Here is a 144,179-nt window from a genome sequence, read left to right on the forward strand (position 1 = left end):
TTCAAAGTTATAATAAGGTTGTTTCGAACGAAAAGTCAAAGTTGACTTGCTGGAGCTGTGACAAAATTGGCTACTTTGAAGAGGGATTGTAAAGTTATTTCCGGTAATAACAACGCCAAAGGAATTAGCACAGCTACGCGTTAAACGTTTACTCAGTTTCCGAGAGTTTTCAGGTGCATAACTATACGCATCAATGTTTTTTTTCTGTAGATGAAGTGTGGTTGGTTCATCCTCTCGATTGAGGTGTTTTCAAGAATCATGAAAGGTTTGAACGTAGATTGTAATTGTCGAGATACAAATGAGGTTTAAGATGAAATCAAGTGGTAAACTTGAAGAAATTTTTAGTTTCATATGTTATAATCAATATTTTAATTCATTTTAATTGTCCAATGTCATTAGTCCACAGTCGTGTAATGACCCAACCCGTTAACCAACCAAAACTGCGAAATAAAAAAAAAATTCGAAGCAGGCCTGCCCAGGCTGGGTGCGCGGCGCGCACCGCTACCTGTGCGCGGCGTGCACAGGGCCTGGCAGCCCGCTGTCCAAATTATTCCGTTTTTATAAAAAGATCTAACACTTCCCATCATTTTTAGACGAAATGCTTTTCACATCATATTAATATAAGTAAAACAAGCACTAATCAATGATAAAACGAGTTTTACATTGCGGGGCCCACATAATCTCAAAATACCATTAAGTACAAAATACGAGTTTCGACCACAAAAAGTTTAATTGCCAAACGTCACTAGAGCATGGTGTTTGGGGTTAAACTACCCAAATCTTGGTCGAACTTCCAAAAAGCTAAAACCCCCGAGTGCCACTAATCCAAGCGAATACCTTTGCCCTTATCCAAGCCGAATCCTAAAAAGGTAAACAACGAGAGGGTAAGCTAACGCTTAGTGAATGCAATAATTATACACATACATATATAACCTACTTACTTGCAATCACATACACAATTACCTCATACATGCTAGCAATTTAAATGACATACTAACGCAAGGTATAACGCTAAATCTCCAAGACCACAAGCTAGCACGAACAATAGCATATATAACTCGAATAATATAAAGTGCCACACTACAAACACATAACCGTGGTTAACCAATAGTACAAGGAATGGTACTTCGAATTTCCCATCGGTGTTCCCAACAACCGTTAGCGTACAACGAATTATAACACTAACCCCGGAGTGGTATCGATCGACCGAACTTTAAACCCACCCGTCACGTGTAATGTGGTATCGAACGCCTGAACTTTAAACCCACTATACACGCACACACACATACATGACATGGCATCGAACGCCCGAACATAAACCCATATCATATATTGACCCGATGTGGTATCGATCGCCCGAACTTAAACCTACATCGAATCTCGTACAAGTAAATACATTATATACACACATGTATAATCATTCCACTCACCTTGTCGACTCGGCGAGATTTCCAACAATAACTTGTAACCTTCAAAGCGAGTCACCTAACACAATTAATTCCCAATTAATTCACATAATAAGTTGGACTTCCCACCAACTAACCTTACTAGTGCATTTATGACCCATTTGCACTAGAATTGCACATTAAAGGTCGAGACCCACAACTAATCACTAAAAGCTAGTGATTAAGGTTCTAAGACTTCCATCAACACATAACTAGGGTGTTTTCAAACTCAATTTATCCCGCTAAGTCAAACCCACCCATTTGACCCATTTCAAGTCAACCATAAACCCTAGAACCAATTTTACTAACAACACAAGCGAGCTAGTGAATAACTAACCATTTTAGACTCAATAACACCAATTATTACTTTGAAACCCTAGGTTAGTCATTCTTGAGTCCTTTTGACTCAATCTTACCCAAAACCCCCAAAATCACCAACAATAGGTTTTATGTTCATCACTAACCCAAATTCTAACCCTTACACAAATTAAATTAAGGAAATCAAAATTAGAACTTACCACCACAACCAAAACGTAGCTAGAGAGGAGATGAACAACTTTATAACTTGAGCTAAGACCCAAAACTAGCTCCTTCTTCCTTTACTTGAGCTTTCTCTCACTCAAATTTGGCTTTCTCTCACTAGAATTAAAGTAGAAAGAAAATTGTGGTTGAAAGTGGAGTTATGACTCCCAACCTACTAATTTGTGATCTTAACTCGTCCCTATGTGAAATTACCACAATGCCCTTCCAAAATATCTAATTAAAAAAGTAGAACCCGGCTACAGTAGGAGTGTGCCGCGCGCACCCCTAAGTGTGCGATGAGAGCACTTAGGCCTGATTGGAAATCCGAATTCTGTTTAAAACCAGAATTATTCCCACGCTTTATGTACTATATTTACACTTATGTACAATAGATATTAGGGTGTTACAACTCTCCCCCACTTGAATTGGAGCGTGTCCTCGCGATCCAAGCCGCATGACAAGCAGGAAGATAAACCAACACGAATTCTTCGGGTTCCCAGGTAAACTCAGAACCTTTACTACGACGCCATTGGACCTTAAAGGTCCTCACCTCTTTATTACGCAACATTTTCACCTTTTCATCAAGTATAGCAATCGGCTCTACAACATACTCTAACTTGTTGTTTAGCTCAATCTCATCCAATGGCATCCATGACGAATCATCCGCAAGACACTTACGGAGATGGAAAACATGAAATTTATTATGGATCCCCGCAAGCTCTTTGGGTAATTCCAAACGATACGCAACTTCACCAACACGAGCCAAAATCTTAAATGGTCCAATAAACCGAGGAGCTAACTTTCCCCGTTTTCGAAACCGAATAATACCCTTCCACGGCGAAACCTTTGAGCATCACCATGTCACCCTCTTGAAACTCGATAGGTCGCCTACGTTTATCGACATAAGACTTTTGTCTATCTTGCGCCGCTTTTAAACGAGCTCAAATTATTTCGATTTTACTATTCGTCTCCAATACCAAGTCGGTGCTCCCGACTTCCTTTTGACCCACTTCGCCCCAACAAATCGGGGTTTGACACCTTCTACCGTATAACATCTCATACGGTGGCATTCTAATACTAGAGTGAAAACTATTATTGTACGAGAATTCCACCAAAGGCAAGTGTTCATCCCAACTACCACCGAAATCAATAATACACGCTCGTAACATATCCTCCAATGTTTGTTTCGTACGTTCGGTTTGACCGTCCATTTAAGGATGGTACGCCGTACTCATATTCACCCTCGTACCCATATCTTCATGAAACTTCTTCCAAAATCGAGAAGTAAAACGCGTGTCCTGATCCGAAACAATAGACGCGGGAATGTCGTGTCTCGATATCACCTCCTTAATGAACATTTTTGCAAGTGCCTCCGACATAATTGCTTCTTTAATAGGAAGAAACAATGCACTTTTCGTCAATCTATCAACAATCACCCAAATAGTATCAAATTGGGTTCTTGCCATTTTTGGCAACTTGGTAATAAAATCCATGGTAATATGCTCCCACTTCCACATCGGAATTTCTAGCGGTTGCATCTTACCATAACGCTTTTTGTGTTCGGCTTTAACTTGCAAACACGTGACGCATTGCTCAACATACTTAACAACGTCGTGTTTCATGCCCAGCCACCAATAATCTTTCCTCAAATCAAGATACATTTTCGACGCGCCCGGATGAATGGAATACTTTGACTTATGTGATTCATCAAGTAGCACCCGCCGATAATCACCCATCTTAGGCACCCACACTCTTCCTTGAAAAGACAACAAACCGCGCGAACCCATAGTAATGAATTCCGATTGCCCCACAATTCGTTCCGCATGCTTGTTGCGAACGTAAGCCTCTATTTGAATCACACCAAGCTTTTCAATAAAATCGTTAGTAATAATCGTACGTAACAATCCCAATCGTAACGCCGGGTGGTGATTCTTTCAGTTTAACGCATCCGCGACCACATTCGCCTTGCCCGATTGATAAAGTATCTCACAATCATAATCCTTCACCACATCCATCCATCTACGTTGACTGTAGTGACCCGAACTTTACCATGTTTATATATATTAATTGAGATTGATATTTACATGCTTAAATGTTTCCAACATGTTAAGCAATCAAACTTGTTAAGAGTTGATTAATTGAAATATGTTTCATATAGACAATTGACCACCCAAGTTGACCGGTGATTCACGAACATTAAAACTTGTAAAAACTATATGATGACATATATATGGATATATATATAGTTAACATGATATTATGATAAGTAAACATATCATTAAGTATATTAACAATGAACTACATATGTAAAAACAAGACTACTAACTTAATGATTTTTAAACGAGACATATATGTAACGATTATCGTTGTAAAGACATTTAATGTATATATATCATATTAAGAGATATTCATACATGATAATATCATGATAATATAATAATTTAAAATCTCATTTGATATTATAAACATTGGGTTAACAACATTTAACAAGATCGTTAACCTAAAGGTTTCAAAACAACACTTACATGTAACGACTAACGATGACTTAACGACTCAGTTAAAATGTATATACATGTAGTGTTTTAATATGTATTTATACACTTTTGAAAGACTTCGATACACTTATCAAAATACTTCTACTTAACAAAAATGCTTACAATTACATCCTCGTTCAGTTTCATCAACAATTCTACTCGTATGCACCCGTATTCGTACTCGTACAATACACAGCTTTTAGATGTATGTACTATTGGTATATACACTCTAATGATCAGCTCTTAGCAGCCCATGTGAGTCACCTAACACATGTGGAAACCATCATTTGGCAACTAGCATGAAATATCTCATAAAATTACAAAAATATGAGTAATCATTCATGACTTATTTACATGAAAACAAAATTACATATCCTTTATATCTAATCCATACACCAATGACCAAAAACAACTACAAACACTTTAATTCTTCAATTTTCTTCATGTAATTGATCTCTCTCAAGTTCTATCTTCAAGTTCTAAGTGTTCTTCATATATTCTACTAGTTCTAGTTACATAAAATCAAGAATACTTTCAAGTTTGCTAGCTCACTTCCAATCTTGTAAGGTGATCATCCAACCTCAAGAAATCTTTGTTTATTACAGTAGGTTATCATTCTAATACAAGGTAATAATCATATTCAAACTTTGGTTCAATTTCTATAACTATAACAATCTTATTTCAAGTGATGATCTTACTTGAACTTGTTTTCGTGTCATGATTCTGCTTCAAGAACTTCGAGCCATCCAAGGATCCGTTGAAGCTAGATCCAATTTTCTCTTTTCCAGTAGGTTTATCCAAGGAACTTAAGGTAGTAATGATATTCATAACATCATTCGATTCATACATATAAAGCTATCTTATTCGAAAGTTTAAACTTGTAATCACTAGAACATAGTTTAGTTAATTCTAAACTTGTTCGCAAACAAAAGTTAATCCTTCTAACTTGACTTTTAAAATCAACTAAACACATGTTCTATATCTATATGATATGCTAACTTAATGATTTAAAACCTGGAAACACGAAAAACACTGTAAAACCGGATTTACGCCGTCGTAGTAACACCGCGGGCTGTTTTGGGTTACTATGATAAACTTTGATTTAAAAGTTGTTATTCTGAGAAAATGATTTTTATTATGAACATGAAACTATATCCAAAAATCATGATTAAACTCAAAGTGGAAGTATGTTTTCTAAAATGGTCATCTAGACGTCGTTCTTTCGACTGAAATGACTACCTTTACAAAAACGACTTGTAACCTATTTTTCCGACTATAAACCTATACTTTTTCTGTTTAGATTCATAAAATAGAGTTCAATATGAAACCATAGCAATTTGATTCACTCAAAACGGATTTAAAATGAAGAAGTTATGAGTAAAACAAGATTGGATAATTTTTCTCATTTTAGCTACGTGAAAATTGGTAACAAATCTATTCCAACCATAACTTAATCAACTTGTATTGTATATTATGTAATCTTGAGATACCATAGACACGTATACAATGTTTCAACCTATCATGTCAACACATCTATATATATTTCGGAACAACCATAGACACTCTATATGTGAATGTTGGAGTTAGCTATACAGGGTTGAGGTTGATTCCAAAATATATATAGTTTGAGTTGTGATCAATACTAAGATACGTATACACTGGGTGTGGATTGATTCAAGATAATATTTATCGATTTATTTCTTTACATCTAACTGTGGACAACTAGTTATAGGTTACTAACGAGGACAGCTGACTTAATAAACTTAAAACATCAAAATATATTAAAAGTGTTGTAAATATATTTTGAACATACTTTGATATATATGTATATATTGTTATAGGTTCGTGAATCAACCAGTGGCCAAGTCTTACTTCCCGACGAAGTAAAAATCTGTGAAAGTGAGTTATAGTCTCACTTTTAAAATCTAATATTTTTGGGATGAGAATACATGCAGGTTTTATAAATGATTTACAAAATAGACACAAGTACATGAAACTACATTCTATGGTTGAATTATCGAAATCGAATATGCCCCTTTTTATTAAGTCTGGTAATCTAAGAATTAGAGAACAGACACCCTAATTGACATGAATCCTAAAGATAGATCTATTGGGCCTAACAAACCCCATCCAAAGTACCGATGCTTTAGTACTTCGAAATTTATATCATATCCGAAGGGTGTCCCGGAATGATGGGGATATTCTTATATATGCATCTTGTTAATGTGGATTACCCGGTGTTCACCATATGAATGATTTTTATCTCTATGTATGGGATGTGTATTGAAATATGAAATCTTGTGGTCTATTATTATGATTTGATATATATAGGTTAAATCTATAACTCACCAACATTTTTGTTGACGTTTTAAGCATGTTTATTCTCAGGTGATTATTAAGAGCTTCCGCTGTCGCATACTTAAATAAGGATGAGATTTAGAGTCCATGCTTGTATGATATTATGTAAAAACTGCATTCAAGAAACTTATTTTGTTTTAACATATTTGTATTGTAAACCATTATGTAATGGTCGTGTGTAAACAGGATATTTTAGATTATCATTATTTGATAATCTACGTAAAGCTTTTTAAAACCTTTATCTATGAAATAAAGGTTATGGTTTGTTTTAAAAATGAATGCAGTCTTTGAAAAACGTCTCATATAGAGGTCAAAACCTCGCAACGAAATCAATTAATATGGAACGTTTTTAATCAATAAGAACGGGACATTTCAGTTGGTATCCGAGCGTTGGTCTTAGAGAACCAGAATTTTGCATTAGTGTGTCTTATCGAGTTTGTTAGGATGCATTAGTGAGTCTGGACTTCGACCGTGTTTACTTGAAAAATGATTGCTTAACAAATTTTGTTGGAAACTATATATTTTTAACATGTGAATATTATGTGATATATTAATCTCTTAACGCGTTTGATATTATGTGATAGATGTCTACCTCTAGAACAAGTCCCATTGACTCACCTAATAATAATGAAGAGTCAAATGTAAATTGGAATGATTCGTGGACTGATTCACATGTTCCCGAAGAGGAACCGGAAGAAGAGTCGGAACCGGAAGAAGAATCGGAACCGGAAGAAGAATCGGAACCGGATGAAGAAATAGAACCGGTGGGGGAAATAATAAAACAGTTAAGTAAAAGAAAATCCTCAACCAACCGACCAAGGTTAATTATGGTCAATGGTGTTTCCGCCAAGGAAGCAAAATATTGGGAGGATTACCAATTCTCCGATGAATCGGATTCCGACGAGAATTCCGATGATGTTATAGAAATTACCCCAACTGAATTTAAAAAGGCAAAAGAAAATAATAAGGGAAAGGGCATAAAAATAGAGAAATCTAATTCCAACCCCGATGAACTTTATATGTATCGTCAACCCCCGAAGTCCTTAAGTTGTAACAATGACCCGGGAACCTCTAAACCACCAGGTTTTTCTAAACCGTTGTGGAAAACGACAGCTAGTATTAGGGGAACATCATATATCCCTAGAAACTTAGCAAAACGAACCAAAACCGAAGAAGAAGAAACGAGCGAGTCGGAATAAGATAGTTGTATTCGTGTGGTGTAATATATGTAATATAGTGTGCTTATGCTTTATGATATATGTAAAAATTGCTTGTATTAATAATTTTTTTTTATGAATCTAACTCTTGTCTGTTTTACAGTATAAAAACACAAAATGGATAGACAACCCAATATTTTAAGAGACCTACCCGGAGACATGATTGATGAAATCTTGTCTAGAGTCGGTCAGAATTCTTCGGCACAACTATTTACGGCGAAATCAGTTTGTAAGACATTCGAAGAACGTTCCAAAAATGTCTTGGTTTATAAGAGACTTTCGTTTGAAAGATGGGGGATATCACATTGGGAAACCCATAAGTTACGATGTGTTTACTTTGACGCATATATTGCGGGGAACCCAAATGCCATTTTACGCAACGGGTTAAGAAATTATTTTGACTCAATGTATCCGAATATAGGACTTCATGATTTAGAAAAAGCGGCTAACATGCAACATAAAGAAGCATGCTATGCTTACGGGTTAGTAATGTTCGCTTCTCACCAAAGTGAGAAAAAGAACATCGGGCTACAACTATTAAACAAAACGTTCCCACAAGTGACGGAGTCGGTAATTGGGGTAAGAAATGAGGTTTTTAGGTTATTACGAGACTGTTGGTCATTACGTAACCCTCGTCCCTTTGACGACGTTACAACACGCTGTCTTATCAACGGCCATAACGGTTATGTTCCACAAGACCAAGGATGGGAAGTAATCCTAGTAAAACCAGAATGCATGACTTGTTTCTGGACGTATGAATTACGTGTCTTTATTGCCTTTGCTGAACGACTTGTGTACTAGCTAGAATTATCTTCACAACCATCTTGTATCAAATTTATTGTGTGCTATATTTCATGCTATATGTAAAATAAGCGGTATTGTAAGTTTGTAAAATATTGTGTAAAAGTTTGAACGCGAAATATTATTATAACCAGTTTTTCATATAGAATTGTAGTAGTTGAATTGTATATTAGCTACTAAGTATGAACTTAACGGGTAGGTACTACCCGAATTTAAACTTATAAAATGCTGATATGAAGAAAAAGCTTTTATAAATGAGTTCATATTATGCTACGAAATACTATTAACTACTCTTAATATTCTGCATGATTAACTTGTTCCATTTGACTATTTTGAAGGAAATGGCACCGACTACTCGACACACCGTGAATATGAATGAAGAGGAATTCCGTACTTTTCTAGCTTCAAACATAGCCGCAGTACAGGCTGCGCTACATACCAACAATAACCTTGGATCTAGCAGTACAGGAAATCGTGTAGGATGCACCTACAAAGAATTCACTGCCTGTAAACCTTTGGAATTTGATGGAATCGAAGGACCGATCGGATTGAAACGGTGGACCGAGAAGGTCGAATCGGTGTTTGCCATAAGTAAGTGTACTGAAGAGGACAAAGTGAAGTACGCTACGCATACCTTCACAGGTTCTTCGTTAACATGGTGGAATACCTATCTAGAGCAAGTGGGACAAGATGATGCGTACGCACTACCGTGGTCAGCATTCAAGCACTTGATGAACGAGAAGTACCGTCCCAGAAGCGAGGTCAATAAGCTCAAGACAGAACTTAGAGGGTTACGAACCCAAGGATTTGATATTACCACGTACGAAAGACGATTCACAGAATTGTGCCTATTGTGTCCGGGAGCATTCGAAGATGAGGAAGAGAAGATCGACGCGTTTGTGAAAGGATTACCGGAAAGAATCCAAGAAGATATAAGTTCACACGAGCCCGCCTCCATACAACAGGCATGTAGAATGGCTCACAAACTAGTAAACCAGATTGAAGAAAGAATTAAAGAACAGACTGCTGAAGAGGCCAATGTGAAGCAAGTCAAAAGAAAGTGGGAGGAAAACGGTGATAATAATCACCAATACAACAACAACAGCAATTACAACAATAATCGGAATAATTATCCCAACAATCGCAACATCAATCGCAACTACAACAAACGGCCCAACAACAACAACAACAACAACAACAACAACAACAACAACAACTACAACAATCATCCCAACAATAATAATAACCGCAACAACAACAACAATCAGAAGCAGCTATGCCAAAGGTGTGAAAAGTATCACTCGGGGTTCTGCACCAAATTTTGCAACAAGTGTAAAAGAAATGGTCATAGCGCGGCGAAGTGTGAGGTCTACGGACCAGGGGTTAATAGAACGAAAGGAACAAATGGTGTCGGAACGAATAATGGCGGAGCAAGTAGTGTCGGAGCAAGTTATGCCAATGTAGTTTGTTATAAATGTGGAAAACCAGGCCACATTATTAGAAATTGCCCGAACCAGGAGAACACGAATGGACAAGGCCGCAGAAGAGTTTTCAATATTAATGCGGCAGAGGCACAGGAAGACCGGAGCTTGTTACGGGTACGTTTCTTATTGACAATAAATCTGCTTACGTTTTATTTGATTTGGGTGCGGATAGAAGCTATATGAGTAGAGATTTTTGTGCTAAATTAAGTTATCCATTGACGCCTTTTGATAGTAAATTTTTACTCGAATTAGCAAATGGTAAATTAATTTCAGCAGATAATATATGTCGGAATTGAGAAATTAAACTGGTTAGCGAAACATTTAAGATTGATTTGATACCAGTAGAGTTAGGGAGTTTTGATGTGATAATCGGTATGTACTGGTTGAAAGAAGTGAAAGCAGAGATCGTTTGTTACAAAAATGCAATTCGCATTATACGAGAAAAAGGAAAACCCTTAATGGTGTACGGAGAAAAGGGCAACACGAAGCTACATCTTATTAGTAATTTGAAGGCACACAAACTAATAAGAAAAGGTTGCTATGCTGTTCTAGCACACGTCGAGAAAGCTCAAACTGAAGAAAAGAGCATCAATGATGTTCCCATTGCAAAAGAATTTCCCGATGTATTTCCGAAAGAATTACCGGGATTACCCCCACATCGATCCGTTGAATTTCAAATAGATCTTGTACCAGGAGCTGCACCAATAGCTCGTGCTCCTTACAGACTCGCACCCAGCGAGATGAAAGAACTGTAAAGCCAATTACAAGAACTTTTAGAGCGTGGTTTCATTCGACCAAGTACATCACCGTGGGGAGCTCCTGTTTTGTTTGTCAAGAAGAAAGATGGTACATTCAGGTTGTGTATCGACTACCGAGAGTTGAACAAACTTACCATCAAGAACCGCTACCCACTACCGAGAATCAATTACTTATTTGATCAACTACAAGGCTCGTCTGTTTATTCAAAGATTGACTTACGTTCCGGGTATCATCAAATGCGGGTGAAAGAAGATGATATTCCAAAGACTGCTTTCAGAACACGTTACGGTCATTACGAGTTTATGGTCATGCCGTTTGGTTTAACTAATGCACCAGCTGTGTTCATGGACCTTATGAACCGAGTGTGTGGACCATACCTTGACAAGTTTGTCATTGTTTTCATTGATGACATACTTATTTACTCAAAGAATGACCAAGAACACGGTGAACATTTGAGAAAGGTGTTAGAAGTATTGAGGAAGGAAGAATTGTACGCTAAGTTTTCAAAGTGTGCATTTTGGTTGGAAGAAGTTCAATTCCTCGGTCACATAGTGAACAAAGAAGGTATTAAGGTGGATCCGGCAAAGATAGAAACTGTTGAAAAGTGGGAAACCCCGAAAACTCCGAAACACATACGCCAGTTTTTAGGACTAGCTGGTTACTACAGAAGGTTCATCCAAGACTTTTTCAGAATAGCAAAACCCTTGACTGCATTAACGCATAAAGGGAAGAAATTTGAATGGAATGATGAACAAGAGAAAGCGTTTCAGTTATTGAAGAAAAAGCTAACTACGGCACCTATATTGTCATTGCCTGAAGGCAATGATGATTTTGTGATTTATTGTGACGCATCAAAGCAAGGTCTCGGTTGTGTATTAATGCAACGAACGAAGGTGATTGCTTATGCGTCTAGACAATTGAAGATTCACGAGCAAAATTATACGACGCATGATTTGGAATTAGGCGCGGTTGTTTTTGCATTAAATACTTGGAGGCACTACTTATATGGGGTCAAAAGTATTATATATACCGATCACAAAAGTCTTCAACACATATTTAATCAGAAACAACTGAATATGAGGCAGCGTAGGTGGATTGAATTATTGAATGATTACGACTTTGAGATTCGTTACCACCCGGAGAAGGCAAATGTGGTAGCCGATGCCTTGAGCAGGAAGGACAGAGAACCCATTCGAGTAAAAGCTATGAATATAATGATTCATAATAACCTTACTACTCAAATAAAGGAGGCGCAACAAGGAGTTTTAAAAAAGGGAAATTTAAAGGATGAAATACCCAAAGGATCGGAGAAGCATCTTAATATTCGGGAAGACGGAACCCGGTATAGGACTGAAAGGATTTGGGTACCAAAATTTGGAGATATGAGAGAAATGGTACTTAGAGAAGCTCATAAAACCAGATACTCAATACATCCTGGAACGAGGAAGATGTACAAGGATCTCAAGAAACATTTTTGGTGGCCGGGTATGAAAGCCGATGTTGCTAAATACGTAGGAGAATGTTTGACGTGTTCTAAGGTCAAAGCTGAGCATCAGAAACCATCAGGTCTACTTCAACAACCCGAAATCCCGGAATGGAAATGGGAAAACATTACCATGGATTTCATCACTAAATTGCCAAGGACTACAAGTGGTTTTGATACTATTTGGGTAATAGTTGATCGTCTCACCAAATCAGCACACTTCCTGCCAATAAGAGAAGATGACAAGATGGAGAAGTTAGCACGACTGTATTTGAAGGAAGTCGTCTCCAGACATGGAATACCAATCTCTATTATCTCTGATAGGGATGGCAGATTTATTTCAAGATTCTGGCAGACATTACAGCAAGCATTAGGAACTCGTCTAGACATGCGTACTGCCTATCATCCACAAACTGATGGGCAGAGCAAAAGGACGATACAAACGCTTGAAGACATGCTACGAGCATGTGTTATTGATTTCGGAAACAGTTGGGATCGACATCTACCGTTAGCAGAATTTTCCTACAACAACAGCTACCATTCAAGCATTGAGATGGCGCCGTTTGAAGAACTTTATGGTAGAAAGTGCAGGTCTCCGATTTGTTGGAGTGAAGTGGGGGATAGACAGATTACGAGTCCGGCGATTATACAAGAAACTACCTAGAAGATCATCCAAATTCAACAATGGTTGAAAACCGCCCAAAGTCGACAAAAGAGCTACGCTGACATTAAAAGAAAAGATATAGAATTTGAAACTGGAGAGATGGTCATGCTTAAAGTTGCACCTTGGAAAGGCGTTGTTCGATTTGGTAAATGAGGGAAATTAAATCCAAGGTATATTGGACCATTCAAGATTATTGATCGTGTCAGACCAGTAGCTTACCGACTTGAGTTACCTCAACAACTCGCGGCTGTACATAACACTTTCCACGTCTCGAATTTGAAGAAATATTTTTCTAAAGAAGATCTCACTATTCCGTTAGATGAAATCCAAATCAACGAAAAACTTCAATTCATCGAAGAACCCGTCGAAATAATGGATCGTGAGGTTAAAAGACTTAAGCAAAACAAGATACCAATTGTTAAGGTTCGATGGAATGCTGGTAGATGACCCGAGTTCACCTGGGAGCGTGAAGATCAGATGAAGAAGAAATACCCGCATCTATTTTCAGAAGATTCGTCAACACCTTCAACAGCTTAAAATTTCGGGACGAAATTTATTTAGCGGGTAGGTACTGTAGTGACCCGAACTTTTCCATGTTTATATATATTAATTGAGATTGATATTTACATGATTAAATGTTTCCAACATGTTAAGCAATCAAACTTATTAAGACTTGATTAATTGAAATATGTTTCATATAGACAATTGACCACCCAAGTTGACCGGTGATTCACGAACATTAAAACTTGTAAAAACTATATGATGACATATATATGGATATATATATATAGTTAACATGATACTATGATAAGTAAACATATCATTAAGTATATTAACAATGAACTACATATGTAAAAACAAGACTACTAACTTAATGATTTTTAAACGAGACATATATGTAACGATTATCGTTGTAAAGACATTTAATGTATATATATCATATTAAGAGATATTCATACATGATAATATCATGATAATATAATAATTTAAAATCTCATTTGATATTATAAACATTGGGTTAACAACATTTAACAAGATCATTAACCTAAAGGTTTCAAAACATCACTTACATGTAACGACTAACGATGACTTAACGACTCAGTTAAAATGTATATACATGTAGTGTTTTAATATGTATTTATACACTTTTGAAAGACTTCAATACACTTATCAAAATACTTCTACTTAACAAAAATGCTTACAATTACATCCTCGTTCAGTTTCATCAACAATTCTACTCGTATGCACCCGTATTCGTACTCGTACAATACACAGCTTTTAGATGTATGTACTATTGGTATATACACTCCAATGATTAGCTATTAGCAGCCCATGTGAGTCACCTAACACATGTGGGAACCATCAATTACAAAAATATGAGTAATCATTCATGACTTATTTACATGAAAACAAAATTACATATCCTTTATATCTAATCCATACACCAACGACCAAAAACACCTACAAACACTTTCATTCTTCAATTTTCTTCATCTAATTGATCTCTCTCAAGTTCTATCTTCAAGTTCTAAGTGTTCTTCATATATTCTACAAGTTCTAGTTACATAAAATCAAGAATACTTTCAAGTTTGCTAGCTCACTTCCAATCTTGTAAGGTGATCATCCAAACTCAAGAAATATTTGTTTCTTACAGTAGGTTATCATTCTAATACAAGGTAATAATCATATTCAAACTTTGGTTCAATTTCTATAACTATAACAATCTTATTTCAAGTGATGATCTTACTTGAACTTGTTTTCGTGTCATGATTCTGCTTCAAGAACTTCGAGCCATCCAAGGATCCGTTGAAGCTAGATCCATTTTTCTCTTTTCCAGTAGGTTTATCCAAGGAACTTAAGGTAGTAATGATATTCATAACATCATTCGATTCATACATATAAAGCTATCTTATTCGAAGGTTTAAACTTGTAGTCACTAGAACATAGTTTAGTTAATTCTAAATTTGTTCGCAAAAAAAAGTTAATCCTTCTAACTTGACTTTTAAAATCAACTAAACACATGTTCTATATCTATATGATATGCTAACTTAATGATTTAAAACCTGGAAACACAAAAAACACTGTAAAACCGGATTTACGCCGTCGTAGTAACACCGCGGGCTGTTTTGGGTTAGTTAATTAAAAACTATGATAAACTTTGATTTAAAAGTTGTTATTCTGAGAAAATGATTTTTATTATGAACATGAAACTATATCAAAAAATAATGGTTAAACTCAAAGTGGAAGTATGTTTTCTAAAATGGTCATCTAGACGTCGTTCTTTCGACTGAAATGACTACCTTTACAAAAACGACTTGTAACTTATTTTTCCGACTATAAACCTATACTTTTTCTGTTTAGATTCATAAAATAGAGTTCAATATGAAACCATAGCAATTTGATTCACTCAAAACGGATTTAAAATGAAGAAGTTATGAGTAAAACAAAATTGGATAATTTTTCTCATTTTAGCTACGTGAAAATTGGTAACAAATCTATTCCAACCATAACTTAATCAACTTGTATTATATATTATGTAATCTTGAGATACCATAGACACGTATACAATGTTTCGACCTATCATGTCGACACATCTATATATATTTCGGAACAACCATAGACACTCTATATGTGAATGTTGGAGTTAGCTATACAGGGTTGAGGTTGATTCCAAAATATATATAGTTTGAGTTGTGATCAATACTGAGATACGTATACACTTAGTGTGGATTGATTCAAGATAATATTTATCGATTTATTTCTGTACATCTAACTGTGGACAACTAGTTGTAGGTTACTAACGAGGACAGCTGACTTAATAAACTTAAAACATCAAAATATATTAAAAGTGTTGTAAATATATTTTGAACATAATTTGATATATATGTATATATTGTTATAGGTTCGTGAATCAACCAGTGGCCAAGTCTTACTTCCCGACGAAGTAAAAATCTGTAAAAGTGAGTTATAGTCCCACTTTTAAAATCTAATATTTTTGGGATGAGAATACATGCAGGTTTTATAAATGATTTACAAAATAGACACAAGTACGTGAAACTACATTCTATGGTTGAATTATCGAAATCGAATATGCCCCTTTTTATTAAGTCTGGTAATCTAAGAATTAGGGAACAGACACCCTAATTGACATGAATCCTAAAGATAGATCTATTGGGCCTAACAAACCCCATCCAAAGTACCGGATGCTTTAGTACTTCGAAATTTATATCATATCCGAAGGGTGTCCCGGAATGATGGGGATATTCTTATATATGCATCTTGTTAATGTCGATTACCAGGTGTTCACCATATGAATGATTTTTATCTCTATGTATGGTATGTGTATTGAAATACGAAATCTTGTGGTCTATTATTATGATTTGATATATATAGGTTAAACCTATAACTCACCAACATTTTTGTTGACGTTTTAAGCATGTTTATTCTCAGGTGATTATTAAGAGCTTCCGCTGTCGCATACTTAAATAAGGACGAGATTTGGAGTCCATGCTTGTATGATATTGTGTAAAAACTGCATTCAAGAAACTTATTTTGTTGTAACATATTTGTATTGTAAACCATTATGTAATGGTCGTGTTTTTCATGTTTCCAGATTTTAAATCATTAAGTTAGCATATCATATAGATATAGAACATGTGTTTAGTTGATTTTATAAGTCAAGTTAGAAGGATTAACTTTTATTTGAGAACAAGTTTAGAATTAACTAAACTATGTTCTAGTGATTACAAGTTTAAACCTTCGAATAAGATAGCTTTATATGTATGAATCGAATGATGTTATGAACATCATTACTACCTCAAGTTCCTTGGATAAACCTACTGGAAATGAGAAAAATAGATCTAGCTTCAAAGGATCCTTGGATGGCTTGAAAGTTCTTGAAGCAGAATCATGACACGAAAACAATTTCAAGTAAGATTTCCACTCGAAATAAGATTGTTATAGTTATAGAAATTGAATTAAAGTTTGAATATGATTATTACCTTGTATTTGAAAGATAACCTAATGTAAGTAACAAAGGTTTCTTGATCTTGGATGATTACTTGGAATAGATTTAGAAAACTTGGAAGTAAACTTGCAATCTTGGAAGTATTCTTGATTTTATGAAACTAGAACTTTTGGAATTTATGAAGAACACTTAGAACTTGAAGATAGAACTTGAGAGAGACCAATTAGATGAAGAAAATTGAAGAATGAAAGTGTTTGTAGGTGTTTTTGGTCGTTGGTGTATGGATTAGATATAAAGGATATGTAATTTTGTTTTCATGTAAATAAGTCATGAATGATTACTCATATTTTTGTAATTTTATGAGATATTTCATGCTAGTTGCCAAATGATGGTTCCTACATGTGTTAGGTGACTCACATGGGCTGCTAAGAGCTGATCATTGGAGTGTATATACCAATAGTACATACATCTAAAAGCTGTGTATTGTACTAGTACAAATACGGGTGCATACGAGTAGAATTGTTGATGAAACTGAACGAGGATGTAATTGTAAGAATTTTTGTTAAGTAGAAGTATTTTGATAAGTGTCTTGAAGTCTTTCAAAAGTGTATGAATACATATTAAAACACTACATGTATATTCATTTTAACTGAGTCGTTAAGTCATCGTTAGTCGTTACATGTAAATGTTGTTTTGAAACCTTTAGGTTAACGATCTTGTTGAATGTTGTTAACCCATTGTTTATTATAACAAATGAGATGTTAAATTGTTATATTATCATGATATTATAATATATAATATATCTTTGTATGATATATATACAGTTAAATGTCGTTACAACGATAATCGTTACATATATGTCTCGTTTCGAAATCATTAAGTTAGTAGTCTTATTTTTACATATGTATTTCATTGTTAATACACTTAATAATATATTTACTTATCATTTAACATAATTAACCAAGTGTATCAATATCTTAATATGATTCATATGTACCTAGTAAGACGTTGTTATCACGATAATCGTTATATATATCGTTTTCGAGTTTCTTAAAATAATAGTCTCATTTTTATGTATATAACTCATTGTTAAAATACCTAATGAGATACATACTTATAATAAAATCATGTTAAATATATATATATAACCATATATATGTCATCGTATAGTTTTTACAAGTTTTAACGTTCATGAATCACCGGTCAACATGGGTGGTCAATTGTCTATATGAAACCTATTTTAATTAATCAAGTCTTAACAAGTTTGATTGCTTAACATGTTGGAAACACTTAATCATGTAAATAACAATTTCATTTAATATATATATAAACATTAAAAAGTTCGGGTCACTACAGTACCTACCCGTTAAATAAATTTCGTCCCGAAATTTTAAGCAGTTGGAGGTGTTGACGTATGTTCTGGAAATAAATGTGGGTATTTCTTCTTCATCTGATCTTCACGCTCCCAGGTGAACTCGGATCCTCTACGAGCATTCTATCAAACCTTAACAATTGGTATCTTGTTTTGTTTAAGTCTCTTAACCTCACGATCCATTATTTCGATGGGTTCTTCAATGAATTGAAGTTTTTCATTGATTTGGATTTCGTCCAACGGAATAGTGAGATCTTCTTTAGCAAAACATTTCTTCAAATTTGAGACGTGGAAAGTGTTATGTACAGCCGCGAGTTGTTGAGGTAGCTCCAGTTGGTAAGCTACTGATCCGACACGATCTATAATCTTGAATGGTCCAATGTACCTTGGATTTAGTTTCCCCCGTTTACCAAATCGAACAACGCCTTTCCAAGGTGAAACCTTAAGCATGACCATTTCTCCAATTTCAAACTCTATATCTTTTCTTTTACTGTCAGCGTAGCTCTTTTGTCGACTCTGGGCGGTTTTCAATCTTTGTTGAATTTGGATGATTTTCTCGGTAGTTTCTTGTATTATCTCTGGACCCGTAATCTGTCTATCCCCCACTTCATTCCAACAAATAGAAGACCTGCACTTTCTACCATAAAGTGCCTCAAACGGCACCATCTCAATACTAGAATGATAACTGTTGTTGTAGGAAAATTCTGCTAACGGTAGGTGTCGATCCCAACTGTTTCTGAAATCAATAACACATGCTCGTAGCATGTCTTCAAGCGTTTGTATCGTCCTTTCGCTCTGCCCATCAGTTTGTGGATGATAGGCAGTACTCATGTCTAGACGAGTTCCTAATGCTTGCTGTAATAGAGATTGGTATTCCATGTCTGGAGACGACTTCCTTCAAATAGAGTCGTGCTAACTTATCCATCTTGTCATCTTCTCTTATTGACAGGAAGTGTGCTGACTTGGTGAGACGATCAACTATTACCCAAATATTATCATAACCACTTGTAGTCCTTGGAAATTTAGTAATGAAATCCATGGTAATGTTTTACCATTTCCATTCTGGGATTTTAGGTTGTTGTAGTAGACCTGATGGTTTCTGATGTTCAGCTTTGACCTTAGAACACGTCAAACATTCTCCTACATATTTAGCAATATCGGCTTTCATACCTGGCCACCAAAAATGTTTCTTAAGATCCTTGTACATCTTCACTGTTCCAGGATGTATTGAGTATCTGGTTTTATGAGCTTCTCTAAGTATCATTTCTCTCATATCTCCAAATTTTGATACCCAAATTCTTTCAGCCCTATACCGGGTTCCGTCTTCCTGAATAGTAAGTTGCTTCTCCGATCCTTTGGGTATTTCATCCTTTAAATTTCCCTCTTTTAAAACTCCTTGTTGCACCTCCTTTATTTGAGTAGTAAGGTTAGTGGGAATCATTATATTCATAGATTTTACTCGAATGGGTTCTCTGTCCTTTCTGCTCAAGGCATCGGCTACCACATTTGCCTTCCCCGGGTGGTAACGAATTTCAAAGTCATAATCATTCAACAATTCAATCCACCTACGCTGCCTCATATTCAGTTGTTTCTGATTAAATATGTGTTGAAGACTTTTGTGGTCGGTATATATAATACTTTTGACCCCATATAAGTAGTGCCTCCAAGTCTTTAATGCAAAAATAACCGCGCCTAATTCCAAATCATGCGTCGTATAATTTTGCTCGTGAATCTTCAATTGTCTAGACGCATAAGCAATCTCCTTTGTTCGTTGCATTAATACACAACCGAGACCTTGCTTTGATGCGTCACAATAAATCACAAAATCATCATTCCCTTCAGGCAATGACAATATAGGTGCCGTAGTTAGCTTTTTCTTCAATAACTGAAACGCTTTCTCTTGTTCATCATTCCATTCAAATTTCTTCCCTTTATGCGTTAATGCAGTCAAGGGTTTTGCTATTCTGGAAAAGTCTTGGATGAACCTTCTGTAGTAACCAGCTAGTCCTAAAAACTGGCGTATGTGTTTCGGAGTTTTCGGGGTTTCCCACTTTTCAACAGTTTCTATCTTTGCCGGATCCACCTTAATACCTTCTTTGTTCACTATGTGACCGAGGAATTGAACTTCTTCCAACCAAAATGCACACTTTGAAAACTTAGCGTACAATTCTTCCTTCCTCAATACTTCTAACACCTTTCTCAAATGTTCACCGTGTTCTTGGTCATTCTTTGAGTAAATAAGTATGTCATCAATGAAAACAATGACAAACTTGTCAAGGTATGGTCCACACATGAAATGTCCCGTTCTTATTGATTAAAAACGTTCCATATTAATTGATTTCGTTGCGAGGTTTTGACCTCTATATGAGACGTTTTTCAAAGACTGCATTCATTTTAAAACAAACCATAACCTTTATTTCATCAATAAAGGTTTAAAAAGCTTTACGTAGATTATCAAATAATGATAATCTAAAATATCCTGTTTACACACGACCATTACATAATGGTTTACAATACAAATATGTTATAACAAATTAAGTTTCTTGAATGCAGTTTTTACAAAATATCATACAAGCATGGACTCCAAATCTCGTCCTTATTTAAGTATGCGACAGCGGAAGCTCTTAATAATCACCTGAGAATAAACATGCTTAAAACGTCAACAAAAATGTTGGTGAGTTATAGGTTTAACCTATATATATCAAATCATAATAATAGACCACAAGATTTCATATTTCAATACACATCCCATACATAGAGATAAAAATCATTCATATGGTGAACACCTGGTAACCGACATTAACAAGATGCATATATAAGAATATCCCCATCATTCCGGGACACCCTTCGGATATGATATAAATTTTGAAGTACTAAAGCATCCGGTACTTTGGATGGGGCTTGTTGGGCCCGATAGATCTATCTTTAGGATTCGCGTCAATTAGGGTGTCTGTTCCCTAATTCCTAGATTACCATACTTAATAAAAAGGGGCATATTCGATTTCGATAATTCAACCATAGAATGTAGTTTCACGTACTTGTGTCTATTTTGTAAATCATTTATAAAACCTGCATGTATTCTCATCCCAAAAATATTAGATTTTAAAAGTGGGACTATAACTCACTTTCACAGATTTTTACTTCGTCGAGAAGTAAGACTTGGCCACTGGTTGATTCACGAACCTATAACAATATATACATATATATCAAAGTATGTTCAAAATATATTTACAACACTTTTAATATATTTTGATGTTTTAAGTTTATTAAGTCAGCTGTCCTCGTTAGTAACCTACAACTAGTTGTCCACAGTTAGATGTACAGAAATAAATCAATAAATATTATCTTGAATCAATCCACGACCCAGTGTATACGTATCTCAGTATTGATCATAACTCAAACTATATATATTTTGGAATCAACCTCAACCCTGTATAGCTAACTCCAACATTCACATATAGAGTGTCTATAGTTGTTCCAAAATATATATAGATGTGTCGACATGATAGGTCGAAACATTGTATACATGTCTATGGTATCTCAAGATTACATAATATGCAATACAAGTTGATTAAGTTATGGTTGGAATAGATTTGTTACCAATTTTCACGTAGCTAAAATGAGAAAAATTATCCAATCTTGTTTTACCCATAACTTCTTCATTTTAAATCCGTTTTGAGTGAATCAAATTGCTATGGTTTCATATTGAACTCTATTTTATGAATCTAAACAGAAAAAGTATAGGTTTATAGTCGGAAAAATAAGTTACAAGTCGTTTTTGTAAAGGTAGTCATTTCAGTCGAAAGAACGACGTCTAGATGACCATTTTAGAAAACATACTTCCACTTTGAGTTTAACCATAATTTTTGGATATAGTTTCATGTTCATAATAAAAATCATTTTCTAAGAATAACAACATTAATATCAAAGTTTATCATATTTTTTAATTAACTAACCCAAAACAACCCGCGGTGTTACTACGACGGCGTAAATCCGGTTTTACGGTGTTTTTCGTGTTTCCAGGTTTTAAATCATTAAGTTAGCATATCATATAGATATAGAACATGTGTTTAGTTTATTTTTAAAGTTAAGTTAGAAGGATTAACTTTTGTTTGCGAACAAGTTTAGAATTAACTAAACTATGTTCTAGTGATTACAAGTTTAAACCTTCGAATAAGATAGCTTTATATGTATGAATCGAATGATGTTATGAACATCATTACTACCTTAAGTTCCTTGGATAAACCTACTGGAAAAGAGAAAAATGGATCTAGCTTCAATGGATCCTTGGATGGCTCGAAGTTCTTGAAGCAGAATCATGACACGAAAACAAGTTCAAGTAAGATCATCCCTTGAAATAAGATTGTTATAGTTATAGAAATTGAACCAAAGTTTGAATATGATTATTACCTTGTATTAGAATTATAACCTACTGTAAGAAACAAAGATTTCTTGAGGTTGGATGATCACCTTACAAGATTGGAAGTGAGCTAGCAAACTTGAAAGTATTCTTGATTTTATGTAACTAGAACTTGTAGAATATATGAAGAACACTTAGAACTTGAAGATAGAACTTGAGAGAGATCAATTAGATGAAGAAAATTGACTCACATGGGCTGCTAAGAGCTGATCATTGGAGTGTATATACCAATAGTACATACATCTAAAAGCTGTGTATTGTACGAGTACGAATACGGGTGCATACGAGTAGAATTGTTGATGAAACTGAACGAGGATGTAATTGTAAGCATTTTTGTTAAGTAGAAGTATTTTTATAAGATTATTGAAGTCTTTCAAAAGTGTATAAATACATATTAAAACACTACATGTATATACTTTTTAACTGAGTCGTTAAGTCATCGTTAGTCGTTACATGTAAGTGTTGTTTTGAAACCTTTAGGTTAACGATCTTGTTAAATGTTGTTAACCCAATGTTTATAATATCAAATGAGATTTTAAATTATTATATTATCATGATATTATCATGTATGAATATCTCTTAATATGATATATATACATTAAATGTCTTTACAACGATAATCGTTACATATATGTCTCGTTTAAAAATCATTAAGTTAGTAGTCTTGTTTTTACATATGTAGTTCATTGTTAATATACTTAATGATATGTTTACTTATCATAATCTCATGTTAACCATATGTATATCCATATATATATCGTCATGTCATTTTTACAAGTTTTAACGTTCGTGAATCGCCGGTCAACTTGGGTGGTCAATTGTCTATATGAAACATATTTCAATTAATCAAGTCTTAACAAGTTTGATTGCTTAACATGTTGGAAACATTTAATCATGTAAATATCAATCTCAATTAATATATATAAACATGGAAAAGTTCGGGTCACTACAGTACCTACCCGTTAAATAAATTTCGTCCCGAAATTTTAAGTTGTTGAAGGTGTTGACGAATCTTCTGGAAATAGATGCGGGTATTTCTTCTTCATCTGATATTCACGCTCCCAGGTGAACTCGGGTGCTGTACGAGCATTCCATCGAACCTTAACAATTGGTATCTTGTTTTGCTTAAGTCTTTTAACCTCACGATCCATTATTTCGACGGGTTCTTCGATGAATTGAAGTTTTTCGTTGATTTGGATTTCATCTAACGGAATAGTGAGATCTTCTTTAGCAAAACATTTCTTCAAATTCGAGACGTGGAAAGTGTTATGTACAGCCGCGAGTTGTTGAGGTAACTCAAGTCGGTAAGCTACTGGTCCGACACGATCAATAATCTTGAATGGTCCAATATACCTTGGATTTAATTTCCCTCGTTTACCAAATCGAACAACGCCTTTTCAAGGTGCAACTTTAAGCATGACCATCTCTCCAATTTCAAATTCTATATCTTTTCTTTTAATGTCAGCGTAGCTCTTTTGTCGACTTTGGGCGGTTTTCAACCGTTGTTGAATTTGGATGATCTTCTCGGTAGTTTCTTTTATAATCTCCGGACCCGTAATCTGTCTATCCCCCACTTCACTCCAACAAATCGGAGACCTACACTTTCTACCATAAAGTGCTTCAAACGGCGCCATCTCAATGCTTGAATGGTAGTTGTTGTTGTAGGAAAATTCTGCTAACGGTAGATGTCGATCCCAACTGTTTCCGAAATCAATAACACATGCTCGTAGCATGTCTTCAAGCGTTTGTATCGTCCTTTCGCTCTGTCCATCTGTTTGTGGATGATAGGCAGTACTCATGTCTAGACGAGTTCCTAATGCTTGCTGTAATGTCTGCCAGAATCTTGAAATAAATCTGCCATCCCTATCAGAGATAATAGAGATTGGTATTCCATGTCTGGAGATGACTTCCTTCAAATACAGTCGTGCTAACTTCTCCATCTTGTCATCTTCTCTTATTGGTAGGAAGTGTGCTGATTTGGTGAGACGATCAACTATTACCCAAATAGTATCAAAACCACTTGCAGTCCTTGGCAATTTAGTGATGAAATCCATGGTAATGTTTTCCCATTTCCATTCCGGGATTTCGGGTTGTTGAAGTAGACCTGATGGTTTCTGATGCTCAGCTTTGACCTTAGAACACGTCAAACATTCTCCTACGAATTTAGCAACATCGGCTTTCATACCCGGCCACCAAAAATGTTTCTTGAGATCCTTGTACATCTTCCCCGTTCCAGGATGTATTGAGTATCTGGTTTTATGAGCTTCTCTAAGTACCATTTCTCTCATATCTCCAAATTTTGGTACCCAAATCCTTTCAGCCCTATAACGGGTTCCGTCTTCCCGAATATTAAGATGCTTCTCCGATCCTTTGGGTATTTCATCCTTTAAATTTCCCTCTTTTAAAACTCCTTGTTGCGCCTCCTTTATTTGAGTAGTAAGGTTATTATGAATCATTATATTCATAGATTTTACTCGAATGGGTTCTCTGTCCTTCCTGCTCAAGGCATCGGCTACCACATTTGCCTTCCCCGGGTGGTAACGAATCTCAAAGTCGTAATCATTCAATAATTCAATCCACCTACGCTGCCTCATATTCAGTTGTTTCTGATTAAATATGTGTTGAAGACTTTTGTGGTCGGTATATATAATACTTTTGACCCCATATAAGTAGTGCCTCCAAGTCTTTAATGCAAAAACAACCGCGCCTAATTCCAAATCATGCGTCGTATAATTTTGTTCGTGAATCTTCAATTGTCTAGACGCATAAGCAATCACCTTCGTTCGTTGCATTAATACACAACCGAGACCTTGCTTTGATGCGTCACAATAAATCACAAAATCATCATTCACTTCAGGCAATGACAATATAGGTGCCGTAGTTAGCTTTTTCTTCAATAACTGAAACGCTTTCTCTTGTTCATCATTCCATTCAAATTTCTTCCCTTTATGCGTTAATGCAGTCAAGGGTTTTGCTATTCTGGAAAAGTCTTGGATGAACCTTCTGTAGTAACCAGCTAGTCCTAAAAACTGGCGTATGTGTTTCGGAGTTTTCGGGGTTTCCCACTTTTCAACAGTTTCTATCTTTGCCGGATCCACCTTAATACCTTCTTTGTTCACTATGTGACCGAGGAATTGAACTTCTTCCAACCAAAATGCACACTTTGAAAACTTAGCGTACAATTCTTCCTTCCTCAATACTTCTAACACCTTTCTCAAATGTTCACCGTGTTCTTGGTCACTCTTTGAGTAAATAAGTATGTCATCAATGAAAACAATGACAAACTTGTCAAGGTATGGTCCACACACTCGGTTCATAAGGTCCATGAACACAGCTGGTGCATTAGTTAAACCAAACAGCATGACCATAAACTCGTAATGATCGTAACGTGTTCTGAAAGCAGTCTTTGGAATATCATCTTCTTTCACCCGCATTTGATGATACCCGGAACGTAAGTCAATCTTTGAATAAACAGACGAGCCTTGTAGTTGATCAAATAAGTCGTCGATTCTCGGTAGTGGGTAGCGATTCTTGATGGTAAGTTTGTTCAACTCTCGGTAGTCGATACACAACCTGAATGTACCATCTTTCTTCTTGACAAACAAAACAGGAGCTCCCCACTGTGATGTGCTTGGTCGAATGAAACCACGCTCTAAAAGTTCTTGTAATTGGCTTTGCAGTTCTTTCATCTCGCTGGGTGCAAGTCTGTAAGGAGCACGAGCTATTGGTGCAGCTCCTGGTACAAGATCTATTTGAAATTCAACGGATCGATGTGGGGGTAATCCCGGTAATTCTTTCAGAAATACATCGGGAAATTCTTTTGCGACGGGAACATCATTGATGCTTTTTTCTTCAGTTTGTACTTTCTCGACGTGTTCTAGAACAGCATAGCAACCTTTTCTTATTAGTTTTTGTGCCTTCAAATTACTAATAAGATGTAGCTTCGTGTTGCCCTTTTCTCCGTACACCATTAAGGGTTTTCCTTTTTCTCGTATAATGCGAATTGCATTTTTGTAACAAACGATCTCTGCTTTCACTTCTTTCAACCAGTCCATACCGATTATCACATCAAAACTCCCTAACTCTACTGGTATCAAATCAATCTTAAATGTTTCGCTAACCAGTTTAATTTCTCGATTCCGACATATATTATCTGCTGAAATTAATTTACCATTTGCTAATTCGAGTAAAAATTTACTATTCAAAGGCGTCAATGGACAACTTAATTTAGCACAAAAATCTCTACTCATATAGCTTCTATCCGCACCCGAATCAAATAAAACGTAAGCAGATTTATTGTCAATAAGAAACGTACCCGTAACAAGCTCCGGGTCTTCCTGTGCCTCTGCCGCATTAATATTGAAAACTCTTCCGCGGCCTTGTCCATTCGTGTTCTCCTGGTTCGGGCAATTTCTAATAATGTGGCCCGGTTTTCCACATTTATAACAAACTACATTGGCATAACTTGCTCCGACACTACTTGCTCCGCCATTACTCGTTCCGACACTATTTGTTCCTTTCGTTCTATTAACCCCTGGTCCGTAGACCTCACACTTCGCCGCGCTATGCCCATTTCTTTTACACTTGTTGCAAAATTTGGTGCAGAACCCCGAGTGATACTTTTCACACCTTTGGCATAGCTGCTTCTGATTGTTGTTGTTGTTGCGGTTATTATTGTTGTTGGGATGATTGTTGTAGTTGTTGTTGTTGTTGTTGTTGTTGTTGTTGTTGTTGTTGTTGTTGTTGTTGTTGTTGTTGTTGTTGTTGCTGTATTGGTGATTCTTATCACCGTTTTCCTCCCACTTTCTTTTGACTTGCTTCACATTGGCCTCTTCAGCAGTCTGTTCTTTAATTCTTTCTTCAATCTGGTTCACTAGTTTGTGAGCCATTCTACATGCCTGTTGTATGGAGGCAGGCTCGTGTGAACTTATATCTTCTTGGATTCTTTCAGGTAATCCTTTCACAAACGCGTTGATCTTCTCTTCCTCATCTTCGAATGCTCCCGGACACAATAGGCACAATTCTGTGAATCGTCTTTCGTACGTGGTAATATCAAATTCTTGGGTTCGTAACCCTCTAAGTTCTGTCTTGAGCTTATTGACCTCGGTTCTGGGACGGTATTTCTCGTTCATCAAGTACTTGAATGCTGACCACGGTAGTGCGTACGCATCGTCTTGTCCCACTTGCTCTAGATAGGTATTCCACCATGTTAACGCAGAACCTGTGAAGGTATGCGTAGCGTACTTCACTTTGTCCTCTTTAGTACACTTACTTATGGCAAACACCGATTCAACCTTCTCGGTCCACCGTTTCAATCCAATCGGTCCTTCGGTTCCATCAAATTCCAAAGGTTTGCAGGCAGTGAATTCTTTGTAGGTGCATCCTACACGATTTCCTGTACTACTAGATCCAAGGTTATTGTTGGTATGTAGCGCAGCCTGTACTGCGGCTATGTATGAGGCTAGAAAAGTACGGAATTCCTCTTCATTCATATTCACGGTGTGTCGAGAGGTCGGTGCCATTTCCTTCAAAATAGTCAAATGGAACAAGTTAATCATACAGAATATTAAGAGTAGTTGATAGTATTTCGTAGCATAATATGAACTCATTTATAAAAGCTTTTTCTTCATATTAGCGTTTTATAAGTTTAAATTCGGGTAGTACCTACCCGTTAAGTTCATACTTAATATCTAATATACAATTCAACTACTACAATTCTATATGAAAAACTGATTATAATAATATTTCGCGTTCAAACTTTTATACAATATTTTACAAACTTACAATACCGCTTATTTTACATAAAGCATGAAATATAGCACACAATAACTTTGATACAAGATAGTTGTGAAGATAATTCTAGCTAGTACACAAGTCTTTCAGCAAAGGCAATAAAGACACGTAATTCATACGTCCAGAAACAAGTCATGCATTCTGGTTTTACTAGGACTACTTCCCATCCTTGGTCTTGTGGAACATAATCGTTATGGCCGTTGATAAGACAGCGTGTTGTAACGTCGTCAAAGGGATGAGGGTTACGTAATGTCCAACAGTCCCGTAACAATCTAAAAACCTCATTTCTTACCCCAATTACCGACTCCGTCACTTGTGGGAACGTTTTGTTTAATAGCTGTAGCCCGATGTTCTTTTTCTCACTTTGGTGAGAAGCGAACATTACTAACCCGTAAGCATAGCATGCTTCTTTATGTTGCATGTTAGCCGCTTTTTCTAAATCATGAAGTCCTATATTCGGATACATTGAGTCAAAATAATTTCTTAACCCGTTGCGTAAAATAGCATTTGGGTTCCCCGCAATATATGCGTCAAAGTAAACACATCGTAACTTATGGGTTTCCCAATGTGATATCCCCCATCTTTCAAACAAAAGTCTCTTATAAACCAAGACATTCTTGGAACGTTCTTCGAATGTCTTACAAACTGATCTCGCCTTAAATAGTTGTGCCGAGGAATTCTGACTGACTCTAGACAAGATTTCATCAATCATGTCTCCGGGTAGGTCTCTTAAAATATTGGGTTGTCTATCCATTTTGTGTTTTTAAACTGTAAAATAGACAAGAGTTAGATTCATAAAAAAATACTTATTAATACAAGCAATTTTTACATATATCATAAAGCATAAGCACACTATATTACATATATTACACCACACGAATACAACTATCTTATTCCGACTCGCTCGTTTCTTCTTCTTCGGTTTTGGTTCGTTTTGCCAAGTTTCTAGGGATATATGATGTTCCCCAAATACTAGCTGTCGTTTTCCACAACGGTTTAAAAAAACCTGGTGGTTTAGAGGTTCCCGGGTCATTGTTACAACTTAAGGACTTCGGGGGTTGACGATACATATAAAGTTCATCGGGGTTGGAATTAAATTTCTCTATTTTTATGCCCTTTCTGTAACGACCCGGAAATTTCCGACCAAATTTAAACTCTAATCTCTATATGGTTCTGACACGATAAGCAAAAACCCTAAAGTTGACCCGCACTTTTTCGATCGTTCTATACTTATAAGATTAATATTTACATAAATTAAACCTTACCAACATGATAAGCAATCCAAATTGTTGAGACTTATGTTTTCGAAAAGAGTTTTACACAACGTTTGACCGTCTAGTTTGACCGATGATATCACGAACTATACAATATATGATAATTATACGTTTGTGTATATATATGTATATATACATATTTAACATGATCTAAGAATGTTTTAATATCTCATTTTGTATTAATAACAACAAGTTATATGTGTATTTTGAAACTACTAACTTAAGTTTTCAAAACGATAACAATACGTAACGTTATTTGACTTAAATACTTAAGACTATAATGTTTATACATATATTGTATAAGTAATGTATTTAATCACTTTTAAGAACTTAAATACATAAAATCATATAAGTGTATTCACAAAAGATAGCTATATTTGAATCCTCATTCCATTTTTCACAAAATTTCTATACGTATATTTAGAGTATTTGTACTCGTATCATACCTAGCTCCTATACGTATTTACTAATAGTAAATACACATCAAAATCACCACCTAACCAGCCATTATTCATGCCCTTAGAGCTAGGTAATTACTTTTGAATCATTGCAAGACTAATTACAAAAATACAAACTAGAATTTTGTCATGTTATCCTTAAAGATCACATTTTTAGGAGTATATATGTATCATCATTTTTGATTCATTTTTACTTCAATCTCTTAACTAAAAACACACACTCTTTCTTACTCTCTAAACTCCATAACAATCCAGCAAAGTTCCATAAAGATCTAGCTTCAAAAACCATACTAAAACACCATAAGAAAACCATACAAAAACACTTCAAGAAAACCTTCCAAGAACACCAACTTACTTCCAATCTTTCATCCACTTCCATCACCCTTTTGATTCTAGCTTCTTACTTCTCTTTTACAGCAAACTTATCCAAGGAACTTGAGGTAGAATCTATGTTCATAACCTTATTCGATTCATATATATATAGCTATCTTATTTTGTGGTACAAAAGTTTAACAACAAGAACATAGTTTGAATGTTTTCAAACTTGTTTGCAAACTAAATAGATCCTTCTAACTTAACTTTTAAAATACTTCAAGACCTATAATATAACTTATGTATATACTAATTTAACAAGGTAAAACTTGGTTTTTCAAAGTATAAGTATTTTTAGAAAAATGGTCATTAAATGATTTTGTTGTAACAAAAATGTTTAACTTCATATGTTTCACTAATGTTTCACTTATGCCGTATGATTTTGAATACAAACCAAGGTATTTACAGTTCATAGTCTTAAAGAAGAACTCGATCCAAGAAGATGGCAATTTGAATCAACGAAAACGGATTTGTAACGAAGAAACTATGACCGAAACAAAATTGGTTATCCTAGATCATTTCAACTACGGGATCAATTGGAAAAAAATGATATAAATCACATATTTCTAAGATAACATGATATTTTATATATATGTACTTATAATTCAATTTTATATGGTTCAGGATCACCCGTAAACAACACGAGAAGATTAATCATAAGATCCCATGTTTGTACGCAACACGTCATTTGACAACACCGGTACTTTATGTACGCAACACGTCATTTGACAACACCGGTACCATGGGTCAAGATTAATCTCGACCAATACATATACGATGGGGTTTTATTTATTTCGTTGGGGGTTTTATTTATTTCATTGCGGGTATATTAAACATCTAAAAATGAACCATTAAAATTGAATTACTAACAACGAGCTGCTAACTACGGACTAAGGAATTATTCAAAGTATTAAAAGTATAACAAGTATATATATGTGACGTTTGTTTAAAAAGAAAAGGTATTGATATATTATATATGGATAGGTTCGTGATATCAACCGGAGACCAAGTCAAATTATATATATCTTCAAGACGAAAGTGAGTATATAGTCCCACTTTTAAACTCTAAATATTTCGGGATGAGAATACATGTATTTTATGTTTTACGTTATGGACACAAGTAACTGAAAAATATATTCTACGTTGAGTTGTACCACTGGCATACTTCCCTGTAGCTTGGTAACTAATATTTACAGCGGTATTGTAAACGCGAATCCTGTTGATAGATCTATCGGGCCTGACAACCCCAACCGGACTGGACGACCAGTATTCAACGGTTGCACAGTACTTCGTTTCGTGACTACACTTGGTACGGTGTAGTAAGATTTCATAATAAAGGGAATATGCGACGTGATTAAATGTTAAGTATGGTTACCAAGTGCTCAACCACTTAGAATATTTTTATTAAAATATTTATATATGAAATCTTGTGGTCTATATTTATATCGCTGTCGACATTAAACCTATATCTCACCAACTTTATGTTGACATTTTAAAGCATGTTATTCTCAGGTGTGAATTAAGTCTTCCGCTGTGCATTATCTCGTACTAAGGATACTACTTGAGGCCATTAAGGACTTATATCATAAGGCGTTGCATTCGAGTCATTGAAGTTCATAGAGACTATTATTAAGTAAATGGCGGTTTAGGTCATTTGAATATTATGAAATGTCAGGCGAATATGTCAATTATGGATGTAACTATAGATTGTCTTTTAAGAATAAATGCAACGTTTGTAAGATGTATCATATAGAGGGCAAGTACCTCGCAATGTTATCAACTATTGTAATTCGTTTGTAATCAATATGGACAACGTCCGGATGATTAGTTTCGGATCCTTTCAGTTGGTATCAGAGCGTTGGTCTTAGCGAACCAGGCCTTGCATTAGTGTGTCTAACTAGTAGTTGTTAGGGTACATTAAGTGAGTCTGGACTTTGACCGTGTCTGCCTGTCAAAAGTTTTGCTTATCAATCCTAGTCGGAAATCATCTGCTTATCATTCTTAGGGAACTGCCTGCTTATCATTCTTAAGTCTAGACACGTCTTACTGCATTTAGTGCATCGATAGTGTATAGACAAAATTTATATCCTAGCGTATCTGTTACTATAGACATTGCCTGACGTATTTCAAAGATTCTCCGTAATTCATGGGATTTTGATATTATATATACATATGTAAATTATGTATTGAAGAGTACCAAACCCAACTCCTATAATCTATTCCAAACCAAAAATTCATTTCTCCGACCATACAAGATGGATTCTTCATCCAGCTCAAATTCCTCCAACTTCGATAGCTTCGCCGACATGGATTTCCATTCGAGCTCCGAGAACAGCGTTACCGGAATGGATCAACCAATTTCCCATCATCTATTCTGGATGAATTGGGGATGGGTTCGTAATATACTAAATTTCTGGAGGCAAGAAGAAGGTGATCCATTCCATCCACCAAATTGTCCTCTTAACGATGAACCTGAAGCACTTACCGGCGAACCTATTCGAAACACCATTTTCTCGCTCATTTCTAGAGTATCTCGTCATGATTACATACTATCCCATATTTCAAATCTTGTTCATTCGCTCGTTCCAACCGTCAATCATCCCGGTATAATAGAAGAAGTCAACGAACTCCGTGCTCGGGTAGTGGTTTTGGAGAATATGGTGCGAAGGTTACAAACACCAACAACAGCACCAGCAGCATAATCCGTACTACCATCGTCAACGCCGACAGTACCTTTATCACCCCAATCACAACCGCGCCTTAAATCTCAACATCACAATCTGTATCTCGAATATCAACATCACACGACTCAATATCTGTACTTCGAGTATGATCTTCGTTCTATATATCGTTCTACATCGATTATCTTCGCTTTACGTATCGTATGACGATTATGTAATTTCTAAAGTCTTAGAGATTATGTAACCTAGAATTAACGATAAATCAAATGAGTTTAATATCTTATTGACTCATTAAATCTATGATTATCTCTGAAGAAAATATATATGCAAGTATATTTTCATAAAGATAGTAATTAAAAATTCCTTCGTACAAACTATTAATGATGAAAATATTTTAACGGGTGGGTAGTACCCGAGGAATATTTAGAATTCACATTAATAAGTTATATTGTACATTCTTGAATCTGATTCAACGGTTATCTATTATCTTACTTACAACCACCGATATTCGTATCCGCTCACCCCAGAATAACCATTTTCAATCAAATTTCATATTCGGATTTTGACCTACCAGAATCCAACAAGTGGCATAAAGAAGAAAACATTGGACAAAATAAAAAAAAAATTGTTAGAAACACACGATTTAACTAATTAAAAATCTATTAAGGATTCCACGCTAACTGTTCCGGCTAACTCTGGACAATTAAAATGAATTAAAATGTTGATTGTAACATATGAAGCTAAACAATTCTTCAAGCTTGCCACTTGATTTTATCTTAAACCTCATTTGTAACTTGACGATTACAATTCGCATTCAAATCCTTTCATGATTCCTGAAAACACCTCGACCGAGAAGTTGAACCCGCCGCACCTTGCCTACGGAATGAAGATTTATACATACAGTTATACACCTGAAGAACTCTCGAACCCAAATTCATAATTTAACACATAACGTATTGAATCCTTTGCCATTTATTAGCAAGAACAACCCTACAATTCCTTTTCAAGAAGCTAATTTTGTCACAGCTCCACTTCGACTTTTCAGTGAGATTATTTCTATTATAATCATGATATTTATACCTTGTCCTTTCGCCGTCATTACCGGAAAACCTTTTATATCCCTCGACAACATCAACAGGTGCACCAGCAGATCGTTATCCTTTTGGCGAAATCAACAATCAGTATTTTGAAAATCTCGCGGAACTTCTTCCATCATATCTATAATGTCTATCCCTAAGAATTTCATAATCTGAACGTGAAGTTTCTGAAAAACACCCGGGACTATGAAATAGTTCTTGAAATGCTAACGAAGCAGCAAAAACTGTAAACGACTTTAACGGTCAAAAGTTTGATGACAAAGAATAGTAAGGTGGTAAAGCTGAAAAAAAAAAAAAAGTTTAGAACTAGAAAACGGATGAAGCAAAGTATGAAAGAGGCTGTGGATAAATCACAGGGACTGAACCTGCTCTCAAAGAATACAAACGATTCCGTACCTGCTGAAACCGTCAGTAAGAACCCTACTCTTTATTCAAAACCTTGCCCGGATGATATTTTTCATCATCATCTTATCTTAGATATTATAAGATATCTTCATTTCATTCGTTATACATATTTTTCATATTTCTGGAGATATTTTTACAACTATTCCTATCTGCGATCATTTATCTCTCCGTAACATCTGCGTTACAATATAAAAGAAACTGTGTTAATTTCTAAATTCTGAAACCTCCGAGATTAAAATATAAATGATTTGAAGTAGTGTTGGGAACTGATGCATGAATTAGTATAATATAATGAAACTTGATCAACTTCATTATATTACAGTAAGTCATGTTAAGTTTCTAATGGAATGTGATGATTCACAGTACCGTCATCATGTGCCATGTTACACGGCTCTTACATTCTATCAAGTCTCCAAACATATTAGAACGTATCACCTTGTTAGTTCTATTTTTCCGGAATATTCGAGTAATTTAACGAATCAAGATCGTGCCATTACAATTTCATTCTAAAACCAATAGCTAGGTTCATTCCAAATTTCCTACCTACGAATTTCGAACCATTGTTCGCTTGGCTCGAGGACAGGAAGAAGAAACGAAGGGACAAAACCTCAGAATAGAAATAGGAACATAAACCACAGCAAATAAGAGAGAGCATTAACTGTGGATGACAATGATTTTAAGGGATGGGAGTAGGAACATCGAAATATAAGGGAAGGTATAAAACCTAACAACAACCCCGAAACTACAAACCGTGCATATCAATACGTATTGCAACGTAAAGGCACGGGAGAATTAAAAACATTATAATTCCAAGGAAAGGATAAAAGAGAATAGATTCTTCTGGTGATAGATGAAAAAGAAGAATGAAAGATATGAAAGTTAGAAATATAACAAGGATTAGAATGGGATGGAGCATATTAGCGAATGTCTTAAAGTAGGAACTAAAGAGAAAGAATAGAAGATGTGGGAAGAAAGAAAGGGAAGGAGGTAAATTTATAGTGAAATATTCGACAAAGAAATCAAAACAGATTGCCGCGTTAAATCAAAGAAGATCCTGATCGCCGCAAAACTAAATCTTATTACATAAGATTTTCTTTAAAACCCTTAAATCCCGGAAATCGATCATAATCACGTCATCGGTTACAACAATTCTATATTTACTCATTTCACTCTTTTGTGATAGCTTCGCTCGTGCGTCTCACATAACCGAATAGTTTTATCTAAATCTTTCAATAATGATAAAATTTCATTATTACCTCATATTCGTCATGAAAACATTCCTATTGTTATTTATGACAACCTCTACCAAATTTCGAGGACGAAATTTCTTTAACGGGTGGGTACTGTAACGACCCGGAAATTTCCGACCAAATTTAAACTCTAATCTCTATATGGTTCCGACACGATAAGCAAAAACCCTAAAGTTGACCCGCACTTTTTCGATCGTTCTATACTTATAAGATTAATATTTACATAAATTAAACCTTACCAACATGATAAGCAATCCAAATTGTTGAGACTTATGTTTTCGAAAAGAGTTTTACACAACGTTTGACCGTCTAGTTTGACCGATGATATCACGAACTATACAATATATGATAATTATACGTTTGTGTATATATATGTATATATACATATTTAACATGATCTAAGAATGTTTTAATATCTCATTTTGTATTAATAACAACAAGTTATATGTGTATTTTGAAACTACTAACTTAAGTTTTCAAAACGATAACAATACGTAACGTTATTTGACTTAAATACTTAAGACTATAATGTTTATACATATATTGTATAAGTAATGTATTTAATCACTTTTAAGAACTTAAATACATAAAATCATATAAGTGTATTCACAAAAGATAGCTATATTTGAATCCTCATTCCATTTTTCACAAAATTTCTATACGTATATTTAGAGTATTTGTACTCGTATCATACCTAGCTCCTATACGTATTTACTAATAGTAAATACACATCAAAATCACCACCTAACCAGCCATTATTCATGCCCTTAGAGCTAGGTAATTACTTTTGAATCATTGCAAGACTAATTACAAAAATACAAACTAGAATTTTGTCATGTTATCCTTAAAGATCACATTTTTAGGAGTATATATGTATCATCATTTTTGATTCATTTTTACTTCAATCTCTTAACTAAAAACACACACTCTTTCTTACTCTCTAAACTCCATAACAATCCAGCAAAGTTCCATAAAGATCTAGCTTCAAAAACCATACTAAAACACCATAAGAAAACCATACAAAAACACTTCAAGAAAACCTTCCAAGAACACCAACTTACTTCCAATCTTTCATCCACTTCCATCACCCTTTTGATTCTAGCTTCTTACTTCTCTTTTACAGCAAACTTATCCAAGGAACTTGAGGTAGAATCTATGTTCATAACCTTATTCGATTCATATATATATAGCTATCTTATTTTGTGGTACAAAAGTTTAACAACAAGAACATAGTTTGAATGTTTTCAAACTTGTTTGCAAACTAAATAGATCCTTCTAACTTAACTTTTAAAATACTTCAAGACCTATAATATAACTTATGTATATACTAATTTAACAAGGTAAAACTTGGTTTTTCAAAGTATAAGTATTTTTAGAAAAATGGTCATTAAATGATTTTGTTGTAACAAAAATGTTTAACTTCATATGTTTCACTAATGTTTCACTTATGCCGTATGATTTTGAATACAAACCAAGGTATTTACAGTTCATAGTCTTAAAGAAGAACTCGATCCAAGAAGATGGCAATTTGAATCAACGAAAACGGATTTGTAACGAAGAAACTATGACCGAAACAAAATTGGTTATCCTAGATCATTTCAACTACGGGATCAATTGGAAAAAAATGATATAAATCACATATTTCTAAGATAACATGATATTTTATATATATGTACTTATAATTCAATTTTATATGGTTCAGGATCACCCGTAAACAACACGAGAAGATTAATCATAAGATCCCATGTTTGTACGCAACACGTCATTTGACAACACCGGTACTTTATGTACGCAACACGTCATTTGACAACACCGGTACCATGGGTCAAGATTAATCTCGACCAATACATATACGATGGGGTTTTATTTATTTCGTTGGGGGTTTTATTTATTTCATTGCGGGTATATTAAACATCTAAAAATGAACCATTAAAATTGAATTACTAACAACGAGCTGCTAACTACGGACTAAGGAATTATTCAAAGTATTAAAAGTATAACAAGTATATATATGTGACGTTTGTTTAAAAAGAAAAGGTATTGATATATTATATATGGATAGGTTCGTGATATCAACCGGAGACCAAGTCAAATTATATATATCTTCAAGACGAAAGTGAGTATATAGTCCCACTTTTAAACTCTAAATATTTCGGGATGAGAATACATGTATTTTATGTTTTACGTTATGGACACAAGTAACTGAAAAATATATTCTACGTTGAGTTGTACCACTGGCATACTTCCCTGTAGCTTGGTAACTAATATTTACAGCGGTATTGTAAACGCGAATCCTGTTGATAGATCTATCGGGCCTGACAACCCCAACCGGACTGGACGACCAGTATTCAACGGTTGCACAGTACTTCGTTTCGTGACTACACTTGGTACGGTGTAGTAAGATTTCATAATAAAGGGAATATGCGACGTGATTAAATGTTAAGTATGGTTACCAAGTGCTCAACCACTTAGAATATTTTTATTAAAATATTTATATATGAAATCTTGTGGTCTATATTTATATCGCTGTCGACATTAAACCTATATCTCACCAACTTTATGTTGACATTTTAAAGCATGTTATTCTCAGGTGTGAATTAAGTCTTCCGCTGTGCATTATCTCGTACTAAGGATACTACTTGAGGCCATTAAGGACTTATATCATAAGGCGTTGCATTCGAGTCATTGAAGTTCATAGAGACTATTATTAAGTAAATGGCGGTTTAGGTCATTTGAATATTATGAAATGTCAGGCGAATATGTCAATTATGGATGTAACTATAGATTGTCTTTTAAGAATAAATGCAACGTTTGTAAGATGTATCATATAGAGGGCAAGTACCTCGCAATGTTATCAACTATTGTAATTCGTTTGTAATCAATATGGACAACGTCCGGATGATTAGTTTCGGATCCTTTCACTTTCCCTTATTATTTTTTTTTGCCTTTTTAAATTCAGTTGGGGTAATTTCTATAACATCATCGAAATTCTCGTCGGAATCCGATTCATCGGAGAATTGGTAATCCTCCCAATATTTTGCTTCCTTGGCGGAAACACCATTGACCATAATTAACCTTGGTCGGTTGGTTGAGGATTTTCTTTTACTTAACCGTTTTATTATTTCCCCCACCGGTTCTATTTCTTCATCCGGTTCCGATTCTTCTTCCGGTTCCGATTCTTCTTCCGGTTCCGACTCTTCTTCCGGTTCCTCTTCGGGAACTTGTGAATCCGTTCACGAATCATTCAAATTTACATTTGACTCTTCATTATTATTAGGTGAGTCAATGGGACTTGTTCTAGAGGTGGACATCTATCACATAATATCAAACGCATTAAGAGATTAATATATCACATAATATTCACATGTTAAAAATATATAGTTTCCAAAAAAATTTGTTAAGCAATCATTTTTCAAGTAAACACGGTCGAAGTCCAGACTCACTAATGCATCCTAACAAACTCGATAAGACACACTAATGCAAAATTCTGGTTCTTTAAGACCAACGCTCGGATACCAACTGAAATGTCCCATTCTTATTGATTAAAAACGTTCCATATTAATTGATTTCGTTGCGAGGTTTTGACCTCTATATGAGACGTTTTTCAAAGACTGCATTCATTTTAAAACAAACCATAACCTTTATTTCAAATAAAGGTTTAAAAAGCTTTACGTAGATTATCAAATAATGATAATCTAAAATATCCTGTTTACACACGACCATTACATAATGGTTTACAATACAAATATGTTACAACAAATTAAGTTTCTTGAATGCAGTTTTTACAAAATATCATACAAGCATGGACTCCAAATCTCGTCCTTATTTAAGTATGCGACAGCGGAAGCTCTTAATAATCACCTGAGAATAAACATGCTTAAAACGTCAACAAAAATGTTGGTGAGTTATAGGTTTAACCTATATATATCAAATCATAATAATAGACCACAAGATTTCATATTTCAATACACATCCCATACATAGAGATAAAAATCATTCATATGGTGAACACCTGGTAACCGACATTAACAAGATGCATATATAAGAATATCCCCATCATTCCGGGACACCCTTCGGATATGATATAAATTTCGAAGTACTAAAGCATCCGGTACTTTGGATGGGGCTTGTTGGGCCCGATAGATCTATCTTTAGGATTCGCGTCAATTAGGGTGTCTGTTCCCTAATTCCTAGATTACCATACTTAATAAAAAGGGGCATATTCGATTTCGATAATTCAACCATAGAATGTAGTTTCACGTACTTGTGTCTATTTTGTAAATCATTTATAAAACCTGCATGTATTCTCATCCCAAAAATATTAGATTTTAAAAGTGGGACTATAACTCACTTTCACAGATTTTTACTTCGTCGAGAAGTAAGACTTGGCCACTGGTTGATTCACGAACCTATAACAATATATACATATATATCAAAGTATGTTCAAAATATATTTACAACACTTTTAATATATTTTGATGTTTTAAGTTTATTAAGTCAGCTGTCCTCGTTAGTAACCTACAACTAGTTGTCCACAGTTAGATGTACAGAAATAAATCGATAAATATTATCTTGAATCAATCCACGACCCAGTGTATACGTATCTCAGTATTGATCACAACTCAAACTATATATATTTTGGAATCAACCTCAACCCTGTATAGCTAACTCCAACTTTCACATATAGAGTGTCTATGGTTGTTCCGAAATATATATAGATGTGTCGACATGATAGGTCGAAACATTGTATACGTGTCTATGGTATCTCAAGATTACATAATATACAATACAAGTTGATTAAGTTATGGTTGGAATAGATTTGTTACCAATTTTCACGTAGCTAAAATGAGAAAAATTATCCAATCTTGTTTTACCCATAACTTCTTCATTTTAAATCCGTTTTGAGTGAATCAAATTGCTATGGTTTCATATTGAACTCTATTTTATGAATCTAAACAGAAAAAGTATAGGTTTATAGTCGGAAAAATAAGTTACAAGTCGTTTTTGTAAAGGTAGTCATTTCAGTCGAAAGAACGACGTCTAGATGACCATTTTAGAAAACATACTTCCACTTTGAGTTTAACCATAATTTTTGGATATAGTTTCATGTTCATAATAAAACTCATTTTCTCAGAATAACAACTTTAATATCAAAGTTTATCATATTTTTTAATTAACTAACCCAAAACAACCCGCGGTGTTACTACGACGGCGTAAATTCGGTTTTACGGTGTTTTTTGTGTTTCCAGGTTTTAAATAATTAAGTTAGCATATCATATAGATATAGAACATGTGTTTAGTTGATTTTAAAAGTCAAGTTAGAAGGATTAACTTTTGTTTGCGAACAAGTTTAGAATTAACTAAACTATGTTCTAGTGATTACAAGTTTAAACCTTCGAATAAGATAGCTTTATATGTATGAATCGAATGATGTTATGAACATCATTACTACCTTAAGTTCCTTGGATAAACCTACTGGAAAAGAGAAAAATGTATCTAGCTTCAACGGATCCTTGGATGGCTCGAAGTTCTTGAAGCAGAATCATGACACGAAAACAAGTTCAAGTAAGATCATCACTTGAAATAAGATTGTTATAGTTATAGAAATTGAACCAAAGTTTGAATATGATTATTACCTTGTATTAGAATGATAACCTACTGTAAGAAACAAAGATTTCTTGAGGTTGGATGATCACCTTACAAGATTGGAAGTGAGCTAGCAAACTTGAAAGTATTCTTGATTTTATGTAACTAGAACTTGTAGAATATATGAAGAACACTTAGAACTTGAAGATAGAACTTGAGAGAGATCAATTAGATGAAGAAAATTGAAGAATTAAAGTGTTTGTAGGTGTTTTTGATCGTTGGTGTATGGATTAGATATAAAGGATATGTAATTTTGTTTTCATGTAAATAAGTCATGAATAATTACTCATATTTTTGTAATTTTATGAGATATTTCATGCTAGTTGCCAAATGATGGTTCCCACATGTGTTAGGTGACTCACATGGGCTGCTAAGAGCTGATCATTGGAGTGTATATACCAATAGTACATACATCTAAAAGCTGTGTATTGTACGAGTACGAATACGGGTGCATACGAGTAGAATTGTTGATGAAACTGAACGAGGATGTAATTGTAAGCATTTTTGTTAAGTAGAAGTATTTTGATAAGTGTATTGAAGTCTTTCAAAAGTGTATAAATACATATTAAAAAACTACATGTATATACATTTTAACTGAGTCGTTAAGTCATCGTTAGTCGTTACATGTAAGTGTTGTTTTGAAACCTTTAGGTTAACGATCTTGTTAAATGTTGTTAACCCAATGTTTATAATATCAAATGAGATTTTAAATTATTATATTATCATGATATTATCATGTATGAATATCTCTTAATATGATATATATACATTAAATGTCTTTACAACGATAATCGTTACATATATGTCTCGTTTAAAAATCATTAAGTTAGTAGTCTTGTTTTTACATATGTAGTTCATTGTTAATATACTTAATGATATGTTTACTTATCATAATCTCATGTTAACCATATGTATATCCATATATATATCGTCATGTCGTTTTTACAAGTTTTAACGTTCGTGAATCGCCGGTCAACTTGGGTGGTCAATTGTCTATATGAAACATATTTCAATTAATCAAGTCTTAACAAGTTTGATTGCTTAACATGTTGGAAACATTTAATCATGTAAATATCAATCTCAATTAATATATATAAACATGGAAAAGTTCGGGTCACTACAACACACTCGGTTCATAAGGTCCATGAACACAGCTGGTGCATTAGTTAAACCAAACGGCATGACCATAAACTCGTAATGACCGTAACGTGTTCTGAAAGCAGTCTTTGGAATATCATCTTCTTTCACCCGCATTTGATGATACCCGGAACGTAAGGTCTTTGAATAAACAGACGAGCCTTGTAGTTGATAAAATAAGTCGTTGATTCTCGGTAGTGGGTAGCGGTTCTTGATGGTAAGTTTGTTCAACTCTCGGTAGTCGACACACAACCTGAATATACCATCTTTCTTCTTGACAAACAAAACAGGAGATCCCTACGGTGATGTGCTTGGTCGAATGAAACCATGCTCTAAAAGTTCTTGTAATTGGCTTTGCAATTCTTTCATCTCGCTGGGTGCGAGTCTGTAAGAAGCATGAGCTATTGGTGTAGCTCCTGGTACAAGATCTATTTGAAATTCAACGGATCGATGTGGGGGTAATCCCAGTAATTCTTTCGGAAATACATCGGGAAATTCTTTTGCAACGGGAACATCATTGATGCTCTTTTCTTCAGATTGTACTTTCTCGACGTGTGCTAGAACAGCATAGCAACATTTTCTTATTAGTTTTTGTGCCTTCAAATTACTAATAAGTTGTAGCTTCGTGTTGCCCTTTTCTCCGTACACCATTAAGGGTTCTCCTTCTTCTCGTACAATGCGAATTGCATTTTTATAACATACGATCTCTGCTTTCACCTTCTTCAGCCAGTCCATGCCAACTATTACATCAAAACTCCCTAACTCTACTGGTATCAAATCAATCTTAAATATTTCGCTACCCAGTTTAATTTCTCGATTCCGGCATATATTATCTGCTGAAATTAATTTACCGTTTGCTAATTCGAGTAAAAATTTACTATCCAACGGCGTCAATGGACAACTTAATTTAGCACAAAAATCTCTACTCATATAGCTTCTATCCGCACCCGAATCAAATAAAACGTAAGCAGATTTATTGTCAATAAGAAACGTACCCGTAACAAGCTCTGGGTCTTCCTGTGCCTCTACCACATTAATATTGAAAAGTCTTTCGCGGCCTTGTCCATTCGTGTTCTCCTGGTTCGGGCAATTTCTAATAATGTGGCCCGGTTTTCCACATTTATAACAAACTACATTGGCATAACTTGCTCCGACACTACTTGCTCCGCCATTACTCATTCCGACACCATTTGTTCCTTTCGTTCTGTTAACCCCTGGTCCGTAGACCTCACACTTCGCGCCGCTATGACCATTTCTTTTACACTTGTTGCAAAATTTGGTGCAGAACCCCGAGTGATACTTTTCACACCTTTGGCATAGCTACTTCTGATTGTTGTTGTTGTTGCGGTTGTTATTATTGTTGGGATGATTGTTGTTGTTGCTGTTGTTGTTGTTGTTGTTGTTGTTGTTGTTGTTGTTGGGCCGTTTGTTGTAGTTGCGATTGATGTTGCGATTGTTGGGATAGTTGTTGCGATTATTTTTGTAATTGCTGTTGTTGTTGTATTGGTGATTCTTATCACGTTTTTCCTCCCACTTTCTTTTGACTTGCTTCACATTGGCCTCTTCAGCCGTCTGTTCTTTAATTCTTTCCTCAATCTGGTTCACTAGTTTGTGAGCCATTCTACATGCCTGTTGTATGGAGGCGGGCTCGTGTGAACTTATATCTTCTTGGATTCTTTCCGGTAATCCTTTCACAAACGCGTCGATCTTCTCTTCCTCATCTTCGAATGCTCCCGGACACAATAGGCACAATTCTGTGAATCGTCTTTCGTACGTGGTAATATCAAATCCTTGGGTTCGTAACCCTCTAAGTTCTGTCTTGAGCTTATTGACCTCGGTTTTGGGACGGTACTTCTCGTTCATCAAGTGCTTGAATGCTGACCACGGTAGTGCGTACGCATCATCTTGTCCCACTTGCTCTAGATAGGTATTCCACCATGTTAACGCAGAACCTGTGAAGGTATGCATAGCGTACTTCACTTTGTCCTCTTCAGTACACTTACTTATGGCAAACACCGATTCGACCTTCTTGGTCCACCGTATCAATCCGATCGGTCCTTCGGTTCCATCAAATTCCAAAGGTTTGCAGGCAGTGAATTCTTTGTAGGTGCATCCTACACGATTTCCTGTACTGCTAGATCCAAGGTTATTGTTGGTATGTAGCGCAGCCTGTACTGCGGCTATGTTTAAAGCTAGAAAAGTACGGAATTCCTCTTCATTCATATTCAAGGTGTGTCGAGTAGTCGGTGCCATTTCCTTCAAAATAGTCAAATGGAACAAGTTAATCATACAGAATATTAAGAGTAGTTAATAGTATTTCGTAGCATAATATGAACTCATTTATAAAAGCTTTTTCTTCATATTAGCATTTTATAAGTTTAAATTCGGGTAGTACCTACCCGTTAAGTTCATACTTAGTAGCTAATATACAATTCAACTACTACAATTCTATATGAAAAACTGATTGTAATAATGTTTCGCGTTCAAACTTTTATACAATATTTTACAAACTTACAATACCGCTTATTTTACATAAAGCATGAAATATAGCACAATAACTTTGATACAAGATAGTTGTGAAGATAATTCTAGCTAGTACACAAGTCGTTCAGCAAAGGCAATAAAGACACGTAATTTATAAGTCCAGAAACAAGTCATGCATTCTGGTTTTACTAGGACTACTTCACATCCTTGGTCTTGTGGAACATAACCGTTATGGCCGTTGATAAGACAGCGTGTTGTAACGTCGTCAAAGGGATGAGGGTTACGTAATGTCCAACAGTCCTGTAACAATCTAAAAACCTCATTTCTTACCCCAATTACCGACTACGTCACTTGTGGGAACGTTTTGTTTAATAGTTGTAGCCCGATGTTCTTGTTCTCACTTTGGTGAGAAGCGAACAATACTAATCCGTAAGCATAACATGCTTCTTTATGTTGCATGTTAGCCGCTTTTTCTAAATCACGAAGTCCAATATTCGGATATATTGAGTCAAAATAATTTCTTAACCCATTGCGTAAAATAGCATTTGGGTTCCCCGCAATATATGCGTCAAAGTAAACACATCGTAACTTAGGATTTCCCAATGTGATATCTCCCATCTTTCGAACGAAAGCCTTTTATAAATCAAGGCATTCTTGGAATGTTCTTCGAATGTCTTACAAACTGATCTCGCCTTAAATAGTTGTGTCGAAGAATTTTGACCGACTCTAGACAAGATTTCATCAATCATGTCTCCGGGTAGGTCTCTTAAAATATTGGGTTGTCTATCCATTTTGTGTTTTTATACTGTAAAATAGACAAGAGTTAGATTCAAAAAAAAATACTTATTAATACAAGCAATTTTTTTTTACATATATCATAAAGCATAAGCACACTATATTAAATATATTACACCACACAAATACAACTATCTTATTCCGACTCGCTCGTTTCTTCTTCTTCAGTTTTGGTTCGTTTTGCCAAGTTTCTAGGGATATATGATGTTCCCCTAATACGAGCTGTCGTTTTCCACAATGGTTTAGAAAAACCTGGTGGTTTAGAGGTTCCCGGGTCATTGTTACAACTTAAGGGCTTCGGGGGTTGACGATACATATAAAGTTCATCGGGATTGGAATTAGATTTCTCTATTTTTATGCCCTTTCCCTTATTATTTTCTTTTGCCTTTTTAAATTCAGTTGGGGTAATTTCTATAACATCATCGGAATTCTCGTCGGAATTCGATTCATCGGAGAATTGGTAATCCTCCCAATATTTTGCTTCCTTGGCGGAAACACCATTGACCATAATTAACTTTGGTCGGTTGGTTGAGGATTTTCTTCTACTTAACCGTTTTATTATTTCCCCCACTGGTTCTATTTCTTCTTCCGGTTCCGATTCTTCTTCCGGTTCCGACTCTTCTTCCGGTTCCGACTCTTCTTCCGGTTCTTCTTCGGGAACTTGTGAATCAGTCCAATATATATTCGACTCTTTGTTATTATTAGGTGAGTCAATGTGATTTGTGCTAGAGGTAGACATCTATCACACAATATCAAACATGTTAAGAGATTAATATATCACATAATATGTACATGTTAATAATATATAGTTTCCAACAAAAATGTTAAGCAATCATTTTTAAAGAAAACACGGTCGAAGTCCAGACTCACTAATGCATCCTAACAAACTCGACAAGACACACTAATGCAAATTTCTGGTTCTCTAAGACCAACGCTCGGATACCAACTGAAATGTCCCGTTCTTATTGATTAAAAACGTTCCATATTAATTGATTTCGTTGCGAGGTTTTGACCTCTATATGAGACGTTTTTCAAAGACTGCATTCATTTTTAAAACAAACCATAACCTTTATTTCATAAATAAAGGTTTAAAAAGCTTTATGTAGATTATCAAATAATGATAATCTAAAATATCCTGTTTACACACGACCATTACATAATGGTTTACAATACAAATATGTTACATCGAAATCAATTTCTTGAATGCAGTTTTTACACAATATCATACAAACATGGACTCCAAATCTTGTCCTTATTTTAGTTTGCAACAGTGGAAGCTCTTAGTATTCACCTGAGAATAAACATGCTTTAAACGTCAACAAAAATTTTGATGAGTTATAGGTTTAACCTATATATATCAAATCGTAACAATAGACCACAAGATTTCATATTTCAATACACATCCCATACATAGAGATAAAAATCATTCATATGGTGAACACATGGTAACCGACATCAACAAGATGCATATATAAGAATATCCCCATCATTCCGGGACACCCTTCGGATATGATATAAATTTCGAAGTACTAAAGCATCCAGTACTTTGGATGGGGTTTGTTAGGCCCAATAGATCTATCTTTCGGATTCGCGTCAATTAGGGTGTCTGTTCCCTAATTCTTAGATTACCAGACTTAATAAAAATGGGCATATTCGATTTTGATAATTCAACCATAGAGTGTAGTTTCACGTACTTGTGTCTATTTTGTAAATCATTTATAAAACCTGCATGTATTCTCATCCCAAAAATATTAGATTTTAAAAGTGGGACTATAACTCACTTTCACAGATTTTTACTTCGTCGGGAAGTAAGACTTGGCCACTGGTTGATTCACGAACCTATAACAATATATACATATATATCAAAGTATGTTCAAAATATATTTACAACACTTTTAATATATTTTGATGTTTTAAGTTTATTAAGTCAGCTGTCCTCGTTAGTAACCTACAACTAGTTGTCCACAGTTAGATGTACAGAAATAAATCGATAAATATTATCTTGAATCAATCCACGACCCAGTGTATACATATCTCAGTATTGATCACAACTCAAACTATATATATTTTGGAATCAACCTCAACCCTGTATAGCTAACTCCAACATTCACATATAGAGTGTCTATGGTTGTTCTGAAATATATATAGATGTGTCGACATGATAGGTCGAAACATTGTATACGTGTTTATGGTATCTCAAGATTACATAATATACAATACAAGTTGATTAAGTTATGGTTGGAATAGATTTGTTACCAATTTTCACGTAGCTAAAATGAGAAAAATTATCCAATCTTGTTTTACCCATAACTTCTTCATTTTAAATCCGTTTTGAGTGAATCAAATTGCTATGATTTCATATTGAACTCTATTTTATGAATCTAAACAGAAAAAGTATAGGTTTATAGTCGGAAAAATAAGTTATAAGTCATTTTTGTAAAGGTAGTCATTTCAGTCGAAAGAACGACGTCTAGAAGACCATTTTAGAAAACATACTTCCACTTTGAGTTTAACCATAATTTTTGGATATAATTTCATGTTCATAATAAAAATCATTTTCCCAGAATAAAAACTTTTAAATCAAAGTTTATCATAGTTTTTAATTAACTAACCCAAAACAGCCCGCGGTGTTACTACGACGGCGTAAATCCAGTTTTACGGTGTTTTTCGTGTTTCCAGGTTTTAAATCATTAAGTTAGCATATCATATAGATATAGAACATGTGTTTAGCTGATTTTAAAAGTCAAGTTAGAAGGATTAACTTTTATTTGCGAACAAGTTTAGAATTAACTAAACTATGTTCTAGTGATTACAAGTTTAAACCTTCGAATAAGATAGCTTTATATGTATGAATCGAATGATGTTATGAACATCATTACTACATCAAGTTCCTTGGATAAACCTACTGGAAATAAGAAAAATAGATCTAGCTTCAAAGGATCCTTGGATGGCTTGAAAGTTCTTGAAGCAGAATCATGACACGAAAACAATTTCAAGTAAGATTTCCACTCAAAATAAGATTGTTATAGTTATAGAAATTGAATTAAAGTTTGAATATGATTATTACCTTGTATTATAAAGATAACCTACTGTAAGTAACAAAGGTTTCTTGATCTTGGATGATTACTTGGAATGGATTTAGAAAACTTGGAAGTAAACTTGCAATCTTGAAATTATTCTTGATTTTATGAAACTAGAACTTTTGGAATTTATGAAGAACACTTAGAACTTGAAGATAGAACTTGAGAGAGACCAATTAGATGAAGAAAATTGAAGAATGAAAGTGTTTGTAGGTGTTTTTGGTCGTTGGTGTATGGATTAGATATAAAGGATATGTAATTTTGTTTTCATGTAAATAAGTCATGAATGATTACTCATATTTTTGTAATTTTATGAGATATTTCATGCTAGTTGCCAAATGATGGTTCCCACATGTGTTAAGTGACTCACATGGGCTGCTAAGAGCTGATCATTGGAGTGTATATACCAATGGTACATACATCTAAAAGCTGTGTATTGTACGAGTACGAATACGGGTGCATACGAGTAGAATTGTTGATGAAACTGAACGAGGATGTAATTTTAAGCAATTTTGTTAAGTAGAAGTATTTTGATAAGTGTCTTGAAGTCTTTCAAAAGTGTATGAATACATATTAAAACACTACATGTATATTCATTTTAACTGAGTCGTTAAGTCATCGTTAGTCGTTACATGTAAATGTTGTTTTGAAACCTTTAGGTTAACGATCTTGTTGAATGTTGTTAACCCATTGTTTATTATAACAGATGAGATGTTAAATTGTTATATTATCATGATATTATGATATATAATATATCTTTGTATGATATATATACAGTTAAATGTCGTTACAACGATAATCGTTACATATATGTCTCGTTTCGAAATCATTAAGTTAGTAGTCTTATTTTTACATATGTATTTCATTGTTAATACACTTAATAATATATTTACTTATCATTTAACATAATTAACCAAGTGTATCAATATCTTAATATGATTCATATGTACCTAGTAAGACGTTGTTATAACGATAATCGTTATATATATCGTTTTCGAGTTTCTTAAATTAATAGTCTCATTTTTATGTATATAACTCATTGTTAAAATACCTAATGAGATACATACTTATAATAAAATCATGTTAACTATATATATAACCATATATATGTCATCGTATAGTTTTTACAAGTTTTAACGTTCGTGAATCACCGGTCAACATGGGTGGTCAATTGTCTATATGAAACCTATTTCAATTAATCAAGTCTTAACAAGTTTGATTGCTTAACATGTTGGAAACACTTAATCATGTAAATAACAATTTCATTTAATATATATATAAACATTAAAAAGTTCGGGTCACTACACAATCCATACCAACAACAATATCGAAATCACCCAAAGTCATCGGGATGAGGTCAATTTTAAAGTTTTCGGCACCAAACACAACATTACAATTTTTACACACATCAACCACTAGCACCGTCTTGCCATCCGCTATTTCGACTTCTACCGGACGACTTAACTTAGCTAACGGTTTATTAAGTTTAGGCACAAATTTTGAAGACACAAATGACAAATTTGCACCACTATCAAATAGAATCCTCGCCGGATTAGAGTTAACCATGAAAGTACCTGAGATGACTTCATTGGATTGCTTAGCTTCATCATTGGGCATCAAATAATTATGCCCCCTTGCCGACCCCGCCGCCTTCTCTATTCGCTTAACTTGATCATTTCGGAGATCGGGGCACTCCGACTTCCGGTGCCCTTCTTTTTGACAATTAAAACACGTGATTGTATTAGTAGACAGTTTTGGACAATCACGAGAGTAGTGACCCTTTTGCCCACAATTGAAATATGTGACCATGTGACCACTAGAAGCACCCCTCTTCACTCTACTGACACTTTCGGTTGCTCCCTTACTCTTCTTGTTCCAAAAACTAGAAGCTTCAAACTTTCTTTTACATGGCACATAACTAACCGGACTCCCCTTCGCCACCGCCAAAAGCTTTGCAAAAGTCTCAACATGACCAATACTAATTTTACCCTTCAAATCATCTCTAAGGGTCGCATGAAAGTCTTCCATTAACAATTGATCGTTACCCACATACTCGGGGCAAAAACGCGCTTTGGCGAGAAAGTTGCTTTTGAGAGTGTTTAGGTCCAAAGACCCTTGACGCATGTTCCTCAACTCGTTGCGCAATTTGGAAAGATCCGCTTGCGTACGATATTCGAGGAAAACTCCTTTTTGAACTCCGCCCAAGACAACCCCACAAAGGCCGCATCACTCACCATATCAATTTTACCATCGAGCCAATCTTTAGCATGGCCCCTCAGCAAACTAGTAGCAAGCCTAGTATTTTTCTCTGGTGGGCACTCGGTCGTGCGAAAACAACCTTCAACATCGGAGATCGAAGCCGCACTTTTCATGGGGTCGGGATCCCTGTGAAAGTGAGGAGGCTTAGTCGCCAAGAAGTTCATATAGCTAAACTCCAACTCGCCCCCATTTTGAGGTCTAGGAAACCTCCTTTCAACTTCTTCTTTGACGGCATTGGTCATTCGTTCTTGAATCATATCGACAATTTGTTCCTAAACCGACTCTTCGAATATTTGTTTAACCCTTCGTGAGAAAACCAAAACATAGTTTTCTAAAGCGGTCTCAATCTTGGTAGTCATCTCATCTTCCTCCACATGAGAGGGACCACCATTGCCATTCGTATCCGTTCCGTTTCTCGTCTTCATTCTAAAGATTAAAAATGGATTAGACATTACCAACAATTTAATACACATATATACCTATGCATATGACCGTACACACACCACATCTAGCTCGATACTTGTCGCACATCCTTGCTTGACTTGACTTGCAACCGTAATAGTGGTCGCGACTCACTATTACGCTCACATGCCGTGCCATGCTCAAACGTATCACAACCATCGTGCTCGATGTTCAAAACAATAACACATGATTAGTATGTCATACCATAAGCATAGTTAGTCCACCTATGCACCAAAGAACTAATCAAAACCCGCACCAACACGTAGTCCTACAAGTCCCGCATGTAATTCAACAACACAAAAGTCTAAGTCTAGGCGCCTATCTCATGTCACCTAAATCCCTTAGACCATGCTCTGATACCACTTGTAACGACCCAACTCGTTAACCAACCAAAACTGCGAAATAAAAAAAAATTCGAAGCGGGCCTGCCCAGGCTGGGTGCGCGGCGCGCACCTCTACCTGTGCGCGGCGCGCACAGTGCCTGGCAGCCCGCTGTCCAAATTGTTCCGTTTTTATAAAAAGATCTAACACTTCCCATCATTTTTAGACGAAATGCTTTTCACATCATATTAGTATAAGTAAAACAAGCACGAAACAATGATAAAACGAGTTTTACATTGCGGGGCCCACATACGCCCAAAATACCATTAAGTACGAAATACGAGTTTCGACCACAAAAAGTTTAATTTCCAAACGTCACTAGAGCATGGTGTTTGGGGTTAAACTACCCAAATATTGGTCGAATACCTCATACACAAATCCAAGTGAATACCTTTGCCCTTACCCAAGCCGGATCCTAAAAAGGTAAACAACGAGAGGGTAAGCTAACGCTTAGTGAATGGAATAATTATACACATACATATATAACCTACTTACTTGCAATCACATACACAATTACCTCATACATGCTAGCAATTTAAATGACATACCAACGCAAGGTATAACGCTAAATCTCCAAGACCACAAGCTAGCACGAACAATAGCATATATAACTCGAATAATATAAAGTGCCACACTACAAACACATAACCGTGGTTAACCAATAGTACAAGGAATGGTACTTCAAATTTCCCATCGGTGTTCCCAACAACCGTTAGCGTACAACGAATTATAACACTAACCCCGGAGTGGTATCGATCGCCCAAAATTTAAACCCACCCGTCACGTGTAATGTGGTATCGAACGCCCGAACTTTAAACCCACTATACATGCCCACACACATACATGACATGGCATCGAATGCCCAAACTTAAACCCATATCATATATTGACCCGATGTGGTATCGATCGCCCGAACTTAAACCCACATCGAATCTCGTACAAGTAAATACATTATATACACACATGTATAATCATTCCACTCACCTTGTTGACTCGGCGAGATTTCCAACAATAACTTGTAACCTTCAAAGCGAGTCACCTAACACAATTAATTCCCAATTAATTCACATAATAAGTGGGACTTCCCACCAACTAACCTTACTAGTGCATTTATGACCCATTTGCACTAGAATCACACATTAAAGGTCGAGACCCACAACTAATCACTAAAAGCTAGTGATTAAGGTTCTAAGACTTCCTTCAACACATAACTAGGGTGTTTTCATACTCAATTTATCCCGCTAAGTCAAACCCACCCATTTGACCCATTTCAAGTCAACCATAAACCCTAGAACCAATTTTACTAACAACACAAGTGAGCTAGTGAATAACTAACCATTCTAGATTCAATAACACCAATTATTACTTTGAAACCCTAGGTTAGTCATTCTTGAGTCCTCTTGACTCAATCTTACCCAAAACCCCCAAAATCACCAACAATAGGTTTTATGTTCATCACTAACCCAAGTTCTAACCCTTACACAAATTAAATTAAGGAAATCAAAATTAGAACTTACCATCACAACCAAAACATAGCTAGAGAGGAGATGAACAACTTTATAACTCGAGCTAAGACCCGAAACTAGCTCCTTCTTCCTTTACTTGAGCTTTCTCTCACTCAAATTTGGGTTTCTCTCACTAGAATTAAAGTAGAAAGAAAATGGTGGTTGAAAGTGGAGTTATGACTCCCAACCCACTGATTTGTGATCTTAACTCGTCCCCAAGTGAAATTACCACAATGTCCTTCCAAAATATCTAATTAAAAAGGCAGAACCCGGCTACAGTAGGAGTGCGTCGCACGCACCCCTAAGTGTGCGCTGAGCGCACTTAGGCCTGATCAGAAATCTGACTTCTGTTTAAAACCAGAATTATTCCCACGCTTTATGTACTATATTTACACTTATGTACAATAGATATTAGGGTGTTACAAGTCGATAGTCCACAGTTAACAGTCCAATAATTCATATATAATTTAATATATAATATTAGAATTAATTAATACGTATCGTGACCCGTGTACATGTCTCAGACTCGATCACAACTCAAACTATATATATTATTGTAGAATCAACCTCAACCCTGTATAGCTAACTCCATCATTACAGCATATAGAGTGTCTATGGTTATTCCAAATAATATATATAGATGTGTCAATATGATATGTCAAAATCTTGTATACGTGTCCCGATATTTAAAGTGCGTAAAATAAATAAAAGAAATTAAATGACGATAAATAAAATTGCGAGAATTAAAATTGCGATAAATAAAATGCGATAAATAAATTGCGATAAATAAAAGGTAATACGGAATTAACAGTTAGCTAGGAACAGTTAGCTAGGATTTCGTTAGCGTGGTTTCTTAACAAATTTTATCGTAGTTAATTTGATTGTTTCTAACAAATTTTATTTTGTCAAATGTTTTCTTCATTATGCCACTCGTTGGATTCTGATAGGTCAAAATCCAAATATGAAATTGAAGGAAAATGGTTATTCTGCGGTAAACGGATATGTATATCTGTGGATGTAAGTAGGATAGTAAATGACTGTTGAATCAGATTCGAAGAATATACAGTATAACATGTTAATATGAAAGTTAAATATTTCCTCGGGTATTACTTACCCGTTAAAATATTCTCATCATTAACAGTTTATACAATAGATTTTTTAATTACAATCTTTATGAAAATATACTTTCATATATATTTTCTTCAGATATAATCAAGGATTTAATGAGTTAATATGATATTAAACTCATCTGATTTACGGATAGAACTAGAGTACATAATGAAAGGACCCGTCCTAATCCATCCGGACGAAGTCCATATCGATTATAAACGATTCACAACAGTTGATTACATCGCGAGGTACTTGACCTCTATATGATACATTTTACAAACATTGCATTCGTTTTGAAAAGACAATCTTTCATTTCATCTAAAGTTGACAGACATGCATACCATTTCATAATATATCCAACTATAATTGACTTAATAATGATCTTAATAAACCCAACGACTCGAATGCAACGCCTTTTGAAATATGTCATGAATGACTCCAAGTAATATCTTTAAAATGATCAAATGCACAGCGGAAGATTTCTTTCGTACCTCAGAATAAACATGCTTTCAAGTGTCAACCAAAAGGTTGGTGAGTTCATTAGTTTAGCATAAATAATCATTTCATAATTTTAATAGACCACAAGATTTCATATTTCCATTTCTCATAAACATACGTCCCATGCATAGAGACAAAAATATCATTCATATGGATTGAACACCTGGTAACCGACATTCACAACATGCATATAAGAATATCCCCATCATTCCGGGATCCTCCTTCGGACATGATACAAATTTCGAAGTACTAAAGCATCCGGTACTTTGGATGGGGCTTGTTGGGCCCGATAGATCTATCTTTAGAGTTCGCGTCAATTAGGGTGTCTGTTCCCTAATTCTTAGATTACCAGACTTAATAAAAAGGGGCATATTCGATTTTGATAATTCAACCATAGAATGTAGTTTCAAGTACTTGTGTCTATTTCGTTAAACAGTTATAAAAGTAGCGCATGTATTCTCAGCCCAAAAATGTAATGATGTAAAAAGGGAGCAAATGAACTCACCTAATGTATTTTGTAGTAAAAATACATATGACAACATTAGACAAACTGAACAATGCAGGGTTGTCCTCGGATTCACGAACCTATATCATTTGTTTAATTATTAAAACATATAATGGAAATTACATAACTTTTATTTATTGATATATATTATTTATATATATTTGTATTTATATATTATTTATATTAAATTCTGTTTAAAACATATACTTATATTATATCTTAAATTATATGTGATATATATTTATTTTGTATATATATATATAATTATATATCTTAAAGTGATTTATATTTATTCATTCAATTATATTAATATATATAAGTCTATATATTTATATATATATGTTTAGTATTATTTAAAATTAGTAATTTGTTATACAAGATAGTTATAAGAAATATATATATATATATATACATATACATATATATATATATATATATATATATATATATATATATATATATATATATATATATATATTGGTTTGATATATAGTTAATATAATTATGGTATATGTATTATGTATACTTTATGTTTACATAACATTTATCTAACAAACAAATTTTATAGTTTTGATAATCATAAAAATATTGTTAATAATAATAATAATAATGATTCTACAATGATACTAATACTAACATTAATCCTAATAATAAAAGTTTGTATCATTTTCATAATAACAATTATAATAATAGGCCGAATCATAATAATACTTATCTCAATATTAATAATACATAAAGATGTTACTTAATAACAAAATGATAGTTAATCATAGTATTTACGTTTACATAACAATAATGATAATACCTATAATAGTTGTTAATAAATATAATAATATTAATGATAATGATAATGATAACTAATACATAAATGACAAAATTCATAATAATAGATACATTAATAATGTTAATAATAATAATCCTAAACATGTTATTAATAATAATACATATATTAGTAGTGATATTAATAATAGTTCTACTACTTGTAACTATGTTATCAATAGTATTTATAACACTTTTAATAATTATAATACTAGTAGTATTAGCAATAACTAACAATATCAATAATAATATTAACAACAACAATAATAGTAATAATAATAATAATAATAATAATAATAATAATAATAATAATAATAATAATAATAATAATAATAATAATAATAATAATAATAATTATAATATTAATTGAACGCTACCTCAAGTGAAAAGTGTCCCAAAAAAAAAATGACAGCCCATGCTGGGTCTCTAACCTGAGACCTCCCGTTCACATGACCACACTCTTAACCATGGAACCGATCTGTTTTCTGTTTAATTCCTCAGCCCAATTTTATTTAACTCGTTTAGTATAGTGTTCATCTTCTTCTTCTTTACAAAGCAAATCGACTAAAATCCTTACCCACTCAGATTCATACCCAAGATCCTAACCGAGAAAATAAATCAATTTAAGACTTGGATTTTAACTATAAAATAACCTGTGATCATAACATTTAAATAACAGAAAAAAAGAAAAAAAAATGCTGCTGCATTCTGTTTTCGTAAAAAAAAAAATTGAAACTCAAATAATGATTTACAAAATTAGACTGTTTCAGATCCTGATTACAATATGAAAAACCTTGTAAATCATTCAAAGAAACTTTAGAAATCCTCAATTGAACGTGAAACATCAAAACAAACTTGAATTTCTTGATGAACCATTTGTTTAACTTTTAAAAACCACAACTTTGACTCGCCAATTCAAACTCAATTCGAAAAATTGGAACTTCAAACTTTGCAGGAAGTTTACTTGTAAGATTCCTAATAATACTGCAATTCTATATTTTGAATATTTATTTGAAATCGATCGGTTTGAATTTTGAAGTAAGAACAGAGGAAATATGAGCTGTATATGTTTGTTTCTGTTTAATTCACACTACTTGCAGATATAATTGATAATGATAGATACTGAATTGAATGAGTTGTTGTTAAAAACAATGGTAAATTCGTTTGATTTATTGTATAAGGTAGTCGACAGAATAAAAGATCCAGTACAGAAAAATACATAAAATAGATAAAAGTTGTTTTTGATGTTGATCAATTTTTGTTTTCATTGTATCTTGAGATTTGATGGTTAACAGATTAAGGATAGAAACAAATTTTAACTACAGTATGAGAGCTACAACAAATTGAATCGTACAAGCTTTCTTGACTTTATATATATATTAATATGAATAATTATTAAATTTAATTATATAAATAATACATTTAATATCCTTAGTAAAATTAATAAAATAATACTACTAATATTAATAATAATGATAAAAATAATACATGATGATATGGATAATAACCATAATGATAATAATAATAATATAAACGATAAGTTCTTTTATAATTATAACAATTTTAATAATTTTAGGAATACTGATAATACTAATAATAATATTATTATTAATAATTATATTAAGGATAACAAAGATCCTAATTTTACTACTAGTTATGATAATAATGATTTTAGTAATGATATCAGCAAATAACGATTTCCAATCTCATATATATATTGTGATGACCCCGAAATTTCCGAACAAATTTAAACTTTAATCTTTATATATATCCGACACGATAAGCAAAATCTGTAATGTTGAGTCCCAAAAGTTTTGAAACTATATTCATTTAATCAAATACCCTTTGACCATGTCTAACGATTCACGAACAATTATGTGTAAATAAATATATATGCATATACATGTGTGCTTATTAAATTGAGATATATTAATAAAACATTGAATGGATTAGTTAATATGAATATAAGCTATGAGATCTATTTTTTTTGAAATTGGAAATGCTATCAAGGTATTGAATGAATAATATGTTACATAAACATATTTGTTCGGTGTAAGTTTATCGGCGAGATTTAAAAGATAATATCAAATGATTGAATTATCGGATACATTGAACTATGATTATGAGTCTCTGTTATGAGGTCCACTTTGAATTAGGAAACCCTTACTTTTTTAACAATATTCGGAAAGTGGTAAAGTGATCTGCATAAAAGAACGAATGTGTCAATTAACAAAAAGTTAGACAAAAGTTATTGGAGAATTGAATTTCATAATAATTGATTGATCTATTTTTAAATGTGCTAAAATGATTTTCGACCCAATAGAATTTGATTATAAAAATGTTTGGTTTAAATAACATAATCTGAATATATAAATAGGATATCAATTATTAGAATTAAATATATTTGAGATTTTTAAGAACACTTTTATACGTTAACTGTTTAACAATGGACACGATATAGCCATCCGGAATAAACTGTCGATGGAAGAAACAAATAGATGGCTGCTAATTTATTTTCACACGTTTATTATTTATTATTACATTATTAATAGTATTATTATATTATATTCTAAATTGGTCTATCACACATCCGTGAATTGAATGAAAACACTTGCTGTACCTAAATTGAAATATGTGGTCATTCTTTTCAACTCACTAGCAAACTTTACATATTTTTATATATACATATTTTTATATAAAAAAAAAAAATAATCAAAAGGCTAAAACCCCTTTTCTTTTTAGTAGCTGTACTAAATGGTGACAAATGCTAAAGGCTACTCTCTTTTATTTTATTATTTTTTTGTGATAAAAGGGTAACTATCTCTCTCTCAAATTTTACGTATGAGAGGGTATATTTTTTTTATTTCTTCCGTTATCCGTATATATAATATATAATAAGAGTAGTGGATATCTCCATGCTACCAGAACATGATACATGGCCCACATTCATTATTTTTTTTTTGTTGATGAAAAAGAAAACCATATGTTAGACCAACTCAAAAACCACCCAAGGATCAAGTTCGAAACTATTTTTTTTCTTGTTACGAGCGAAAACCAAACCAACACCAACTAGCGAACTATTTTGCTACTACTATCGAGCAGCTATGCTACTGCCAAATCAATTGTTACTAGTAGTTATTATTCTACGTTTTAAAAAAAAAAAAAAAAAAAAAAAAAAAAAAAAAAAAAAAAAAACATAATAATAATAATAAAAGAGAACAAAAGCTTGCTACTAGTGGATACTACAATTACAATTGCTGTTTTAATATTGTTGCCACTAGTTTGATCGAGACCCACATGCACATCACTTTTGTAAGGTAATTTATTAATAAATAAGTAAAACTATTATTAAAGGTACACGTCGCGTAACGTAAAAGGCTAGTTTTCTAAACACACGAAAGTGCACTCGAAAAACTGAAAGTGGTACATGAGTCGAGTGACAACGTCCGTGTCATTTGGGTAAAAAAAAAATTACATTTTTACCATACACATAAATATAATATAATATATAATTAATTATAAAGATTAAATATATATATATATATATATATATATATATATATATAATTATTTATATTAAACAATGGGTGTCGGTAGTCACAATTGGTCGAATATAGAGTGTTAGGTGGATGTAACTCCCTTATATGTGAATGATTTGGTTTTTGTGAAGTTCATACATCTTTCTATTTCTCTCCCTCTCTCCGTAAACACATATACATATACATAATATTATTATTATTATTTTTATTATTATTATTATTAATTAATCGTGTTATCATTATTAGTAGTAAGTATTAGTATTATTATACATAAAATACTACGACGAGGTCATGAGCGGGTCATTTCAAGACAAGTTTTATGAGTAGGATAGGGCTAAGGAAATTATGAGTTATGGCTATGGAGGTGATGGGTATGGTTCATGGGTATGCCCGTGAGGTCAATTTAGTGTTTGTCATCTCCGTTGCGTCTACGTACCTTTCCTACAATATTGAACCTCAATATTGATACGTGAGCACTCATAACTTAACTTTTATTTATCAATAGTGTATCCCTGACTAGTGCTCGAGAAAATAAAATTATGCATGCTTGTATATTTTATATTGCCCCTAGATAGGTTATGTTGAATCTTAAAGGTTGTTATACTAGGGATGAGATAAGATATAAGATATGCATGTCGTTGGAAAGCTAGCGAAAAAAATTAAGAACTTTTCCTTTAGATGTCGAATCGTTTCGATGAACGGATTAGAAGTTATAGCCATTTGAAATTGTGTAAAAATGATTATTATTATCGTCGTTCTAAATTTTAAAACTATCAATTTTATTAAAGTTATCATTTTGATAAAATATCATTATAATTATAAAATATCATTACTATCACCATTTTGAGTAGAATTATTATTTTAAAGTTAATATTAAAAAGTATCGTAAATTATCATAATTAGAATTATCACTTATATATATATATATATGTATATATATATATATATATATATATATATATATATATATATATATATATCATTTTTAGTAAATATAGATAATGATATTTTTATTAATAGAATGATATTAATTATTATTGCAAAATAATATAACTTTTACTTATTATTATCAATGTTGTTTTATCAAATAAATATGTAATACAAAGATATTTTACTACGTATATTATAATAATCCCTACCATATTATTTTTATGACACTAAATAAACTTTATAAATTTTATTATTTAATATATATAAAAGTATAATTTATTATATAAACCTTAATATAGAATTTTATGTATTAATAAATGAATTATGTTATTTACTCTAATAAATCTTTTAAAATATTTAATAATATAAAACGACGATATTTAAACCATATAATAATCATGTAAAAACTTTGGAAATCATTTTGAGTCAAACTGACTTTTATTAACTTTTGCATATTAGCCTCGAGCATTAGGATTGTGGTACACTATGACTTGACTTAATTTATTAAACAAATATTGACAAATACACGAATATATATAATTACTATAGGTTCGTGAATCCGAGGCCAACCTTACACTTGTACAATGATGTTATATGTATTTTTACTACAAAATACAGTATGGTGAGTTTCATTTACCTTTTTTACCCTTTATATTTTTGGGCTGAGAATACATGCGCAACTTTTATAACTGTTTTACGAAATAGACACAAGTAATCGAAATTACGTTCTATGGTTGAATGATCGAAACTGAATATGCCCCTTTTTATTAAGTCTGGTAATCTAATAATTAGGGAACAGACACCCTAATTGACGCGAACTCTAAAGATAGATCTATCGGGCTCAACAAGCCCCATCCAAAGTACCGGATGTTTTAGTACTTCGAAATTTATATCATGTCCGAAGGAGGATCCCGGAATGATGGGGATATTCTTATATATGCATATTGTTAATGTCGGTTACCAGGTGTTCAATCCATATGAATGATATTTTTGTCTCTATGCATGGGACGTATATTTATGAGAAATGGAAATCTGAAATCTTGTGGTCTATTAAAATGATGGAAACGATTGTTTAAGTTAAACTAATGAACTCACCAACCTTTTGGTTGACACTTGAAAGCATGTTTATTCTCAGGTTTGAAAGAGATCTTCCGCTGTGCATTAGCTCATTTTAAAGATATTACTTGGAGTCATTCATGACATATTTCAAAAGACGTTGCATTCGAGTCGTTGAAGTTCATTAAAGATTATTATTAAGTAAATGACAGATTAGGTCATTTATAGTTTGGATATTATGAAATGGTATACATACATGTCAACTTTCGATGTAATGAAAGATTGTCTTTTAAAAATGAATGCAATGTTTGTAAAATGTATCATTTAGAGGTCAAGTACCTCACGATGTAATCATATGTTATTGTATTCGTCCCTATGGATTGGGTCGGGTCGTCTCATGTGGTATCAGAGCGGTGGTCTTAGCGAACCAGGTCTGCATTAGTGTGTCTAACTGATAAGTCGTTAAGATGCATTAGTGAGTCTGGACTTCGACCGTGTCTGTATGTCAAAATTTTGCTTATCATTTTGTGTCGAAAATCATACTACTTATCATCTGTAGGAAATTACCTGCTTATCATTCCTAAGTCTAGACGCGTTTTCTTGCATTTATTGCATAATAGTGTATAGACAAAATCTTATCCTGGCATATCTGTTACTGTGAACTTTGAATGACATTTTTCAAAGATTCTTCCGTAATTTATGGGTTTTTGGTAATATATATACATATGTAAATTATGTATTGAAGAATACCAAATCTAATTCCTATAATCTATTTCATATCAAAAATTCATTCCCTTGATCATACGAGATGGATCCCTCAACCAGTTCGAATTCCTCAGATTTCGACAGCTATTCCGATATGGAGTCTCATTCGAGCTTTGACAACAGTGTGACCGGAATGGATCAACCAATCAGCCATCATCTATTTTGGATGAAATGGGGATGGGTTCGTAGCCTCCTCAATCATTGGAGACAAGAAGAAGGTGATCCCTTCCATCCACCACATTGCCCTCTTGGCGATGAACCTGAAGCACTTACCGGCGAACCTGTTCGAGGAACCATTTTCTCTCTCATCTCCAGAGTATCTCGTCACGACTATATACTACACCAAATTCTAGATTATATTTATCCGCTCGTCCGAACTACTGATCATCCCGGCGTAATAGAAGAAGTTAATGAACTTCGCGCTCGCGTTACGGCTTTGGAAAATACGGTGCGAAGATTACAAACACCATCAGCAGCACCAGCGGCATAACCAATACCGCCAATAACATCCACATCGCAAGCCTCAATACCATAAGCACCAACAGCATCACCGGAATCAACAGCAACCACCATTATTACCACCAACAGTATCAATACCACCACCAACAATCACATCCGCATCATACGCCTCAATATCAAAATCTGTACCTCGGATATCAACATCACATGCACCATAAATACCAAGGAGTACCAACAACAACAAACGATGAAGTATTGATTCATAACCTCATCGGAGAAACATCCTGCGGTGATTATGTAATCTCTAAAGTCATAGAGACTACCTATCTCAGCCTTAACCATAAATCAGATGAGTGAACCAGAATGATAAAAGAAAGAGTAGAAACCCTAACAAGAATTGTGCGTAAGGTACAAGCTAGACTTATTTTACCAACAGCATCAACAGTACCCTTAGCCTCACCAACACAGTCAGCGTTGTCAACATCGCTAGAATCGTCAGCACCTCTAACATCACCAACTCCGCCAGTTCAAGGAATCACCATGGACATCATTACGAAACAACGAGTATATTTTATCAACGAGTTATGAAGTATTAACTCAGTTCCTCCGAAGAATTTATATGTATACCCTATATATATATATATATATATATATATATATATATATATATATATATACATTTTTAAACCATGATAAATCTTTCTGTACTAAGCTATTATACATGGAATTTAACTTTCCTGTTAATTCATATTACCAATCTGCTATGATGTACATCCTTCGTTAACAACTTAACCATCGTTAACTACAATCTCCATTTCAACTCAATGAATTTTATTTCATAATAAATCAAGTGTATCATTCAATAACATGTTTGAATTTACACTTTCATCTTCGATGCACTCGAATTTTTTTTTTGAAAACATCAATCGTACATTGCGAAGTTCGCAAGAATTCTTCAAGCGTCAACATCCTTCACTGAAGAATATCAATAAAAATAAATATTAAAGTATTGATTGCATTAGTGAAATACTCGGAGAAGATTATGTAATCTCTAATGTTTTAGAGATTATTCATTTCTAAGTCAAGTCGAAAAATCAAATGAGCTTAATATTATATTAACTCATTGAATCTGCATTACATCTGAAGGAAATATATCCACATATATTTTCATAAGGACGGTAATGAAAATTTTTGTTCAAAATATTATTTGTGAAATTTTTTTAACGGGTAGGTAATACCCGAGAAGTATTGGAATTCACAATTAATATGATTACATTCTCCGAATCTGATTCAGCAATCATCAACTATATTCACTACTTTCACAACAATATACATTCATCTATAGGAATCAAAACAACCATACTCATTCAAATCTAAGTACATATTCTGGTTTTGAAATCTCAAAATACAATTCGAGATATAACCGAAATTATCACTCTTAGATTCTTACATCTTTCAAAACTATACTTTGACTTCAAAACTGTGATAGAACACCACTTTTATTCGTAACACCCAGAAGTATATGAAAATCATTCGAAATTCAGGAAGATTTCATCATTTGGATATTGACTATGACAATCTGCAATTAAAACCCTTCGAAATTCTAGAAGACACTTCAAATAATAAACAACTGAGATGATGATCCAACCACACGTTACCCGAAGTTTTGTACCTGAAAAACTCTCGAAACCAAAGTCATAATCTAACATGTACCTGCGTCGAATTCTTCTAGCAAAAACAACATTTCAATTCCTTTTCAAAGTAGCCAATTTTGTCACAGCTCCAGCAAGTCAACTTCGATTTTTCAGTCGGACCAGTCTTATTATAACCCTGATAGATACGTTGCCCTTTCGTCATTTTTACTGGGGAACCTTTCATAATCCACCATATTACCATCAGCGTTTAATCATCTAAAACACGATTCTTCTGAACCCATCTCGAATTGATAACCAGTGATTCAGATATTATAGCATTAAATGCAGAGGAAACATAAACATGATAGACGATCTAAACGGTCAAAAGTTTGATGAGAAAAGATAGTGAGTTGGTAAAGCTCAGAAAAAGAAAGGATGTGGTACTGAAAAACGAATTGAGCAATGTATGAACGAAGCAGTGGACAAATCACAGAGACTAAATCTGCCTTCAAGGGATCCAAATGATTCAGTGCCTGCTGAACTCGTTAGTAAATACCTTACTTCTTATTCTAAACCTTCACAGACAGATATTCTTCATCATCATCTCACCTTAAATATTATAAGATATCTTCGTATCTTTCCTTATACATATTCTCCATATTCATGGAGATATTATCACAACGATTTTTATCTGAGATCATTTATCTCTCCGCGATACCTGCAACATAAAAGAAACGGTGTTAGTTTCTAAATTCTGAAAAATTTTAAATATGAATGTTTTGAAGTAATGTTGGGAACTGATGCATGGGTTAATATAATATAATGACACTTGATCAACGTCATTATATTACAGTAATTCATGCTGAGTTTCTAATGGAACGTGATGATTCACAGAACATACCGTCATCATGTGCCATTTACACGACTCTTACATTCTACCTAATCTCTAAATATATCAAGAAAATATTTTTCTTGATGATTCGGTCTTTTCCAGGGTATTCTGGTAATTTGACAAGTCAAATCGCGAAATCACCATTTCCTTCTTAGAACATTAGTTATGTTCATTCCGAATTTCATACCTACGAATTCCGGACCATTACTCGCTTGACTCGAGGACGGGAAGAAGAAACGAAAGAATGAAGCTCCAAACTAGAAATTGGAGCATAAACCGCAACAAATAAAAGAGAGTATTAACTATGGGTGACAATGATTATAGAAGACAGAAGCAGGGGCATCAAAATATAAGGGAAGGTGTAAAATCTAACAACAACCCGGAAATTACAACCCGTATATATCGATGCATATAGCAATATAAAGACATGGGAGAACTAGAAACACTATAAACCCAAGAGTATAGTAGAAGTAAATAGATTCTTCTGGTGGCAGATTAAAAAGAAGAATGACAGATATGCAAGTTAAGAGGATATCAAGGATCAGGATGGGATGGAGCATATTAATGAATACTTTAAAGTAGGAATTGAGAAAGAAAGAATAGAAGGTGTGAGTTGTAAGGAAATGGAGAGGGTGGATTTATAGGAAAAATTTTCGACAGAGCAATCGAAGCAGATTATTGCGTTTAATCAAAGAAGATCTGAATCTCCTTAATTACCGAAGAATCAAATCTTAATATGAAGATTTCTTCTAAATTCCTTAAATTTCGGAAATCAATCTTGACTACGACACCGGTTAGGTCAAACTTACTTTTATTCATTTTCACTCTTAAGTGATAGCTTCATTCGTGCTCTTCACAAAAACAAATCTTTTTATCTATATTGATAAAACCCTAATTACCAGTTCATATACGTCATGAAAACACTCTTACTGTTAGCCATGACAATCTCTATCAAATTTCGGGAAGAAATTTCTTTTAACGGGTAGGTAATGTGATGACCCCGAAATTTCCGAACAAATTTAAACTTTAATCTTTATATATATCCGACACGATAAGCAAAATCTGTAATGTTGAGTCCCAAAAGTTTTGAAACTATATTCATTTAATCAAATACCCTTTGACCATGTCTAACGATTCACGAACAATTATGTGTAAATAAATATATATGCATATACATGTGTGCTTATTAAATTGAGATATATTAATAAAACATTGAATGGATTAGTTAATATGAATATAAGCTATGAGATCTATTTTTTTTGAAATTGGAAATGCTATCAAGGTATTGAATGAATAATATGTTACATAAACATATTTGTTCGGTGTAAGTTTATCGGCGAGATTTAAAAGATAATATCAAATGATTGAATTATCGGATACATTGAACTATGATTATGAGTCTCTGTTATGAGGTCCACTTTGAATTAGGAAACCCTTACTTTTTTAACAATATTCGGAAAGTGGTAAAGTGATCTGCATAAAAGAACGAATGTGTCAATTAACAAAAAGTTAGACAAAAGTTATTGGAGAATTGAATTTCATAATAATTGATTGATCTATTTTTAAATGTGCTAAAATGATTTTCGACCCAATAGAATTTGATTATAAAAATGTTTGGTTTAAATAACATAATCTGAATATATAAATAGGATATCAATTATTAGAATTAAATATATTTGAGATTTTTAAGAACACTTTTATACGTTAACTGTTTAACAATGGACACGATATAGCCATCCGGAATAAACTGTCGATGGAAGAAACAAATAGATGGCTGCTAATTTATTTTCACACGTTTATTATTTATTATTACATTATTAATAGTATTATTATATTATATTCTAAATTGGTCTATCACACATCCGTGAATTGAATGAAAACACTTGCTGTACCTAAATTGAAATATGTGGTCATTCTTTTCAACTCACTAGCAAACTTTACATATTTTTATATATACATATTTTTATATAAAAAAAAAAAATAATCAAAAGGCTAAAACCCCTTTTCTTTTTAGTAGCTGTACTAAATGGTGACAAATGCTAAAGGCTACTCTCTTTTATTTTATTATTTTTTTGTGATAAAAGGGTAACTATCTCTCTCTCAAATTTTACGTATGAGAGGGTATATTTTTTTTATTTCTTCCGTTATCCGTATATATAATATATAATAAGAGTAGTGGATATCTCCATGCTACCAGAACATGATACATGGCCCACATTCATTATTTTTTTTTTGTTGATGAAAAAGAAAACCATATGTTAGACCAACTCAAAAACCACCCAAGGATCAAGTTCGAAACTATTTTTTTTCTTGTTACGAGCGAAAACCAAACCAACACCAACTAGCGAACTATTTTGCTACTACTATCGAGCAGCTATGCTACTGCCAAATCAATTGTTACTAGTAGTTATTATTCTACGTTTTTTAAAAAAAAAAAAAAAAAAAAAAAAAAAAAAAAAAAAAAACAACATAATAATAATAATAAAAGAGAACAAAAGCTTGCTACTAGTGGATACTACAATTACAATTGCTGTTTTAATATTGTTGCCACTAGTTTGATCGAGACCCACATGCACATCACTTTTGTAAGGTAATTTATTAATAAATAAGTAAAACTATTATTAAAGGTACACGTCGCGTAACGTAAAAGGCTAGTTTTCTAAACACACGAAAGTGCACTCGAAAAACTGAAAGTGGTACATGAGTCGAGTGACAACGTCCGTGTCATTTGGGTAAAAAAAAAATTACATTTTTACCATACACATAAATATAATATAATATATAATTAATTATAAAGATTAAATATATATATATATATATATATATATATATATATATATATATATATATATATATATATATATATATATATATATAATTATTTATATTAAACAATGGGTGTCGGTAGTCACAATTGGTCGAATATAGAGTGTTAGGTGGATGTAACTCCCTTATATGTGAATGATTTGGTTTTTGTGAAGTTCATACATCTTTCTATTTCTCTCTCTCTCTCCGTAAACACATATACATATACATAATATTATTATTATTATTTTTATTATTATTATTATTAATTAATCGTGTTATCATTATTAGTAGTAAGTATTAGTATTATTATACATAAAATACTACGACGAGGTCATGAGCGGGTCATTTCAAGACAAGTTTTATGAGTAGGATAGGGCTAAGGAAATTATGAGTTATGGCTATGGAGGTGATGGGTATGGTTCATGGGTATGCCCGTGAGGTCAATTTAGTGTTTGTCATCTCCGTTGCGTCTACGTACCTTTCCTACAATATTGAACCTCAATATTGATACGTGAGCACTCATAACTTAACTTTTATTTATCAATAGTGTATCCCTGACTAGTGCTCGAGAAAATAAAATTATGCATGCTTGTATATTTTATATTGCCCCTAGATAGGTTATGTTGAATCTTAAAGGTTGTTATACTAGGGATGAGATAAGATATAAGATATGCATGTCGTTGGAAAGCTAGCGAAAAAAATTAAGAACTTTTCCTTTAGATGTCGAATCGTTCCGATGAACGGATTAGAAGTTATAGCCATTTGAAATTGTGTAAAAATGATTATTATTATCGTCGTTCTAAATTTTAAAACTATCAATTTTATTAAAGTTATCATTTTGATAAAATATCATTATAATTATAAAATATCATTACTATCACCATTTTGAGTAGAATTATTATTTTAAAGTTAATATTAAAAAGTATCGTAAATTATCATAATTAGAATTATCACTTATATATATATATATATATGTATATATATATATATATATATATATATATATATATATATATATATATATCATTTTTAGTAAATATAGATAATGATATTTTTATTAATAGAATGATATTAATTATTATTGCAAAATAATATAACTTTTACTTATTATTATCAATGTTGTTTTATCAAATAAATATGTAATACAAAGATATTTTACTACGTATATTATAATAATCCCTACCATATTATTTTTATGACACTAAATAAACTTTATAAATTTTATTATTTAATATATATAAAAGTATAATTTATTATATAAACCTTAATATAGAATTTTATGTATTAATAAATGAATTATGTTATTTACTCTAATAAATCTTTTAAAATATTTAATAATATAAAACGACGATATTTAAACCATATAATAATCATGTAAAAACTTTGGAAATCATTTTGAGTCAAACTGACTTTTATTAACTTTTGCATATTAGCCTCGAGCATTAGGATTGTGGTACACTATGACTTGACTTAATTTATTAAACAAATATTGACAAATACACGAATATATATAATTACTATAGGTTCGTGAATCCGAGGCCAACCTTACACTTGTACAATGATGTTATATGTATTTTTACTACAAAATACAGTATGGTGAGTTTCATTTACCTTTTTTACCCTTTATATTTTTGGGCTGAGAATACATGCGCAACTTTTATAACTGTTTTACGAAATAGACACAAGTAATCGAAATTACGTTCTATGGTTGAATGATCGAAACTGAATATGCCCCTTTTTATTAAGTCTGGTAATCTAAGAATTAGGGAACAGACACCCTAATTGACGCGAACTCTAAAGATAGATCTATCGGGCTCAACAAGCCCCATCCAAAGTACCGGATGTTTTAGTACTTCGAAATTTATATCATGTCCGAAGGAGGATCCCGGAATGATGGGGATATTCTTATATATGCATATTGTTAATGTCGGTTACCAGGTGTTCAATCCATATGAATGATATTTTTGTCTCTATGCATGGGACGTATATTTATGAGAAATGGAAATCTGAAATCTTGTGGTCTATTAAAATGATGGAAACGATTGTTTAAGTTAAACTAATGAACTCACCAACCTTTTGGTTGACACTTGAAAGCATGTTTATTCTCAGGTTTGAAAGAGATCTTCCGCTGTGCATTAGCTCATTTTAAAGATATTACTTGGAGTCATTCATGACATATTTCAAAAGACGTTGCATTCGAGTCGTTGAAGTTCATTAAAGATTATTATTAAGTAAATGACAGATTAGGTCATTTATAGTTTGGATATTATGAAATGGTATACATACATGTCAACTTTCGATGTAATGAAAGATTGTCTTTTAAAAATGAATGCAATGTTTGTAAAATGTATCATTTAGAGGTCAAGTACCTCACGATGTAATCATATGTTATTGTATTCGTCCCTATGGATTGGGTCGGGTCGTCTCATATATAATATTGGTATAACAATTATACTTCTATCTTAATATACTAGTATTACATATTATTGATTATGTAATATAACTAGTGTAATATATTTTATATAATTTCTTATTTTGGGTATTAATTTTTATATATTTTTGTATATATATTAATATACATATAATAATAATTAAGTATGAATTTCATAAGTATATTCGAACTTATATATAATTATGTTTTAAATAACAAGCTTTATTTATTTAAAGTTATCTTTCATAATAACTATATTAATTAATAGTTCATTAATATATTTAATGTAATTATTTACATATATAATTATTTATATTTACATTTATGGTTACAATTGATGGTTCGTGAATCGTCGAGAGCAATCGAAGGTCAATTGAATATATGAACATCGTTTCAAAATCTTCTAGACTCAACATTACATACTTTGCTTATCGTGTCAGAAACATATAAAGATTAAGTTTAAATTTGGTCGGAAATTCCCGGGTCATCACACATAATCTCTAAAACATTAAAGATTACATAATCGCCATGTCGAACGAAGATAAATGATATAGAACAATATGTAGAACGATGATTATACTTGAGGTACAGAATGAGATGTTGAGACCTGGATTGTTGATGGTACTGGTGCTATTTATTGATGGTACTGTTGGTGCCGATGATGTTGTTGCAGCTGGTAAGTTTTGCACCATATTCTCCAAATTTATTACTCGAGTGCTAAGCTTGTTGACTTCGTTCATTATTCCGGGATGATCGTCGGTCAGAACGAGTGGATGAATAAGGTTTAGAATTTTGGATAGTGTAGCGACCCGACCAAATCATGTTTGACGGCGCCGTCTACTTAGGTCCCGTTACGTGGTCATAAGTCTTTAAGACAAAGTTTGACCAAAATATGTCGCCTTCATTTCAAAATAAAGATTGTTCCCAAAGTTTACAAGAATTGTTCAACCAATAGTTAAGTTACAACGTTATAATACAAATGAAATCTAGGCGACACGGTTTAAAGTAAAGTCAAAAGACGCTCCATGAAATGCACATATACTCGACATCCAATGCAAGTATCAAATAATGAGCGGAAGCATGTATCATGTATCGTTCAAGGACCTGAGAAAAACATAGAAATCTGTCAACGAAAACGTTGGTGAAATCATAGGTTTAAGTAAGTAAGTACAAGTGAACCACAAGATTTGCATCAATGAAATAATAGTAATACATTCCAAAAGTTTGTTTCACGAGCACCCAATTATCAAAGCTTAACATTCCTTCCATTGTATACCCCATCACTTAGTGCTAGAACAAACACTGATTCTCGAAAATATATTTCATCCGTAGACGGTAGCGAACCGTCAAGGATGAGGGTTGTCAACCCATATGGCCATATAACATAAGTTCTCGCTTACACCCGGCAAGTGTAACTAATGATAATCGAATTGAGGATTTTGTTCTAAACTCGTATGTAGAATGTTTGTTTTCCCGTTCTTGTGTTCACTTAGTTCAAAAGAATCGTTTATGTTTTCTCATCCCAATATAAGTTCAAAAAGAGTAAAAGTGGGACTATGATCTCACCTTGAGTGCACGAGTAGTAAAGTACTTCACAAAATAACGTGTGCAAAGGATAGTGCTAGTCTTGACCTAAACAAATAGGTCGTATCAATAACGGTAAACACGATAGGTCAAAGATGTTCAATTAGTCCTATGGCTCGTTACGACTCGATTATTTAGCATGTGAAATCAAATTGCCAAGTTTCATGCAAGATACAAGTATATAAACAAGTTAGGAAGGTTGCATAATCATTTGGTTAAGTTTGACAAAAAGTCAAACTTTGGTCGGTCAAAGTCAACGAAAGTCAACACGTTCGGGTCGGGTCCCGAACTATTTTTCTGAGGTTTTTATTCATATATAAGCATGTTAGAACAAGTCTCATGTGAATCGGAGGTCTAGAACATGGCAAACATTTTTGATAAAATGGAAAAGTTGGACAGAATCTGGACAAGGCAAATGTCGCGCCGCGACAAGGGGTGTCGCGCCGCGACATAACACATGGTCTGGTGTCAGGTCGTTTTCAAGGTTCAAGTCTTGGTCAAAACTTCAAACAAACGCAAAACGCAAACCGCAAACAATTAGAAGACGTATCTTATACCGTTGGAAAGCTCTTTTGACAAGGAACACAACTAAACACAAATCCTCAAACAAAAACATCATTTACAACAATCGAATTCTCGTCATGTGATCAATAAACGCTCATTTCAAAGCCTCAAGTTCATCAATATGCATTTTAAGTTCCGGGAATTCAATTTACACATATGATATGCCGTTTTGAAGGTAATGAAGCATACATTACAACTAATCACTAACAATTAACATTCCATGGCATTCAAGCATCCAAAAATTCATTTCAAGAACTAGCAAACCCTAGTCAAGCAACACCAAAATCAATAATCACGTTTTTGAAGTTTCTTTGATCAATCTATATATCAACATGAAGCTAATGATGCTAGTAACACTTTTAAAACATCAACTTTCAACATCTAACAACATATGATCATCCAAAATTCAAGAACAACACACCAAAATTCAAGTTCATGCTAGTTACACTAAAACAACGAGATCGAGCATATAAATCATATATTCATGTTAGACTTGAGCCATAGACACTAATTAACACTTTTATAAGTTAAAAACATCAAGAACACAAAATCTAGTGATTTTAGAAAGTTACCCAAATGAGATGAAGTTGGTACCAAAATGAAGAGGATGAAGAGAGGATCACGAATATGTAATTTATTTGGTTGCTAGCTCCCTAATCCGGATTTAGATGATGAATGAATGAGAAAGGAAATTGGGTGTGTGTGTTCTTGCTAGAGAGAAAGAGAGAGAGATGAAGATGAAATGAATGGGTGAAAGGGGTTTGACCCTTTGACCTAGTCAAGGGTTTGATCCCTTGTCAAGTTTAGTCCCTCAACTTTCGCTCGGGTGCGGGAATTACCTAAACGAGATAATTTAAAACGCGTATCAACGGGAGATGTTATAAACATATAACGGATTTTATATTAGTATAACGGAAAAATAAATGGAAAAAGGCGGGATGTTACATTACCTACTCCTTAAAATAAATTTCGTCCCGAAATTTAAGTAGGCGTAGTAGTCGTTGTTTCTTCCTCGAGATCTCGCGTTTCCGAATTCACGAATAGGTGAGGATACTTCCTTTGCATTTGATCTTGTCTTTCCCAAGTGAACTCGGGTCCTCTTTTGGCATTCCAACGAACCTTGACAATCGGAATTCGGCTTTGTTTCAATGTCTTGACGGAGGTGTCCACAATTTCAACCGGTTCCTCCACAAAATGAAGCTTGTCATCAATAGTAAGTTCCTCAAGAGGGATGACGATATCGGGTTCGGCAAGACACTTTTTCAAGTTAGATACATGGAAGGTAGGATGAACGGAGTTCAATTGAGGCGGAAGATTTAAACGATAAGCAACGGTTCCAATACGCTCCAAGATTTCGAAAGGACCAATATACCACGGATTTAGCTTCCCGCGTTTCCCAAAACGGATTACACCTTTCCAAGGCACGACTTTTAACATTACTCGGTCACCGACTTGAAATTCAAGATCGTTGCGTCGTTTGTCGGTATAGCTCTTTTGACGACTTCGGGCCGTCCTAAGCCTATCTCGGATTTGAACGATTTTCTCGGTGGTTTCGTGAATGAGTTCGGGTCCGGTGATTTGCACGTCGCCTACCTCGGCCCAACAAAGAGGTGAACGACATTTGCGGCCATATAGCGCTTCAAAGGGTGCGGCTTTAATACTCGCGTGATAACTATTGTTGTAAGAGAACTCGGCGAGAGGTAAGTGCTTGTCCCAAGCTTTTCCGAAATCAACCACGCAAGCTCGTAACATGTCCTCTAAGGTTTGAATTGTTCGTTCGCTCTGTCCATCGGTTTGAGGATGATATGTGGTGCTCATGTCTAAACGCGTTCCCAACGCTTCTTGCAATGTACGCCAAAATCTAGAAACGAAACGGCCATCTCGGTCGGAGATAATCGATAAAGGTACACCGTGTCGGGCTACGACCTCCTTAATGTAAAGTTGCGCAAGTTTCTCCATTTTGTCCGTTTCTTTCATGGCAAGGAAGTGTGCGGATTTGGTGAGACGGTCAACAATAACCCAAATGGTATCATAACCGCCCGTCGTTTTTGGTAGCTTGGTGATAAAATCCATCGTTATCCTTTCCCACTTCCATTGCGGAATCTCGGGTTGTCGAAGTAGTCCGGACGGTCTTTGGTGTTCGGCTTTGACTTTGGAACATGTCAAACACTTGGAAACATAAGTAGCTACGTCCCTTTTGATGTTCGGCCACCAATATAGCTGTTTAAGGTCGTGGTACATCTTATTGGCACCGGGGTGAATCGAGTATCGTGACTTATGGGCTTCATCTAAAATAAGGCTTCGTAGGTCCCCATAACTAGGCACCCAAATTCTTCCGGCGAAATATCGAAGTCCGGTTTCTTTAACTTCGAATCGAGAGGTGAGGACGTTCAAGTGTTCGAGAGAGATGTTTTCATCCTTGAGAGCCTCATCTTGGGCTACCCGAATTTGGCTATTAAGGTTGGTGTGAATGGTGATGTTTAAAGCTCGGACACGGAGAGGCACCGCTCTTTCTTTTCGACTTAAGGCATCGGCTACTACATTTGCCTTCCCGGGATGGTAACGAAGCTCGCAATCGTAATCGTTCAAAGTTTCAATCCACCGTCGTTGTCTCATGTTTAGTTGCTTTTGATCGAAAATGTGTTGAAGGCTTTTGTGATCGGTGAAGATAGTACTCTTGGTTCCATAAAGATAGTGTCTCCACATTTTAAGTGCAAAGACAACGGCTCCGAGTTCGAGATCATGTGTCGTATAGTTTCATTCATGAATTTTGAGTTGTCGAGAAGCATAAGCAATGACTTTCGCTCGTTGCATCAATACACACCCAAAACCATGTTTTGAGGCATCGCAATATACAACGAAGTCATCATTGCCTTCGGGAAGTGACAAGATAGGAGCGGTGGTTAGCTTCGTTTTCAAGATTTGGAATGCGGATTCATGTTCGGTCGCCCAAATGAATTTCTTTCCCTTGTGAGTCAATGCGGTTAGAGGACGTGCAACCAAAGAGAAATTTTCGATGAATCTACGATAGTACCCGGCGAGACCCAAAAATTGACGAATGTGAGTAGGAGTAGTAGGAGTCTCCCATTTACTAATGGCTTCGATCTTTGTGGGATCGACTTTAATACCTTGGTCACTTACAACATGACCAAGAAATTGAACTTCCTTTAACCAAAATTCACACTTGGAGAATTTGGCATAGAGTTGTTCTTGTCTTAAAAGTTCAAGCACAAGTCGGAGATGATGTTCGTGCTCTTCTTCATTTTTAGAATAGATCAATATGTCATCGATGAACACAATAACGAATTTATCGAGATACGGTTTGCACACGCGGTTCATAAGATCCATGAACACCGCCGGTGCGTTAGTGAGACCAAATGGCATGACAAGGAATTCATAACTACCATAACGAGTTCGGAAAGCGGTTTTGGAGACATCTTCCCCCTTAACCCTCAATTGATGATAACCCGAGCGGAGATCGATTTTCGAATATACACAAGACCCTTGTAGTTGATCAAAGAGGTCATCGATGCGAGGAAGAGGATATCGGTTCTTAACCGTCAATTTATTTAGTTCACGATAATCAATGCACATTCGTAGGGATCCGTCTTTCTTTTTAACAAATAAAATCGGAGCGCCCCAAGGTGAATGGCTAGGTTGGATAAAACCTCGATCAAGTAGTTCTTGGATTTGACTTTGCAATTCTTGCATTTCAGATGGAGCGAGTCTATATGGTGCACGTGCTATGGGTGCGGCTCCCGGAATAAGATCGATTTGGAATTCAACCGGTCGATGAGGCGGAAGACCCGGCAATTCGTCGGGAAATACATCGGAATAGTCACTAACAATTGGCACATCATCGATGTGCTTCTCATCGGACTCAACTTTCTTAACGTGGGCAAGGATCGCAAAACAACCCTTACGGAGTAGTTTTCTAACTTTAAGGCACGAAACGAGGTTGAGTCTGGTGCAACTCTTATCGCCATAAACAATCAAAGGATCACCATTCTCGATAGGAATTCGGATTGCGTTAAGATCACAAAGAATGTGAGATTTCGTTTTGACTAACCAATTCATACCGATTATTACATCAAAGCTTCCTAGTTCCATGGGTATCAAGTCAATTTCAAATTCCCTACCCAAAATGTTTAACGTACACCCCCGGTAATATGTGTCGGCACTTAATAGTTTTCCGTTAGCCACTTCAATGGTATAAGTGGTATCTAATGGAAGAGGTGGAGTGCTAAAAGAATGAGTCAAAGTCTTGGATACAAAGCATTTATCGGCACCCGAATCGAATAAGCAAGAGACATAAGAATTGTTGAGAAGAAACGTACCCGTGACTAGTTCAGTGTCATCCCGGGCTTCCTCGGTGTTTATGTTGAAAGCTCGACCGCGCGTATTGGGGTTATCTTTCCTCTTCGGGCATGCATTTCTATAATGGCCCGTTTGGCCACATTCATAACAAGTGCCCGTCTTTGGTGCATTGGGCCATTTTCGAGCGACGGGAGTGGCACTTTTACAATCGTTGGCCTTATGACCAATTCCTTGGCACCGGTGGCAAATTAACTTACTACATTCGCCAAAGTGATGTTTGTTGCATTTGTTGCAAAGAGGTAGGTTCCCGGCATAACCTTTCTTGCCGTCGGAGGTGTAAGGCTTCTTAGCAAAGTTGTTGTTGCTTGATTGGGAGGGTTCCCACTTTCTTTTGTTGCCGCCCGATTTATCCTCGGCCTTAGGTGCCGAAACTACGATTTCGTCAACCGTTTCAATTAGTTGGCGAGCCATGTTCATAGCGGCTTGATGAGTAGTGGGTTTGGATGACATCACCCCTTGTTTGATGCTTTTTGGAAGACCGAGCATGTAGAGCTCAATCCTTTGAGATTCGGGGTTAACAAGATTAGGACACATCAAGGATAGTTCGGCGAAGCGTTGATTATAAGCTTTAAGATCGTTTCCGACTGCTTTCAAAGCTCTTAGTTCTTCCTCAAGCTTTCGGGTTTCTTCGCGCGGAAAATATTCAACAATCATCTTTTCCTTTAGATCGGCCCAAGAGAGGGCATGAGCCTCATCGGTACCCACCGATTGAACATAGGTGTTCCACCATGTTAGAGCAATTCCGGAGAAAGTGTGAGTGGAGTATTTGACCCTGTCTTGGTCCCGACAACCGCTTATGCTAAAGACGGCTTCCGTTTGCTCAAACCATCGGGTGAGCATGACCGGTCCCCCGGTTCCATCAAAAGTGTGAGGTTTGCACCCCATGAAAGCTTTATAGGAGCATCCCTCGTTTGAGTTTCCGGCTCCATTGTTGTTGTTGTTGTTGTTGTTGTTGTGGTTGTTATTATTATTGTTGTTGGATGAGTGACCGGCCATGGCCGCATCTACGGCGGTAGCTATCATCCGTTCGAGAGCTTGTTCGGGAGTTTCATTTCGGCGTACACGACGAGGAGCCATTGTTCCTTCAAGACACAAGAATATCATTGATTAGTATTCTCAATAATACTAACCGTGATATAGAATAAGGATAAAGAGAAGGGTTTTTTTTTTTTTTTTTTTTTTTTTTTTTTTTCGACTCGCCTTAAATTCTTTATGTCATAATGTCGGAACGTTCATACGAGTCACCGTAATATAATCCCGGAAATTATATTACCCTGATTCATATGTGCATTCGACATCATTTCATATAGTCAAGGTGGCGTGTCAATCAAATTAAACAACGTGAGATTAAGATGAACTAGGAGTAGATATGAGTAGAAACGTTCGAGTATAAATGCACAAGTAGTCAAGTAATTCCTACTTCAAGTCTATATGCCGGTTGTAGTCTAGACTCACCAATGTACCCTATGACTCGGGGTTGACACTAATGAACTCTAAATCCCTACAACCAACGCTCTGATACCATCTGTAGCGACCCGACCAAATCATGTTTGACGGCGCCGTCTACTTAGGTCCCGTTACGTGGTCATAAGTCTTTAAGACAAAGTTTGACCAAAATATGTCGCCTTCATTTCAAAATAAAGATTGTTCCCAAAGTTTACAAGAATTGTTCAACCAATAGTTAAGTTACAACGTTATAATACGAATGAAATCTAGGCGACACGGTTTAAAGTAAAGTCAAAAGACGCTCCATGAAATGCACATATACTCGACATCCAATGCAAGTATCAAATAATGAGCGGAAGCATGTATCATGTATCGTTCAAGGACCTGAGAAAAACATAGAAATCTGTCAACGAAAACGTTGGTGAAATCATAGGTTTAAGTAAGTAAGTACAAGTGAACCACAAGATTTGCATCAATGAAATAATAGTAATACATTCCAAAAGTTTGTTTCACGAGCACCCAATTATCAAAGCTTAACATTCCTTCCATTGTATACCCCATCACTTAGTGCTAGAACAAACACTGATTCTCGAAAATATATTTCATCCGTAGACGGTAGCGAACCGTCAAGGATGAGGGTTGTCAACCCATATGGCCATATAACATAAGTTCTCGCTTACACCCGGCAAGTGTAACTAATGATAATCGAATTGAGGATTTTGTTCTAAACTCGTATGTAGAATGTTTGTTTTCCCGTTCTTGTGTTCACTTAGTTCAAAAGAATCGTTTATGTTTTCTCATCCCAATATAAGTTCAAAAAGAGTAAAAGTGGGACTATGATCTCACCTTGAGTGCACGAGTAGTAAAGTACTTCACAAAATAACGTGTGCGAAGGATAGTGCTAGTCTTGACCTAAACAAATAGGTCGTATCAATAACGGTAAACACGATAGGTCAAAGATGTTCAATTAGTCCTATGGCTCGTTACGACTCGATTATTTAGCATGTGAAATCAAATTGCCAAGTTTCATGCAAGATACAAGTATATAAACAAGTTAGGAAGGTTGCATAATCATTTGGTTAAGTTTGACAAAAAGTCAAACTTTGGTCGGTCAAAGTCAACGAAAGTCAACACGTTCGGGTCGGGTCCCGAACTATTTTTCTGAGGTTTTTATTCATATATAAGCATGTTAGAACAAGTCTCATGTGAATCGGAGGTCTAGAACATGGCAAACATTTTTGATAAAATGGAAAAGTTGGACAGAATCTGGACAAGGCAAATGTCGCGCCGCGGCAAGGGGTGTCGCGCCGCGACATAACACATGGTCTGGTGTCAGGTCGTTTTCAAGGTTCAAGTCTTGGTCAAAACTTCAAACAAACGCAAAACGCAAACCGCAAACAATTAGAAGACGTATCTTATACCGTTGGAAAGCTCTTTTGACAAGGAACACAACTAAACACAAATCCTCAAACAAAAACATCATTTACAACAATCGAATTCTCGTCATGTGATCAATAAACGCTCATTTCAAAGCCTCAAGTTCATCAATATGCATTTTAAGTTCCGGGAATCCAATTTACACATATGATATGCCGTTTTGAAGGTAATGAAGCATACATTACAACTAATCACTAACAATTAACATTCCATGGCATTCAAGCATCCAAAAATTCATTTCAAGAACTAGCAAACCCTAGTCAAGCAACACCAAAATCAATAATCACGTTTTTGAAGTTTCTTTGATCAATCTATATATCAACATGAAGCTAATGATGCTAGTAACACTTTTAAAACATCAACTTTCAACATCTAACAACATATGATCATCCAAAATTCAAGAACAACACACCAAAATTCAAGTTCATGCTAGTTACACTAAAACAACGAGATCGAGCATATAAATCATATATTCATGTTAGACTTGAGCCATAGACACTAATTAACACTTTTATAAGTTAAAAACATCAAGAACACAAAATCTAGTGATTTTAGAAAGTTACCCAAATGAGATGAAGTTGGTACCAAAATGAAGAGGATGAAGAGAGGATCACGAATATGTAATTTATTTGGTTGCTAGCTCCCTAATCCGGATTTAGATGATGAATGAATGAGAAAGGAAATTGGGTGTGTGTGTTCTTGCTAGAGAGAAAGAGAGAGAGATGAAGATGAAATGAATGGGTGAAAGGGGTTTGACCCTTTGACCTAGTCAAGGGTTTGATCCCTTGTCAAGTTTAGTCCCTCAACTTTCGCTCGGGTGCGGGAATTACCTAAACGAGATAATTTAAAACGCGTATCAACGGGAGATGTTATAAACATATAACGGATTTTATATTAGTATAACGGAAAAATAAATGGAAAAAGGCGGGATGTTACAGATAGAATATAATCGTGATGAGCTACCCTGGAAATGAGGCTGAAAATGGTGTTTCGGATAGGTTTGCCAGTAAGTGCTTCAGGTTCATCGTCAAGAGGTAAATTCGATTGGTGAAAAGGATCGCCTTCTTCACGTCTCCATTGATTAAGTCGACTATGATCCCATCAGATGAATTGGGGATGGATGATTGGTTGATTCATTCTGATAACACTGTTTTCGGAGCTTAGGTGAAACTCCATATCGGAATAACTGTCAGAATCTGAGGAATTCGAACTGGTTGAGGGATTCATCTTGTACGATCAGATGAAGGAATTTCGATAAGAAATAGATTGTAGAATGTAGATTAGTACCCAGCAATGCATAATTTACATATGCATAAATAATTCTAAAATCCCATAAGTTACGGAGGAATCTACGGAAGCTGTCAGGCAAAGGTAACAATAACAGATACGCTAAGATATGAATTTATCTATACACTGTCTATGCAATAGAGGTAGTAAGATGTGTCTAGACTTTAAGGATGATAAGCAAATAATTTTCGAAACGAAATGATAAGCAAAACTTTTGACATGCAGACACGGTCGAAGTCCAGACTCATTAATGCGTCTAAACAACGATCAGCTAGACACACTAATGCAAGACCTGGTTCGCTCAGACCACTGCTCTGATACCAACTGAAGCAACCCGTCCTAATCCATCCGGACGAAGTCCTTATCGATTACAAGAGATTCACAATAGTTGGTTACATCGCGAGGTACTTGACCTCTATATGATACAATTTTACAAACATTGCAATTCGTTTTTAAAAGACAAACTTTCATTACATCTAAAGTTGACGGCATGCATACCATTTTATAATACATCCAACTATAATTGTCTTAATAATAATCTTGTTAAATTCAACGACTCGAATGCAACGTATTTCAAAATATGCCATGAATGACTCCAAGTAATATCCCTAAAATGAGCTATTGCACAGCGGAAGATTTCTTTAATACCTGAGAATAAATATCCTTTAAAGTGTCAACCAAAAGGTTGGTGAGTTCATTAGTTTATCATAATCATTCATTTTCATCATTTTAATAGACCACAAGAATTTCATTTCCAGTTCTCATAAATATACGTCCCATGCATAGAGACAAAAATCATTCATATGGTGAACACCTGGTAACCGACATTAACATTCGGACATGATAAAAACAACATCGAAGTACTAAAGCATCCGGTACTTTGGATGGGGTTCGTTAGGCCCAATAGATCTATCTTTAGGATTCGCGCCAATTAGTAGATCGGTTTACTAATTCTTAGTTTACCAAGCAAAAGGGGCATATTCGGCTTCGATCATTCACCCATATAATGTAGTTTCAATTACTTGTGTCTATTTCGTAAAACATTTATAAAAATTGCGCATGTATTCTCAGCCCAAAAATATAAAGGGTAAAAAAATCAAATGAAACTCACAATACTGTATTTTGTAGTAAAAATACATATGACGACATTGAACAATGCAGAGTTGGCCTCAGATTCACGAACCTCAAAAACTAGCTTGCAAAAAGAAATGTCCAAAACGGGACTCGAACCCGCGACCTCCCACAAGTTCGACCAACACCTAAACCGTTTGGGCTGCTGCCCCTTTTCTGATTTATATCAGAAACAAAAATGTATTTAAACCGTATCAACTGTATTCCCCTTCTTTAATCATCTAATTCAATCACAACCTTATTAAATCATTATAATGAATTTTTGTTTTAGGTTTAGGAATTAAAAGTGAAACAGAAACGATATATTATCAGAAATTTGATTTAAACAGCAATAAAAAAAATAAAAAATACATATACAGACCATAAAGAACCCGTTAAGAATTGGAATTCAAAATCGAAGTTAGAGATTGTTATAGCCTACGACTTCTATATGAAAAATGTTTTAAATCTTTATTAGAAACTATCTGGGTCATCAATTAAACTTGAAACATCCAGATGATTACGAATTTTGCTATGAACATAACGTTTGACCTTTTTGAACTATAACTTTGACCTCAAAATTTAAACTCGATATGAAAAATTGTACCTTGAATCTTACCAGATAGTTTTAGTGGAAGCTTTCTAATAAGACTGCATTATCAGATTTTAAAATAAGACTCTAATTCGATGAATTGATAAAAATAATGAAGAACAGAGTGATAAGATGCTTTTTCTTAAATTTCTGTTTAATTCTTCGTAATGTAGTGAATTAGAAATTGATAGTTCATATTGATGACAAAAGAACTGAATGTTTTTATCAATATCATTGAATAATTCATTTGCTAAATATAAATAACTGGTCGACCGTTTTCAACCTCCACGACCGAAAAAAAAATAAAGCTGAAAAGATGAGTAACTGGATTTGATTACATCAGTGATTTTTGATTTTTGGCATATACTTCAATTGAGTCGACAACTAGTACAGAATAGGTAACGATTTTCCTACTAATTTGTGGTTATGTGAATTTGATTTATATTATCAATTAATGTGTTAATAATATTAATAATAATTATCTTCATTATATTTATAATATAAATTTTTAATTCCTAATGTGTATCTGTTTATAACAGCACAAATATATATACCTGTGTTTATGTCCGTATTTTTTATACTGCTTATATTTATATATTTATATTTAAAGTTTATAATTAATGTTATTAATAAATATAACTATAATAGTAATAATACTCTTAATTATTATAACTAATAATAATACAAAATTATAATAATACACTAGTAAAAATAATATTACTAATAATAATGATAATATTGACCATATAATGAATATTGTTAATAACAATAATTATAATAATACTAATATTATTAATAATAACAATAACATTAATAATAATAATAATATCATATCAACTTTCATATTTATATATTATCTTTTGATATTAATAATATATTTAACACTGATTTTCAATAATGATAATAAAAATATTAATATCATTATTGGTACTAACAATATTAATTTTACTAAAAATAAACATATTATTAATAATAATAATATAACAATTCGTACTTATCTAATATCATATATATATATATATATATATATATATATATATATATATATATATATATATATATATATATATATATATATATACACACACACATATATATAGATATATACACATATATATATATATACATATATATACATATATATATATATATATATATATATATTTTATATAATAATATTAATGATAAACATATTAATCTTAAAAATAATAGTGAAAGTAATGGTAATAATATTAATATCTACCAATTATATAATTTATTGAATCTTTAATATTTGTATATTACATTATATATAATATAATATTACATATGTATAGAATTTATTTATACATATATTTTTATATTTATTTACAAACAATAGTTCGTGAATCGTCGGAAATAGTCAAAGGATCACTGAATCCATATATATACAGTTCAAAATTTTAGGACTTAACCTTACAGGCCTTGCTTACCGTGTCGAGATCATATGAAATAAAGTTTAAATTTGGTCGGAAATTTCCGGGTCGTCACAAATTGAAGAGTATAAATGCGTAGTGGAGAACGAGAGGAATCCGGACGAGTGAACGATTCAATGATCCAAGCTAAAATTGTTGATGAAATGATGATAATGGTGGATTGTTAGGCGACTGCCATGAGAGAGGAGAGGAGAGGGATGAGAGCAATTTAGGTTTAGGGAAGTTTAATGAAAATGAAATGTAATGTTGAAGTGTAATTGCAAAAATAAAAAATATCAAGGCTCTCCCCCCTCTACAAGGGGTTCGGCTGAATATGGCATGAGGTGGGACCCATAGTGGGCTAACTTCTTGATTTGGATAATTGCTTTTAGCCCAAACACCCGGTCGAAGCCCGAAACGCGAAAACGCTATTACGCGATTAATTATTCGGAGAGATAACAATTACGCTACGAATAAAATATATAAACACTATATAGAATCATATGACATCAAATTTCACATTTAAAATATATTGGATTTAAAAATCCCAAAAGTCTGACCATTGGTTTGGAAACCGAAAGGATTCGCTGAATAGAAATCCACGACACGTAGAAACGTACTGAAATGTCCCGTTCATATCGATTATAAACGATTCATATTTATTGGTTTCGTTACGAGGTTTTGACCTCTATATGAGACATTTTTCAAAGACTGCATTTGATTTTAAAAACAAACCATAACCTTCATTTTATCGATAAAGGTTTAAAAGCATAACGTAGATTATCAAGTAATGATAATCTAAAATATAACATTTTACACACGACCATTACATAATGGTTTAAAATAATGTTACACATCGATTTAAATCTCCGAATGCAGTTTTTAAACAATATTTTACAAGCATGCTGACTCTAATTCTTGTCCTTAATTTAGCATGCAACAGCGGAAGCTCTTAATAATCACCTGAGAATAAACAGGCTTAAAATGTCAACAAAATGTTGGTGAGTTATAGGTTTAATCTATATATATATATATATATATATATATATATATATATATATATATATATATATATATATATATATATATATATATATATATATATATATATATATATATATATATATATATATAATTTAATAATAGACCACAAGATTTCATTTTTTCATAAACATCCATCTCATATCAGGCATTTCGCAAACTGCATAGAGATAAAAATCATTCATATGGTGAACACCTGGTAACCAACATTAACAAGATGCATATAGAATATCCCCAAAACAGAATCCTCTCGTCTGCATAATAATAAATCGAAGTACTAAAGCATCCGTACCTCGAATGGGGTTTGTTAGGCCCATAGATCTATCTTTAGGATTCGCGTCAATTAGGGATATTGTTTCCTAATTCTTAGGCTACTAAGGTAAAAGGGGCATATTCAATTTAGATAATCCAACCATAGAATGTAGTTTCGATTACTTGTGTTTGTTTCGTAAAACATTTATAAAACTGCATGTATTCTCATCCCATAAATATTAGATTTTTAAAAATGGGACTATAACTCACTTTCACATATTTTTACTTTGCCGGAAATAAGACTTGGCCACTGGTCGAATCATGAACCTATAACAAATATATACATATATATCGAAGTATGATCGAAATATATTCACAACATTTTTATTACATTTTAATGATTTAAGTTTGTTAAGTTAGCAATCTATCGTTAGTAATCTACAACTAATTGTCCATAGCTAATAGTACATAAATAAATCAATATATATTATCTCGAATCAGTCCACGACCCAGTGTATACAAGTCTCAGGCTAGATCACAACTCAAAGTATAAATATTTTGGAATCAACCTCAACCCTGTATAGCGAACTCTAGCATTACAACATATAGAGTGTCTATGGTTGTTCCAAATAATATATATAGATGACGTCGATATGATATGTCAAAACATTGTATACGTGTCTATGGTCTATCAAGATTACATAATATGTTAGAGTACATGTATAATACAATATAAGTTAGTTAAGTTATGGTTAGAATAGATTTGTTACAAATTTCACGTAGCTACAACTAGCAAAAATATCCAATTTTGTTTTACCCATAACTTCTTCGTTTTAAATCCGTTTTGGGTGATTCAAGTTGCTATGGTTTCATAATGAACTTAAATTTATGAAACTAAACAGAAAAAGCATAAGTTGGTCTGAAATACAGGTTACAAGTCATTTTTGTAAGAGGTAGTCATTTCAGTCGAAAGAACGACGTCTTGACGACCATTTTGAAAAACATACTTCCACTTTCAGTTTAACCATGATTTTTGGATATAGTTTCATGTTCATAAGAAAAATCATTTTCCCAGAAGGACAACTTTTAAATCAAAGTTTATCATAGTTTTTAATTATCTAACCCAAAACAGCCCCCGATTTTACTACGACGGCGTATGTCCAGTTTTACGGTGTTCTTCGTGTTTCCAGATTTTAAATCATTAAGTTAGAATATCATATAGATACAGAACATGTGTTTAGTTGATTTTAAAAGTCAAGTTAGAAGGATTAACTTTGTTTGCGAACAAGTTTAGAATTAACTAAACTATGTTCTAGTTATTACAAGTTTAAATCTTAGAAAAAGATAGTTATATATATATGAATCGAATGATGTTATGAACATCATTACTACCTCAAGTTTAGTAGGTCAACCTACTAGAAGTGACAAGAAATGATTTATCTTCAAAGGATCTTGGATGGCTTGAAAGTTCTTGAAGTAGAATCATGACACAAAAACAAATTCAAGTAAGATTCCTACTCGAATTAAGATTGTTATAGTTATAGAAATTGAATCAAAGTTGGAATATGAGTATTACCTTGAATTAGAATCATAACCTACTGTAAATAACAGAGGTTTCTTGATCTTAGATGATTACTTAGAATGGATTAGAAAGCTTGAAAGTAGACTTGCAAACTTGAAAGTGTTCTTGAAGTTTACTTGAGTAGTTGTTTTGAAAGTTGATATAGGTTAGGATTTATGAACTAGATTGAGCTAGATTTTGTCGAAGATGATGAAGAACACTTAGAACACCAAGAGAAAACTTGAGAGAGATAAGTTTGATGCATGAAAGTTGAAAAATGAAAGTGTTATGGTTGGTGAAGAAAATTGTGATCCTACCCTTGAATATAAGGTTCCATTAGTTTGTATTTTTGTTAGATATTTCATGCTAGTCACCAAATGATAGTTTCCATATGTTTAGGTGACTCATTAAGGCTGCTAAGAGTTGATCATTGAAGTGTATATACCAATAGTATATACATTTAGAAGTGTATTGTACGAGTACGAATACGGATTGAACACGAGTAAATAGTGTACTGTAGCAAATAGTGTTTACTATAGCAAATAGTATTTTACTGTAGCAAAGCAAAAAATACTGTAGCAAATAGTGTTTTACTGTAGCAAATAGTGTTTTACTGTAGCAAATAGTATTTTAGTTGTACATCTTTGATTTAATTATATTTCTTCTTATATATATATATATATATATATATATATATATATATATATATATATATATATATATAAAGTAAAAACTTACATCATAAAAAAATAAAACGATGATATAATTATCACAAGTTATGACGTTCGTGAATCATGAGGCAAACGGGGTGGTCAATTGTCTATATAAACTCATTTTAATTAATCAAGTCTTAACAAGTTTGATTGCTTAACATGTTGGAAATATTTAATCATGTAAATATAGTTTTCATTTAATATATAATCATGGAAAATTTAGGGTCACTACATTACCTACCCGTTAAATAAATTTCGTCCCGAAATTTTAAGCAGTTGAAGGTGTTGACGCATCTTCTGGAAATAGGTGCGGGTATTTCAGCTTCAACTGATCTTCACACTCCCAGGTGAACTCGGGTCCTCTACGAGCATTCCATCGAACCTTAACAATTGGTATCTTGTTTTTCTTAAGTCTTTTAACCTAACGATCCATTATTTCGACGGGTTCTTCAATGAATTGTAGTTTTTCGTTAATTGTAATCTCAGCTAATCAAATGGTGAGATCTTCTTTAGCAAAGCATTTCTTTAAATTCGAGATGTGGAAGGTGTTATGTACACCCGCGAGTTGTTGTGGTAACTCAAGTCGGTAAGCTACTGGTCCGACACGATCAATAATCTTGAATGGTCCAATGTACCTTGGATTTAGTTTCCCCCTTTTACCAAATTGAATAACGCTTTTCCAAGGTGAAACCTTAAGCATGACCATCTCTCCAACTTCAAATTATATATCTTTTCTTTTAATGTCCGCGTAGCTCTTTTGTCGACTTTGGGCGGTTTTCAATCATTGTTGAATTTGAATGATTTTCTCGGTAGTTTCTTGGATTATCTCTGGACCCGTAATTTGCCTATCCCTAACTTCACTCCAACAGATCAGAGACCTGCACTTTCTACCATAAAGTGCCTCAAACGGTGCCATCTCGATACTCGAGTGGTAACTGTTGTCGAGGAAAATTCTGCTAATGGTAGATGTCAATCTCAAATGTTTCCAAAATCAATAACATATGCTCGTAGCATGTCTTCATAAGTTTGCATAGTCCTATGACTTTGCCCATCGGTTTGTGGATGATAGGCAGTACCTATGTCTAGACGAGTTCCCGATACTTGTTGCAACGTCTGCCAGAATCTTGAAACAAATCTGACATCCCTATTAGAGATAATAGAGATTGGTATTCCATGTCTGGTGATAACTTCTTTCAAGTATAATCGCGCCAACTTTTACATATTTTCATCTTCTCTCATTGGCAGAAAATGTGCTGATTTGGTGAGACGATCGACTATTACTCAAATAGTATCATAACCACTTGCAGTCCTTGGCAATTTAGTAATGAAATCCATGGTAATGTTTTCCCATTTCCATTCCGGGATTTCGGGATGTTGAAGTAGACCTGATGGTTTCTGATGTTCAGCTTTGACCTTAGAACACGTCAAACATTCTCCTACGTATCTAGCAATATCGGCTTTCATACCCGGCCACCAAAAGTGTTTCTTGAGATCTTTGTACATCTTCCCCTCTCCGGGATGTATTGAATATCTAGTTTTATGTGCTTCCTTAAGTACCATTTCTCTCATGTCTCCAAACTTTGGTACCCAAATTCTTTCAGCCCTATACCGGATTCCGTCTTCCCGAATATTTAGATGTTTTTCTGATCCTTTGGGTATTTCATTCTTCAACTTTCATTCTTTTAAAACTCCCTGTTGCGCCTCCTTTATTTGAGTAGTATGGTTAGTACAAATAATTATATTCATAGCTTTTACCCGCATAGGTTCTCTGTCTTTTCTACTCAAAGCTTCGGCTACCACATTCGCCTTCCCCGGGTGGTAACGAATCTCAAAATCTTAATCATTTAACAATTCAATCCACCTACGTTGCCTCATGTTCAGTTGTTTCAGATTAAATATATGTTGAAGACTTTTGTGGTCGGTATATATAATACTTTTGACCCCATATAAGTAGTGCCTCCAAGTCTTTAATGCAAAAACAATAGCGCCCAATTTCAAATCGTGAGTCGTATAATTTTGCTCGTGAATCTTTAATTGTCTGGGTGCATAAGCAATTACCTTCATTAGTTGCATTAATACACAATCGAGGCCTTGCTTTGAGGCGTCACAATATATCACAAAATCCTCATTCCCTTCAGGCAATGACAATATAGGTGACGTAGTTAACTTTTTCTTCAACAATTGAAACGCATTCTCCTGCTCATCTTTCTATTCAAATTTCTTCCCATTATGCGTTAATGCAGTCAAGAGTTTTGCTATTTTGGAAAAATCTTGGATGAACCTTCTGTAGTAACCAGCCAGTCCTAAAAATTGGCGTATATGCTTCGGAGTTTTCGGGGTTTCTCACTTTTCAACGGTTTCAATCTTTGCCGGATCCTCTTGAATACCTTCTTTGTTTACTATGTGACCGAGGAATTGAACTTCTTCCAACTAAAATGCACACTTTGAAAACTTAGCGTACAGTATTTCTTTCCACAACAACTCTAGCACTTTTCTCAAATATTCTTCGTGCTTTGGATCATTTTTTGAGTAAATGGGTATGTCATCGATGAAGACAATGACAAATTTGTTAAGATATGGCCCACACACTCGGTTCATGAGGTCCATCAACACACCTGGTGAAAGAACCCGTTCATATACATTATAAACGATTCACAATAGTTGATTACATTGCGAGGTATTTGACCTCTATATGATACATTTTACAAACATTGCATTCGTTTTTAAAAGACAATCTTTCTTTACATCAAAAATTGACAGGCATGCATACCATTTCATAATATTCACTATCCAACTATAAATTGATTTAATAATAATCTTTGATGAACTCAATGACTCGAATGCAACGTTCTTCGAAATATGCTATGAAAGACTCCAAGTAATATCTTTAAAATGAGCAAATGCACAGCGGAAGATTTCTTTAACACCTGAGAATAAACATGCTTTAAAGTGTCAACCAAAAGGTTGGTGAGTTCATTAGTTTATCATAATCATTTATTTCCATCATTTTAATAGACCACAAGAATTTCATTTCCAATTCTCATAAATATACGTCCCAAGCATAGAGACAAAAAATAATCATTCATATGGTGAACACCTGGTAACCGACATTAACTAGATACATATAAGAATATCCCCTATCATTCCAGGATCCTCCTTCGGACATGATATAATTTCGAAGTACTAAAGCATCCGGTACTTTGGATGGGGTTTGTTAGGCCCAATAGATCTATCTTTAGGATTCGCGTCAATTAGGGTGTCTGTTCCCTAATTCTTAGATTACCAGAGTTTAATAAAAATGGGCATATTCGATTTCGATAATTCAACCATAGAATGTAGTTTCAATTACTTGTGTCTATTTCGTCAATCATTTATAAAAGCGCATGTATTCTCAGTCCCAAAAATATAAAGGGTAAAAAGGCAAATGAAACTCACCATACTGTATTTGTAGTAAAAATACATATAACGTCATTGAACAAGTGCAAGGTTGGCCTCGGATTCACGAACCTAAATTAATTATATATATTTATGTGTTGGTCAATATTTGTCTAACAAATTAGGTCAAGTCATAGTGTACCACAATCCTAATGCTCGAGACTAATATGCAAAAGTCAACAAAAGTAAATTTGACTCAAAATAATTTCCAAAAATCTATACATGATTAATATATAGTTTAAATATCGTCGTTTTATATTTTTAAATATTTTTAAAAGATTTATTAGAGTAAATAATATAATTTATTTATTAATAAATAAAATTTTATATTATATTTATATAATAAAATATACTTTTATATATATTAAGTAATAAAATTTATAGGGTTCATTTAATATTATAAAGATAATATGATAGGTATTATTAAAGTAAGTTATTACACGTAGTAAAATATGTTTGTATCAAATATTTATTTGATAAAATAATATCTATAATGATAGTAAGTAAAAGTTGTATTATTTTGTAATAATAATTATTATTATAAAAATATCAATATTTATAATTACTAAGATGACATTATGATAAATGATAATTCTAATTATGATAACTTTAATATTTACGATAATTTTTAATATTATCTTTAAAATAATAATTCTATTTAAAATAATAATAATAATGATATTTTATAGTAACAATGACATTTCTATTAAAATGATAATTTTTGTTAAAATGATAGTTTTAATACTAACGATAATTTTAATAATAATAGTAATGATAAAAATAATAAGAACGATAATTTTATCTAAATCAATATCTTATAATATTTTAATTTCATCATTATACTCTTACCCATTATTTCCTAATCGTTTCGTTTAATTTCTTTTAATCGTCTTTTATATCGTGTTCGTAATAATGATAATAATAGTAATCAAAATAATTAGGTGTTACAAATATTTGTTTTAATTACACTAATATTAATAATGATAGTTACTATAACATTATTAACGATAATACTAATAATTATCTTAATGATAATATAGTAATAATAATATTAACAATAACAATAACCATTTTTAAATAATGATATATATATATATATATATATATATATATATATATATATATATATATATATATATATTAATAATGATAATAATAATAATAATACCAATAATAATAATAATAATAATAATTGGATAATAATAATAATACTAATTATAACTTTAACGATAATAACGATAGTAATAATAATAAAAAATAACAATTTTTTTAATGATAAATCCTTTTATTGATAAAGATAATAATAATAATAATAAGATAAAACTAGAACGGCGATAATAACGACGATAATAATAATCATTTTTAATAATAATACAAAAATTCGATGGACTATAACTTCAAATCCGTTTATCGAAATCATTCGATATCTAAATGAAAAGTTCTTAATTTTTCGTTAGCTTTCCAACGACATGCATATCTTATACCTTATCTCAGTTGCATATATAAATAATTCAGGATTCAACATAACCTAACTAAAGGCAATATCAAAAGTACAAATTTGCATAATCCTATATACTCGAGCACTAGTCAAGGATACACTATTAGTATGTAAGAGTTAAATTATGAGTACTCACGTATCAATATTGAGATTCAATATTGCAGGAAAGGTACGTAGATGCAACGGAAATGATAAACACTATATTGACCTCACGAGCATACCCATGAACCATACCCAATCACCTCCATAGCTATAACCCATAATTTCCTTAATCCAATCCCACTCGAAAAACAATTTCAAAATCACTCGGACAGCACTCTGACGTAATATTTTATGTATACTAATAGTATCTTGAAATAATACGGAGTAAATATATATATGTAAATCGATTGTGAGAGTTTAGAGAAAAATATTTTTAAGTTTCTATGAAATAATGAAACCTATTGAATTCTATTTATAATAGATTTTTGAATTATTAAAGTGAATTATTAAAGTATGAATTATTAAAGTGAATTATTAAAGTGAATTATTAAAGTATGAATTATTAAATTGAATTATTAAAGTATGAATTATTAAAGTGAATTATTAAAGTGAATTATTAAAGTTAAAGTAAAGTAAAAATAAAGTAAAGGTAAAGTTTAAGTATAGTAAAAGTATAAAACTATGTACGTATAATACGCGTATAAATATATATAATATTAATTTAAATTTTTATATATATTTAATAAAATAAAATATAAATATCGTTATCTTTATCATACTGGTTAAGTAATGAGTTGTCAAAAGTGGTTCTAGATATTTATAAAAGTTATATACGTTTTAATAATAAAGTTCTTTTTAAACTGAAAACGTTTTTGTACATTTGAAACTAAATCAAATAAATATAATAATTTTGTTTTCCAAAACCAAATATATTTTTAAGAATCATTTAGTTTAAAGGTTAAAATAATGGAAATCGTTATATCATAAAATGTTTTAGAAAAGTAGAATCATATATATTCATAATAGGTTTCAAGTTTTTAAATTACAGTTTGTTAGTGAAGCATGGGATAAAGTTCAAAGGTTAAATAAACGTATGAAATCATCTTAATGAAAAATGTCGAGTTACTTAACTTGTCGATATCCAACATCTAAGTTATTTACACTTCACGTTCTTACTTATAAATCACTTTACCATTTTCCAAATGTTGTCAAAAAGAATAGATTTCTTAAATCACAGTGGACCTCATAACATAGACCCGTAATCATATCATAATGTATCTGATAAATCAATCATTTGATATTATCTTCTAATTCCATCGATAAACATATTGAAACAAATACGTTCATGTATAGTATTATACGTTTAATACTTTATTAATATTCTCAAGTTATAATATATATATATACATATTTATTTATATATAACGGTTCGTGAATCGTCGGAATTTGGTCGAGGTTATAATGAATGTATGAACACAATTTAAAATTCTTGAGATTTAACTTAACAAACTTTGCTTATCGTGTTGGAATAATATAAAGATAAAGTTTAAATTTGGTTGGAAATTTCCGGGTTGTCACAGTACCTACCCGTTAAAGAAATTTCGTCCTGAAATTTGAGTGGAAAGGTCGTGAATGATAATAAGTATGTTTTCATGATGCATACAGGCAGAAAATTAGAGTTTTATCATCAGCGAATAATTTGGATAAACAATCCATTTATATGAAGAGTACGAATGAAGCTAACATAGAAGAGTGAAATGAGTAAGTGTAGATTCATCTTATCATTTGACGTAGATATGATTGATTTCCAGATTTCAAGGGATTTGAAGAAAATCTTTGTAATAAGATTTGATTCTCCGGTAACAAAAGGAATTTGGATCCGCTTTAAATGCGATAGTCCATTTTAATTGTTCTGTCAGAGATTTTCTTATCAATTCACCTCCTTCGTTTTCTTACAACTCACACCTTCTGTTGATGCATTTTATGCAAGTCCCTAGACATCTACCCACGTCTATTGCAGGTACAACAGTTTACAGGCCACCATGATCGTTCGTTATTATCCTATCCGTGTTTGTATGTGGTTACAGCAACTGCAGGAACGAGATTTAGATGTTTGACTATGTTAGACTTAGTCAGACGTCCGAGTGAAGCCTCACTCGTACGGCTGATAGGCTCATACGCACGGTTGATACTTAGCTAAGTCATAATTACAACCTAAATGAGAAGACACGAGTGAGTGATCACCCGTACGGCTGATGAAGCCAACTCGTATGTGTGATGGATGAATCGTACGGGTGAGTCAACAGCAGGGGTATATAAAGTCTTATGTTCATCATTTTAGGTTCTGCCTCTCATTTGTTACACACACTCAGATCTGGTGAGCTCCTCCGATTCTCTCTCAACCCAAATCACCCAGGTGGTGAATAATAGCTCTAGATGTTGATCTAATCACACTTGATTTAGTTATGGTATGACTAAATTAATCCCAAAAAGATTAACCTATTTACTAGAGGGTTTGATTCACTTATTCCGTCATTGTGTGTGTTAAATCTGTTGATTTCTAAGTTCCTAGTCATGTTTCATCACCTTCTATTCTTTCCCCCTCAACTCATATTTTAAAGTGTTCATCAATATGCTCCATCCAGTTCTGATTCTCGATATACTTATAACTTTCATATCGGTCATTCTTCTTTTTCATCTACCGTCGGACGAATCTATTTACTTCTACTATACTCTTGGGTTTATAGTGTTTCTAGTTCTCCCGTGTCTTTATATTGCTATATGCATCGATATATATGGTTTATAATTTTTGGTTTGTCGTTGGGCTTTATATCTTTCCTTATATTTCAAAGTCTCTGTTTCTATCTTCTATAATCATTGTCATCCACAGTTAATGCTCTCTTTTATTTGCTGCAATTTATACCCCAATTTCTATTTCAGAGTTTTGTCATTTCGTTTCTTCTTCTTGCGATTAAGCACCGCTTGTAATGGTCCAGAATTCACAGATATGAATTTCGGAATGAACATTGTTAATGTTCTAGGAAGAAAATTGTGATGGCACGATCTTGACTTGTCAAATTACTAGAATACCTTGGAAAAGGCCGAATCATCAAGAAATATTTTCTTGATATTTTAGAGGTTAAATAGAATACAAGAGTCGTATAACATGGCACATGATGATGTTATGATTTGTGAATCATCACGTTCCATTTAGAAACTCAGCATGAATTACTATAATATAATCACGTTGATCAAGTATCATTATATTATACTAACTCATGCTTCAGTTTCCAACACTACTTCAAAAACATTCATATTTTAAACTCAAAGGTTTACAGAGTATAGGAACTAAACAGTTTCCTTTTTGATGTAATACAGATAGCGCAAAGAGATAAATGATTCCAGATAAGAATAGTTATGGAAATATCTTCAGAAATATGGAGGATATTTATAATGAAAGATATAATGATATCTTAGAATTTCTAATATCAGAGGATGATGAAGAATATTATCTGTAAGGGTTTAGTGTCGGGAGCAAGGTATTCGTTAATGACTTCAGCAGACACTGAATCATTTGGATTCTTTGAAGGCAGGTTCAGTCTTTGTGATTTGTCCACAACCTCCTTCATACTTTGCTCAATCTGTTTTAAAGTTTCAAAACTTCTCTATTTCTGAGCTTTGTTAATACACTAATCTTTATCATCAAACTTTTTACTGCTAAGGTCGTTTACAGTTTTTGTTGCTTCATCAGCATTTCGAGAACTAGTTCGCGGTTCAGAGTGTTTTTCAGAAACTTCACATTCGAAGTATGTAAGCCTTGGAAATAGACGTTATGTATAACTGTTGGCGTCAACATGCTGTGAGATTTCAAAATACTGATTGCTAATTCCCAATGATTCGTATGGTAATTCTCGTTACAAGAGGCAGATGAGTAAATGATGAGGTTTCGATAAATATAAAGATTCTTCGGAATGCCCAAGATCAGTGAAGTTGTTGGTAAGTTTATTGCTAATGTGGTGGAATATGAAAGGTTCTCCGGTAACAAAAGGGTAATCACATATATCAAAATTATGATAAGGCTACTCCGAATGAAAAATTGAAGTTGTCTTGCTGGAGCTGTGATATAATTTGCTACTTTGCAAAGGAATTGCAAGGTTATTTTTGCTAATAAATGCCAAAAGATCTGACACAGATATGTGTTGAATTATGACTTTGGTTTCGAGAGCTTTTTAAGTACATAACTGTGGGTAATATGTGGTTGGATCATCATCTCGATTGCTCATTATTTGAAGTGTCTTCAGAGATTTTCGAAGGGTTTGAACACAGATTGTAATTATTTGTATACATTTGATGTTCTAACACACTTTTGAAGTCAAAGTATAGCTTTGAAAGATGTAGGAATCTAAAAGTGATGGTACCGGTTATATCTCGAATTGAATTCTGAGATTTTAAAATCAGAATATGTAATTGGGTTTGAATGAGTATGATTGTTTTGATTTCTATGAAAGAATGTATATTATTGTGAAAGTAGGAAGTATAATTGATAATTTGATTAATCTGATTCGAAGAATGTAACATATTAATTGTGAATTTATATATATCTCTCGGGTATTACCTACCCGTTAAAAAATTTTCACAATTAATATTTTGTACATAAGAATTTTATTACAGTCTTTATGAAAATATATATGTATATATTCTCCTTAGATGTAACATAGATTTTAATGAGTTAATAATAAATTAAACTCATTCAATTTACGGTTGGAACTAGAATTGAATAATTCCTTGAAGGCTTTAGAGGTTACATAAGTATTTCTTCAATAATATTGAAATTATGAATCAATACTTCGTTATTTGTTGAGATGTGATGTTGGTTTTCGTTAAATTCTTGTGAACTTCGCAAAGTACGAATGATGTTATCTGAAAAGTTTCGGTTACATCAATGATGAAGTGTAAAATCAAATATAGACTTGATTTATTAGGAATTGGAATTTGTTGAATTGAGACAGAGATTGTAGTTAACGATGGTTAAGTCACGAGCGAGGGACGTACATTATTGCATATTTGTAATATGAATTAATCGAATAGTTAAGATTCACACACAATAGCTTAGCACGGAAAGATTTATTTTTTATTTCAAAATATATATATATATATATATATATATAAAATATATATATAATTTCTTCAGAGGGAATGAGTTAATTCTTCATAACTTGTTGATACAATATACACGTTATTGATTCGTAATGATGTCCACAGTGATTCTTGAACTGACGGAGTTTGTGATATTATAGGTGTTGTTGATTCTGATGTTGACTGTACTGACGATGCTGGTGACGTTGACGGTACTGTTGATGCTGTTGGTAAAACAAGTTTAACTTGTTAATCACACACCATTTTTTCTAGGGTTTCTACTCTTCCTTCTATCATTTTGGTTCGCTTAACTGATTTATGGTTAGGGCTAGATTAGATAATCTCTAAGACTTTAGAGATTATATAATCGCCGCGGAATGTTTCTCCAATGAAGTTATGAATTAATACTTCGTCAGTTATTGTTGTTGGTACTCCTTGGTATCTATGGTGCGTATGACTTTGATACTAGTGGGACAGATTGTGAAGTTGAGGTTTACAACGTGGTTGTGGTTGGAGGTGGTAATGGTACTGTTGGCGTTGATGATGGTGGTACTGGTTATGCTGCTGGTGCTGCTGCTGGTGTTTGTAATCTCTGCACCGTATTCTCCAAAGCCACTACCCGAGCGCGAAGTTCGTTGACTTCTTCTATTATTCCAGGATGATTGTTGGTCGGAACGAGCGGATAAATAAAATCTAGAATTTGATGTAGTATATAATCGTGACGAGATACCCTGGAAATGAGAGAGAAAATGGTGTCTCGAACAGGTTCGCCGGTAAGTGCTTTAGGTTCTTCGCCAAGAGGGCAATGTGGTGGATGGAAAGGGTCACCTTCTTCTTGTTTCCAATGATTGAAGAGGCTACGAACCCATCCCCAATTCATCCAGAATAGGTGATTACTGATTGGTTGATCCATTCCGGTCACACTGCTTTCGGAGCTTGAGTGAGATTCCATTTCAGAATCCGAGTGACTTGAACTGATGACAAATTCCATTTCGTACGATTGGATAAAGGATTTTTGATATAAAATGATTATTCGGCTATCGGGTGGTATTCTATTTACATAGGATATCTATATATAGATATCAAAAGATTTCATAGATTACGGAGGAATTTGCGGGATATGTCAGGCAAAGTTTAAAGTAACAGATACGATAAGATATGATTTAGCAGATACGCTAAGATATGAATTTTGTCTATACACTACTCATGCAATTAATGTAGCAAGACGTGTCTAGACTAATAATGATAAGCAGGTAATTTCCTATGGATAATAAGCAGATGATTTCCGACTAGAAATGATAAGCAAAACTTTTGACATGCAGACACGGTCGAAGTCCAGACTCACTAATGCATCCTAACGACTTATCAGTTAGATACACTAATGCAGACCTGGTTCGCTAAGACCACCGCTCTGATACCAACGGAAAAACCCGTTCATATACATTATAAACGATTCACAATAGTTGATTACATTGCGAGGTATTTGACCTCTATATGATACATTTTACAAACATTGCATTCGTTTTTAAAAGACAATCTTTCTTTACATCAAAAATTGACAGGCATGCATACCATTTCATAATATTCACTATCCAACTATAAATTGATTTAATAATAATCTTTGATGAACTCAATGACTCGAATGCAACGTTCTTCGAAATATGCTATGAAAGACTCCAAGTAATATCTTTAAAATGAGCAAATGCACAGCAGAAGATTTCTTTAACACCTGAGAATAAACATGCTTTAAAGTGTCAACTAAAAGGTTGGTGAGTTCATTAGTTTATCATAATCATTTATTTCCATCATTTTAATAGACCACAAGAATTTTATTTCCAGTTCTCATAAATATACGTCCCATGCATAGAGACAAAAAATAATCATTCATATGGTGAACACCTGGTAACCGACATTAACTAGATACATATAAGAATATCCCCTATCATTCCGGGATCCTCCTTCGGACATGATATAATTTCGAAGTACAAAAGCATCCGGTACTTTGGATGGGGTTTGTTAGGCCCAATAGATCTATCTTTAGGATTTGCGTCAATTAGGGTGTATGTTCCCTAATTCTTAGATTACCAGACTTTAATAAAAAGGGGCATATTCGATTTCAATAATTCAACCATAGAATGTAGTTTCAATTACTTGTGTCTATTTCGTCAAACATTTATAAAAGCGCATGTATTCTCAGTCCCAAAAATATAAAGGGTAAAAAGGCAAATGAAACTCACCATACTGTATTTCGTAGTAAAAATACATATAACGTCATTGAACAAGTGCAAGGTTGGCCTCGGATTCACGAACCTAAATTAATTATATATATTTATGTGTTGGTCAATATTTGTCTAACAAATTAGGTCAAGTCATAGTGTACCACAATCCTAATGCTCGAGACTAATATGCAAAAGTCAACAAAAGTAAATTTGACTCAAAATAATTTCCAAAAATCTATACATGATTAATATATAGTTTAAATATCGTCGTTTTATATTTTTAAATATTTTTAAAAGATTTATTAGAGTAAATAATATAATTTATTTATTAATAAATAAAATTTTATATTATATTTATATAATAAAATATACTTTTATATATATTAAGTAATAAAATTTATAGGGTTCATTTAATATTATAAAGATAATATGATAGGTATTATTAAAGTAAGTTATTACACGTAGTAAAATATGTTTGTATCAAATATTTATTTGATAAAATAATATCTATAATGATAGTAAGTAAAAGTTATATTATTTTGTAATAATAATTATTATTATAAAAATATCAATATTTATAATTACTAAGATGACATTATGATAAACGATAATTCTAATTATGATAACTTTAATATTTACGATAATTTTTAATATTATCTTTAAAATAATAATTCTATTTAAAATAATAATAATAATAATGATATTTTATAGTGACAATGACATTTCTATTAAAATGATAATTTTTGTTAAAATGATAGTTTTAATACTAACGATAATTTTAATAATAATAGTAATGATAAAAATAATAAGAACGATAATTTTATCTAAATCAATATCTTATAATATTTTAATTTCATCATTATACTCTTACCCATTATTTCCTAATCGTTTCGTTTAATTGCTTTTAATCGTCTTTTATATCGTGTTCGTAATAATGATAATAATAGTAATCAAAATAATTAGGTGTTACAAATATTTGTTTTAATTACACTAATATTAATAATGATAGTTACTATAACATTATTAACGATAATACTAATAATTATCTTAATGATAATATAGTAATAATAATATTAACAATAACAATAACCATTTTTAAATAATGATATATATATATATTAATAATGATAATAATAATAATAATACCAATAATAATAATAATAATAATAATAATAATAATAATAATAATAATTGGATAATAATAATAATACTAATTATAACTTTAACGATAATAACGATAGTAATAATAATAAAAAATAACAATTTTTTTAATGATAAATCCTTTTATTGATAAAGATAATAATAATAATAATAAGATAAAACTAGAACGACGATAATAACTACGATAATAATAATCATTTTTAATAATAATACAAAAATTCGATGGACTATAACTTCAAATCCGTTCATCGAAATCATTCGATATCTAAATGAAAAGTTCTTAATTTTTCGTTAGCTTTCCAACGACATGCATATCTTATACCTTATCTCAGTCGCATATATAACTAATTCAGGATTCAACATAACCTAACTAAAGGCAATATCAAAAGTACAAATATGCATAATCCTATATACTCGAGCACTAGTCAAGGATACACTATTAGTATGTAAGAGTTAAATTATGAGTACTCACGTATCAATATTGAGATTCAATATTGCAGGAAAGGTACGTAGATGCAACGGAGATGATAAACACTATATTGACCTCACGAGCATACCCATGAACCATACCCAATCACCTCCATAGCTATAACCCATAATTTCCTTAATCCAATCCCACTCGAAAAACAATTTCAAAATCACTCGAACAGCACTTTGACGTAATATTTTATGTATACTAATAATATCTTGAAATAATACGGAGTAAATATATATATGTAAATCGATTGAGAGAGTTTAGAGAAAAATATTTTCAAGTTTCTATGAAATAATGAAACCTATTGAATTCTATTTATAATAGATTTTTGAATTATTAAAGTGAATTATTAAAGTATGAAATTTTAAAGTGAATTATTAAAGTATGAATTATTAAAGTGAATTATTAAAGTATGAATTATTAAAGTGAATTATTAAAGTGAATTATTAAAGTATAAATTATTAAAGTGAATTATTAAAGTTAAAGTAAAGTAAAAATAAAGTAAAGGTAAAGTTTAAGTATAGTAAAAGTATAAAACTATGTACGTATAATACGCGTATAAATATATATAATATTAATTTAAATTTTTATATATATTTAATAAAATAAAATATAAATATCGTTATCTTTATCATACTGGTTAAGTAATGAGTTGTCAAAAGTGGTTCTAGATATTTATAAAAGTTATATACGTTTTAATAATAAAGTTCTTTTTAAACTGAAAACGTTTTTGTATGTTTGAAACTAAATCAAATAAATATAATAATTTTGTTTTCCAAAACCAAATATTTTTTTAAGAATCATTTTGTTTAAAGGTTAAAATAATGGAAATCGTTATATCATAAAATGTTTTAGAAAAGTAGAATCATATATATTCATAATAGGTTTCAAGTTTTTAAATTACAGTTTGTTGGTGAAGCATGGGATAAAGTTCAAAGGTTAAATAAACGTATGAAATCATCTTAATGAAAAATGTCGAGTTACTTAACTTGTCGATATCCAACATCTAAGTTATTTACACTTCAAGTTCTTACTTATAATTCACTTTACCATTTTCCGAATGTTGTCAAAAAGAATAGATTTCTTAAATCACAGTGGACCTCATAACATAGACCCGTAATCATATCATAATGTATCTGATAAATCAATCATTTGATATTATCTTCTAATTCCATCGATAAACATATTGAAACAAATACGTTCATGTAAAGTATTACACGTTTAATACTTTATTAATATTCTCAAGTTATAATATATATATACATATATATACATACTTATTTATATATAACGGTTCGTGAATCGTCGGAATTTGGTCGAGGTTATAATGAATGTATGAACACAATTTAAAATTCTTGAGATTTAACTTAACAAACTTTGCTTATCGTGTCGGAATAATATAAAGATAAAGTTTAAATTTGGTTGGAAATTTCCGGGTTGTCACACCTGGTGCGTTAGTCAATCCAAACGGCATAACCATAAACTCATAATGACCGTAACGCATCCTAAAAGCAGTCTTTGGAATATCATCCTCCTTCACCCTAATTTGATGATACCCAGAATGTAAATCAATCTTCGAATAAACCGAGGAGCCTTGTAGTTGATCAAATAAGTTGTCGATTCTCAGTAGTGGGTGAAGGTTCTTGATGGTAAGTTTGTTCAACTCTCGGTAGTCGATACACAACCTGAATGTACCATCCATCTTTTTGACAAACAAAACAGGAGCTCCCCATGGTGTTGTGCTTGGTCGTATGAAACTACGCTCTAAAAGTTCTTGTAATTGGCTTTGAAGTTCCTTCATTTCACTGGGTGCGAGTCTGTATGAAGCACGAGCTATTGGTGCAGGTCCTGGTACAATGTCTATCTGAAATTCAACGGATCGATGTGGAGGTAGTCCCGGTAATTCTTTCAGAAATACATCGGGAAATTCTTTTGCGACGGGAACATCATTGATGTTCTTTTCTTCGGGTTTGACTTTCCTGACATGTGCTAGAACAGCATAGCAACCTTTTCTTATTACCTTTTGCGCCTTCGAATTACTAATAAGATTTAGCTTCGCGTTGCACTTTTCTCCGTACACCATTAAGGGTTTTCCTTCTTCTCGTACAATGCGAATTGCATTTTTGTAACATACTATCTCTGCTCTCTCCTTTTTTAACCAGCCCATGCCAATTATCACATCAAAACTCCCTAAATCTACTGGTATCAAATCAATCTTAAACGTTTTGCTAACCAGTTTAATTTCTCGATTCCGGCATATTTTATCTGCTAAAATTAATTTACCGTTTGCTAATTCGAGTAAAAATTTATTATTCATAGGCGTCAATGGACCACTTAATTTAGCACAAAAATCTCTACTCATATAGCTTCTATCCACACCCGAATCAAATAAAACATAAGCAGGTTTATCGTCAATAAGAAACGTACCCATAACAAGCTCCAGGTATTCATGTTCTTCTGCTGCATTAATATTGAAAACTCTCCCGTGGCCTTGTCCATTAGTATTCCCTTTGTTCGGGCAGTTTGTCCTGAAGTAGCCCGGTTTCCCACATCCATAACAAATAATGGCGGCATTCTTTATTCCGACATTATTTGTTCCGACGTTATTTGTTCCTTTAATTCTGTTGGTCATTGGTCTGTAGACTTCACACTTCACCTCACCATGACCAGTTCTCTTACACTTGGTGCAAGTTGTCGTGCAGAACCTAGTCGGATGGTACTCTTCACACCTTTGGCATGACTTTTTCTGATTCTTGTTATTGTTACGATTGTTATTATTGTTGGGATGGTTGTTGTAGTTATTGTTGTTGTAATGGTTGTTGTTGCGTTTGTTGTTGCGAAAAATGGTGCGATTGAAATTGTGATTGTTGTGTTGAGTGTTGAAGCGATAGTTACTATTATTGTTTTGGTGACCCTTGTCATTATTTTCTTCCCACTTTCTCTTGACTTGCTTCATTTTGGCCTCCTCGACTGCCTGCTCTTTAATCCTTCCCTCGATCTGGTTTATAAGTTTGTGAGCCATTCGACTTGCCTTTTGCATTGAGGTGGGCGCGCTCACACTCACATCCTCCTAAATTCTCTCTGGTAACCCCTTTACAAACGCATCAATCTGCTCTTCTTCATCTTCGAACACTCTTGGACACAATAAACACAACTCGGTGAATCGTCTTTCGTACGTGGTAATATCGAATCCTTGCGTTCGTAATTCCCTAAGCTCTGTCTTGAGCTTATTGACTTCGTTTCTGGGATGGTACTGCTCATTCATCAAGTGTTTGAATGCTGACTACGGTAGTGCGTAAGCAGCATCTTATCCCACTTGTTCGAGATAGGTGTTCCACCATGTTAACGCGGTACCTGTGAAGGTATGCGTGGCATACTTTACCTTGTCTTCTTCAGCACATTTGCTTATAGCAAACACAGATTCGACCTTCTCGGTCCATTGTTTCAGTCCGACTGGTCCTTCAGTTCCATCGAATTCCAGAAGTTTAAAGGCAGTGAAAGCCTAGTATGAGCATCCTACACGGTTTCCTGTGGAGTTAACTCCACTGCTAGACCCTGAGTTATTGTTGTTGTTTTGCATTGCAGCCTGTACTGCGGCTATGTTTGCTGTAGGGAAAGCACGAAAGTCTTCCTCGCTCATATTCATGGTGTGTCGAGTCGTCGATGCCATTTCCTTCAAAAATAGCCAAAAGAATTGAGTTAATCACATAGAAATTTTTAAGAGTAGTCAATAGTATTTCGTAGCATAATATGAACTTATTTATAAAAGCATTTTCTTCATATTAGCGTTTTATAATTTTTTATTCGGGTAGTACCTACCCGTTAAGTTCATATTTTGTAGCTAACATACAATTCAACTACTACAATTCTATATGAAAAACTAATTACATTAATATTTCGCATTCAAACTTTTATACAATATTTTATAAACTTACAATACTGCTATTTTACATATAGCATGAAATATAGTACACAATAACTTTGATACAGGGCAGTTGTGAAGACAATTCTAGTTAATACGCTAGTCGTTCAGTAAAGGCAATAAAGACACTGTTGGAATTCATTATATATTAACAAGTATTATGTAGAGCATGTCAAAACCAATTTGAACATAAAGCGGAAGCATATTAATGTAAACAAATTAATATAAAGTTTAACCCTTTTAAACATGAATTCCAAAATCATATCAAGTCTAGAAAATATACTTATAAAGTAAAAGAGCTAGTAAGAGGGTTATACCTACTCCAAGCTAGGTAGTAAATGATGAAGATGATGATGAAGAATAGAGCTTCAAATGGATGAAACCTCAAGTAGTTATACCCCAACCTTATGCACCAACACCTTAGCTTTAGTTAGGATTTTATTTACACTTGAATACTAGCTTAAAAAAAAGAAATGAACTCCTCTATCACCACCAAAGGCCACGGCCTGGACAGCAAGTATAGAGGGAAAAGATGTAGTTTTTTTTTTCTTGTTATTTTGATGTGAATGTGCATGTCTTTTGGTCTCCAAGATGTGCTAGACATATACTTGTGAAAATGGGAAGGATTGACCAAAAGATGGAATCTTTTAGCATGTGTGTTGAAGTCCCAATGCCACTTCTATATCTATTAAATAAAATGGTTTTATTTTATAAAATTAAATTTTATAGAACCTCCATTTTATTTATTATGTATGTGTACATTATTTATAAATGTATTTTACAAATATGTAACATAACATAATCAATTATTTAGCACATAAATAATTAAACACATTTTATATAAATTATTCCATAATTTATATACACATCAAGTAATATTTCAGAAAACCATTTTTCTTAAAGTTCAAGTGTCGCGTATTTAATCAACGATCCAACCGCTAAGATCAAATACGAATAAGGTGTCGGTAAGTTTGTTATTGGGTATGACCCGACTTGGATCATAACATGTTAGCCACATTAATTTAATATGTCTCTCGGGCATACGAAATACCTTCAATCTCCCACTTCCACGAGAAACATAAGAAATTAATGCAAGTGATGGATACCACCTAACGACCGTCCATCACCCCTAATATGTTATGACTTAGTGCCATTCAATAACATCATCCCTTTCGAGTTCCCATCTCGAATATGATTAGGTGAATTTATCAATATATCCTTTTATCCTAGATGTCATGTTAAATCCAAGAGATACAGAGTGATCACTCTCTTATAGATTTAACTTTATCAGGCCTTAGACATCTGACTCTCAATGAATAAGAGGGACAAATTCCATCTTGACTACATACGTCCTAGACACTACACTTCGTACCATACCTGAAGCCTCCCTTATGTGCTACCTTTTCAGAATAGCGAAGGAAAGAATCAAGGTACGATATTTCGGTGAATACCTGAACCCAATATGTGTCTCAGGTCAGAGGATACAATGATATTCTCCTTTACTCAAGATTACATGTGATCAACCACAAAGGCTCCATACAGTAAATCTTGAGAGCGGGTCTTCCAATATTTGTGTCCCACAAATATCTATGAACCTTGGTTGCAACCTTGCCCCACATTCATCATTTGAATGTTAACCAATCCAAGTTCATAATAGTCTAGACCTCACACTTGTTCCCACAAATGTGATCAACTACGGAATTTAGAATAATTATTTATTCATGGATAAAATATGCAAAATTGGAACATAACTCAAAATTAAATTAATACCATAATTATATTAATGAGTTTGAACTAATTCATTCCTTTACAATACATAAAATAGATCATTTCCAATCTCTAGAATATCGAAGCCCTAATGTACAAACATGCCCCTCATGTTTGGGCCCATGTAAAAGCTTCGTGAGTGGATCCGCAACATTATGATCTGTGTGAACTTTGCGAATACATATCTTTCCCTTTTCAACTTCATCCCTTATGTAGTTGAACCTCCGCTCAATGTGACGGGTCTTTTGGTGAGCACGAGGTTCCTTTATTTGAGCAATCGCACCCTCGTTGTCACAAAAGATCTCAAGAGGGTCCTGAATGGAAGGGACCACTCCTAAGTCGTCGATGAATTTCTTCATCCATGCAGCTTCCTGAGCTGCCAGTGAGGTGGCAATGTACTCTGACTCTGTGGTGGATAACGCAACAACCTCCTGTTTCGAACTCTTCCAAGAGACCGCACCACCATTTAACATGAAGACATAACTGGATTGTGATCGAGAGTCATCTCGATCAGTTTGGAAACTCGCATCCACGTAACCTTTTACAGCGAGTTCCTCCTCACCAGGCCCATATATTAGAAACATATCCTTAGTCCTTCTAAGGTATTTCAATATGCTTTTAACAGCAATCTAATGACTATTTCCTGGGTTATTCTGGTATCTACTTGTCAAGCTTAGAGCGCATGACACATCCGGTCTAGTACATATCATTGCATACATGATAGACCCAATAGCAGATGCGTATGGGACTTTCTTCATTCTCTCTTGTTCATCTTTCGTGGTAGGACACTGATATGAACTGAGAACGGTTCCTCTTTGAATAGGTACCAAACCTTTCTTAGAGTTTTCCATCTTGAACCTTTTCAAGATTTTATCAATGTATCTACTTTGACTTAAACCTATCAATTTCTTGGATCTATTCCTATAGATCCCTATCCCCAATATGTATTGTGCATCTCCAAGATCCTTAATGGAGAAACAACTCTTTAGCCAAGTTTTGACTTCTTGCATTGTGGTAATATCATTCCCAAATAATAATATATCATCCACATATAGCACAAGAAACATTATAGAGCTCCCACTAGCCTTCTTGTATACACAAGCTTCATCACCATTTTTAATGAAGCCAAATTTCTTTGCCTCTTCATTAAAACGATGATTCCACATTCTAGATGCTTGTTTCAATCCGTAGATTGACTTCTTTAACTTGCATACCTTTTTAGGATTTTTCGGATCAACAAAACCTTCAGGCTGTACCATATAGACATCTTCCTCAAGATATCCATTTAGGAAAGCGGTTTTGACATCCATTTGCCATATTTCATAGTCATAGTGAGCAGCAATGGCAAATAATATCCTAATAGACTTTAGCATTGCCACTGGCGAGAAAGTTTCATCATAGTCAACCCCTTGAGTTTGAGTGAAACCTTTTGCTACAAGTCTAGCTTTGTATGTATCCAAGTTTCCATGTATGTCGGTTTTCTTCTTGAAAAGCCATTTACAATCAACTGGTTTAGAGCTAGGAGGTTGCACAACAAGTTCCCAAACTTGGTTTTCATACATGGATTGCATCTCGGCGTTCATGGCTTCCTACCATTTGTCTTTATCAATCCTTGATAAAGCATCTTCATAGTTTGTCGGTTCATCCAAATCAACCGTATGGCAACCATCCACGAGAAAACCATATCTCTCAGGAGGATTACTAATCCTACTAGATCTACGAACGCTCTGTATACTTTGATCATCTACTTGATCATTTTCAACATCCTCATGTTGAGTACTAGTGTCAACCATTTGTGCATCATCAACTTGATCTTGTACCTCTACAAGATCTACTTTCCTTTCACCATCACCTTCCATAAGGAATTTGGTTTCAAGGAATTCCGCCTTTCGAGCAACAAATACATTTTGCTCGGTCGGATCATAGAAATAGTATCCCATATCATCCTTGGGATATCCTATGAAGATACAATTCGTGGATCGAGCATGTAACTTATTAGCTACATGGCGCTTAGGATAAGCTTCACATCCCTATACTTTCAAATATGAAAGAGAAGGAGGTTTTCCAAACCACATCTCATTAGGAATTCGTTCACTTTCTTGTTTGGGGCCATATTTAAAATACGAACCGCGGAGCTCAGGTAATAACCCCAAAATGATAGAGGCAACGAGCTTCTTGCCATCATAGATCGAACCATATCCATTAGGGTTCGGTTCCTCTTTTCGGAAACTCCATTAAGTTGGGGTGTTCCGGGTGGAGTAAGTTGTGAGATAATCCCACAACTCCTAAGATGATCTTGAAAGGCATCGCTTAGGTATTCACCTCCTCTATCGGTACGTAGTACCTTAATTGTCTTATTGAGTTGATTTTGTACTTCGTTTTGATATTCTTTGAATGCTTCAAACGTTTCGTCCTTGTGCCTTAATAAGTAGACATATCCGAAACGACTAAAGTCATCAATGAAAATAACAAAGTATCTTTCACCATTCCTTGTCATGGGATTAAAGGGTCCACACACATCCGAATGTATTAGTCCCAATAAGTCTTTAGCCCTTTCATAGGTTCCTTTGAAAGGTGCTTTAGTCTTCTTGCCTTATAAACAAGATTCACATACATCAAACGAATCCATTTCATTTGATTTCAAAAGTCCATTCTTTTGAAGTGTATGCATTCGGTTCTTGTTTATATGGCCAAGGCGACAATGCCATAAATAGGAATCACTCAAATCCCTTTTGAGTTTCTTGGTGCTAGTATGGTATATAGAGCTCGATGATGCGTCATCATGAACCAATTCATAAATTCTATTTGAAGGCGAAGCCTTGAAATAGAATATATTATCTTTAGAAACATGAATATCATCATCAATAAAATTAACATTGTATCCACATTGTTTTAAGCGAGAAATAGAAATAATGTTTCTACACAAATCCGGAGCATACAAAACATTTTCTAAAATAAGCTCCAATCCGCTTGGAAGCTTCAAAACAAAATCTCCTTGAGCTTTAACATGCACCTTTGCACCATTGCCCATATAGAGACTTGATGTTCCCGCCTTATGATCACTTCTTTTGAACCCCTGCAAAGAATTGCAAATATGAGTTCCACATCCTGTGTCTAATACCCATGTATTAGAAGAAGTAATATTAAGCTCAATATATACCATATATATATTACCTGAGGTTTGCCCCGCATCCCTCTTGTCCTTCAACTCCTTAAGATAGACCGGACAGTTTCGCTTCCAATGACCCATCTCACCGCAACCGAAACATGGGTCTTCCTTGGGGTTTGCCTTTTCCGCAACCTTTTGCTTTTTGTTCTTGTTCTTGGTTGGGGTAACCATCTTCCCCTTCCCTTTGCCTTGATAGGCGGGTCCTTTTCTCTTAGCCACCTTTGGCTTAGAGGTGTTACCTTTGGACCCACCTTGATCGATTGCTAACACGGGTAAAGCCCTTTTACCCATGCTAGTTTCCGCCATTCTAAGCATACCGTGAAGCTCACCTATGCTCTTATCCATCCCATTCATATTGTAATTAATTACAAATTGATCAAACCTTTTTGATAGGGAGTTAAGGATAAGATCGGTGGCTAACTCATTTGATATGTTTAGGTTAAGACGGTTAGCACGATCAATAAGGCTTTTCATCTTAAGCACATAAGATGATACCGATTGGGTATCGTCCATACGACAAGCATGTAGCGCCCGAACGGTCTCGAAACGCTCGACACGCGCTTGTTGAAGGAACATCTCCTTCAATTGCGTTATCATGTCGTATGCACTATGATGCTCGAAATCCTTTTGGAGTTCGGGAATCATAGTCCCAAGCATTAGACATGAGACTTGAAGGGAATCGTGGCAATACTTATCGTAAAATGCCATTGCCTCCACATCATCCTCATCCGGTTGATCGGGAATGGGGTCCTCAAGTACATACGCTTTATCCTCTTGTTTGAGGACAATCCAAAGATTGCGGAACCAATCCATAAAGTTGGTATGGTTGAGTTTGTCTTTCTCTAAGAGAGACCTTAATGATAGGTGGTTTAGGTTAAGTGGTGCATTTTCCATGTTGTTGTTGTTATTAGCGGCCATCTACAAAATTAACAAAGTTCATTTTAGTATCGATTTTAAATTTAATAAACAACACCATTTTATAATTAATTGTTTTATTAAATATTAGAATCCAACGGTAAATTAAATTTCGATTAGGTGACCTTTATCCCGTTATTTGATTTAGCTAGATAGTCATTTATATGACAATTGCAATCCTTTTGCAACTTCTAAATTATGGGATCATGCAATCCTTTTGCATGGCATATTTATCCCATCAACGCCTATTTGTTCCTCATGCTTCGGTGACCCTAAGTTCATGATTTCCATATCAAGTCGTCCTACTTGTGTAAACTTGTAAAATTAACATACAAGTGGTTAGGTGACCTTTATCCCACGAGCATGCGAATTTTACCTTAACCATATCAGTTAGTTCATAATGGTTAGGTGACCTTTATCCCATTATGAGTTCACTACTATGTTCAAGTGTTCCTACAAAAGGATGGCGTTTAACTTGTTTGCCTTGTTTTAGTTAAGAGATTTTAAGTTTTCATAAATTCTAGTTTAAGAAAACATTTGCCATACACCAACATGCATTTGGTGTATAGTTCATTATGAAAAGCCAATTTATTACCTTTTAAATAAACCATTTTATTTAGTTCTAATAACCAATTATTAGTGTCCTTATGTTGTTCCAATTTAACCATTTAAATTGTCGTTTTTGCATGTTGTTAATAACGTCTAATTTAACCAATTAAATTTTAGTTTTATTTGTTGTTAACTTGTGTGATTAACTTGTAGCATACAAACATACAATCCACAATCATACAATAAACAACCAAGCATGCAAAATAAAAGTCCACAATCATGCCAAAGTGGTAAACACTTGTTTAGCCAAAACAAGTGTTACCTAAAGGGTTAAAATCATAAAGTAGGAGATTAACAAATCTCCCACTAACTCTTGCATCCTTATGCTTCATCTTGTAATCTTCATGAATCTTCACTTTTCTTTTTACAAAATATATAACCTAATACATTTTTTCTAGAAAAGGAAATTACAACCTAATCTATTTTACATACCAAATAAAATAAATTACATCATAAAATTACAAGATTATTACAAACCAAATGAACGAATTTACAAGCATCAAAATACAACCAAATCACACACAAATCCAACCACAAGGTCAAGGCAAGATTGTGAACCAAAACAACAACAAATCTTGGCCAAACTTGAAGCTCCAAAACCCATTTGGAACCCCATATTTTCGGCCAAAATATAACCCCCACCCAAAACCCAAAATTTTTACTTTCTAGTTTTATGCATGTTACTAGATTGTAAAGAAAATGGGTTTACAAGCCAAATACTAGAAGCATATTTCTATGACTTTGGCTCTAGATACCATTGTTGGAATTCATTATATATTAACAAGTTTTATGTAGAGCATGTCAAAACCAATTTGAACATAAAGCGGAAGCATATTAATGTAAACAAATTAATATAAAGTTTAACCCTTTTAAACATGAATTCCAAAATCATATCAAGTCTAGAAAATATGCTTATAAAGTAAAAGAGCTAGTAAGAGGGTTATACCTACTCCAAGCTAGGTAGTAAATGATGAAGATGATGATGAATAATAGAGCTTCAAATGGATGAAACCTCAAGTAGTTATACCCCAAACTTATGCACCAAAACCTTAGCTTTAGTTAGGATTTTATTTACACTTGAATACAAGCTTAAAAAAAAGAAATGAACTCCTCTATCACCACCAAAGGCCACGGCCTGGACAGCAAGTATAGAGGGAAAAGATGCAGTTTTTTTTGCTTGTTATTTTGATGTGAATGTGCATGTCTTTTGGTCTCCAAGATGTGCTAGACATATACTTGTGAAAATGGGAAGGATTGACCAAAAGATGGAATCTTTTAGCATGTGTGTTGAACTCCCAATGCCACTTCTATATCTATTAAATAAAATGGTTTTATTTTATAAAATTAAATTTTATAAAACCTCCATTTTATTTATTATGTATGTGTACATTATTTATAAATGTATTTTACAAATATGTAACATAACATAATCAATTATTTTGCCCATAAATAATTAAACACATTTTATATAAATTATTCCATAATTTATATACACATCAAGTAATATTTCAGAAAACCATTTTTCTTAAGGTTCAAGTTTCGCGTATTTAATCAACGATCCAACCGCTAAGATCAAATACGAATAAGGTGTCGGTAAGTTTGTTATTGGGTATGACCCGACTTGGATCATAACATGTTAGCCACATTAATTTAATATGTCTCTCGGGCATACGAAATACCTTCAGACACATAATTCATAAGTCCAGAAACAAGTCATGCATTCGGGTTTTACTAGTATTATTTCCCATCCTTGGTCTTGTGGAAAATAACCGTTGTGACCGTTGGCTAGGCAGCATGTTGTAACGTTTTCAAAAGGACGAGGGTTACGTAATGCCCAACAGCCCCGTAATAATATAAAAATCTTATTTCTCACCCCAACTACTGAATCCGTCACTTGTGGGAATGTTTTATTTAATAGTTGCAATCCTATGTTCTTTTTCTCGATTTGGTGAGAAGCGAACATTACTAACCCGTAGACATAACATGCTTCTTTATGTTGCATATTTGAAGCTCTTTCTAAAGAACGAAGTCCTATGTTGGGATAGGTAGAGTCAAAATAGGCTCTCAACCCGTAGCGTCAAATTACATCTGGGTTCCTCGCATTCAATGCTTTAAAGAAAACACGGCATAACTTATGGTCTCCCCAATGTGATATAGCCCATCTATTAAAAGAAAGCCTTTTATAAACTAAGGCATACCTGGAACGTCTTTTAAATGTTTGACAAACTAATTTCACCATAAATAATTGTGCCGATGAACTCTGACCGACTCTAGACAAGATTTCATCAATCATGTCCCCGGGTAGGTCTTCTAAAATATTCGGTTGTCTATCCTTAACGTCCATTGTGTGTTTTTATACTGTAAAATAGACGAGGGTTAGATTCATAAAAGATACTTAACAAACAATACAAGCAATTTTTACATATAACATGAAAATACAAGCACACTACAATACATATATTACACAACATGATTACAACTCTTTATTCCAACTCACTCGTTTCTTCCTCTTCGGACTTGGTTCGTTTCGCTAATTTCCTAGGGATATATGGTGCTCCCCTAATACGAGCCGTTCTTTTCACAAATTGTCTAGAAAAACCTGGTGGCTTAGATGTTCCCGGGTTATAGTGAAAGTTTAAGAAATACGGGTGTTTACGGTACACCACATCAGGGCACTTCATGTTAACATAAAGTTCATCGGTTTTGGGCTCGGGTTTTTCTATTTTGATGCATTTTCCCTTATTGTTTTCTTTTGCTTTTTCAAATTGGGTCGAGGTAATTTCTATAACATCATCAGAATCCTCATCGGGATCCGATTCATCAGAAAACTGATAATTTTTTCCAATATTTTGCTTCCTTAGCGGATGAAATGTCCCGTTCATATTGATTATAAACGTTCCATATTAATTGATTTCGTTGCGAGGTTTTGACCTCTATATGAGATGTTTTTCAAAGAATGCATTCATTTTTAAAACAACCATGACCTATATTTTATCAATAAAGGTTTTAAAAACATTACGTAGATTATCAAATAATGATAATCTAAAATATACTATTTACACATGACCATTACATAATGGTTTACAATAGAAATATATTACATCGACATATGTTTCTTGAATCCTTATTTTAGTATGCAACAGCGGAAGCTCTTAGTATTCACCTGAGAATAAACATGCTTTAAACGTCAACAAAAATGTTGGTGAGTTATAGGTTTAACCTATATATATCAAATCGTAACAATAGACCACAAGATTTCATATTTCAATACACATCCCATACATAGAGATAAAAATCATTCATATGGTGAACACCTGGTAACCGACATTAACAAGATGCATATATAAGAATATCCCCATCATTCCGGGACACCATTAGGATATGATATAAATTTCGAAGTACTAAAGCATCTGGTACTTTGGATGGGGTTTGTTAGGCCCAATAGATCTATCTTTAAGATTCGTGTCAATTAGGGTGCCTGTTCCCTAATTCTTAGATTACCAGACTTAATAAAAAGGGGCATATTCGATTTCGATAATTCAATCATAGAATGTAGTTTCACGTACTTGTGTCTATTTTGTAAATCATTTATAAAACCTGCATGTATTCTCATCCCAAAAAATAATAGATTTTAAAAGTGGGACTATAACTCACTTTCACAGATATTTCCTTCCTCGGAAATAAGACTTGGCCACGGATCGATTCACGAACCTATACAAATATGTACATATATATCAAAGTATGATCAAAATATAATTACAACCATTTTTATTATGTTTTAAAGATTTGAGTGTATTAAGTCAGCTGTCCTCGTTAGTAACCTACAACTAGTTGTCCACAGTTAGATGTACAGAAAATAAATCGATATATATTATCTTGAATCAATCCACGACCCAGTGTATACACATCTCAGGCTAGATCACAACTCAAAGTATATATATTTTTGGAATCAACCTCAACCCTGTATAGCTAACTCTAACATTACTGCATATAGAGTGTCTATGGTTGTTCCAAATAATATATATACATGGGTCGATATTGTGATGACCCGGGAATTTCCGACCAAATTTAAACTTAATCTTTATATGTTTCTGACACGATAAATATGTATATATATATATATATATATATATATATATATATATATATATGTTTATAAATAATAATGTGAAATATTAAAATACAAATTAATCAGTAGAACTAAATGTGTAAAATAATATATAATATAATAAAGTATTTATTAAAAAGAATCCATATATAAACATATATGATAACTATGCATAATCATTATTATATGTATATGATAATATAAAAGATATAAATATTATGTGTTGAAATTTATAATATCGATCTCTATTATGAACTAATGTAATATAGTAAATAGATATATAATAATTATATATATAAAACATTAGTAAGGTATTCATATTTACATATATATGATGTAACTAATATGTAAATACAATTACATAATATATATATATATATATATATATATATATATATATATATATATATATATATATATATATATATATATATAATGTGTAGCTATTAAATATTCAGTATATGTTGTTATATAATATATTATATTACATAATAATATTAAGATATTAAATTAAATTATAAATTAAAGTATAGTTACTAAAAGTAATATTATTATCACTTTCAAGATTAATATCAACATTAGTACTGTTAACATCATTATATTAAATATAGATATAACATATAGATATACCATTTGATATATATATAAATATTAATATTAATATTATTATTATCATTATTAATTAGTATTATTATTATTACTATTATTATTATCAATAATAATATTATTAATATCATTTTGTAGTTATTGGCATCACTACTATTAATTATTTGTACACTTATCTTTATATTAAAACTTCCACTAATCTTATTATTAATATTATTATTCTTATAGTAGTATTTTTATTACTCTTTAGAAATTATTATTATTAGTATTTTTTAGCAATATATTATTATTGATATAATTGTTATTAATCATTATTATTATAATTACTAAGATATTTATTATTTATCATTATTAATTATATAACATATTAAAAAGGAAAAGGCGTACGAATTTGTTATGTATCCCCATCGACCTGTAGTTAGCTTTTGGTTCTGTCTGTAAGTTGTTAGCAATCAACTTCAAATTCACAAGATTACAAATTCTGTTAGAGAGTTTATCCAACTTTTATATTTTTTTTTATTTTCTGTCCTTGTTATAAATTTCTGTCGACTAGCAAGTTTTATATATAAACAATCCAGTTCTGTTAAAAGTGATATTAATCGACTTACCACTATCAACTAAATACAAGTACATGGTTACAACTTTTAAATTTCATAAACTTTATCTAAAAACCCGAAGAACCTATGAAAACACTCTGTAGTGAAACTTTTTTGTCAAAACACGAATTTGTTTTCTATTTCAAAAACTATTAATGTAGTTTTATTAGGAAACCTTTAATTAATCTTTCTGCAAAGTATTAACTTCCAATTCCTTATAATCATTTCTAATTTTGGAGTCAAACTTGTATTATCAAAAAGTCAACAATTGTTCTTCTGAAAAATTCGAATGGTTTGATTCAATTTGAGTTAAATTGATAATGGTTACAGCTTCTAGGAGTGATTTGAAACATAAATCGTGTTATAACCTTTGGCTAAAAACGTACCACGAAGCAAATCATTTTTTTTTTCTCTTCACTCGACGAACAGCAGCAGCAAGGGTACTGTATAATTTTTTTTTTATCTTCGTTTTGATCTAAACCTAATCTAAATATTTCTGTTATAAAGCCTAAATAATTTTTTGTAACATAATTTGTTGGGTACTGAGTTGTATTGGATCTATTGTTATGAAGAAGAAGGAAGCTGTCGTCAGTACAGTAAGAGTTATATATATTTAAGAGGTAACTTTAATCACAAAAGCAGAAATGGTGTGATGGCTTAGAAGTGTTTCGGGTTAATGAGAGGTCCTGAGTTTGAACCTAGGCGTCCACGGTTTATTTTATTTTTCTTTCTCATCAAGTATCTGCACAAGGTGTTGGACCATAATAATAATTTGGTAGTTGGGCCGAGTCCTATTATGGAAGATTGGGCCGAGTTAAATATGTTTTCAGTTGGGCCGAAGCCACTTCTTTTGTTTTAAAAAAAAAAGACGGATTATTTAGATTTAGTTTGGGAGTTAAAACAGGAAAAAATGGATGGAGTAATGGTTAAGGGGTGTTCCATGTTATAGGTGGGCGAGGGGTCACGGGTTCGAGTCTCGTTCGCAGCAATTTTTCTTTTTAGGCTTCTTTTGAGGTAGTTTTTATATTAAAAATTAATATTAGTTTTATTATTATTATTATTATTATTATTATTGTTGTTATTAGTTAGTGATTTTATTGTTATGAATTTCATTAGTTTTACTATCATAATACAAAGTATTATTATTATGTTAATGTCATTATATAAATATTAATATCATTGTTATTGTTATTATTAGCATTAGTACTACTATTATCATTTTTAAAATTATATATTTTAACAAAGGTATTTTATTTAAAATTTTCGTCTTCATTACTATTATAAGTATTATTATCATTAAAACTATTATTATTATTATTATTAGTATTAACAATATTTCTACTAAAATTATTATCATATTATCATTGTTATCATTATTAAGTATAGTTACTAATATTATTATTATAAAAGAATATAACTTTTTTATTCATTATCATTTATATTATGTTATCAAATAATTCTTAGTTATATAACACTATAGTTAATACATATAACATATCTATATTAACGTTTTAAAATAAATACTAATTAATTAGTTAAGGTACACAAAAATAGAAATATTTAAATTACTTATTGATAAAAGTATATGACTTACTAAAACAACAATTATATCACTATTTATATATAAAATTAGTTATTCGATTACAAGTATATATGTTAATATATATACTTGATATAGGTTCGTGAATCCGAGGCCAACCCTGCATTGTTCAGTTGTTTAATGTCGTCATATGTATTTTTACTACAAAATACATTTGGTGAGTTTCATTTACTCCCTTTTTTACTTATTACATTTTTGGGCTGAGAATACATGCAAATGCTTTATTAACTGTTTTACAATATTTATATGCGTGAGTTTCATTAATCCCTTTTTAAATGCTTTCGCAATATATATTTTGGGACTGAGAATACATGCGCTGCTTTTATAACTGTTTTACGAAATAGACACAAGTACTTAAAACTACATTCTATGGATGGATTATTAAACCGAATATGCCCCTTTTTATTAAGTCTGGTAATCTAAGAATTAGGCAACAGAGACCCTAATTGACGCGAACTCTAAAGATAGATCTATCGGGCCCAACAAGCCCCATCCAAAGTACTGGATGTTTTAGTACTTCGAAATTTATATCATGTTCGAAGGAGGATCCCGGAATGATGGAGATATTCTTATATGCATATTGTGAATGTCGGTTACCAGGTGTTCAATCCATATGAATGATATTTTTATCTCTATGCATGGGACGTATGTTTATGAGAAATGGAAATATGAAATCTTGTGGTCTATTAAAATTATGAAATAATTATTTATGTTAAACTAATGAACTCACCAACCTTTTGGTTGACACTTGAAAGCATGTTTATTCTCAGGTATGAATGAAATCTTCCGCTGTGCAGTTGTTCATTTTAGAGATTTTACTTGCAGTCATTCATGGCATATTTCAAAAGACGTTGCATTCGAGTCGTTGCGTTCATTAAGATTATTATTAAGTCAATCATAGTTAGATATATTATGAAATGGTATGCCTGCCGTCAACTTTTGATGTAAATGAAAGATTGTCTCTTCAAAAACGAATACAATATTTGTAAAATGTATCATATAGAGGTCAAGTACCTCGCGATGTAATCAACTGTTGTGAATCGTTTATAATCGATATGGATTTCGTCCGGATGGATTAGGACGGGTCCTTTCAGTTGGTATCAGAGCGATGGTCTTAGCGAACCAGGTCTGCATTAATGTGTATAACTGATAAGTCGTTAGGATGCATTAGTGAGTCTGGACTTCGACCGTGTCTGCATGTCAAAATTTTGCTTATCATCTTTGTCGAAAATCATCAGTTTATCCTCCTTAGGAAATTACCTGCTTATCATCTTAGTCTAGACACATCTTACTGCATTGATTTCATAAATAGTGTATAGACAAAACTCATATCTTAGCGTATCCGCTAATTCATATCTTAGCATATCTATTACTGTAAACTCTGCCTGACATACTCCGTATATTCCTCTGTAACTTATGGGATTTTAGTATTATATATGCATATGTAAATTATGTATTGCAGGGTACTAATCTACATCCTATAATCTATTTCTTATCGAAAATCCTTCATCTGATCGTACGAGATGAATCCCTCAACCAGTTCGAATTCCTCGGATTCCGACAGCTATTCCGACATGGATGTTCACCTAAGCTCCGAAAGCAGCGTCACCAGAACGAATCAACCAATCAGCCATCCCCAATTTACCTGATAAGTTCGTAGTCTACTTAATCATTGGAGACAAGAAGAAGGTGATCCTTTCGACCAACCGAATTCACCTTTTGGTGAAGAACCTGGAGCACTTACCGGTGAACCTGTCGTAACACCATTTTCACCCTCATTTCTCGAATATCTCGCCATGACTATATCATAACTCAGATTCTAAACCTTATTCATCCGCTCATCCCGACCTACAATCATCCCAGAGTAATACAAGAAGTCAATGAACTTCGCGCTCTAGTAATCAATTTGGAGAATATGGTGCAAAACGTACCAGCTTCAGCAACATCACCAGCACCAACATCAATACCAGTGCCACCAACAACTCAAGTTCACATCATACACCTCAATATTCAATTATGTACCTCGAGCATAATCATCAATCTGCGAATCGTTCTACATCATTTATCTTCGTTCGACATGACGATTATGTAATCTTCAATGTTTTAGATATTATATATATTCTAGTTCTAACGGTAAATCAAATGAGATTAATATTATATTAACTCATTAAATCTATGATTACATCTGAAGAAAATATATATGTAAGTATATTTTCATAAAGATTGTAATTAAAAATTCTTTCGTATAAACTGTTAATGGTGAAAATATTTTAACGTGTAGGTAATACCCGAGGAATATTTAAATTTCACATTAATAAGTTACACTGTACATTCTTCAAATCTGATTCAACAGTCATTTACTATTCTACTTACATCCACCGATATACGTATCCGTTCACCACAGAATAACCATTTTCATTCAATTTCATACTTAAATTTTGATCTATCAGAATCCAACAAGTGGCATAATGAAGAAAACATTGGACAAAAATAAAATTTATTAGAAACAAACAAATTAACTATGAGAAATTTTGTTAAGAATCCACACTGACAAAATCCTAGCTAACTGTTCCTAGCTAACTGTTAATTCCTTATTACATTTTAATTATCGCAATTTATTTTATCGCAATTTAATTATCGCAATTTTAATTATCGTAATTTAATTTCTGTTATTTACTTTACGTATTTTATTTATCGTCATTTAATTCCTGTATTTATTTTACGCACTTTAAATATCGGGACACGTATACAAGGTTTTGACATATCATATCGACGCATCTATATATATTATTTGGAATCACCATAGACACTCTATATGCAGTAATGATCGAGTTCTCTATACAGGGTTGAGGTTGATTCTCAAATAATATATATACTTTGAGTTGTGATCGAGTCTGAGATGTATACGGGTCACGATAAGTATTAATTAATTCGAATATTATATATTAAATTATATATGAATTATTGGACTGTTAAATGTGGACTATCGACTGTGGACTAATGACATTGGACAATTAAAATGAATTAAAATATTGATTATAACATATGAAACTAAACAATTCTTCAAGTTTGCCACTTGATTTCAACTTAAACCTCATTTGTATCTTGACGATTACAATCTGCGTTCAAACCTTTCGTGATTCTTGAAAACACCTCAATCGATAGGATGAACCAACCGTATTTCATCTACGGAAGAAAAGATTGATGCATAGAATTATACACCTGAAAACCCTCGAAACCTGAGCAAACGTTTAACACGTATCTGTGCTAGCTCCTTTGGCGTTGTTATTACCGAAATTAACTTTGGATTTTTTTTCAAATTAGCCAATTTTATCACAGCTTCAGCAAATCAACTTCGACTTTTCATTCTAATGAACTCTATTATAACTTTGATATATAAGTTCGACTTTCGATATCATTACCGGGGAACTTTGTATATTTCATCCTACTACCAACAGACGTACCAGCAACCTCGTTGCTCTTTGGCTTAAATTCCTCCGACAAATCACTACTTTTAGCTATTGAAATCTCATCATATTCTCATCCGCATCTGCTAACGAGAATTGCCATACCAATTATGTAGTGACCCGAACTTTTCCATGTTTATATATATATATATTAAATGAAATTGTTATTTACATGATTAAGTGTTTCCAACATGTTAAGCAATCAAACTTGTTAAGACTTGATTAATTGAAATTGGTTTCATATAGACAATTGACCACCCAAGTTGACCGGTGATTCACGAACGTTAAAACTTGTAAAAACTATACGATTACATATATATGGTTATATATATATAGTTAACATGATTTTATTATAAGTATGTATCTCATTAGGTATTTTAACAATGAGTTATATACATAAAAAATGAGACTATTAATTTAAGAAACTCGAAAACGATATATATAACGATTATCGTTATAACAACGTCTTACTAGGTACATATGAATCATATTAAGATATTGATACACTTGGTTAATTATGTTAAATTATAAGTAAATATATTATTAAGTGTATTAACAATGAAATACATATGTAAAAATAAGACTACTAACTTAATGATTTCTAAACGAGACATATATGTAACGATTATCGTTGTAACGACATTTAACTGTATATATATATCATACTAAGATATATTATATATCATAATATCATGATAATATAACAATTTAACATCTCATTTGTTATAATAAACAATGGGTTAACAACATTCAACAAGATCGTTAACCTAAAGGTTTCAAAACAAGATTTACATGTAACGACTAACGATGACTTAACGACTCAGTTAAAATGTATATACATGTAGTGTTTTAATATGTATTCATACACTTTTTAAAGACTTCAAGACACTTATCAAAATACTTCTACTTAACAAAAATACTTACAATTACATCCTCGTTCAGTTTCATCAACAATTCTACTCGTATGCACCCGTATTCGTACTCGTACAATACACAGCTTTTAGATGTATGTACTATTGGTATATACACTCCAATGATCAGCTCTTAGCAGCCCATGTGAGTCACTTAACACATGTGGGAACCATCATTTGGCAACTAGCATGAAATATCTCATAAAATTACAAAAATATGAGTAATCATTCATGACTTATTTACATGAAAACAAAATTACATATCCTTTATATCTAATCCATACACCAACGACCAAAAACACCTACAAACACTTTCATTCTTCAATTTTCTTCATCTAATTGATCTCTCTCAAGTTCTATCTTCAAGTTCTAAGTGTTCTTCATAAATTCCAAAAGTTCTAGTTTCATAAAATCAAGAATACTTCCAAGATTGCAAGTTTACTTCCAAGTTTTCTAAATCCATTCCAAGTAATCATCCAAGATCAAGAAACCTTTGTTACTTACAGTAGGTTATCTTTCTAATACAAGGTAATAATCATATTCAAACTTTAATTCAATTTCTATAACTATAACAATCTTATTTCGAGTGGAAATCTTACTTGAAATTGTTTTCGTATCATGATTCTGCTTCAAGAACTTTCAAGCCATCCAAGGATCCTTTGAAGCTAGATCTATTTTTCTCATTTCTAGTAGGTTTATCCAAGGAACTTGAGGTAGTAATGATGTTCATAACATCATTCGATTCATACATATAAAGCTATCTTATTCGAAGGTTTAAACTTGTAATCACTAGAACATAGTTTAGTTAATTCTAAACTTGTTCGCTTCTAAATTGACTTTTAAAATCAACTAAACACATGTTCTATATCTATATGATATTCTAACTTAATGATTTAAAACCTGGAAACACGAAAAACACCATAAAATCGGATTTATGCCGTCGTAGTAACACCGCGGGCCGTTTTGGGTTAGTTAATTAAAAACTATGATAAACTTTGATTTAAAAGTTGTTATTCTGGGAAAATGATTTTTATTATGAACATGAAAATATATCCAAAAATTATGGTTAAACTCAAAGTGGAAGTATGTTTTCTAAAATGGTCATCTAGACGTCGTTCTTTCGACTGAAATGACTACCTTTACAAAAACGACTTGTAACTTATTTTTCCTACAATAAACCTATACTTTTTATGTTTAGATTCATAAAATATATTTCAATATGAAACCATAGTAATTTGATTCACTCAAAACGGATTTAAAATGAAGAAGTTATGGGTAAAACAAGATTGGATAATTTTTCTCATTTTAGCTACGTGAAAATTGGTAACAAATCTATTCCAAACATAACTTAATCAACTTGTATTGTATATTATGTAATCTTGAGATACCATAGACACGTATACAATGTTTCGACCTATCATGTCGACACATCTATATATATTTCGGAACAACCATAGACACTCTATATGTGAATGTTGGAGTTAGCTATACAGGGTTGAGGTTGATTCCAAAATATATATAGTTTGAGTTGTGATCAATACTGAGAAACGTATACACTGGGTCGTGGATTGATTCAAGATAATATTTATCAATTTATTTCTGTACATCTAACTGTGGACAACTAGTTGTAGGTTACTAACGAGGACAGCTGACTTAATAAACTTAAAACATCAAAATATATTAAAAGTATTGTAAATATATTTTGAACATACTTTAATATATATGTATATATTGTTATAGGTTCGTGAATCAACCAGTGGTCAAGTCTTACTTTCCAACGAAATAAAAATCTGTGAAAGTGAGTTATAGTCCCACTTTTAAAATCTAATATTTTTGGGATGAGAATACATGCAGGTTTTATAAATGATTTACAAAATAGACACAAGTACGTGAAACTACATTCTATGGTTGAATTATCGAAATCGAATATGCCCCTTTTTATTAAGTCTGGTAATTTAAGAATTAGGGAACAGACACCCTAATTGACGCGAATCCTAAAGATAGATCTATTGGGCCTAAAAAACCTCATCCAAAGTACCGGATGCTTTAGTACTTCGAAATTTATATCATATCCGAAGGGTGTCCCGGAATGATGGGGATATTCTTATATATGCATCTTGTTAATGTCGGTTACCAGGTGTTCACCATATGAATGATTTTTATCTCTATGTATGGGATGTGTATTTGAAATATGAAATCTTGTGGTCTATTGTTACGATTTGATATATATAGGTTAAACCTATAACTCACCAACATTTTTGTTGACGTTTAAAGCATGTTTATTTTCAGGTGAATACTAAGAGCTTCCGCTGTTGTATACTAAAATAAGGAAAAGATTTGGAGTCCATGTTTGTATGATATTGTGTAAAAACTATATTCAAGAAACAGATTTCGATGTAACATATTTATATTGTAAACCATTATGTAATGGTCGTGTGTAAACAAGATATTTTAGATTATCATTATTTGATAATCTACGTAAAGATTTTTAAACCTTTATTTATGAAATAAAGGTTATGGTTTGTTTTAAAAATGAATGCAGTCTTTGAAAAACGTCTCATATAGAGGTCAAAACCTCGCAACGAAATCAATTAATATGGAACGTTTTTAATCAATAAGAACGGGACATTTCAGTTGGTATCCAAGCGTTGGTCTTAGAGAACCAGAAAATTTGCATTAGTGTGTCTTATCGAGTTTGTTAGGATGCATTAGTGAGTATGGACTTCGACCGTGTTTTCTTTAAAAATGATTGCTTAACATTTTTGTTGGAAACTATATATTATTAACATGTATATATTATGTGATATATTAATCTCTTAACATGTTTGATATTGTGTGATAGATGTCTACCTCTAGCACAAATTCCATTGACTCACCTAATAATAACGAAGAGTCGAATATATATTGGACTGATTCACAAGTTCCCGAAGAAGAACCGGAAGAAGAATCAGAACCGGAAGAAGAATCAGAACCGGAAGAGGAGGAATCGGAGGAGGAAATAGAACCGGTGGGGGAAATAATAAAACGGTTACGTAAAAGAAAATCCTCACCCAACCGACCAAGGTTAATTATGGTCAATGGTGTTTCCGCCAAGGAAGCAAAATATTGGGAGGATTACGAATTCTCCGATGAATCGGATTCCGACGAGAATTCCGATGATGTTATAGAAATTACCCCAACTTAATTTAAAAAGGAAAAAGAAAATAATAAGGAAAAGGGCATAAAAATAGAGAAATCTAATTCCAACCCCGATGAACTTTATATGTATCGTCAACCCCCGAAGCCCTTAAGTTGTAACAATGACCCGGGAACCTCTAAACCACCAGGTTTTTCTAAACTGTTGTGGAAAACAACAGCTAGTATTAGGGGAACATCATATATCCCTAGAAACTTGGAAAAACGAACCAAAACCGAAGAAGAAGAAACGAGCGAGTCGGAATAAGATAGTTGTATTCGTGTGGTGTAATATATGTAATATAGTGTGCTTATGCTTTATGATATATGTAAAAATTGCTTGTATTAATAAGTATTTTTTTATGAATCTAACTCTTGTCTATTTTACTGTTTAAAAACACAAAATGGATAGACAACCCAATATTTTAAGAGACCTACCCGGAGACATGATTGATGAAATCTTGTCTAGAGTCGGTCAGAATTCTTCGGCACAACTATTTACGACGAAATCAGTTTGTAAGACATTCGAAGAACGTTCCAAGAATGTCTTGGTTTATAAGAGACTTTCATTTGAAAGATGGGGGATATCACATTGGGAAACCCATAAGTTACGATGTGTTTACTTTGACGCATATATTGCGGGGAACCCAAATGCTATTTTACGCAACGGGTTAAGAAATTATTTTGACTCAATGTATCCGAATATAGGACTTCATGATTTAGAAAATGCGGCTAACATGCAACATAAAGAAGCATGCTATGCTTACGGGTTAGTAATGTTCGCTTCTCACCAAAGTGAGAAAAAGAACATCGGGCTACAGCTATTAAACAAAAAGTTTCCACAAGTGACGGAGTCGGTAACTGGGGTAAGAAATGAGGTTTTTAGGTTATTACGAGACTGTTGGTCATTACGTAACCCTCGTCCCTTTGACAACGTTACAACACGCTGTCTTATCAACGACCATAACGGTTATGTTCCACAAGACCAAGGATGGGAAGTAGTCCTAGTAAAACCAGAATGCATGACTTGTTTCTGGACGTATGAATTACGTGTCTTTATTGCCTTTGCTGAACGACTTGTGTACTAGCTAGAATTATCTTCACAACTATCTTGTATCAAAGTTATTGTGTGCTATATTTCATGCTTTATGTAAAATAAACGGTATTGTAAGTTTGTAAAATATTGTATAAAAGTTTGAACGCGAAATATTATTATAATCAGTTTTTCATATAGAATTGTAGTAGTTGAATTGTATATTAGCTACTAAGTATGAACTTAACGGGTAGGTACTACCCGAATTTAAACTTATAAAACGCTAATATGAAGAAAAAGCTTTTAAAAATGAGTTCATATTATGCTACGAAATACTATTAACTACTCTTAATATTCTGTATGATTAACTTGTTCCATTTGACTATTTTGAAGGAAATGGAACCAACTACTCGACACACCGTGAATATGAATGAAGAGGAATTCCGTACTTTTCTAGCTTCAAACATAGCCGCAGTACAGGCTGCGCTACATACCAACAATAACCTTGGATCTAGCAGTACAGGAAATCGTGTAGGATGCACCTACAAAGAATTCACTGCCTACAAACCTTTAGAATTTGATGGAACTGAAGGACCGATCGGATTGAAACGGTGGACCGAGAAGGTCGAATCGATGTTTGCCATATGTAAGTGTACTGAAGAGGACAAAGTGAAGTACGCTACGCATACCTTCACAGGTTCTGCATTAACATGGTGGAATACCTATCCAGAGCAAGTGGGACAAGATGATGCATACGCACTACCGTGGTCAGCATTCAAGCACTTGATAAACGAGAAGTACCATCCCAGAACCGAGGTCAATAAGCTCAAGACAGAACTTAGAGGGTTACGAACCCAAGGATTTGATATTACCACGTACGAAAGACGATTCATAGAATTGTGCCTATTGTGTCCGGGAGCGTTCGAAGATGAGGAAGAGAAGATCGACGCATTTGTGAAAGGATTACCGGAAAGAATCCAAGAAGATATAAGTTCACACGAGCCCGCCTCCATACAACAGGTATGTAGAATGGCTCACAAACTAGTGAACCAGATTGAGGAAAGAATTAAAGAATAGACGGCTAAAGAGGCCAATGTGAAGCAAGTCAAAAGAAAGTGGGAGGAAAATGGTGATAAGAATCACCAATACAACAACAACAGCAATTACAATAATAATCGCAACAATTATCCCAACAATCGCAACATCAATCGCAACTACAACAAACAGCCCAACAACAACAACAACAACAGCAACTACAACAACCATCCCAACAACAATAACAACCGCAACAACAACAACAATCAGAAGCAGCTATGTCAAAGGTGTGAAAAGTATCACTCGGGGTTCTGCTCCAAATTTTGCAACAAGTGTAAAAGAAATGGTCATAGCGCGGCGAAGTGTGAGGTCTACGGACCAGGGGTTAACAGAACGAAAGGAACAAATGGTGTCGGAACGAGTAATGGCGGAGCAAGTAGTGTCGGAGCAAGTTATGCCAATGTAGTTTATTATAAATGTGGAAAACTGGGCCACATTATTAGAAATTGCCCAAACCAGGAGAACACGAATGGGCAAGGCCGCAGAAGAGTTTTCAATATTAATGTGGCAGAGGCACAGGAAGACCCTGAGCTTGTTACGGGTACGTTTCTTATTGACAATAAATCTGCTTACGTTTTATTTGATTCGGGTGCGGATATAAGCTATATGAGTAGAGATTTTTGTGCTAAATTAAGTTGTCCATTGACGCCATTGGATAGTAAATTTTTACTCGAATTAGCAAACGGTAAATTAATTTCAGCAGAAAATATATGCCGGAATCGAGAAATTAAACTAGGTTGCGAAATATTTAAGATTGATTTGATACCAGTAGAGTTAGGGAGTTTTGATGTAATAGTTGGCATGGACTGGCTGAAGAAGGTGAAAGCAAAGATCGTATGTTATAAAAATGCAATTCGCATTGTACGAGAAGAAGGAGAACCCTTAATGGTGTACGGAGAAAAGGGCAACATGAAGCTACATCTTATTAGTAATTTGAAGGCACAAAAAACTAATAAGAAAAGGTTGCTATGCTGTTCTAGCACATGTTGAGTACAAACTGAAGAAAAGAGCATCAATGATGTTCCCGTCGCAAAAGAATTTCCCGATGTATTTCCGAAAGAATTACCGGGATTACCCCCACATCGATCCGTTGAATTTCAAATAGATCTTGTACCAGGAGCTGCACCAATAGCTCGTGCTCCTTATAGACTCGCACCCAGCAAGATGAAAGAACTGCAAAGCCAATTACAAGAACTTTTAGAGCGTGGTTTCATTCGACCAAGCACATCACCGTGGGGAGCTCCTGTTTTGTTTGTCAAGAAGAAAGATGGTACATTCAGGTTGTGTATCGACTACCGAGAGTTGAACAAAGTTACCATCAAGAACTGCTACCCACTACCGAGAATCGACGACTTATTTGATCAACTACAAGGTTCGTAGGTTTATTCGAAGATCGATTTACGTTCTGGATATCATCAAATGCGAGTAAAGGAGGATGATATTCCAAAAACCGCTTTTAGGACTCGTTATGGTCATTACGAGTTTATGGTTATGCCGTTTGGATTGACTAACGCACCAGCTGTGTTCATGGACCTTATGAACCGAGTGTGTGGGCCATATCTTGACAAGTTTGTCATTGTTTTCATCGATGACATACTTATTTACTCAAAGAATGATCAAGAGCACGAAGAACATTTGAGAAAAGTGCTAGAAGTATTGAGGAAAGAAAAACTGTACGCTAAGTTTTCAAAGTGTGCATTTTGGTTGGAAGAAGTTCAATTCCTCGGTCACATAGTGAACAAAGAAGGTATCCAGGTGGACCCGGCAAAGATCGAAACCGTTGAAAAGTGGGAAACCCCGAAAACTCCGAAACACATACGCCAGTTTTTAGGACTAGCTGGTTACTACAGAAGGTTCATCCAAGATTTCTCCAAAATAGCAAAACCCTTGACTGCATTAACGCATAAAGGGAAGAAATTTGAATGGAAGGATGAACAAGAGAAAGCGTTTCAGTTATTGAAGAAAAAGCTAACTACGGCACCTATATTGTCATTGCCTGAAGGGAATGATGATTTTGTGATTTATTGTGACACATCAAAGCAAGGTCTCGGTTGTGTATTAATGCAATGAACGAAGGTGATTGCTTATGCATCTAGACAATTGAAGATTCTCGAGAAAAATTATACGACGCATGATTTGGAATTAGGCGCGGTTGTTTTTGCATTAAAGACTTGGAGGCACTACTTATATGGGGTCAAAAGTATTATATATACCGACCACAAAAGTCTTCAACACATATTTAATCAGAAACAACTGAATATGAGGCAGCGTAGGTGGATTGAATTGTTGAATGATTACGACTTTGAGATTCGTTACCACCCGGGGAAGGCAAATGTGGTAGCCGACGCCTTGAGCAGGAAGGACAGAGAACCCATTCGAGTAAAATCTATGAATATAATGATTCACAATAACCTTACTACTCAAATAAAGGAGGCGCAACAAGGAGTTTTAAAAGAGGGAAATTTAAAGGATGAAATACCCAAAGGATCGGAGAAGCATCTTAATATTCGGGAAGACGGAACCCGTTATAGGGCTGAAAGGATTTGGGTACCAAAATTTGGAGATATGAGAGAAATGGTACTTAGAGAAGCTCATAAAACCAGATACTCAATACATCCTGGAACGGGGAAGATGTACAAGGATCTCAAGAAACATTTTTGGTGGCCGGGTATGAAAGCCGATGTTGCTAAATACGTAGGAGAATATTTGACGTGTTCTAAGGTCAAAGCTGAGCATCAGAAACCATCAGGTCTACTTCAACAACCCGAAATCCCGGAATGGAAATGGGAAAACATTACCATGGATTTCATCACTAAATTGCCAAGGACTGCAAGTGGTTTTGATACTATTTGGGTAATAATTGTTCGTCTCACCAAATCAGCACACTTCCTGCCAATAAGAGAAGATGACAAGATGGAGAAGTTAGCACGACTGTATTTGAAGGAAGTCGTCTCCAGACATGGAATACCAATCTCTATTATCTCTGATAGGGATGGCAGATTTATTTCAAGATTCTGGCAGACATTACAGCAAGCATTGGGAACTAGTCTAGACATGAGTACTGCCTATCATCCACAAACTGATGGGCAGAGCGAAAGGACGATACAAACGCTTGAATACATGCTACGAGCTTGTGTTATTGATTTCGGAAACAGTTGGGATCGACATCTACCGTTAGCAGAATTTTCCTACAACAACAGCTACCATTCAAGCATTGAGATGGCGCCGTTTGAAGCACTTTATGGTAGAAAGTGCAGGTCTCCGATTTGTTGGAGTAAAGTGGGGGATAGACAGATTACGGGTCCGGAGATAATACAAGAAACTACCGAGAAAATCATCCAAATTCAACAAAGATTGAAAACCACCCAGAGTCGACAAAAGAGCTACGCGGACAGTAAAAGAAAAGATATAGAGTTTGAAATTGGAGAAATGGTCATGCTTAAGGTTTCACCTTGGAAAGGCGTTGTTCGATTTGGTAAACGGGGGAAACTAAATCCAAGGTACATTGGACCATTCAAGATTATAGATCGTGTCGGACCAGTAGCTTACCAACTGGAGCTACCTCAACAACTCACGGCTGTACATAACACTTTTCACGTCTCAAATTTGAAGAAATGTTTTGCTAAAGAAGATCTCACTATTCCGTTGGACGAAATCCAAATCAATGAAAAACTTCAATTCATTGAAGAACCCGTCGAAATAATGGATCGTGAGGTTAAGAGACTTAAACAAAACAAGATACCGATTGTTAAGGTTCGATGGAATGCTCGTAGAGGACCCGAGTTCACTTGGGAGTGTGAAGATTAGATGAAGAAGAAATACCCGCATTTATTTCCAGAAGATACGTCAACACCTCCAACTGCTTAAAATTTCGGGACGAAATTTATTTAACGGGTAGGTACTGTAGTGACCCGAACTTTTCCATGTTTATATATATATTAAATGAAATTGTTATTTACATGATTAAGTGTTTCCAACATGTTAAGCAATCAAACTTGTTAAGACTTGATTAATTGAAATAGGTTTCATATAGACAATTGACCACCCAAGTTGACCGGTGATTCACGAACGTTAAAACTTGTAAAAACTATGCGATGACATATATATGGTTATATATATAGTTAACATGATTTTGTTATAAGTATGTATCTCATTAGGTATTTTAACAATGAGTTATATACATAAAAAATGAGACTATTAATTTAAGAAACTCGAAAACGATATATATAACGATTATCGTTATAACAACGTCTTACTAGGTACATATGAATCATATTAAGATATTGATACACTTGGTTAATTATGTTAAATGATAATTAAATATATTATTAAGTGTATTAACAATGAAATACATATGTAAAAATAAGACTACTAACTTAATGATTTCGAAACGAGACATATATGTAACGATTATCGTTGTAACGACATTTAGCTGTATAAATATCATACTAAGATATATTATATATCATAATATCATGATAATATAACAATTTAACATCTCATTTGTTATAATAAACAATGGGTTAACAACATTCAACAAGATCGTTAACCTAAAGGTTTCAAAACAACATTTACATGTAACGACTAACGATGACTTAACGACTCAGTTAAAATGTATATACATGTAGTGTTTTAATATGTATTCATACACTTTTGAAAGACTTCAAGACACTTATCAAAATACTTCTACTAAACAAAAATGCTTACAATTACATCCTCGTTCAGTTTCATCAACAATTCTACTCGTATGCACCCGTATTCGTACTCGTACAATACACAGCTTTTAGATGTATGTACTATTGGTATATACACTCCAATGATCAGATCTTAGCAGCCCATGTGAGTCACTTAACACATGTGGGAACCATCATTTGGCAACTAGCATGAAATATCTCATAAAATTACAAAAATATGAGTAATCATTCATGACTTATTTACATGAAAACAAAATTACATATCCTTTATATCTAATCCATACACCAACGACCAAAAATACCTACAAACACTTTCATTCTTCAATTTTCTTCATCTAATTGATCTCTCTCAAGTTCTATCTTCAATTTCTAAGTGTTCTTCATAAATTCCAAAAGTTGTAGTTTCATAAAATCAAGAATACTTCCAAGATTGCAAGTTTACTTCCAAGTTTTCTAAATCCATTCCAAGTAATCATCCAAGATCAAGAAACCTTTGTTACTTACAGTAGGTTATCTTTCTAATACAAGTTAATAATCATATTCAAACTTTAATTCAATTTCTATAACTATAACAATCTTATTTCGAGTGGAAATCTTACTTGAAATTGTTTTCGTGTCATGATTCTGCTTCAAGAACTTTCAAGCCATTCAAGGATCCTTTGAAGCTAGATCTATTTTTATCATTTCTAGTAGGTTTATCCAAGGAACTTGAGGTAGTAATGATGTTCATAACATCATTCGATTCATACATATAAAGCTATCTTATTCGAAGGTTTAAACTTGTAATCACTAGAACATAGTTTAGTTAATTCTAAACTTGTTCGCAAATAAAAGTTAATCCTTCTAACTTGACTTTTAAAATCAACTAAACACATGTTCTATATCTATATGATATGCTAACTTAATGATTTAAAACCTAGAAACACGAAAAACACCGTAAAATCGGATTTACGCCGTCGTAGTAACACCGCGGGCTGTTTTGGGTTAGTTAATTAAAAACTATGATAAACTTTGATTTAAAAGTTGTTATTCTGGGAAAATGATTTTTATTATGAACATGAAACTATATCCAAAAAATTATGGTTAAACTCAAAGTGGAAGTATGTTTTCTAAAATGGTCATCTAGACGTCGTTCTTTCGACTGAAATGACTACCTTTACAAAAATGACTTGTAACTTATTTTACTGACTATAAACCTATACTTTTTCTGTTTATATTCATAAAATAGAGTTCAATATGAAACCATAGCAATTTGATTCACTCAAAACGGATTTAAAATGAAGAAGTTATGGGTAAAACAAGATTGGATAATTTTTATCATTTTAGCTACGTGAAAATTGGTAACAAATCTATTCCAACCATAACTTAATCAACTTGTATTGTATATTATGTAATCTTGAGATACCATAGACACGTATACAATGTTTCAACCTATCATGTCGACACATCTATATATATTTCGGAACAACCATAGACACTCTATATGTGAATGTTGGAGTTAGCTATACAGGGTTGAGGTTGATTCCAAAATATATATAGTTTGAGTTGTGATCAATACTGAGATACGTATACACTGGGTCGTGGATTGATTCAAAATAATATTTATCGATTTATTTCTGTACATCTAACTGTGGACAACTAGTTGTAGGTTACTAACGAGGACAGCTGACTTAATAAATTTAAAACATCAAAATATATTAAAAGTATTGTAAATATATTTTGAACATACTTTGATATATATGTATATATTGTTATAGGTTCGTGAATCAACCAGTGGCCAAGTCTTACTTCCCGACGAAGTAAAAATCTGTGAAAGTGAGTTATAGTCCCACTTTTAAAATCTAATATTTTTGGGATGAGAATACATGCAGGTTTTATAAATGATTTACAAAATAGACACAAGTACGTGAAACTACATTCTATGGTTGAATTATCGAAATCGAATATGCCCCTTTTTATTAAGTCTGGTAATTTAAGAATTAGGGAACAGACACCCTAATTGACGTGAATCCTAAAGATAGATCTATTGGGTCTAACAAACCCCATCCAAAGTACCGGATGCTTTAGTACTTCGAAATTTATATCATATCCGAAGGGTGTCCCGGAATGATGGGGATATTCTTATATATGCATCTTGTTAATGTCGGTTACCAGGTGTTCACCATATGAATGATTTTTATCTCTATGTATGGGATGTGTATTTGAAATATGAAATCTTGTGGTCTATTGTTACGATTTGATATATATAGGTTAAACCTATAACTCACCAACATTTTTGTTGACGTTTAAAGCATGTTTATTCTCAAGTGAATACTAAGAGCTTCCGCTGTTGCATACTAAAATAAGGACAAGATTTGGAGTCCATGTTTGTATGATATTGTGTAAAAACTGCATTCAAGAAACTGATTTCGATGAAACATATTTGTATTGTAAACCATTATGTAATGGTCGTGTGTAAACAGGATATTTTAGATTATCATTATTTGATAATCTACGTAAAGCTTTTTAAACCTTTATTTATGAAATAAAGGTTATGGTTTGTTTTAAAAATGAATGCAGTCTTTGAAAAACGTCTCATATAGAGGTCAAAACCTCGCAACGAAATCAATTAATATGGAATGTTTTTAATCAATAAGAACGGGACATTTCAAATTATCATGAATCAGCAAATCTGTATTGGGAGCCTCGCAACGTTTCCACATCAACAGTTATATGTAAACATATAACATTTATCTCTTAGAATTATGATCTTCCATTCTGAAATTCTGAAAAAGCTGAATACGGCAGCAAAAACTGTACACGACCTTAACCGTCGAAATTTTGATGATAAAGAATGGAGTATTAGAAACACTCAATAGAAAATTTAGTACCGAAAAGTGGATTATGTAAAACTATGAAGGAAGCCGTGGACAAATCACAAAGAATAAGTTTGACTTCAAAGAATCTAAATGATTCAATGCCTACTGAAGTCTTTAGCGAATATCTTGCTCCTTATTCTAAATCCTTGTGGACAATAGTTTCCATCATTCTCTGATCTTAGATATTCCGAGATATTATCGTATCTTTCATTATAAATATCCTCCATAATTCTGGAGAAATTTTTATAACTATTCTTATCTGAAATCATTAATCTCTTCGCACTATCAGTGTTACATAATATAGAAACTGTTAGTTTCTATATTCTGTAAACTTTCGAGATTAAAATATGAATGTTATTGAAGTAGTGTTGGGAACTGAAGCATGAGTTAGTATAATATAATGACACTTGATCAACGTGATTATATTATAGTCAGTTATGCTGAGTTTCTATTGAAATATGATGATTCACAGATCCTAACGTCATCATGTGCCATGTTACACGACTCTTGTATTCTATTTAACCTCAAAAATATCAAGAAAATATTTTCTTGATGATTCGGTATTTTTTTCGGATATTCTAGTAATTTGACAAATCACATCGTGCTACTACCGTTCCTTTCTACCTTCTATATTAGAATAATTCGAAACTCCATATATGTGAATTCTGAACCATTACAAGAGATGCCCAATCGCAAGAAGAAGAAACGAAGGGACAAAGCTCCGAAATAGAAACTGGAATATAAATCGCAGCAAATAGGAGGGAGTATTAACGGTGGATGACAGTGATCATAGGAGATAGGAATAGGAACATTGAAATATAAGAGAAAATATAAAGCCCAACAACAACACCGAAATTACAAACTGTGGATATCAGTGCGTATAGCAATATAAAGACACGGGAAGATTATAAATACAATAATCTCTAGAGCATAGTAGAAATAAACAGATTCATCTTGTGGAAGTTGGAAAAGGAGAATGATTGTTACAACAGTCAGGATAAGGACAAGGATTAGAATTGGATTAAGCATTTTCACAATCTTTTGGATTTGGGAATTGAGTATAGAAGTGGTGAAAACTAATGGAACGGAAAAGGTAAGATTATAATGGAAATATCAGACAGAGTAATCGAGGCAGATCACCGTATTTATATATAGAGAGATCTTAATTCCCTTATTCGCCGAAGAATCAAATCTTTTAGATTTCAAAGATTTACTTTAAATCCCTTAAATTTCGGAATTCAACCAAGGCAACGTTAAAAGTTAAAACGAAACTTCATTTATTCATTTCACTCTTTTGTGATAGCTTCATTCGTGCTCTTCGAATAATCGAATTATTTTATCTGTATTATTCAATAATGATAAAACTCTATTTATCATCTCATATTCGTCAGGAAAACATATTTATTGTTAGCCATGATGACCTCACTCAAATTTCGGGACGAAATTTCTTTAACGGGTAGGTACTGTGATGACCCGGGAATTTCTGACCAAATTTAAACTTAATCTTTATATGTTTCCGACACGATAAGTAAAGTCTGTAATGTTGAGTCTCAACAATTTTTGAACTGTGCTCATGTATTCATTTAAGCGGTGACTCTTCCCGACGATTCACGAATAATTGTTGTTAATAAATATGTACATATATATATATATATATAAATATATGTTTATAAATAATAATGTGAAATATTAAAATACAAATTAATCAGTAGAGCTAAATGTGTAAAATAATATATAATATAATAAAGTATTTATTAAAAAGAATCCATATATAAACATATATGATAACTATGCATAATCATTATTATATGTATATGATAATATAAAAGATATAAATATTATGTGTTGAAATTTATAATATCTATCTCTATTATGAACTAATGTAATATAGTAAATAGATATATAATAATTATATATATAAAACATTAGTAAGGTATTCATATTTACATATATATGATGTAACTAATATGTAAATACAATTACATAATATATATATATAATGTGTAACTATTAAATATTCAGTATATGTTGTTATATAATATATTATATTACATAATAATATTAAGATATTAAATTAAATTATAAATTAAAGTATAGTTACTAAAAGTAATATTATTATCACTTTCAAGATTAATATCAACATTAGTACTGTTAACATCATTATATTAAATATAGATATAACATATAGATATACCATTTGATATATATATATAAATATTAATATTAATATTATTATTATCATTATTAATTAGTATTATTATTATTACTATTATTATTATCAATAATAATATTATTAATATCATTTTGTAGTTATTGGCATCACTACTATTAATTATTTGTACACTTATCTTTATATTAAAACTTCCACTAATCTTATTATTAATATTATTATTATAGCAGTATTTTTATTACTCTTTAGAAATTATTGTTATTAGTATTTTTTAGCAATATATTATTATTGATATAATTGTTATTAATCAGTATTATTATAATTACTAAGATATTTATTATTTATCATTATTAATTATATAACATATTAAAAAGAAAAAGGCGTACGAATTTGTTATGTATCCCCATCGACCTGTAGTTAGCTTTTGGTTCTGCCTGTAAGTTGTTAGCAATCAACTTCAAATTCACAAGATTACAAATTCTGTTAGAGAGTTTATCCAACTTTTATATTTTTTTTTATTTTCTGTCCTTGTTATAAATTTCTGTCGACCAGCAAGTTTTATATATAAACAATCCAATTCTGTTAAAAGTGATATTAATTGACTTACCACTATCAACTAAATCACAAGTACATGGTTACAACTTTTAAATTTCATAAACTTTATCCAAAAACCCGAAGAACCCATGAAAACACTCTGTAGTGAAACTTTTTTGTCAAAACACGAATTTGTTTTCTATTTCAAAAACTATTAATGTAGTTTTATTAGGAAACCTTTAATTAATCTTTATGCAAAGTATTAACTTCCAATTCCTTATAATCATTTCTAATTTTGGAGTCAAACTTGTATTATCAAAAAGTCAACAATTGTTCTTCTGAAAAATTCGAATGGTTTGATTCAATTTGAGTTAAATTGATAATTGTTACAGCTTCTAGGAGTGATTTGAAACATAAATCGTGTTATAACCATTGGCTAAAAATGTACCACGAAGCAAATCATTTTTTTTTCTCTTCACTCGACGAACAGCAGCAGCAAGGGTGCTGTATAATTTTTTTTTATTTTATTTTTTATCTTCGTTTTGATCTAAACCTAATCTAAATATTTCTGTTATAAAGCCTAAATAATTTTTTGTAACTCAATTTGTTGGGTACTGAGTTGTATTGGATCTATTGTTATGAAGAAGGAGGAAGCTGTCGTCAGTACAGTACGAGTTATATATATTTAAGAGGTAACTTTAATCAGAAAAGCAGAAATGGTGTGATGGCTTAGAAGTGTTTCGGGTTAATGAGAGGTCCTGAGTTCGAACCTAGGCGTCCACGGTTTATTTTATTTTTCTTTCTCATCAAGTATCTGCACAAGGTGTTGGACCGTAATAATAATTAGGTAGTTGGGCCGAGTCCTATTATGGAAGATTGGGCCGAGTTAAATATGTTTTCAGTTGGGCCGAAGCCACTTCTTTTGTTTTTAAAAAAAAGACGGATTATTTAGATTTAGTTTGGGAGTTAAAACAGGAAAAAACGGATGGAGTAATGGTTAAGGGGTGTTCCATGTTATAGGCGGGCGAGGGGTCACGAGTTCGAGTCTCGTTCGCAGCAGTTTTTCTTTTTAGGCTTCTTTTGAGGTAGTTTTTATATTAAAATTTTGTATTAGTTTTATTATTATTATTATTATGATTATTATTGTTGTTATTAGTTAGTGATTTTATTGTTATGAATTTCATTAGTTTTACTATCATAATACAAAGTATTATTATTATATTAATGTCATTATATAAATATTAATATCATTGTTATTGTTATTATTAGCATTAGTACTACTATTATCATTTTTAAAATTATATATTTTAACAAAGGTATTTTATTTAAAATTTTCGTCTTCATTACTATTATAAGTATTATTATCATTAAAACTATCATTATTATTAGTATTAACAATATTTCTACTAAAATTATTATCATATTTATCATTGTTATCATTATTAAGTATAGTTACTAATATTATTATTATAAAAGAATATAACTTTTTATTCATTATCATTTATATTATGTTATCAAATGATTCTTAGTTATATAACACTATAGTTAATACATATAACATATCTATATTAACGTTTTAAAATAAATACTAATTAATTAGTTAAGGTACACAAAAATAGAAATATTTAAATTACTTATTGATAAAAGTATATGACTTACTAAAACAACAATTATATCACTATTTATATATAAACTTAGTTATTCGATTACAAGTATAGATGTTAATATATATACTTGATATAGGTTCGTTAATCCGAGGCCAACCGTGCATTGTTCAGTTGTTTAATGTCGTCATATGTATTTTTACTACAAAATACATTTGGTGAGTTTCATTTACTCCCTTTTTTACTTATTACATTTTTGAGCTGAGAATACATGCAAATGCTTTATTAACTGTTTTACAATATTTATATGCATGAGTTTCATTAATCCCTTTTTAAATGCTTTCGCAATATATATTTTGGGACTGAGAATACATGCGCTGCTTTTATAACTGTTTTACGAAATAGACACAAGTACTTAAAACTACATTCTATGGCTGGATTATTAAACCGAATATGCCCCTTTTTATTAAGTCTGGTAATCTAAGAATTAGGGAACAGACACCCTAATTGACGCGAACTATAAAGATAGATCTATCGGGCCCAACAAGCCCCATCCAAAGTACCGGATGTTTTAGTACTTCGAAATTTATATCATGTCCGAAGGAGGATCCCGGAATGATGGGGATATTCTTATATGCATATTGTGAATGTCGGTTACCAGGTGTTCAATCCATATGAATGATATTTTTGTCTCTATGCATGGGACGTATGTTTATGAGAAATGGAAATATGAAATCTTGTGGTCTATTAAAATTATGAAATAATTATTTATGTTAAACTAATGAACTCACCAACCTTTTGGTTGACACTTGAAAGCATGTTTATTCTCAGGTATGAATGAAATCTTCCGCTGTGCATTTGCTCATTTTAGAGATTTTACTTGGAGTCATTCATGGCATATTTCAAAAGACGTTGCATTCGAGTCGTCGCGTTCATTAAGATTATTATTTAGTCAATCATAGTTAGATATATTATGAAATGGTATGCCTGCCGTCAACTTTTGATGTAAATGAAAGATTGTCTCTTCAAAAACGAATACAATGTTTGTAAAATGTATCATATAGAGGTCAAGTACCTCGCGATGTAATCAACTGTTGTGAATCATTTATAATCGATATGGATTTCGTCCGGATGGATTAGGACGGGTCCTTTCAGATATGATATGTAAAAACATTTGCATACGTGTCTATGGTATCCCAAGATTACATAATATATTAGAATACATGTATAATACAAAAGTTAGCTAGGATATGATTTGTATAGATATGTTAAACATTTCTCGTAGCTAAAAAGATTAAAAATATCCAATCTTGTTTTACCCATAACTTTTTCATTTTAAATCCGTTTTTAGTGAATCAAGTTGCTATGGTTTCATATTGAACTCTAATTTAAGAATCCAAACAGAAAAAGTATAGGTTTATTGTTGGAAATTTAAGTTACATGTCAATTACTAAAGAGGTAGTCATTTCCGTCGAAAGAACGACATCTTGATGACCATTTTGAAAAACATACTTTCACTTTGAGTTTAACCAAGATTTTTGGATATAGTTTCATATTCATATGAAAAATCATTTTCCTAGAAGAACAATTTTTAAATCAAGGTTTATCATAGTTTTTAATTATCCGAACCAAAACAGCCCCCGGTTTCACTACGACGGCTTATATCTGATTTTATGGTGTTCATCGTGTTTCCAGGTTTTAAATCATTAAGTTAGCATATCATATAGATATAGAACATCTGTTTAGTTGATTTTAAGAGTCAAGTTATAAGGATTAACTTTTATTTGCGAACAAGTTTAGAATTAACTAAACTATGTTCTAGTGATTACAAGTTTAAACCTTCGAATAAGATAGCTTTATACGTATGAATCGAATGATGTTATGAACATCATTACTACCTCAAGTTTTCTGGATAAAACTACTGGAAATGAGAAAAATGGATCTAGCTTCAAAGGATCCTTGGATGGCTTGAAAGTTCTTGAAGCAGAATCATGAGACGAAAACAGTTCAAGTAAGATTTTCACTCGAAATAAGATTATTATAGTTGTAGAAATTGAATCAAAATTTGAATATGAATATTACCTTGAATTAGAAAGATAACCTACTGTAAATAACAAAGGTTCCTTGATCTTATATGATTACTTGGAATGGATTAGAAAGCTTGGAAGTAGACTTGCAAACTTGGAAGTATTCTTGATTTTTATGAAACTATACTTATGGAATTTATGAAGAACACTTAGAACTTGAAGATGGAACTTGAGAGAGATCAATTATATGAAGAAAATTAAAGAATGAAAGTGTTTGTAGGTGTTTTTGGTCGTTGGTATATGGATTAGATATAAAGGATATGTAATTTTGTTTTCATGTAAATAAGTTATGAATGATTACTAATATTTTTGTAATTTTATGAGATATTTCATGCTAGTTTCCAAATGATGGTTCCCACATGTGTTAGGTGACTCACATGGGCTGCTAAGAGCTAATCATTGGAGT

Source organism: Rutidosis leptorrhynchoides, chromosome 10, assembly GCF_046630445.1.
Source record: "Rutidosis leptorrhynchoides isolate AG116_Rl617_1_P2 chromosome 10, CSIRO_AGI_Rlap_v1, whole genome shotgun sequence".
Lineage (NCBI taxonomy): Eukaryota > Viridiplantae > Streptophyta > Magnoliopsida > Asterales > Asteraceae > Rutidosis > Rutidosis leptorrhynchoides.